This window comes from Girardinichthys multiradiatus, chromosome 18 (genome assembly GCF_021462225.1).
Source record: "Girardinichthys multiradiatus isolate DD_20200921_A chromosome 18, DD_fGirMul_XY1, whole genome shotgun sequence".
Taxonomy (NCBI): Eukaryota; Metazoa; Chordata; class Actinopteri; order Cyprinodontiformes; family Goodeidae; genus Girardinichthys; species Girardinichthys multiradiatus.
In genome coordinates, this window is record NC_061810.1 from 47,074,833 (window position 1) to 47,218,117 (window position 143,285).

General features: G+C 41.3%; 6 protein-coding genes and 1 long non-coding RNA gene across 11 annotated transcripts in view; 2 read left to right on the plus strand and 5 right to left on the minus strand.

Moving 5' to 3' along the window:
- Nucleotides 1–1,473: 1,473 nt before the first annotated feature.
- On the plus strand, nucleotides 1,474–41,682 carry klc3 (kinesin light chain 3). Of its 2 annotated transcripts, XR_007042348.1 has the most exons (16): nucleotides 1,474–1,698; nucleotides 12,501–12,749; nucleotides 18,858–18,923; nucleotides 19,162–19,326; nucleotides 22,949–23,024; nucleotides 23,885–24,030; nucleotides 24,136–24,218; nucleotides 24,378–24,465; nucleotides 24,604–24,705; nucleotides 29,488–29,661; nucleotides 29,808–29,907; nucleotides 30,809–30,980; nucleotides 31,130–31,196; nucleotides 35,793–36,508; nucleotides 40,644–40,897; nucleotides 41,209–41,682. XR_007042348.1 is itself a non-coding variant. In XM_047391325.1 (14 exons), exons 2-14 carry the CDS (start codon nucleotides 12,540–12,542, stop codon nucleotides 35,874–35,876), a joined length of 1,533 nt encoding a protein of 510 aa, XP_047247281.1. In that variant the 5' UTR covers nucleotides 1,474–1,698; nucleotides 12,501–12,539; the 3' UTR covers nucleotides 35,877–37,350. The 2 variants fall into 2 exon arrangements, 1 of the variants encoding a protein (XP_047247281.1); XM_047391325.1 differs by lacking the exons at nucleotides 40,644–40,897; nucleotides 41,209–41,682 and having other exon boundaries at nucleotides 35,793–37,350.
- A 937-nt stretch (nucleotides 41,683–42,619) lies between these two features.
- Nucleotides 42,620–61,873, minus strand: ercc2 (excision repair cross-complementation group 2). The gene is made up of 23 exons (XM_047391324.1): nucleotides 61,718–61,873; nucleotides 61,369–61,468; nucleotides 58,157–58,234; nucleotides 58,005–58,067; nucleotides 57,767–57,880; nucleotides 57,530–57,646; nucleotides 54,546–54,662; nucleotides 53,757–53,880; nucleotides 53,573–53,669; nucleotides 51,841–51,974; nucleotides 48,018–48,186; nucleotides 46,797–46,915; nucleotides 46,597–46,666; nucleotides 46,032–46,101; nucleotides 45,682–45,783; nucleotides 45,548–45,611; nucleotides 45,344–45,465; nucleotides 45,185–45,277; nucleotides 44,978–45,050; nucleotides 44,821–44,891; nucleotides 43,655–43,798; nucleotides 43,430–43,573; nucleotides 42,620–43,155 (listed from the first exon to the last, which is right to left on the minus strand). The coding sequence occupies exons 1-23, from the start codon at nucleotides 61,720–61,722 to the stop codon at nucleotides 43,063–43,065; spliced, it is 2,283 nt and encodes a 760-aa protein (XP_047247280.1). The 5' UTR covers nucleotides 61,723–61,873; the 3' UTR covers nucleotides 42,620–43,062.
- A 2,508-nt stretch (nucleotides 61,874–64,381) lies between these two features.
- On the minus strand, nucleotides 64,382–81,156 carry zgc:154093 (uncharacterized protein LOC777623 homolog). 2 transcript variants are annotated; one of them, XM_047392831.1, is made up of 3 exons: nucleotides 80,999–81,156; nucleotides 76,612–76,829; nucleotides 64,382–66,297 (listed from the first exon to the last, which is right to left on the minus strand). In XM_047392831.1, exon 3 carries the CDS (start codon nucleotides 65,977–65,979, stop codon nucleotides 65,107–65,109), a length of 873 nt encoding a protein of 290 aa, XP_047248787.1. In that variant the 5' UTR covers nucleotides 65,980–66,297; nucleotides 76,612–76,829; nucleotides 80,999–81,156; the 3' UTR covers nucleotides 64,382–65,106. The 2 variants fall into 2 exon arrangements, with proteins under 2 accessions (XP_047248787.1, XP_047248786.1); XM_047392830.1 differs by lacking the exon at nucleotides 76,612–76,829.
- Nucleotides 81,157–82,770: 1,614 nt separating this feature from the next.
- LOC124884418 lies at nucleotides 82,771–86,214 on the minus strand. The gene is made up of 3 exons (XR_007042428.1): nucleotides 85,035–86,214; nucleotides 83,162–84,894; nucleotides 82,771–82,924 (listed from the first exon to the last, which is right to left on the minus strand). It is a non-coding gene; the product is annotated as an uncharacterized LOC124884418 (long non-coding RNA).
- Nucleotides 86,215–99,212: 12,998 nt separating this feature from the next.
- Nucleotides 99,213–113,480, minus strand: zc3h4 (zinc finger CCCH-type containing 4). 2 transcript variants are annotated; one of them, XM_047392375.1, is made up of 14 exons: nucleotides 112,828–113,480; nucleotides 107,875–108,181; nucleotides 107,682–107,789; nucleotides 107,386–107,584; nucleotides 107,017–107,162; nucleotides 106,087–106,180; nucleotides 105,846–105,982; nucleotides 105,632–105,745; nucleotides 105,324–105,435; nucleotides 105,079–105,188; nucleotides 104,449–104,915; nucleotides 103,043–103,314; nucleotides 102,738–102,965; nucleotides 99,213–102,562 (listed from the first exon to the last, which is right to left on the minus strand). In XM_047392375.1, the coding sequence occupies exons 1-14, from the start codon at nucleotides 112,905–112,907 to the stop codon at nucleotides 100,893–100,895; spliced, it is 4,044 nt and encodes a 1,347-aa protein (XP_047248331.1). In that variant the 5' UTR covers nucleotides 112,908–113,480; the 3' UTR covers nucleotides 99,213–100,892. The 2 variants fall into 2 exon arrangements, with proteins under 2 accessions (XP_047248331.1, XP_047248329.1); XM_047392373.1 differs by having other exon boundaries at nucleotides 103,043–103,317.
- A 1,446-nt stretch (nucleotides 113,481–114,926) lies between these two features.
- Nucleotides 114,927–136,330, plus strand: sae1 (SUMO1 activating enzyme subunit 1). The gene is made up of 9 exons (XM_047392572.1): nucleotides 114,927–115,638; nucleotides 116,389–116,500; nucleotides 118,630–118,803; nucleotides 122,909–123,054; nucleotides 126,252–126,351; nucleotides 126,984–127,089; nucleotides 133,447–133,591; nucleotides 135,082–135,151; nucleotides 136,038–136,330. Exons 1-9 carry the CDS (start codon nucleotides 115,547–115,549, stop codon nucleotides 136,128–136,130), a joined length of 1,038 nt encoding a protein of 345 aa, XP_047248528.1. The 5' UTR covers nucleotides 114,927–115,546; the 3' UTR covers nucleotides 136,131–136,330.
- Nucleotides 136,331–142,352: 6,022 nt separating this feature from the next.
- LOC124884276 overlaps nucleotides 142,353–143,285 on the minus strand; it is an 11,921-nt gene continuing 10,988 nt past the window's right edge. For both annotated transcript variants that reach the window (XM_047392104.1, XM_047392105.1), the window contains exon 4: nucleotides 142,353–143,285. This exon is cut by the window's right edge and continues 902 nt beyond it. The gene's annotated coding sequence lies outside the window, so the exon portion shown is untranslated.

Genomic DNA, 143,285 nt, shown 5'->3' on the forward strand with positions numbered 1-143,285 from the left:
ATCATTAACAAGTCTGCATTTTTTTTTACAAACAGCAACATATTTATGTGTTAAAGCATAAACCCTTGTAGGTAACACATACTAGAATACAATCATGTTTAAAATCATCTGTATAAATGATCAGCAAGAGTGATAGTTTAATAACTGTAGCTGTTTCTTCCAGATAAACCTAAGAATATGACCTTTAAAGGGCAAAAAAATATCTGAAACAGAAAAATTGGTAACTGATAAGCTGTCACGGCATGCAGTTCCGCTCTCCACTGAAAGGGGGCGTTTTCCCAGCCAGGACATGAGCCCGGCGCCGCAGTGTATGATGGGATGCCTCGGATCAGGTAAGCTCCTCCGCCTCATCGGGTTGAAATCTACTGAGCGAACACAGGAAGTCAATGCACAGCACCTTCACAATAAAGGCATGCTTTTGAGTTATAACGGTATCGCCCTGTTTTACTTGTATAAATACTTTGACTATATCACTGATTAATTTCACACGATTTTTTTGTAATTAGTGCACATCATTTTACTTTAGTGACCCTTAAAAAAAGAATTAGTTGCGCAGGGTCAAAATTATAACTGCGGGTATGCAGAGATAATAATATACAGACTGTAGTAATAGGAGGAATATACGGAGGGTCTTTTTTATTTATATTTGGTTAAATGTTGCTTTGCAATTTGCAGATTGATTTCATGTTTTCTGAAGCCATTAAAAAGGTTTTGACATCTTATCAGCTTTGTATTTGAACACTCTACTTGGCAGAATTGAATACATTTAAACTGATGTGTTTCCTGACGATTTTAAGGTTGGTCCACAATTTTTGGGTGTGTGTGTTTAGGATCCTTGTCAGCTTGAAACACACAGTTGTTTCCACCAACTAGATGTCGATTATAGCAGTTGACAAGTGTAGACGTTTTCCTTGTATTATTCCTTCCAGTTTGTACAATACATCAGTATTTGTGGCAACAAAACAACAGCAAATTATAAGACCACCACCACCGTGCTTGATGATACAGTTTTTCAGAGGTTTGAAAGCCTCACTTTCATTCCTTCTAATGTACTTCTTCTATTTGCAGCCAAATAGTTTAATCTTTGTCTTGTTTGACTATAAAACATTTCTCCAGAAGGCATTTAGCTTGTCCATGTGGGTCACTGCATGTTTCAGTTGAGCTTGAAGCTGATTTTAAAGCATAGGGTTTTAAGCCTTGTTTGTTCCATGGTAGTTCCTGAACATCCTAAGCAATTTTCTTTTATCTGAGGCTGACAGTTTAGTTTTTCTTCATGCAATTGATAAATTAATCAGAATAACTTTTACTTTCCTATAGTTGTTTAAGCTGACGCTCTTAGACTCCAAATGACTTTCCTGTTTTGTGTAAATCTTGTTCTTCTCAACAAATGCTTCGAAAATCAAATACTTTCCAATCCTTAGACTTTTACTTTGGAGTTCTGAAGCGGAAGTGTTGCTGCTGCTAGCGCTAGCTTGAAGCTGTTTGCTAACGGGAGGGGCTGTCAGTCGAAGAAGCGACAGGTGAATGATTTACAACCTCCAGTTTTCACCTGTCCAACAGTCAATTAACTTAATGAAACCGAAGGTGAACCTGTTCAGCTGTTTCTGACAGCTTTGGGCTTTCAACGAAAATTGACCTTTTGTTACTTAAATTGTGGCCAAGGGGACGAAACCACAACGGAGGAGCTTTGCTCAGCAGGTATTTAATCGCTGAGCGTTTGATTATTGGTGTATATGTGATTATCTTTGTGTTTGTGTTAAATACAGGGCAATACTATCTGGTGGCAGCCGTTTTGTGGCTTCAAAACTGAGGTTCTGTTTTCGCTGAAATTCGATATTTTTAATTAATTAAAAGAACAAACATGTCTGGTGTTGTGACGCAGTTGTTACTATGTCAGTTTGTTAGCATTAATGCTCATAAATTCACGTTCTTCCTGCGCCGCCCACTGTAAACAAACAGAGTCGTTGGATCCTCCCATCCCGGCGGGGTTCAGCCTGCAGAACACAGACCAGTTCTTAGCAACCCGAATTTATCCAGACTCATTGTCGCTCATTACAACCACCAGGTGTTTTCTGTGAGTAATTTACAGTCACCGTCTTCTGTTCCCGACTAGACGCCTGTTTCAGGGATAATGAGGATTTCTGTAGGTGTGGAACCAGTCCTCAAGTCAATGTTTCAGATGGTCCAACCCAGCTGATTCAAATGCTTGAATTACCTCTTCAGCGTGGTATCAGAACCGGTCCCAGAAATAGATATAAAACATGCAGATTGCAGGACACTGCTGCAGATGTTTGCAGTTGGCTAATAACTTTTCGGTTTGCTCTTTAAAATAAAATATTTTTAGATATTTTCTTTAAAAAATAAAGTTTTCCAGTTTTCACTTTCATTCAGTTTATTATTAAATACTGCTGCTTGAAATGGTGATTGTGACAAACTGTCCTGCTCTCTATTATTAATTACTGTTCCCAGCAGGATTACAGCTGACAGGACACAACATATTTAAGAAGAATCTATAAATTAGTACAGTGAGTGGACTTTTAATTAATGATATCTCCCAGTTTTTGTTGTCTCTATCATATTTTATTTTTATATTTTATTCAAAAGGTATATGACATTTATTTATCCATGTTTGATAAGGAGTAGGAAGAAGTATGAACTTATACATTCCTACCCCATTATGAACTCAGTCAACTACTACAGAAATATTTACACAATTTCAAAACATCTAGTTTTCTTATGGCAATACAATTAAAGAAGAATAGTTTATTAATAATATAAGAGCTGAGCACACTGTAGCCACGTTAAAAGTAATTAATGAAACAAAGCTGCAGTTGATCTGCTCTCTTGACACTTTTAACATCAACAGTTGTTGAACTCTGTTAAAGTCTTATTTTCTCAACCCTGCCAAGCAAAAGCAGAGCCCTGGTGGTACCGCTGGCAGTCCATGAAGTCAGAAAAGTTACAAACAAGTAAATATTCTGAATGGGTAAAACAATCCATTTGGAATATTTGCAAACATCCAGGTAAAAGTTACCTTACTTTCAGACAGAACTTGTGTTCTTCTTTGCTAGGCAGCTAGAGGTTTTTTTTTAATAATAATTTTATTTTAAAACGGTAATACTAACCATAGGACATTTTATTGCTGTTATTAATAAAACCAGTAATTGTTTCTTAACTAATTTATATTATTAAATTTACCTTACCTCAAGTCATATTGACTTTAAACCCCATACTGAATGAAAACCTCCTGTTTACAGTACAGACCAAATGTTTGGACACACCTTCTCATTCAAAGAGTTTTCTTTATTTTCATGACTATGAATATTGTAGCTTCACACTGAAGGCATCAAAACTATGAATTAACATGTGGAATTATATACTGAACAGAAAAGTGTGAAACAACTGAAAATATGTCTTATATTCTAGGTTCTTCAAAGTAGCCACCTTTTGCTTTGATTACTGCTCCACACACTCTTGACATTCTGTTGATGAGCTTCAAGACGTAGTCACCTGAAATGGTTTTCACTTCACAGGTGTGCCCTGTCAGGTTTAATAAGTGGGATTTCAAGCCTTATAAATGGGTTTGGGACCATCAGTTGTGTTGTGCAGGAGGTGGATACAGTACACAGCTGATAGTCCTAGTCCTACTGAATAGACTGTTAGAATTTGTATTATGGCAAGAAAAAAGCAGCTAAGTAAAGAAAAACGAGTGGCCATCATTACTTTAAGAAATGAAGGTCAGTCAGTCCGAACATTTGGGAAAACTTTGAAAGTGTCCCCAAGTGCAGTCGCAAAAACCATCAAGCGCTACAAAGAAACTGGCTCACATGAGGACCGCCCCAGGAAAGGAAGACCAAGAGTCACCTCTGCTGCGGACGATAAGTTCATCCGAGTCACCAGCCTCAGAAATTGCAGGTTAACAGCAGCTCAGATTAGAGAACAGGTCAATGCCACACAGAGTTCTAGCAGCAGACACATCTCTAGAACAACTGTTAAGAGGAGACTGTGTGAATCAGGCCTTCATGGTAAAATAGCTGCTAGCAAACCACTGCTGAGGACAGGCAACAAGCAGAAGAGACTTGTTTGGGCTAAAGAACACCAGGAATGGACATTAGACCAGTGGAAACCTGTGCTTTGGTCTGATGAGTCCAAGTTTGAGATCTTTGGTTCCAACCACCGTGTCTTTGTGCTGCACAGAAGAGGTGAACGGATGGACTCTACATGCCTGGTTCCCACCGTGAAGCATGGAGGAGGAGGTGTGATGGTGTGGGGGTGCTTTGCTGGTGACACTGTTAGGGATTTATTCAAAATTGAAGGCATACTGAACCAGCATGGCTACCACAGCATCTTGCAGCAGCATGCTATTCCATCTGGTTTGCGTTTAGTTGGACCATCATTTATTTTTCAACAGGACAATGACCCCAAACACACCTCCAGGCTGTGTAAGGGCTATTTGACCAAGAAGGAGAGTGATGGGGTGCTGCGCCAGATGACCTGGCGTCCACAGTCACCGGACCTGAACCCAATCAAGATGGTTTGGGGTGAGCTGGACCGCAGAGTGAAGGCAAAAGGGCCAACAAGTGCTAAGCATCTCTGGGAACTCCTTCAAGACTGTTGGAAAACCATTTCAGGTGACTACCTCTTGAAGCTCTTCAACAGAATACCAAGAGTGTGCGGAGCAGTAATCAAAGCAAAAGGTGGCTTCTTTGAAGAACCTAGAATATAAGACAGGTCTAGGGTCAGGAAAAGAGCTGCTAAAATCTCTGCAGACCCCACACACCCTGCACATAAACTGTTCAGAGTTTTACCTTCAGGCCGCCGCTACAGAGCACTGTTCACTAAAACCAGCCGCCACAGAGACAGTTTCTTCCCCCAGGCTGTTTCTCTGATGAACATTCAATAAAGTACAAAACAACAGCATACAGATGTTACAAATACACCTTTTTATTATATATGTGTATATTGTACATTGTAAATATGTATATTCTGTAATACAAAAACAGAACAAAAGAGCAGTGTACCAGAGTCAAATTCCTTGTTTGTATGTATAAACTTGGCAATAAAGCTGATTCTGATTCTGATATTTTCAGTTGTTTCACACTTTTTTGTTCAGTATATAATTCCACATGTGTTAATTCATAGTTTTGATGCCTTCAGTGTGAAGCTACAATATTCATAGTCATGAAAATAAAGAAAACTCTTTGAATGAGAAGATGTGTCCAAACGTTTGGTCTGCACTGTATATCAGCAGTTTGTTAAATCTAGAACCAATTACCAGTTAGATGCTATTTAACAGCTTTATGATAAATCAGCTTCCTGTGTTCTACATCCTGCCATGCTGTGGTGTTCACAGTAGGGATACTTTTTCCTATAAACCCACAGTAGCAGGCAGTTTGTCCTCTCTAACCTTAGCGATGGTAACACAGGCTTCTTGTTGAAGCTCCTATCTGGTTTTCAGCTGAAAAAATGCTTTTTTTAAAGACTTTCCAATGCAGCTTTTGGTGCTGGTTGTTTGGGTTCTTTGCCCCTTCTTACATTTGCCCTGTTGTTCCCTTTGCCATGGTTTTTTTAGCAAGGAGAGGTCTAACTTTACACGTGCAACATCATTTTGTTCCTGTTTCAACATCTGGTGATTTACAGTAATCTACTAGCGTCTATTCAGACCCTACTGTATGAAAATGTCTGACTTCAATAAATACACTGCTAAAAAAATAAAAAAAATAAAAGGAAGACTTAAACAACACAATATAACTCCAAGTAAATCAAACTTCTGTGAAATCAAACTGTCCACTTAGGAAGCAACTCTGATTGACAATCAATTTCACAGCTGTTGTTCGAATGGAAAATACAACAGGGGGAAATCTTTGGTGATTAGCAAGACACTCAATAAAGGAGTGGTTCTGCAGGTGGGGACCACAGACAACTTCTCAGTACCGATGCTTTCTGGCTGATGTTTTGGTCACTTTTGAATGTTGGTGGTGCTTTCACACTCGTGGTAGCATGAGACGGACTCTACAACCCACACAAGTGGCTCAGGTAGTGCAGCAAATCCAGGATGGCACATCAATGCGAGCTGTGGCAAGAAGGTTTGCTGTGTCTGTCAGCGTAGTGTCCAGAGCCTGGAGGCGCTACCAGGAGACAGGCCAGTACACCAGGAGACGTGGAGGAGGCCGTAGGAGGGCAACAACCCAGCAGCAGGACCGCTACCTCCACCTTTGTACAAGGAGGAACAGGAGGACCACTGCCAGAACCCTGCAAAATTACCTCCAGCAGGCCACAAATGTGCATGTGTCTGCACAAACGGTTAGTAACCGACTCCATGAGGATGGTATGAGGGCCTGACGTCCACAAATGGGGGTTGTGCTCACAGCCCAACACCCTGCAGGACGCTTGGCATTTATCAGAGAACACCAGGATTGGTAAATTCACCACTGGCGCCCTGAGCTCTTCACAGATGAAAGCAGGTTCACACTGAGCACATGTGACAGACGTGACAGAGTCTGGAGACACCATGGAGAGTGATCTGCTGCCTGCAACATCCTTCAGCATGACCGGTTTGGCAGTGGGTCAGTAATGGTGTGGGGTGGCATTTCTTTCTCCATGAGCTCGCCAGAGGTAGCCTGACTGCCATTAGGTACCGAGATGAGATCCTCAGACCCCTTGTGAGACCATATGCTGGTGCGGTTGACCCTGGGTTCCTCCTAATGCAGGACAATGCTAGATCTCATGTGACTGGAGTGTGTCAGCAGTTCCTGCAAGATGAAGACATTGAAGCTATGGACTGGCCCGCCCGTTCCCCAGACATGAAACCCATTGAGCAAATCTGGGAAATCATGTCTCGCTCCATCCACCAACGTCACGTTGCACCACAGACTGTCCAGGAGTTGGTGGATGCTTTAGTCCAGGTCTGGGAGGAGATCCCTCAGGAGACCATCCACCATCTCATCAGGAGCATCTCCAGGCGTTGTAGGGAGGTCATACAGGAACGTGGAGGTCACACACAATACTGAGCCTCATTTTGACTTGTTTTAAGGACATTACATCAAAGTTGGATCAGCCTCTAGTGTGTTTTTCCACTTTCAATTTGTGTGTGACTCCAAATCCAGGCCTCCATTGGTTAATAAATTTGATTTCCATTGATGATTTTTGTGTGATTTTGTTGTCAGCACATTCAACTTTGTAAAGAACAAAGTATTCAATGAGAATATTTCATTCATTCAGATCTAGGATGTGTTATTTGAGTGTTCCCTTTATTTTTTTGAGCAGTGTATTTACTTGACTGGCCTGCAGAGAGTCCTGACCTCAACCTTCTTAAACACCTTTGGGATGAATTGGATCGGAGGCAGCACTTCTGGTGTTCTCCTTTTAACTATGAAAACATTCCTAAACCTTGTGGAAATGTTTACAGAATAGTTAAAGTTGCTGTTGCTGTAAATGAGGTTCCTCAACAAACTGCACCTTTTAGATTAAGAATAGGATGTCATCAAAGGTCATGTACATGTAAAAGTAGACAGAAGAATAGTTTTAGCAGTCTAGTGAAGGTCGGCTTTAAATTGTAACTGCTGGTTAGGACATGGTTTTAAAATGGGGCGGAGAAACCTATAGCTTGCAGTACCAGTCATTGTTCTAACAAAAACTAGGTAGTTTGGACTAAACCCTTTTTAAGGCCACGCATTTAACATGTTTAAGACATGTTTAATATATATATCATGAGGAACCCCGGGCAGTCTAAACCAACCTCTGGTTTATAGAAATATTCTGTCTCTGAAGGTCAAATTAGTCAAATTCTAATAATTCCATGCAGAGACCTTTAGAAAAGCCTAAAGGTGCGTTCACACCAAATGCGATTTCTGCGAAAGGAACGGCCAATTTACATGTTATCCCTATGTAGAGGCGCGTTCAGGAGCGGAGCGGCGCAGTGCGGTGCGAAGGATGCAGAGGGCGCAGCGCGGCATGCGAAGCGGGAGCAGAGCGGCGCGATGGATGAGTTGAAAAATCTGAACTTTTTTCTAAATTCGCGTCGCGTCAACCTATCAGGGACTGGATGTGGCTGTGACGTAGGGTGAAGGACTAAAGCGGAGAAGAAGCAGTTGTCAATGATGGAGGACCAGATCATAGTGGTGGTGTGCATCAAGCCAGAGTTGTAGGACTCAACTAATTACTTTTACCGAGACAAGTACAGAAAGGACCTGGCCTGGTTATGTTTAGGCACAAATATCTTAAATTTAGGAGATGTGGACATTAAAAATCGGCTGTTTTTTTTTACTGAGCTGCGATTTATTTACTCATCGAAGACAGATGGACAGGCTTTCAGCAGCGGGGATACAGCGCCGGTAAACCGCGGTGAAGTTAGTTTGAAGTTGGATGTTCAAGCTCCGCGGAGTTAGCAGCATCTGGCTCACGGTTGATCTGATTCTGGCACTCAGATTTTCCACGATTGTTTGGTACGGAAACTTATTGACAGTCCCTAGTGAACCACCGCGCGTCAGAAGAGGGAGCAACAGAGAGCAGCTATCCGAAATCTGGGTGCCTGACTCGGATCGGCCGTGGGCTGGATGCCGCTGGCTCCGCGGAGCTTGAGTGTCCAGTGTCCGGCTTCGGGCTGGCTTCACTGCGGTCGCCGGTAGTTGGCGTCCCGGAGGCCGATTCATCTCCCAATGCTGGGCAGCAGATCGTCGAATTGGGTCCTGGATAGACGGAAGTACCGCTGAAATCGACCGTCATCCAGATGCAGCTCCTGGAGTAGGTGGTGGTAATCTCCGAACTGTTTCCGTCTCTGAAGAATCTGGTGAACCCAGGGACGTTGACGTCGGCGGCGTTTTTCGGCTCTCCACAAGTAAAACACCGTGATTATCCGTGAAATCCATGTCCGCCATGTTCAGTTGAAACCAGCAAGCAGCAAATAGAAGCTCCTCCTATTTGATGACGCGGCGAAGCGTTGCCGCTTGTTGCCAAATGTCAACCCGGAGTTCACGCAGAATGTGAAGCGGGCAAAAGCACACAAATGAGGCGAAAAATTCTCAGAAATCGCGTTTGGTGTGAACGCACCATTATAGAGCAAAAAGACTAATATTTTTATTGGGAACAGCTGAATTATATTAGACTCCCCATCCTGACCAGTCTAAACCCAGTAAAGGTTGAGAGTTCTTGTGTTCTGTCTCCTGTATAAACTCTGTGTAATGTTCTCACCAGTGACCGGTCTTGAATGCTTTCAGTTGATTGTTTTTCAGTGTTTCTCTCTTTGTTCCCTCTGGGTTCATATCAGCTTTGTTTTTATTTTCTCGTTTAATCTACAACTTCCTTTATTCTTCTCCACAAGGCAACGTTTCCTGCTGTGAAACCTAAAAATATTCTAGTAATTTATTAACAACTCATGTGTGGATGCCTTAAATCAGGGGGTCCAGTTTGTGGCTATTTGCGGCACTCGGCTGCAATTCAAGAACAGTACAGATTTGGCCCGCCAGCACAGGTGGTTGGTCCTGATGGAGACTATATTTATTTTTAAACAAATTAAAATCTTCTTAAAATGGACAATTTGATACAACAAATATTGGTCTTTTTAATAACCATGTTTTTGCATTCTTTTTCATTTCATAGTAAACAGGACTACGTCTACCCAATTCCCCCAAATCTGCTTTTAATGAACTTATCTTCTCAACCCCAATCCTGTTATTGCCTTGAATAAACGAGATGTTTTCTAGTTTTTCCAATTGAGGCCAAAAACAATTTGCAAACTGGATGCTTTCTTTAAATAAAGAAAACATGCAAAACCTTTTTAAAGTTTTGGATCTACAATGATTTACGGATGACTTTCTTTAAAATTAAATGAATTAAAATATTCTTAGTTTATTGTGGAGCAGGTAAAAATATCAATGTAATGTTTTTAGGATTGTAGTCTAAAAAATCTATATTTTTGGCCCTTGAGCGGTTTGCATTTAACAATTTTGTCCCAGGTCTAAACATAAAAATCACATTAAAAACAGATTTTGTAGAGCTCACCTTACTGGCCAGTAATATTTCTCCCTTTGCTGCCATGTTGATAACCTTAGGCAGCAAAAGATATTTTACCAGAGCCAAAATTACAGTTGGCTATTGTAAATAAAATACAAATACATTACTCAGAGGTCCTGCGTTCACAAAGTCAACTAACAAGTTTGGACTGAAGTCCTATTAATGACAGCTGAACCTCCAGTATTTGACTTCTTTTATTAAATTTGCCACATTCTCTAGCGGCAGAGAGCTTATAGTCTAAAAGCTGCTTTAAGACTGTTTTTGTTCTTCACAGCAGAAGCAAATGAGAATATCTGATTAAATATTAAAAAACTTCCATCATGCACAAAACACCAAAAACACAAATTACTTCTAAACTATTAGAAAATGTGCTGCATGTGTTTTATCTCTGTGGTCATTTAATGTCTCACTCATTTCGATTATTTCTGGGGTTTAATGTGTAATATTAGTTGTTTTATGTTCATTTGCACGTTTTTGTCTCTTTCTAACTCACTCGTTGCTTTGTGGTGATCATGTTTCCCAGTTCGGTAACTCTTTAGGACGTGTTGCACCTTTCTCATACTCGTAATCGTCATCTTCTGCTTCATCTGAACCGGGTCGCGGGGGCAGCAGACCCAGTAGAGACGCCCAGACGTCCCTCTCACCAGACACCTCCTTCAGCTCCTCTGAGGGGAGCCCAAGGCGTTCCCAGGCCAACCAAGAGACATAGTCCCTCCAGCGTGTCCTGGGCCGTCGCCTGGGCCTCCTCCCGGTGGGACGTGCCTGGAACACCTCCCGAGGAAGGCGTCCAGGAGGCATCCGGTATAGATGCCTGAGCCACTTCAACTGGCTCCTCTCAATGTGGAGGAGCAGCGGTTCTACTCCGAGCTCCTCCCGGATGGCTGAGCTCCTCACCCTATCTCTAAGGGAGTGCCCGGCCACCCTACGGAGGAAGCTCATTTCAGCCGCTTGTATCCGTGATCTCGTTCTTTCGGTCATGACCCAAAGTTCATGGCCATAGGTGAGGGTAGGAACGTAGACCGACCGGTAAATCGAGAGCTTCGCTTTTCGGCTCAGCTCTCTCTTCACCACAACGGACCTGCACAGTGACCCCATTACTGCGGCAGCCGCACCGATCCGTCTGTCGATCTCCCGCTCCATTCTTCCCTCACTCGTAAACAAGACCCCGAGATACTTGAACTCCTCCACTTGAGGCAGGAACTCCCCTCCAACCTGAAGAGGACAAGCCACCCTTTTCCGGTCGAGAACCATGGCCTTGGACTTGGAGGAGCTGATCTTCATCCCAGCCGCTTCACACTGTGCTGCGAACCGCCCCAGTGCATGCTGTAGGTCTTGGCTAGAAGGGGTCAGCAGGACCACGTCATCTGCAAAAGAAGAGACGAAATCCTCTGGTCCCCAAACCAGACCCCCTCCGGCCCTTGGCTGCGCCGGTGACAAAGGGCAGCCCAAGACCAAACCTGACACAAAAAACAGGCACACAGTCACAATCACACATTCCCACCCTCATGCGTACACATAAAAACACTCACACCCACGCACCCAATGTAAAGACAAACAACAATGGACGTCGTACCCTCACTCACACTCCCCATACATACTCTATACTCCCAGGTCCAGGTGCCGATACCCCATAGGGACAACCAGCCCCCGGACCCAGAAGGTGGTCCCCTTCCCTCCGGGGGTGGAGACAGGCAGACCACCCCAGCACCTGAACCTGGTCTGGGCTAGCCCAGGCTCGTGCCTGAACCTTACCCCAGTCCCCAACGACCCCCATCCTCATCCGGAGAAGGGGCCATGTACAAAAGAGGGGTCTACATGGTCCAAACAAGCCCCCCAACCAGAGACGCCATAGACTAAAATAGTCCCAACCCCCCAATGAATTCCGATCCCAACCCCATGACCCTCCCCCAATGAACTCCGACTTGAATTTTGTGCCCCCCTCCCACCACACAGAGTGCCACAACAGCAAGGCAAGGGCCCCTGCAGCGCCACCCCAGCCTCCGCCCACAGATGCAACAGGGCAGACCCTGTTGATGCGTGTTTTTATTGTGCATTTAAAAAGAAAAACTGGTAGGGAAGAGGGACCTTTCAGATCATTCAGGACATATAACTGAGGCCACAAGAATACCATCTGCTGTATTTATTTATATTATCAGTTTCTTTCCTTTATTGACAACTGGTAAACAAGCAGAATTGGCCAAAACTCACTCAATTCCTAACATATAAAGGAAACATATTTTTTTAAATTATTTCAGGTAGAGGAGGAAGCTGTTTGAACCATAAAGCAAAAGTTGTTTTGTTTCAGCTGTGAATCATTTCATTATTTGTATTGTCTGCATCTCAGTGTAACTTAATATTTCTGCCCTTTGTTAAATTTCAGTACATGAACCCCTTGAGGACACCTTCCTCCTTTGTGTTACCAGCCCCTCCACTTGGTTCCCCTCTGTGCCGTTATAATCTGTCACCTGCTCCTCGTTTGCTGTTCTCAGGTCAGTTGCAGGTAGAGCAGCAACACCAAAGCAGGGACCATGTTGTCGGCGGAGGAGATCCTGTGCAGCACACAGCAAGTGATCGCTGGGCTGGAAGCTCTGAGAGGGGAGAACTGCAGCCTGCTGGGGAACCTACAGGAGGCGATGGAGAGCCGGCCGGCATCTGAAAGTGGCGGCTTGGAGCAGGAGAAGAGCAGCATCATCCAAAAGTCACTGGAGAAGATCGAGTTGGGGCTGAGCGAGGCGCAGGTATGTCAAACCTAAACCACAAGCTGCTGGTTTTAAAATGGTTCTCATACATACCTCTTTGTTTTTAGTGTTTTTATAAATCAGTTTCCTTGAGTCAACACAGAGTACCTTTGGGGTACCTCAGGATTCTTTACTTGGCCCAGTGTTTCATATTTGCTTCAATTTAGATAGATGATTATTGGGTTCAGTTATCTCCCCCTTTCTGTTTAGAAAATCCTGCTTCTTTTAGGACCAGAAACTATCTTCCATTTCAGACTAAGGAACAACTCTGCTGCAAGGATTTCAGCTGGAACATGTCAGTGGGTTCATATCATTCCTGCCTTAGTCTCCCTTCACTGGTTTCCAGTAACTTTTAGAATGAATTTTTGAATTCCTGACTCAAACTTTTACAGCCTTGCATGTCTGGAACCCCCCATTCATCTCTGACCCGCCACAGTTTTACTTCCTGACCTTTTGTTTGAGTTCAGCGGGTCTGTTACTCGTCACAGAAACCCATTTCAAGACCCGAGGTCATCTGTCCTTTGATGCAGTAGCACCAGGCTGTGGAACACCTTATCTCTCTTTAGACGCTCTCTAGATGCTCTTTAGATGCTCTCTAGATGCTCTTTAGACGCTCTCTAGATGCTCTCTAGACGCTCTCTAGACGCTCTCTAGATGTTCTTTAGATGCTCTCTAGATGCTCTCCAGATGCTCTCTAGATGTTCTTTATACTCTCTAGATGCTCCATAGATGATTTCTAGATTCTCTTTAAACGCTCTCTAGATTCTCTTTAAACGCTCTCTAGATTCTCTTTAAACGCTCTCTAGACGCTCTCTAGACGCTCTCTAGATGCTCTCTAGACGCTCTCTAGATGCTCTCCAGATGCTCCATAGATGATTTATAGATTCTCTTTAAACGCTCTCTAGATTCTCTTTAAACGCTCTCTAGATGCTCTCTAGACGCTCTCTAGATGCTCTTTAGACACTCTCTAGATGCTCTCTAGACGCTCTCTAGACACTCTCTATATTCTCTTTAAACACTCTCTAGATGCTCTTTAGATGCTCTCTAGATGTTTTTTAGACGCTCTCTAGATTCTCCATAGATGATATCTAGATTCTCTTTAAATGCTCTCTAGATGTTCTTTAGACTCTCTCTAGATTCTCTTTAAACGCTCTCTAGATTCTCTTGAAATGCTCTCTAGATGTTCTTTAGACTCTCTTTAGATGCTCTCTAGATATTCTTTGACGCTCTCTAGATGCTCTCTAGAAGCTCTCTAGATGTTTTTTAGACACTCTCTAGATGCTCCATAGACGTTCTCTGGATGCTCTTTAGAAGCTGTCTAGATGCTCTCTAGATGGCATTAACGTATTTAAAAAACAATTTAGAGTTTGGTTTTAGACATATTATTGTTTTGATGTTTCCCGTCTGTATTTCATGTATTTGTTTTACTTTTATTGCCCTGTGAATAAATCACTCTGCGATTCCTTATCTGTGAGAGGTGCTTTAAAATTAACATTTACTTACCTACTTATTGGGACCTGCCATAGCAATGCATGGCAGGCACCTATTATTATTCACCTGGTCAAAACCTATCCAATTTAATGCGGCCCGAACCGCAGCGCGCACCCCCACAATATATACATCAAAACGTCCGGCTCGGTCCCGGGAGGTATGCTATTACTTTTATTGGCGTTTCGAGTTACCATGGCGACGTAATTTACGAAAAACCACCCCCCAAAATCCCATAGGAATGAATGGAGTCAGGGGCGAAGGAATCCTCAAAATTCACTGTTTTTGAGGCTTTGCTGTATCGCCATACTTTCACCTAAAAACACAGTTTGACTTTCAGTTTATAGAAAAATCCGCCGGTTCTTCAGACGTGAAAACGGTTTGTTGATAACTGCTACGGTTTCTCTAAAATTAGACTCCAAGCGACACAAAGTTTGTGAGAAAATCACACTTGTAACAGTGGAGATGGCAGTTACTAGAGTGTAAAAAGAAGGGATTTTTCCAGGAAAAATTAGTTTCAACTGGCCCTCACGGCCACAAATTTTGCTCTACAGTCACAATGTTCGGTCAGATTGTAGGGCCGGGCCTCTGCTTTCACACAATAATTTCAAAATTGTTCTAAGTCTCATAGATTTCTGTCAAAACCCCCTCGATCGCCAAGACGCACAGGAATTCTGTAGGCCTTCTCCCATGTATTTTCAATGAGAGCTTGACCTGTAATCCATGAGTGACACCATTTATTTCCATCATCCTATTTTATACTGTGAATGACATAGAGCTATGAAAATCTCCATGATTGGGAACGAGGGATAGCTGTCGCCCACTTTGTTCGGGAGCATGTTCAGGCATTTTTGTCTTTTTCTCCATTTTCCCCCTCTTTTCACCCAGTGTTGTGTCTTTATTATTATATTTTCACTAATAAAGGATATATATTAATGTTCCCCTGTCCGTTCTGATAAAAACGGTCCAAGAATGACATCGATCGCCCCTACGGTTTCCGAGTTATGGCCAGTTGTTCGGGAGCATGCGCCTCCATGTTATAATGCCTAGACCAGGGGAGACACAGAGAGTGAGGTGCTGCGTGAGTGAGAAACAGCAGGTGTCAAGTTACACTGACGCTCTTTGCTGATTGGCTGATTCATTCCTCACTGTTCTATTTATAGCTCTGTGTATCTCCTGCTGTATACAGGTCCTTCTCAAAATATTAGCATATTGTGATAAAGTTCATTATTTTCCGTAATGTCATGATGAAAATTTAACATTCATATATTTTAGATTCATTGCACACTAACTGAAATATTTCAGGTCTTTTATCGTCTTAATACGGATGATTTTGGCATACAGCTCATGAAAACCCAAAATTCCTATCTCACAAAATTAGCATATCATTAAAAGGGTCTCTAAACGAGCTATGAACCTAATCATCTGAATCAACAAGTTAACTCTAAACACCTGCAAAAGATTCCTGAGACCTTTAAAACTCCCAGCCTGGTTCATCACTCAAAACCCCAATCATGGGTAAGACTGCCGACCTGACTGCTGTCCAGAAGGCCACTATTGACACCCTCAAGCAAGAGGGTAAGACAGAAAGAAATTTCTGAACAAATAGGCTGTTCCCATAGTGCTGTATCAAGGTACCTCAGTGGGAAGTCTGTGGGAAGGAAAAAGTGTGGCAGAAAACGCTGCACAACGAGAAGAGGTGACCGGACCCTGAGGAAGATTGTGGAGAAGGGCCGATTCCAGACCTTGGGGGACCTGCGGAAGCAGTGGACTGAGTCTGGAGTAGAAACATCCAGAGCCACCGTGCACAGGATGTGTGCAGGAAATGGGCTACAGGTGCCGCATTCCCCAGGTCAAGCCACTTTTGAACCAGAAACAGCGGCAGAAGCGCCTGACCTGGGCTACAGAGAAGCAGCACTGGACTGTTGCTCAGTGGTCCAAAGTACTTTTTTCGGATGAAAGCAAATTCTGCATGTCATTCGGAAATCAAGGTGCCAGAGTCTGGAGGAAGACTGGGGAGAAGGAAATGCCAAAATGCCAGAAGTCCAGTGTCAAGTACCCACAGTCAGTGATGGTCTGGGGTGCCGTGTCAGCTGCTGGTGTTGGTCCACTGTGTTTTATCAAGGGCAGGGTCAATGCAGCTAGCTATCAGGAGATTTTGGAGCACTTCATGCTTCCATCTGCTGAAAAGCTTTATAGCAGATGAAGATTTCATTTTTCAGCACGACCTGGCACCTGCTCACAGTGCCAAAACCACTGGTAAATGGTTGTTACTGACCATGGTATCACTGTGCTCAATTGGCCTGCCAACTCTCCTGACCTGAACCCCATAGAGAATCTGTGGGATATTGTGAAGAGAACGTTGAGAGACTCAAGACCCAACACTCTGGATGAGCTAAAGGCTGCTATCGAAGCATCCTGGGCCTCCATATGACCTCAGCAGTGCCACAGGCTGATTGCCTCCATGCCACGCCGCATTGAAGCAGTCATTTCTGCAAAAGGATTCCCGACCAAGTATTGAGTGCATAACTGTACATGATTATTTGAAGGTTGACGTTTTTTGTATTAAAAACACTTTTCTTTTATTGGTCGGATGAAATATGCTAATTTTGTGAGATAGAAATTTTGGGTTTTCATGAGCTGTATGCCAAAATCATCCGTATTAAGACAATAAAAGACCTGAAATATTTCAGTTAGTGTGCAATGAATCTAAAATATATGAATGTTAAATTTTCATCATTACATTATGGAAAATAATGAACTTTATCACAATATGCTAATTTTTTTAGAAGGACCTGTATGTCTGGATGTGATTCTGTCTTTCTTTCTGCCTCTGTGTCTCACACACACATCCATGGATTACTATCTTTGTGAGGAATTCACTTTATTGTCTTCATGTCTATGGCTTAAACATGACCCTACCACTAACTCTTTTCCAGCGGGACACACACACCCACACACAGACACATCCATCTATCTTTTTAAGGACTTTCATTGACTTCCATTGATTTTCATTCATTTCTATGCCTTCAACCTGACCCTTTGACCATCTTCATAGGAGGCAACTACATGGCGGCCATGTTCTGTGGGGAACTTAAACAGCATGTACTGCTGTTCCAACACCCACACAACAGTGATTGACCCTAAAGGGCAATTTCTTTCATAACCCTTCCATGGTTACTAATGATTTTTGAAAGCTGATAATAGCATACACAATGATTTCAGAAGAGCACTAAAACTTTCAAAATAAAAGCCTCAACCTTCCATAATTATTATTGATTTTTTTAAGCTGATAATAGCATACACAATGATTTTGGAATAGCAAGCAGGTTCTATATAACTAGTGGAAGTAACCCAGACCTGAAAGGACAACTATACTGGACTTTCAAAATAAGACAGAAAATGCTCTACAAAATAAAAGCCTTTACATTTTAAACAAAAGATGATTGCAGCACTGGGCTTCACGCTAATGTTGGAGCTCACCCAGTGTTGGACTATGCTGGTCCTTTGAAATAAGGGTTACTGAAACTTTCAAAATAAAAGCCTCAACCTTCCATAGTTTCTATGGATTAAGCTGACAAGAGCATAGAAAATGATTTTTAAATAGCAAGCGGGTTCTATATAACTAATGGAACTAAGCCAGACCTGAAAGGACAACCAAGCTGGATTTTTCAAAATAAGACTACACATGCTCTACAAAATAAAAGCCTTTACACTTTAAACAATGGATAATTGCAGGACTGGGCTTCACACTACTCTTGGAGTTCACCCAGTATTGGAACATGGACTATGGGGGACCTTTGAAATAAGGCCTTCTGAAACTATCAAAATAAAATCTTCAACCTTCCATACTTACTAATGATTTTTTAAGCTTATAATAGCATTCATAACGATTTTTAAATAGCAAGCAGGATCTATATAACTAATGGAACTAACCCATACCTGGAGGGACAACCATGCTGGACTTTCAAAATAAGACAAAACATGCTCTACAAAATAAAAGCCTTTGCATTTTAAACAATAGATCATTTCAGGACCGGGCTTCACACTAATGTTGGAGCTCACCCAGTGTTGCCCATTTAAAATAAGGCTTACTGAAAATTTCAAAATAAAAGCCTCAGTCTTCCAGAGTCACTAGTAATATTTTAAGCTGATAATAGCATACATAATGAATTTAAAATAGCAACCAGGTTCTATATAACTAGTGGAACTACGCCAGACCTGAAAGTACAACCATGCTGGACTTTCAAAATAAGACAGAACATGCTCTACAAAATAAAAGCCTTTGCATTTTAAACAATAGATCATTTCAGGACCGGGCTTCACACTAATGTTGGAGCTCACCCAGTGTTGCCCATTTAAAATAAGGCTTACTGAAAATGTCAAAATAAAAACCTCAGTCTTCCAGAGTCACTAGTAATATTTTAAGCTGATAATAGCATAGACAATGAATTTTAATAAAAATAGCAAGCTCCGGTCCAAGAAGCACGCACCAAGAGGCAGGCCCCGTCTAAATTTCTTCCGAAATTTTCTAGTTATTTTCTACTGTTTCAGATTGGTAATCTTTATTTGTCTTGAATTACTAATTTATAACTGGTATTTTCTTCTTATTTTATGCAGGTGATGATGGCTTTGTCGGCTCATCTCGGTTCCCTGGAGGCAGAGAAGCAAAAGCTGCGAGCTCAAGTAGGATTCAGTAGGAACACAAGATACCTGACTATAATCTCCATGTGTAACTGTCTGTGGGGGCAAACAGCTGTACCTTTTGCTTGGATCATTGCTAAAACCAAAGCTTTGTTCTTTCCATCTCCGTTGACACTCTTTCGCTTTAGTTTCTTTTCTAATTTATCATCTGTCTGTTCTGCGCTCTTATCTCCCATTTCTAATTTTCTGTTTTTGGTTCTTGGTGTTTGGTCCCCTTCAGGTGCGTCGTCTTGTTCAGGAGAACCAGTGGCTGAGGGACGAGCTGGCCAGCGCTCAGCAGCGGCTGCAGGACAAGGAGCAGGAGGTGGTCACCCTGGAGGAGCAAAACAAACACCTGCAGTTCATGTCCTCCATACGCAAATACGACCAGGATGAGCCTCCTTTGGTGAGGACCAACAAACTGCTCACAGATCTCTGTGTGAACGTTCAGGAAATGATAAATTTAAACAGTTAAGGCACCTGTACCACTAAAATAAGAGTGAGCGAAAAAATTTGCTAACTGAGGAAGACGTGAACCAACATTTACAGGCATTTGGAAAAGCTTATGTAATCACATTTTTGGCAAGAGGATGTCAGACGTTCTGCACCAATATATTATTAGCTGAGAAAGCTGTTATTTCTGTTTTGTCACAAACGTCTTATTAATAGTGAGGCAGACAGAGCAACATAAATTCTGGTTTTCTTCAGAGGAACACTTCACTGTGCTGTTACAGCTGCTCTGGTCTCCTTGAGAGGGAAACAGCTGATCTGATTCCTTCGTTATGGCTCTAAACCATCGTAACATGAGTGGGGCAAATATAATATGCTGTATCTTTGTAGCTCTAAAAACAAGGAGTGAAGACTTAGCAGTGATACTTGTGTGTTAAAATGTCACAGAAGTCTTCAGACATCAGAAACGCCAAAGAAAGATTGCGTGGAACTAAAGCACAGTGCAAAAACCGTAAAATGCCACTCATCTTTATAGTTGACTCCTAAGCTGCCAAGTGCTCTTGAGCAGCACTTCTCCAGGTTTTTAAAGGTCTTTCCAGGTTTCTTTGGGATCATTCATATTTAGCCAACCAGAAGTCATTAAAAGTCAGGATTTGTAAATGTGGCCAACACCTTTTTGTGAAAGAAAATGGTTTGATTAATTAGGTTTACTCAGTTGCATAGTTACATTTCTTTTGCTTTGTCACACCAAACTAGTCTTTGTTTACCTTGAAGTAATGAAATCACTGAATCAAACTGAACTGTGATGGAGAGCTGAGTTGTAATGTTTGTTTTATTTCTATGCATCTGCACATTGCATCATTAATGTCAGAACATGCAATTCTCAAAGAAATCTCGGGAGCTCCATCTCAGGCTCTACAGGCCTCAGTTAGCATGCTAATTGTTAAAGAGACTGGACCATAAGTTAAAAACTGAATAAGTGTGGTCTGTTTGGAAGGATTGAAGGAAAATGTCTCTTTTCTCTACAGATAAACAAAATAAGCATGACAGCATGACTTAAGTTTTGAAAGTTGCATCTGAATAAACCACAAGACTTCTGGAACGATGTCCTTCGGACAGATGAGACCAGGGCAGAGATGTATGAGCAATATGCGAAGCACCATGTTTGGAGGAAAACAAACGCAGCAAATCCACACAAACACTTAATATGAACCGACAGGCATGGAGGTGGAGGTCTGATAATTTGGGCTTGTTTTACAACATTAAGACCTGGGTGCTTTGAGTCATCCAGTCAACAAAAAACTCCTCTGTATGCCAAAATATTCAAATATGAGACTGTCTGTCAGCTGAAGGTTTGTCCAAACTAGATCTTCAACTGAAAAAGAAAATAATGAAGGTGCTGCTCTGATTCAGAGTCCAGACCTAAACCTGAATGAAACCCTGTGGTGGGACCTTAGTACAGTGGTCCTCAACCCTGGTCGTCTGGACCCACTGTCCTGCATGTTTTAGGACTTCCCTTCTGCCATGGACCTCACGTACCTGAAAGGTTGATTAGCAGGCTTCTGCAGCACTTGGTGGCAGCTGAGCAGGTAATTCAAGATTCTTTATTGTCATTATGTCACCATTATGAAATTAATCAGAGACCCAACTCAAAAGATACACATGTAGGTTATAGACTCAAAATTTAAAAACACTATAGAAAAAGAGAACATCTGTACATGGAATGTGGGAAGGAGTATTTAGTATTTACATATAGTGCAGCTTGTGCTGAAACAGTCCGAGATGTGCTGGTGATTTATTTGTCAGCAGGGATGTGTAGGAGTCATCCATTTTGGTTGGACAGCGTGACATGCGCAGCTCAACAGACGTCGCAGCTCTGACGTTACCCAGGATTATAAAACCCGCGGAAATAAACTTTCGTTGCCATTTCCAGCGTGTCTCACTGGACGACGCATCGGAGGCGCATATCTGGAGAGACAAAAGCTCGCAGGTGAACTTTTTTATTTTTTATTTTTTTCTCCACACAAGCTAGAAGAGCTAGAAAGCTGGAAATCTGTCTGATACAAGAAGGTCAGAAGATTCATAACCAATTGAAGACCCCACTGACACCCGGCGCAGGTGAAAACCCACAGAAGTTTTATTTCCAAGGAGATGAGTTTTCTCTTTGTTGATTCAGTCGACTAAACGGTTCTATTTTCCCCTCCTGGACAGATGAGAAGTTTGCCTTTTTTTTTTTTTTTCTTTGCTGTGCAAGTGTCGCTGAATCATGCAGCGCGGATGCGATCAGCAAGGTGTTCATGTTTTTGTCCAGCTGATCAGAATCAGCCAGGAGTTAGAAGTTGGACTTTTAAAGTTTTCCATTCAAAGGAACTACGGTCTGGGCCTTGTGGCCTGACCACTCCGTTGTTCCAGTTTTATTACTGGAGATTTTCCACTGAGTTCCCCTCATAGTTTTATGACCCTTTGTTCGAGATTTGGGGCAATCAGCTGCTAGAAGCTAAAGGGGCGCAGCCCACCGTCTAACAGCTGATCGCTGCAATCGAGACATCAGCTCACCAGGAGGGCTTCACTTTCCAAGTTAACCCAAATTACACATTTTGTCCATAAAATTGCTGGTTTGATCTTCATAGAAACTCAATGTGCATATAGTCTCTATTATTATTGTTAGGTAGTCATTTTTTCTCCTTTGTGTAGAATAGTGCTTGTTAGTTAGGTGAAGGTTTTAATTATAATTTTTGATAAATATTAATTAATCAATAATCATAATCCCTACAGATGTTTAATGTCTGCCTGCAGGGGGACAATTGCCTTCACTGCTTTGGGAAAGAAACTGTTTCTGAGTCAATTTGTTTTTGATGTGATGTTCCTAGATCATTTTCCTGATGGAAGTAGGACATTGCTTGTGTGTGTGTGCTCTCTATGTGTCTGTCCCTTTTCTGGACTCATGCTGCATAAACCGAGTCCAGATCCGGTAGACGACATCCCACAATCCCCTGTGCTGTCCTCACCACCCGTCCTCGGTCCTTTCTCTCCTGTGCAGTGCAGCTCCCATACCTCGCTGTCGCACTGAGGCACAGGATGCTTTCAGTTGTGGCCCTGTAAAAGTTTGTAAGGCAGTCATTTGAATCAGGGACTGGATTCATATGATCTAAAACATGAAGAACAGTGGGCCCTGTGGACCAGGATTGAGAACCACTGCATTAACAAACCTGCACCAAAACTAATGTTTGGAAACATTAACAAACTGAAGCGACGACGTTTATCAGAGTGAGTCAGAATTCCTCACAATGATGTGAGAAACTGATGAAGTCGGCTAACAAAACGACTACAGAGTCATGGGGTGTACTTAGTGTTTCACACACGACTTTCTCCATTTCAACTTCATCTTTGTTTAATAGATGATGAAAGTGCGAAGGCCTTTCTGTACACTTGAGACTAAATTTAAATAATTTTAGAACCTGGTAAAAACCGGATCAAGTTTTTTGATGTCTTGATACATAAAACTCAAATAGAAAGAGGGTGTACTTTCTTTTTACCATGACTGTTGGGACTATTTTAAATGCACGTTCTTCTTGCAGGACGAGAAAGAAACCTCCTCCAACAAGGAGTCTCTGGATGATTTGTTTCCTGCAGAGGATGAGGAACAGTCTCAGAGTAAGTCTGGGGTTTCAGATTATATTTCATGTTACTTTTATTAAATCAATCATCTGAGAAATGGTTAAAATAGTTACAGACTATAGAAAGCCTCTTTTCTAAAATTTACAAAGCAGCTGAGATACATTTGTGTCAGTCGATAAAAGGAGAACAATTTTATTTTAGTCTAGGTGGTACAAAATGTTAGAAATCTTAAGAAATAAAGTTAACAGCAGAAAACATTTTGGTGAATCAAACCATTAATATATGCTTTATTCAGCATCAGATCAACATGTAAGTTTGTTAAAATTGTCTATTTGCAGCTGATAAAGTGAGTTTGACCTTTTCTGATCTCCAAATACAAACCTGTTAATTCAATGAAGGTTTTAGCAACTTTCATTTTCTGCACAAGAGGATCAAAACACATAGTGTGGGATTTCTTCCTTTAGGATTTCTTTTGTATAAAACAGATTAATCTTTAGTTCAATTAGCTTATTAATCTTGTATTCTGTCTTTTAGTGTAAACAATAGAAAAGTCAAACCATGAAGTAGCTTGGCATAGGAAGTCAGGCCTCCTCTTTCAGCAGAACCTCTGGATAGACAGAAAAGCACGTGTCCTTCAAACCAAAAGAATCAAACTGGCCTGTAGGATCCAGTTTTCCATAGCAGGAAGCTTTTGGAAAATATTTGCATATTTACAGCAGTTGCTAACATTCAGGAAAACTGATCAAATTATCTTTGCAGTTTGAAATTGAAACCATGAAAACTTATCAGACTAGATTTGACTTGACAAGTAAAATTGTTTGATATCTAACCTGTTTAGCTGCATCACCTCTCCACTCTGATCGTTTGAACTGAAGATATAAATGTTTTTCTTCCAGTGTCCCAGCCTCACCACAGCAGTGCAGCCGCCGCCGCACAGCAGGGTGGCTACGAGATCCCGGCCCGCCTTCGAACGCTCCACAACCTGGTCATCCAGTACGCATCTCAGGGACGGTATGAGGTCGCCGTGCCGCTCTGCAAACAGGTGACAGAGGGGCTTCTGCTCCCCCATCTCTCTCCCCCTCCAGACGACAGTTAAAACATGTTTCTGACCAAAACAGCAGCAAGTCTGATGATTATGTCCCAACAGGCTTTGGAAGACCTGGAGAAGTCCTCAGGCCACACCCACCCGGATGTAGCAACCATGCTCAACATACTGGCTCTGGTGTACAGGTGAGGCAGCAGAGGATGAGGTCACTTCTCAGAGATCTGTTTTTCTTTTCAATTGAATCAGTGAGTCGGGTCCAGTTTAGAGTAAAAATAAATAAATGGCGATTTGTTCTATTTAACTAACAATTTCAAAGCTTTGACTAATTTTTGTTTTAAATGCAGAGATCAGAACAAATACAAAGAGGCAGCGAACCTTCTGAACGATGCTTTGGAGATCAGGGAGAAAACTCTTGGGATGGATCATCCAGCTGTAAGAAACCCTCCTTTATTAAATCAGTAAAACAGATTTCACTGTTGTGCAGCGTAACAGATAATTTTTTGTTTCCCTCAAGAGTTTTATTGGGCTCAAAAACGACGCTATAAAGTTTTTTTTATTTTGTTTTCACAGGTGGCAGCGACACTGAACAACCTGGCTGTGCTTTATGGTAAAAGAGGAAAATATAAAGAAGCAGAGCCACTTTGTAAAAGAGCTCTTGAGATCAGAGAGAAGGTAAGACGATCAGACTTCCTAATTATTACTATTTATCACAATCCTAACCCAGACTGTCATCAACCTTTACAGTCTAAAGAGTCATATTTCTCCTCGCTCCTACTAAATAAAATGTCTATAGCCGTTAGACCTACATGACCCTTAAAAAAGGTAATCAGGTTTACTAAATGACTACTAAATTAAAAATGTTTGTCTTAAATAAACCACAATTTAATTTTACTTTTAGGTTATAGAAACAAAGGAAAACATCAAGGCTTTAAACCAAGAGAAAGTTTGCCTTTTCTTCAAAGAAAATGAAAACACATAGTTGCAACATAATGACAAAAAATGACTGAAAACAAAATTATTCCTTGTACCAATAGTGTCGTTCTGCAGATATTGTATGAAAAAACTGCAAAGATTCTCCTCTATATCATTTTGACCAAAGTTAAGAGCCACTGTGAAGAGCCTAAAGACCCACATGTTGCTCCAGATCTGCAGTCCTAAACCGATACTTTACCTTGTTCGGGCTTTTCATGATTTCATTGCATTGTTGTTTTTACGCACTGCATCCTGCAACAATTGGTAACTGTTGCCTTGCATGAAGGAGGTTCTGGGTTCATATCCCAAACTGGAGTCTTTCTGCATGTTCTCCTCATGCAAAATGGGTTCTCTCTGGGTACCCTGGATTCCTCCCACAGTCCAAAAACATGACTGTTAGGTTAACTGGACTCACTAAATATCCCTCAGATATGAGTGGATGTCTGTTTGTCCTGTGTGTCTCTGTGTTGTGTTGTGATGCACTGGCGATCGGTCCCCAGCCTCTTGTCCAATCACCGCTGTAGAAAGGCACCAGAACCCCTGACCCCCTCACCGCCTAATAATCCATGAAGTACAGGCAGTTAAAGGCGATGAATGGATAGATGTGGTTTTCATTATACCGTCCCCCTCCTTGAACCGCCACCTTAACGTGGTGGAGGGGTTTGAGTGCTCGAATGATCCTAGAGGCTATGTTGTCTGGGGCTTAAATGCCCCTGGTAGGGTCTCCCATGGCAAACAGGCTCTAGGTGACGGGTCAGACAAAGAGCGGTTCAAGAACCCCTCATGATGACTACAGAATCGAGGCACGTGACGTCGCCCGGTACGGCGGAGCCGGGGTCCCACCCTGGAGCCAGGCCTGGGGTCGGGAGTCGTCGGAGAGCGCCTGGTGGTTGGGTTGTTCCTCGCGGGACCCGGCCGGGCCAAGCCCGAACAAGACACGCAAGACCATCCCGAACGAGAGACGCGAGGCCATCCCCCAGTGGGCCCACCACCTGCAGGGGGAACCGTGAGGAACCGGTGCAAAGAGGATTGAGCGGCGGATGAAGGTGGAGACCTCGGTGGCCCGATCCCCGGATGCTTAGGCAGGCTCTAGGGACGTGGAATGTCACCTCGGGGGAAGGAGCCTGAGCTTGTGCGGGAGGTCGAGAGATATCAACTAGAAATAGTCAGGCTCACCTCCATGCACAGTGTGGGGTCTGGAACCCATCTCCATGAGAGGGGCTGGACTCTCTTCTACTCTGGAGTGGCCCACGGGGAGAGGCGGCGGGCTGGTGTGGGTTTGCTTGTTGCCCCCCAGCTCAGCCGTCTCGTGTTGGGGTTTACCCCAGTGGATGAGAGGGTCGTATCCCTGCGCCTTTGGGTTGGGGAGAGGTCTCTGACTATCATTTCAGCCTACGGGCCGAGTGGTAGTGCGGAGTACCCGGCCTTCTTGGTGTCCCTGTCGGGGGTGCTGGATAGTGCCCCTCCCGGGGGCTCCATTATTCTGCTGGGGGACTTCAACGCCCACGTGGGAAACGACAGTGATACCTGGAGAGGCGTGATTGGAAGGAATGGCCTCCACGATCTGAATCCAAGTGGTGTTTTGTTATTGGACTTCTGTGCTAGTCACGGATTGTCCATAATGAACACCATGTTCAAACATAAGGGTGTCCATCAGTGCACTTGGCACGAGGACACCCTAGGCAGGAGGTCAATGATCGACTTTATTGTCGTATCAGCAGACCTTTGGCCACATGTTTTGGACACTCGGGTGAAGAGAGTGGCTGAGCTGTCCACTGATCACCACCTGGTGGTGAGTTGGATCCGCTGGAGGAGGAGAAAACTGGATAGATTTGGCAGGCCCAAGCGCATAGTGAGGGTCTGCTGGGAACGTCTGGCCAGGGATGGAATCAACTCTCACCTCCGGGAGAGCTTTGACCAGATTCCGAGAGATGTTGGAGACATAGAGTCTGAGTGGACCATGTACTCCGCATCTATTGTAGCTGCGGCCGTAAGGTCTGCGGTGCCTGTCGCGGCGGCAATCCCCGAACCAGGTGGTGGACACCGGCAGTAAGTGACGCTGTCAAGCTGAAGAAGGGGTCCTTCTCTGCTGTGGTTGGCTTGTGGGACTCCTGAGGCGGCTGACGGGTATCGTGGGTGCCGCGGCCCGGGCGGTGGCAGAGGCAAAAACCCGGACCTGGGAGGAGTTTGGTGAGGCCATGGAGAGAAGGACTATCGGTTGGCCCCGAAGCGATTCTGGCAAACCGTCCGGCGCCTCAGGAGGGGGAAGCAGTGCTTTGCCAACACTGTTTACAGTGGCGGTGGGGAGCTGCTGACCTCGACTGGGGACATTATCGGGCGGTGGAAGGAGTACTTCGAGGATCTCCTCAATCCTGCCATCACGCATTCCGTGGTGGAAACAGAGGCTGGGGACTCGGGGTTGGACTCTTTCATCAACCAGGCTGAAGTCACCGAGGTGGTTAAAAAGCTCTGCGGTGGCAGGGCTTCGGGGGTGGATGAGATCCGCCCTGAGTACCTCAAGTCTTTGGATGTTGTGGGGCTGTCATGGTTGACACGCCTCTTCAACATTGCCTGGCGGACGGGGACAGTGCCTCTGGATTGGCAGACTGGGGTGGTGGTCCCCCTACATAAAAAGGGTGACCGGAGGGTGTGTTCCAACTACAGGGGGATCACACTCCTCAGCCTCCCTGGTAAGGCCTACGCCAGGGTATTGGAGAGGAGAGTCCGACCGATAGTCAAACCCCGGCTTCAGGAGGAACAGTGTGGTTTTCGTCCCGGCCGTGGAACACTGGACCAGCTCTATACCCTCTACAGGGTACTCGAGCGTTCATGGGAGTTTGCCCAACCGGTCCACATGTGTTTAGTGGACCTGGAGAAAGCATTCGACTGTGTCCCTCGTGATGCCCTGTGGGGGGTGCTCCAGGAGTATGGAATCGGTGGCTCTTTATTAGGGGCCATCCGGTCTCTGTACAAGCGGAGCAGGAGTTTTGTTCGCATTGCCGGCACTAAGTCGGACCTGTTCCCAGTGCATGTTGGACTCCGGCAGGGCTGCCCTTTGTCACCGGTCCTGTTCATAACTTTTATGGACAGGATTTCTAGACGCAGCCAAGGGCCGGAGGGGGTCTGGTTTGGGGACCAGAGGATTTCGTCTCTTCTTTTTGCAGATGACGTGGTCCTGCTGGCCCCCTCTAGCCAAGACCTACAGCATGCGCTGTGGCGGTTCGCAGCCGAGTGTGAAGTGGCTGGGATGAAGATCAGCTCCTCCAATTCCGAGGCCATGGTACTCGACCGGAAAAGGGTGGCTTGTCCTCTTCAGGTTGGAGGGGAGTTCCTGCCTCAAGTGGAGGAGTTTAAGTATCTCGGGGTCTTGTTCACAAGTGAGGGAAAAATGGAGCGGGAGATCGACAGACGGATCGGTGCAGCTGCCACAGTAATGGGGGCGCTGTGCCGGTCCATTGTGGTGAAGAGAAAGCTGAGCCGAAAAGTGAAGCTCTCAATTTACTGGTCGGTCTACGTTCCTACCCTCACCTATGGCCATGAACTTTGGGTCATGACCGACAGAACGAGATCCCGGATACAAGCGGCTGAAATGAGCTTCCTCCGTAGGGTGGCGGGCACTCCCTTAGAGATAGGGTGAGGAGCTCGGCCATCCGGGAGGGGCTCGGAGTAGAGCCGCTACTCCTCCACATCAAGAGGAGCCAGTTGAGGTGGCTCGGGCATCTATACCGGATGCCTCCTGGACGCCTTCCTCGGACGCCTTCCTCGGGAGGTGTTCCTTGCACGTCCCACCGGGAGGAGGCCCAGGGGACGCTGGAGGGACTATGTCTCTCGGCTGGCCTGGGAACGCCTTGGGCTCCACCCGGAGGAGCTGGAGGAGGTGTCTGGGGAGAGGGACGTCTGGGCGTCTCTGCTGAGTCTGCTGCCCCCGCGACCCGGTCCCGGATAAGTGGAAGACGACGAGTACGAGTGGATAGATGTGGTTTTTATTATACAAACTAATATTTGGTTAAATGTCTTTTAGCAAATTGGACCGAGCTATCTATAAAGCCCTGACATTTCTGCATGCTAATCAGTGATCCAGTGAGAAATGGCAAAATTCAATAATAAATTCAAACTTGCGTAGCATGACCTTGTTCATATGAATAAATGTGATTGCATGTTTCATAGTCCTCCACCGCAGGGAAAATAATTCAAATAAATGAGTAAAAGCCCCAAATTATTACATAAATCATATCTATGATGATTGGGTGCAAACTTCAGTAGGCCTGTATATTTTATGTGATAAACTGGTAAATCCTTAAATAATTTTAGAAAATAATATTTTTATTTTTATGTATGAACTTTCAGTTAAGCTTATGAATTGAGACCTTTTACTTGCCTCCTGTCTTCTAGAAACCTTCAATGACTCTCAGGTTTTTTTGTCCTTCCTGGAGATAAAATCGTTGTTTTGGAAATAATCACGGATTTGTTCTCTTCGCTCAGGTTCTGGGTACAGACCACCCCGACGTGGCCAAGCAGCTGAACAACTTGGCTCTGCTGTGTCAGAACCAGGGGAAGTACCAGGAAGTGGAGCAGTACTACGAACGTGCTCTGCACATTTATCAGAGCAAACTGGGACCAGACGATGCCAACGTGGCAAAGACCAAGAACAACCTGGTGAGACGATACAGAAACCCGGTTCATGTTTGTGTTGCGACTCTTTCCAGAAATTCTGTTGCTGATTGTTCTGTTATATTTTTTAACTCGGCTGATCCAGTCAGATTTTAGAACCAGAAATGTTTTTGTTTTCTTCTCATTTTCAGGCATCATGTTATCTGAAACAGGGGAAATACAGACAAGCTGAAGCTCTTTACAAAGAGATTCTGACCAGAGCTCATGAAAACGAGTTTGGATCTGTGGAAGGTAAAAACTAAATCTGATTATTCTGCACAAGTTGTTTTAATACAAAATATATTTAATTTGATAAGAATGTTTGACTCTGATCACACAGCTGCAGAGAAATCAACCTTTTTGTTTTCTTTTAAGGTATTTACATCTAGACCTCTTGAAAATGTTGAATTTAGTGACACTTTTGTCTAAATTCGCCCAGTTTTCAATTAATCTTACAGATCAGTTCACGTGATGGACCTGTGGTTCTGTTGTTAAACCAATACTTAACATTAGAGAGCAGACCGGAAGAGGAAATCTCTCTGAAACAAACAATGACCTTATATGCATTGGAAAAAAAACTCCTAATGTGTAATCTGTTACGTTTTACTCATATGTTTTTATCTTTAGTGTTCTTCAAAGAACACAAACATTGAAATTTACACTCTATATGCATTCATATTTAATAAGTTAGAACATTTATTTCAGTAATTAATTCACTAAAACAGATTAATTCCACTCAGATGGATGTTTCCAAGCCTTTATGATGATTTTCTGTTTTAATGTTAGAATATTACATCAGACCAATAAGACATTTTTAATACAGAAACATGGGCTTCATAAAAAGTATGTTTTATACCTGCTTAAAAGTTATTTTCAAAATGTACTTTTAATCTAACCATGTTTTTCATATCATAGCGAGTGAGCACAAAAACATCCAGTGACCCTTCTTATAGTTTTTTCTTCTCTACTTTGTTTCAAATAAATATTGCATTTTTAATTTACTTCTGAGCAGAATAGAATTGACAATACAATTATTTTTAGTTTAATGAGAGAGTTTGAGAGTTTTATAATGTGCAGAACTGGACCAACCCCTGATTTGGTCCAGTTCTGCACCACGGAGATCAGTAGGTGGGTTCTCCTGCCTGTCCTCCAGGTGACGGACGTCCTCGCTGGTCCAGTGTGGAGGACGGCAGCTCCACGCAGGACGGACTCAAGCGCAGCAGCTCCTTCACCAAGCTCAGGGAGTCGATACGTCGAAGCAGCGAGAAACTGGTGCGCAAACTAAAAGGAGTTGGAATAGAGGAGATGACCCCGAGGAATGCTGGGTAATATTCCAGAACATGGAAATCCCACTTTGATCTGAAACCAGAACAGTTTAAAAAGCGACCGAGTTTTGTTTTTTGACTTGAAGGTGGCTAACGCTTTGGTTGAATTCCTCTGCCACGTTTCAGCAACAGTCTTCCTTCCTTTGCAGGATGAAGAGGGCAAACTCCCTGAATGTGTTGAATGTTGGAACCAGAGACAATCTGGATGGCACCCAGGTGATTGTCTCACTCTTGTGCTGTATGCAGCAATTACAATCAAGGAAAAAAACTAAGTACACCCCAGATTTCAATAGCTTGTAACCTTCTGCTGCAGGAACTCTGGGCCACTCCTCTTTACAACATTTTTTCAGTTTATTATGATTTACACACATTTATTACTCTAGAAAAAGGATAAAAGAAGCCCACAGTATCACCCCTTCTCCACCATGCTTGACATTTGGTATGGGTGTTTTTACTGATATGCTGTGGGTAGTTTTCTCCATACATGGTGCTGTGTTGTATGTCCAAATAGCTCTTCTTCTTTTTGTGCAGTCTGTCCAACCGACATTGTTTCAGACGTCCTGTGGTTCCCATGTTCTTTATGAACCTTAACCTTAACGTGGTGGAGGGGTTTGAGTGCTCAAATGATCCTAGAGGCTATGTTGTCTGGGGCCTAAAAGCCCCTGGTAGGGTCTCCCATGGCAAACAGGCTCTAGGTGATGGGTCAGACAAAGAATGGTTCAAGAACCCCTCATGAAGAACACAATATCGAGGCACGTGACGTCGCCTGGTACAGCGGAGCCGGGGTCCCACCCTGGAGCCAGGCCTGGGGTCGGGACTCGTCGGAGAGCGCCTGGTGGCCAGGTTGCTCCTCGTGGGACCCGGCCGGACTGAGCCCGAACGAGAGACGCGAGGCCATCCCCCAGTGGGCCCACCACCTGCAGGGGGAACCGTGAGGGACCGGTGCAAAGAGGATTGGGTGGCGGACGAAGGTGGAGACCTCAGCGGCCCGATCCCCGGATGCTTAGGCTGGCTCTAGGGACGTGGAATGTCACCTCGCTGGGGGGGAAGGAGTCTGAGCTTGTGCGGGAGGTCGAGAGATATCGACTAGAAATAGTTGGGCTCGCCTCCACGCACAGCGTGGGCTCTGGAACCCATCTCCTTGAGAGGGGCTGGACTCTCTTCTACTCTGGAGTGGCCCACGGGGAGAGGCGGCGGGCTGGTGTGGGTTTGCTTGTTGCCCCCCAGCTCAGCCGTCTCGTGTTGGGGTTTACCCCAGTGGATGAGAGGGTCGTATCCCTGCGTCTTCGGGTTGGGGAGAGGTCTCTGACTATCATTTCAGCCCACGGGCCGAGTGGTAGTGCGGAGTACCCTGCCTTCTTGGCGTCCCTGTCGGGGGTGCTGGATAGTGCCCCTCCCGGGGACTCCATTATTCTGCTGGGGGATTTCAACGCCCACGTGGGGAACGACAGTGACACCTGGAGAGGCGTGATCGGGAGGAATGGCCTCCCCGATCTGAATCTGAGTGGTGTTTTGTTATTGGACTTCTGTTCTAGTCACGGATTGTCCATAACGAACACCATGTTCAAACATAAGGGTGTCCATCAGTGCACTTGGCACCAGGACACCCTAGGCAGGAAGTCAATGATCGACTTTGTTGTCGTATCATCAGACCTTCGGCCGCATGTTTTGGACACTCGGGTGAAGAGAGGGGCTGAGCTGTCCACTGATCATCACCTGGTGGTGAGTTGGATCCGCTGGAGGAGAAGGAAGCCAGACAGACTTGGCAGGCCCAAGCGCATAGTGAGGGTCTGCTGGGAACGCCTGGCGGAGCCCTCAGCCAGGGATGTATTCAACTCTCACCTCCGGGAGAGCTTCGACCAGATCCCGGGGGATGTTGGAGACATAGAGTCCGAGTGGACCATGTTCTCCGCATCTATTGTCGATGCTGCTGCCCGTAGCTGCGGCCGTAAGGTCTGCGGTGCCTGTCGTGGCGGCAATCCCAGAACCCGGTGGTGGACACTGGCAGTAAGGGATGCTGTTAAGCTGAAGAAGGAGTCCTATCGGCTGTGGTTGGCTTGTGGGACGCCTGAGGCGGCTGACGGGTACCGTGAGGCCAAGCGTGCTGCGGCCCGGGATGTGGCAGAGGCAAAAACCCGGGCCTGGGAAGAGTTCGGTGAGGCCATGGAGAAGGACTACCGGTTGGCCTCGAAGCGATTCTGGCAAACCGTCCGGCGCCTCGGGAGGGGGAAGCAGTGCTTTGCCATTTGCCAACACTGTTTATAGTGGGGGCGGGAGACTGCTGACCTCGACTGAGGACATTATCGGGCGGTGGAAGGAGTACTTCGAGGATCTCCTCAATCCTGCCATCACGCATTCCCTGGTGGAAACAGAGGCTGGGGACTCGGGGTTGGACTCTTTCATCAACCAGGCTGAAGTCACCGAGGTGGTTAAAAAGCTCCGCGGTGGCAAGGCTTCGGGGGTGGATGAGATCCGCCCTGAGTACCTCAAGTCTCTGGATGTTGTAGGGCTGTCATGGTTGACACGCCTCTTCAACATTGCGTGGCGGTCGGGGACAGTGCCTCTGGACTGGCAGACTGGGGTGGTGGTCCCCCTTTATATGAGGGGGGACCGGAGGGTGTGTTCCAACTACAGGGGGATCACACTCCTCAGCCTCCCAGGTAAGGCCTACGCCAGGGTATTGGAGAGGAGAGTCCAACCGATAGTCGAACCTCGGCTTCAGGAGGAGCAGTGTGGTTTTCGTCCCGGCCGTGGAACACTGAACCAACTCTATACCCTCTACAGGGTGCTCGAGGGTTCATGGGAGTTTGCCCAACCGGTTCACATGTGTTTTGTGAACCTGGAGAAGGCATTCGACTGTGTCCCTTGTGATACCCTGTGGGGGGTGCTCCAGGAGTATGGAATCGGTGGCTCTTTATTAGGGGCCATCCGGTCCCTGTACGAGCGGAGCAGGAGTTTGGTCCGCATTGCCGGCAATAAGTCGGACCTGTTCCCGGTGCACGTTGGACTCCGGCAGGGCTGCCCTTTTCACCGGTCCTGTTCATAACTTTTATGGACAGGATTTCTAGACGCAGCCAAGGGCCGGAGGGGGTCTGGTTTGGGGACCAGAGGATTACGTCTCTTCTTTTTGCAGATGACGTGGTCCTGCTGGCCCCCTCTAGCCAAGACCTACAGCATGCGCTGTGGCGGTTCGCAGCCGAGTGTGAAGCGGCTGGGATGAGGATCAGCTCCTCCAAGTCCGAGGCCATGGTACTCGACCGGAAAAGGGTGGCTTGTCCTCTTCAGGTTGGAGGGGAGTTCCTGCCTCAAGTGGAGGAGTTTAAGTATCTCGGGGTCTTGTTCACGAGTGAGGGAAGAATGGAGCGGGAGATCGACAGACGGATCGGTGCGGCTGCCACAGTAATGGGGGCGCTGTGCCGGTCCGTTGTGGTGAAGAGAGAGCTGAGCCGAAAAGCAAAGCTCTCAATTTACTGGTCGGTCTACGTTCCTACCCTCACCTATGGCCATGAACTTTGGGTCATGACCGAAAGAACGAGATCCCGGATACAAGCGGCTGAAATGAGCTTCCTCCGTAGGGTGGCCGGACACTCCCTTAGAGATAGGGTGAGGAGCTCGGCCATCCGGGAGGGGCTCGGAGTAGAGCCGCTGCTCCTCCACATCGAGAGGAGCCAGTTGATGTGGCTCGGGCATCTATACCGGATGCCTCCTGGACGCCTTCCTCGGGAGGTGTTCCAGGCACGTCCCACCGGGAGGAGGCCCAGGGGACGGCCCAGGACACGCTGGAGGGACTATGTCTCTCGGCTGGCCTGGGAACGCCTTGGGCTCCCCCTGGAGGAACTGCAGGAGGTGTCTGGAGAGAGGGACGTCTGGGCGTCTCTACTGAGTCTGCTGCCCCCGCGACCCGGTCCTGGATAAGCGGAAGACGACGAATGAACGAAGTTCATAAATGGCAGAAGTTTCTCCTTATGCGCTTCCAAACAAGCCCACATTCATTTATTCTGTTTCTAGTTGTCCTTTCATTAACTATAAAATGCTAAGGTTGGCCTGTAGTGTCTAAAAATAAGCTCTTTGTTTTTTTTCCTCAGTTCTCTGAGCGTTGTACGGTCAGTTGTTTGGAAATTACATTTTAACCTTTGATTGACAGCCATACTTGCTATTCTAAAGTAATTGCTGATGTCTTCCCGCCCTAGCATCGGGTTACCACGCACCTGAATGCTCCAGAGGAGCCAACTGTTCAATCTCCCACTTTTCTATCTGTGTTGATGCCTAATGCCAATTAGTTAATAATAAAGTATAGTTGATTAGCAGCACCAGGTGTGTGCCTACTCAGTTATATTAATTAAAGGCTCCCAGGGTATACTTAGATTATTATTTTTTTTTTTCAGAGGTCAATATTTTGCTTGCAGTAGACTTCACTTACTTTGGAGAATCAGGGAGTAATTCTCATGGAGCAGTCAAGCTACTAAGAGCGGGACCCAATAAAGAAAACTCACGCTGATGATTTTCCAGCTGTTAAAGCAAACTTTGCGTTACATTATCACATGCTCCATGCATCATTTGGCTGATTGTGATCCAATTATCTGTTCATCTAATCCTTAAACAAAGCAACTAAAGACATTAGCTTGACTCCCACATGAACATTTCTCCTTGATTATTCAAACTGAGATCAATACAACTGCTGTCTTCGACAAGTAAGATACTGACCGCTCATTGATACTTAACAGAAACTGAAAAATGTAGGGTACATCAGCAGTTTTTCTTCACATCAAGTTCATTTAAATCATGTTAACATCTGTGTTTTCTGCTCCTCAGTCAAGTCACCTGACCGACAGTCGAGGCTTGAGCTGCAGCACGCAGAGTCTGAACAGACGAGGCTCACTCGGTGGGACCAGTTAACACACAAATAACGTACAAATGTTTTAAATACAAGAAGAACCGAAGGAATGTTTAAAAACTGGAAAACATGCGGCTCTGAATCAACATCAAGAGGATTCCCCTGAGAGACTCTAAAAGAAAAAATGAGATGGTCATTGCAAAATCAAGAATCCAGGCTGACAGTTTATTTATGACTCATTTTAAAATAACAAATCTTTCTGATTTGTTTATATGAGAAAATTTTAATTGGTTTTATGAGTAGACTTGTCCTTAGGGTGCCGTAACACTGGACCAAGGCTGTACCACTAGGCTGTACCAGAATGGGAGAGGTCTTTGGAGGATCTTCTTGAGCGTATCAAGAACCCAGTGGCTCCTCTTGTGTTTAAAGGATCCACAAATCTTCCATAGTGACGTTGTGGTGGTTTAATGCAAAAGTGGAAAGGTTATTGGGAGTTCTGGGTGGAGCGAAGGGAGGCTTACTGGCAGCATATCAATGGTGGATGAGGACAAATCTACGGCTGTTGAGAGTTTGAAGATGGAGTGCAGACGTGCTAGCTGTAGCTGTAGTGTACTGCTGGTGACCTCTTAGCATGCAGCTGTGTCCAGATGTGCTCCTCCAGGGCTGCGTCGGTGTGGAGCCTTAAAGGCTAGTGGTGAGGTATTATTACTGCATCTGATTTAAAGCATTTTTAGAATTTCTAGTTTTTAAACTTACTGTTTTTATAAAGATGGAAGACAAAACATGTTTTTTTTTTTTTTGCTACTCTTTCATCAAGAAAGTGTGATGAAAGCAAAAGTTTAAGTAGACTAGGGCTGAAACAAAGACGTGCCTGCAGCCCAGGGCAGTTGATGTTCCAGCTCCATCTTTTACATGACTCAAATATAGTAGTTCTTTCACTTCAGACACTTTTATGCTTTTTCATCTGCTAAAAGAATGTCGAAACAGTCCTGGTTTCTAACCCAATCAGCAAATTATCAGATTAACATGGAGATATGCTATGACTGTTTGTAGCAGTTACACTCATTGCAGTACCTCTTCTAAACAATAGGTGTCGCTGTCAAGAATAATAACACTACAGCTGAAATTTACAGTTTGTAGACACAAACACTAATATTTTTACAGTCTGGAAAAGTTTCCATACTTTTCTATCCATCTGTCTAAAAGTTGTGCTTCCTCCTATAATTTCTGGTGTCCTTTGTTCCTCCTTTATTCCTCCCTCCCTTGTGTCCTTTTTCCTTATTTCCTTCCTTCTCCTTCTATTGCCATTCTTGCCTTCCTTCTTTCCTTGCATACTTGTTTCCCCATCATCCCTCCTTGATTCCTCCTTCCAGTTCACATATTTAAAACCTGCCAGCTGTAGAAATATTTGCCATAAATTTATGGTGAACTTTAGTATACAGGTCCTTCTCAAAAAATTAGCATATTGTGATAAAGTTCATTATTTTCCATAATGTCATGATGAAAATTTAACATTCATATATTTTAGATTCATTGCACACTAACTGAAATATTTCAGGTCTTTTATTGTCTTAATACGGATGATTGTGGCATACAGCTCATGAAAACCCAAAATTCCTATCTCACAAAATTAGCATATCATTAAAAGGGTCTCTAAACGAGCTATGAACCTAATCATCTGAATCAACGAGTTAACTCTAAACACCTGCAAAAGATTCCTGAGGCCTTTAAAACTCCCAGCCTGGTTCATCACTCAAAACCCCAATCATGGGTAAGACTGCCGACCTGACTGCTGTCCAGAAGGCCACTATTGACACCCTCAAGCAAGAGGGTAAGACACAGAAAGACATGTCTGAACGAATAGGCTGTTCCCAGAGTGCTGTATCAAGGCACCTCAGTGGGAAGTCTGTGGGAAGGAAAAAGTGTGGCAGAAAACGCTGCACAACGAGAAGAGGTGACCGGACCCTGAGGAAGATTGTGGAGAAGGGCTGATTCCAGACCTTGGGGGACCTGCGGAAGCAGTGGACTGAGTCTGGAGTAGAAACATCCAGAGCCACCGTGCACAGGCGTGTGCAGGAAATGGGCTACAGGTGCCGCATTCCCCAGACCTGGGCTACAGAGAAGCAGCACTGGACGGTTGCTCAGTGGTTCAAAGTACTTTTTTTTGGATGAAAGCAAATTCTGCATGTCATTCAGAAATCAAGGTGCCAGAGTCTGGAGGAAGACTGGGGAGAAGGAAATGCCAAAATGCCAGAAGTCCAGTGTCAAGTACCCACAGTCAGTGATGGTTTGGGGTGCCGTGTCAGCTGCTGGTGTTGGTCCACTGTGTTTTATCAAGGGCAGGGTCAATGCAGCTAGCTATCAGGAGATTTTGGAGCACTTCATGCTTCCATCTGCTGAAAAGCTTTATGGAGATGAAGACTTCATTTTTCAGCACGACCTGGCACCTGCTCACAGTGCCAAAACCACTGGTAAATGGTTTACTGACCATGGTATCACTGTGCTCAATTGACCTGCCAACTCTCCTGACCTGAACCCCATAGAGAATCTGTGGGATATTGTGAAGAGAACGTTGAGAGACTCAAGACCCAACACTCTGGATGAGCTAAAGGCCGCTATCGAAGCATCCTGGGCCTCCATAAGACCTCAGCAGTGCCACAGGCTGATTGCCTCCATGCCACGCCGCATTGAAGCAGTCATTTCTGCAAAAGGATTCCCGACCAAGTATTGAGTGCATAACTGTACATGATTATTTGAAGGTTGACGTTTTTTGTATTAAAAACACTTTTCTTTTCTTTGTCGGATGAAATATGCTAATTTTGTGAGATAGGAATTTTGGGTTTTCATGAGCTGAATGCCACAATCATCCGTATTAAGACAATAAAAGACCTGAAATATTTCAGTTAGTGTGCAATGAATCTAAAATATATGAATGTTAAATTTTCATCATTACATTATGGAAAATAATGAACTTTATCACAATATGCTAATATTTTGAGAAGGACCTGTATTATATTTTAAGGATTTGAACACAAAATTCTGGGAAGTCTGGAATATTTACATAGAAATTGTGAAGGACAGAAGAATCCAGCTGGTTATCCTGATTAAACAGTTTTATCTTATTACCAGCCGAGTCTAACGGGATTATCGTTGACGCAGAAACCAGCAGGAAGCGTCATGTTTTAGAGCGTTGCTGCATCCATGTTTTCCCACATTTTTAGCAAGGCAGCTGAGTTTTCTTACGTTTTTTTCTCATGTGGAGCGTAGCGCAGACTTCGTCCAGTGTGAAAGGCACCCTCAGCAGCGACAAAATCTTTTAAAACCGATTTAAGTTTGTCAGAAAAAAACATAGATTTTAAATGCTTCTTAACCTTTAAAGCCAAACAAAAAAAATCAGTTTATTCTTTACATAAACCAGAGGTAAATACAGAAATCTCAAATGTGTTTCATGGGGGTTTTCCTCACACTATGATGGTTTTAATAGAAGTGTTCATCAAAAATATAAAAAATAAATATGACATATTTATAAAGTAGAGTTTTATTAACTTTAACATGTAAACTGTTAATAAATTATATATAAGAAATGTTAAATTCTCTCTTAGCAAGCAACATTACAATCAAACTTGCTGTTTTCTAATTGCTAACAAGGTTGAAGTGAGCTTGCACTATTGGTGGTTTCCATGTGATGAAGGGTCCAGCCTTTAAAACATGGAGGTATTTTTTTTATACACATCTTTTTATTACTGCCAACACTCCAGATTTTCAGAGTATGGACCAACACACACACACACACATCTGGCACACAAATGAAGCTACGCTTCCTGTGGAGAAGTTTACACATGTTCTAAATCTATTCCTAAAGAAGTGCTGGAGATGGTGAATCCACACTAGCTTGTGTCTTAGGGATAAAATCTGATAATGAGTTAACTGGATGAGAAATAATTGTTCTTGCACATATCAGGTTCACTGCAAGGCGAAAGGTAGCACCATTTCAGGGAAAGAATGAAGGTGTGAAACATGAAGACTTAGTTAACAGGAAGAAACTCGCTTAGAATAGAAAACTGATTTAGGCGATGAAGGTGGCGTTTCTGTAGGAACATCCTTCTGGCATCACTGCACTTTTACCTACATCATCTGCAGCAGAGTTGCTTTTTTATAACTAATCCACTCTGAAATTAGTTGAAGTGAACTCACTCCACCCATGCTCTGCATTTCCTTTAACTACCTGAGTTCAGGTTGACATGTGGCTCTGTCTCCCCCCTCAGCTGAGCCGCATCTTTACATTTACCTCCACAGTTCAGTTGTTTCTTGCTCTATCCAGTGAGGACAACCTATAGTTTCACATTTCTGTCATGCAAACTGAAGAGTTTTCAACATTTAAAATCCTGGATGGAAACTCCACAGAAAATATAAAAATATAAATTCACAACTCAAGCCTGAGAAGCTGGTAGACGGCATATGTGTAGCTTTATTCTCTGTTTTAGTATTAATGAAGGTGACGTTTGATGCTTGTAGGTCAAACCAGCATCAAAAACATGTTTTTGTGAAAGATCTGCACACAGCCAGGTCTCCGTGTACCACTCATTGTCACCTGGTTAGATTTGTTTTGTATATTTTCTGAGGAAAAAACTATCGGTGCTCTTTGTTTGGAGGGTTGAAGTCATGCTGTTAGCTACCATAGAAAGCTTAAAAAAACCACATGTAAGGTTAAAACTGGAGGAGTGTTTGTATTTTATATCTGCAGCTTTGTAATAAGTTGAATAGGATTAAAGAGGATTCAACTGAGATGGTGTATTTTCTGATTTTTTTAAATTATTTTCTTTTTAAAGGCAGTTGTCTTTTATGATGTTGAGTAGCAACCTGAGTTACGGCAAGAAGGAGCGGGAGATTAAGAGTTGGAATAATGAGCTGCAAGCTGAAACCTGGGAATTTCCATCTCTGTTCCAACCCTCACCTACACCATGAGATTTGGATCATAACCAGGGAATAACTCAGGGTTAGAGCCACTGCTTCGCCTCATCGGAAGGAGCCTGTCGATGTGTTCAGTATGGATAACGAATACCTCCAATTGGAGGATTTGCAGGTAAAAACCATTCAACTCTGGTGCAGATTATTCCTGGAAGAACCAGAAATTATAGATCTGGTTTGAAAATACCTTTGAATACCAGAGGAGGATCTGGAGACTGTTTCTGGGAAAGAGGAATGTCTGGTTTCACCTTCTGGACCTGTTATCTGTGACTCAACCTTGGGTGATGGATGGATGGATGGTTGGGATTTGTTCCGTGCATCAACCTAAAACTAAAATCCTAAAAATTCAATTTCAAAGCCGCAGAGCATTTTCCTTGTACTGTTGCTACTTTACAAATGATTTTTACTGAGACTTTTCTTCTGCAGAGTATGCCTGCCACTCCCCCTCCCCCACCTGCTGCTGTAAGTCAGCTGACTGAAGGGAGGAGGTTTGCTGCTTGGAAATATTTCTGCTCATAAGCAACGCTGGCAGCCTTGGGTCTGATGCTAGAGAAGCATCACCGCTGTCTTGTTAAGGTAACACTGAAAACAAGCTGGTTAGCATATCTGAAATAAATGACTTCCGCAGGCAGAGAACCGACACATAACTCAACTATCTAAGCTAACTTTGACAGAAAAAAAAATGAAAATTTAGCCCAAATTCATCTGGTGCATTCTGTGCTTTAAGCTGGGGACAAACTACACAACTTTTATAGTCATCCCAGATTTTGGGACTAGACATTCCCAGTAACAGACTGGTTTTTGTGTCACAACCGAAAGACAGTTAACTGGAACCCAAGACTACAGGATTTATCAGACCAGCTACAGTCATCTGAGCGCGTCAAAATATCGTGGAAACTCGCAAGAGGGCAACAGTAATGCAGACACAAATATACCAGTAGGTGGCGCTAAGATAAAAGCCTCAGAATTAGGTGTAACCCACAAGGAATGATTTGGATAATAACTCATGTTGAGGCTGGAACATTTAAGATTGTTTGTTGAATTTTATTTATTATCTTGCAAGTAGGTTTATAATGTGGAAAATATTTCATTCAGAAATGTCTATAAAGTCCCGTTATGTTCATTATGTAAATTGCTTGATTTATTTAAATAAGACCCTTCATAGGTAAACCGTTTTTTAGTCTTAAATATCCCAATATCTTTGTTCATTATGATTATAAGTTAGTAATTTGTTCTGTTGTACATTTGTTCATAATGTTGTAAATTTAAAATATGTTGGGTCACAGCTGTTCGTCAGCTGTCAGCAACAGGCGTTTCCATTTGGGTCGGTGATCGGTTCCTATTATCCGACTGCATCCAGATCCGCCTCCAATGATTCGGATGTTTGACTGAGGTTGGGTCGGGGCAGTTCCACTCTCCCACTAACAGGTGACCAGAACCGGGGCAGGCTGACGCAGACCTTCGCCGGCTGGGAAGCAGGGGGTAAAATCGTGAAGCGTGCCCCAGCTTTAGTTAGAAGTGTGGGGAAAGAAAGCAGCCTGCAGCCTTCCTGGTGTTTCCACCAACTCGGATAGAGCTGAATTAGGAACCTTGACACTAAACATCTTTAGCCACAGATTTAAAGTGACACATTCAATGGTCTTTCTCTAAATGTGTCTGAATCGATCATAGTAACTCTAACAAGAAGTTCAAAACTATAATGAGCAAAAAGTTACTTCACTTTAGCAGCAGCAGCGTTTGTTTAACCTGTGATATTTCAGTTTAAGGTTATTACATCGTTAGTTTGGGTTTTCTTTATACTTTGACCAGAATATTAAGATCTAAATAAAAACAACAGTTTCTAGAAACATTTATAAACAAAGATATAAAAAGTGCCTATTTACATTCAGAACAGAAGAGTTGCAGTAAAGCACTTTCATCAATTTAAAAAACCAACTGCTTTCTTTGCTGTTTTAATACCTTAAAACACCAGCTGCCAAACCGCAAACGTTGTTTTATGAACAATCCTTACAAGACTACTGACAAGAAGAAGCTTATAACACAATAGTGGGTTCCCTCTGTAGAAAAATTAAATCTTTTTGGCTTTAGGAAGATGTTTAGATTCAGCAGTACATAGAGAGGAAAAATCTCCTAAAGACTGATGAACATCGAGGTGTTGGAAGGCTGGTGCGGGAAAAATGAACTAAATAAGCTGTCCTCCTTTAGTTTGACCGAAACCCGGCAGTGGCAGGACATGAAGGTGTTGCTATGGTGAGGACCAGATCCACTGGATTGTTGGTTTTATGTCTGATGAGCCATCTGAGAGATTTTCTGCAACATTTCCTCCGACTCTAGTTGCTCCAGAGTCAGCAGAGACAAACCCAGCTGGTCCTCCTGGAGAGACGGGGAAGCAGAGGTTTTAAACCCATGATTTTATACCTGAAACGTCACTCTAGTTATATTTGTGGTCAGAAATGTCCAAGTTTTATATAAAAACTATTAAAAAAAATTCCAAGATATTTTATTGTAATGCATTTAACTTTGTCTGCTTATTTTTCACCTCAAGGAAAATGACGGCTTTAAAAGACGACCAGAAACTAACATCTACACAACTGTTTAGGTTTTTTGTGCTGCTGGGTAATAACATACAGGAGCTGATCCTGGTTACCTGTCTGAAAGGCTGAGCCATCTGACGCAGGAAGTGCTTGGAGAGTTGGACGGCTTCGTCCACAGTAAGGTTCAGACTGCCATCGTTGATGTGCTCCTGAATCCATCGAGGAAGCTTCCCACGCTTGTCTGCTCGAGCATATCGCTGCGGAGAGAAAGTTAAAATTACACTGAAACGTTCCTAAAAGGCTTTTTTCTTTGTACATTTACGGGTTCCAACGCTCACCTTGTCAGCAAAAATCATGAGGCCGTAGTCCGTCTTGCCTCTGATGGCTCTGCCCACGCACTGAGCTGCATGTCGCATGGCGTCAAAAGTCAGGAAGTCGTTCTCTCGGATCTGAAACTGATTCCGCAGATACTCCAGCCGAGCCTGAATTTAAAAACAAAATGGCGGACAGGAAAGATCAGGAACGACCCTAAAAAAGCTGCCGATCTGGGAGGAGTTGAATGGTCTCTTGCAGATGATATGAAGTTTATCGTTTTACACAGAGATCGTTTTCACTTTCACATTTAAGAGGGTCCCCAGTTTTCCAGCAAATATAGCCTAAGGTCAGACCATGCAGTGCTCAGACAAATATTAAGAACCCATTTAATGCTCTACAGCACTAAGTTCGCTTGTTGAAGCTTAAAGTTCATGTCAGGACGGTTAGAAAAAGACTGAACAAGAAAAGTTTGTTAGGAAGGTTGAAGGAGAAAATTTCTTTTTTTCTAAAATATCATGATTTCCATCCATCTATTGTTTATTCCCGCTTACAGGGTTGCAGGGTCCAGCTGTTATAGGACCCCCTTTAAAGTGGGATTCACCATGAACAGGTCACCAGTCCATCACAAGAGCACCAGTTAACCCAACCTGTATGTCTTTGGTCTGTGCGAGGAAGCCAGAGTACCTGGAGAGAATGAGTTAAGTTTGCAAAGTTGCAGATAAGGTTGTCAAAATAGTTCATATAAACAGACCTATTCTGACACTCAGTCCCTTCCTTTTCCGCTGCGGCTCAACTGACCAAAACAGGAAGTTTAAACTCTGCTAAGATGGTGAGTACATCCAGAAAAAAAAAAAAAAAACATGCTAACCTCTTTAGCAGACAAGAGAAACAAACACAAAAGCATTTCTCATAGGAACTTTCTTTATTAAGGCAGAACTACTATCTAAACAAAGTGCTGCATGATTCTATATGCTAGCTGCGCTATCGCTACAACACTGATGTTTGAGAGCAACTTAAAAAGGTCAGAAAAAGCTCCCATATATTCAACAATGAAGTAGTAAACCTCCTTGAAAACAGAAGCTAACACCATCTATTAGCGGCATTTACTGCGGCACGTACGCAGAAAAACATCAGCTGGCTGCTCAGTCAGCTACTAAATAGTGAAACAACAAAACAAGATGATTCTCACCTTCAGGATGCGGCTCTGAGTGTAAACATACGGGACTCCAAACATGATGACCGCCCGGCCAAAATGGTGCACTGAATAAACGAAAAACAAGATTATTTCTCTACTGATTCCACCTTTTCATTAAAGCCATTTGATCAGACAGATCAGTTATATTTACCAAAATCTATGCCTTCGGACACCTTCCCTCTGGCCACAGAGAGGAGGATGGCTCCTCTGCCGTTCTCACACGCCTAAGGACAAAAAGGTCACACCAACAAAGTAAATCTGAAGGAAACCAAATTTTATGTATATTTTTTATTTAAAGTAAAATCGAATTTTGATCTATTTTTAAGCAGCAATAAAATGATCAAACCAAGTCTCTGACCTCCTGGTACTTTTCCAGAGCCATACTGGTCTCCGCTGCATCTTGTGTTTCAATGAAGATCAGCTTGTTCCTCTGGATGTTCTCCAGGATTCCCTGCAAACACAACAATGAACTTGTCTGCATACTCTAAACGTAGCAGCATGTGTTCCCCACACTGACCTGTTCATACCAAGACGCCACTATGTTTTCCATGTACATGTAGCTGGTAAAAAATGCAACGATCCCATCGGGAACGATCGCAGACATCTCCAGGAGGAGGTTACCGTAGTTACGAATCACAGCTGGAAAACAACGACAGATATGCAGATTGTTGCTGGGTGCTAATGATGACATAAAATACTTTTGTAGAACGTTTCAGCTCACCGAAGTCTTCCCTCGTCTCAAACTTTGAGCTCAGAGCCACCTGGTCGTTCCCTCTGCCAACAATCTGTGCCAAAACATCATCGGGATAAATGCGTGCTTTTAATTATGAGATGAAAGACAAAACTGTTACACACCAGAGGACAGAGGCAGGTTCGTGCAAGTGTCATGGTGAAGGACGCCATGGTAACAGGTCGAAAGTCCAAGATGCGGGGATAGATGTCCAAGGGAGAGAGGGTCTGAGAACAGAGCAAAAAAGTTATGTAATTATTAGCATATGAAACAGAAACTCTTGTAACTTGTAAATGTTTCTTTCCAGGATAAAAAAAATCTCTAACTGAAAATGCTGCGCAGTCTGCTTTAACTGTTAAAACTAAGAGCAGCTGTCAAACACAACACAAATCTGCACGGTTATATTTTAAATGGTGAAAAACTACCAGCTTCTATGAAGCGAACACACTGATTAAGAGCAAAGAGAGGTCCGTACCCCCGATGTGATGACGACCGACTGAAACCTCTGAAACACAGGCTTGATGGCTATAGACGGGTCCATGCAGCTGAAGAGAAGAACAAACAGAAAACAGTTCAGCATCTTCATCTGAAGTTCACTCGCAGGCATGAAGGGAGAAAATAGTTTGAGTTCATGTTCGACTCTGACTGCAAGGTCAAAACAAGCCCAAATCATTAGCCCTCCACCTCCATGTTTGACGGCTGTTTTTCCTCCTCAAACATGTTGCTGCTGTTATGGTCAAACATAAAAATGTCATCATAAAGGACTTCGTGCTTTAAGTCGTGCTGCTGAATGCTTTTAAAAGGCTTTTTGAAGTCATTGCTGATGTCTTCCCACCCTGTCGTTGTGCCAAACACACACCTGTATTCCCCAGAGCAGCAAAAACCGCTGCTTTTATAGGAAGTCACACTGATGATCAGTTAACAAAGTGCATATAATTAGCAGCACCTTTCATGCAACATTAAGCTAATTTGTATTGAGTGTTTTAGAGGCTTGTGTTCACCTGTAGATGTCTACAAAATCTATTTTCATTCTCACCCACCTAAAGTGCAGGACAGGGTTGGCGATGGTTGGAGTTCTGTCTTCAAAAGGTTCAATGATGATAGTAAAACCTTGACAAGGAGAAAAAAACATGATCAATGCGGGGTTCCTAAATCCAAACCTCACATCTGCAGCACATTTCATTTAAACAAGATTTGGTTTCACACAGAAACAAGAGTTGGTTGGAGATGTTTTTGGTACCTTGACTGTAGGTGCTGACAAGGGTCGCAAAGTTGGAGATGAGGGTGACAGCCGAGAAGTCAGCGATGTCTGCGATCTCCAGAGTTCGCAATAATGACTGCAGTCTCTCTGCACAGAACCTGGAATCACACAGCGGGCATCAGAAACCCGATTAGTGAAGAGCGACTGAAGCAATGAGAGTATGGTGCAGCCGAAGTCGACGGCGAACACAGAAAGAATAGAGGGTGAGAACATCATTCAACAGTACATCAGTTATCCTAAATTATTCAGTCCGTCATCCACAGGTTCCTCTAAGCAGCTATTTTGGGTTCCAGCTGCAGAGGAGTCCAACTGGTCCAGTGAACATCAGAGAACTGGACCAGAGGTGGGCAAAGAAGCTTCATTCAAACTTTAGCTGTAAGAGTAGTACTGCTTCAATATAATATTACTCAAGTCATGAGTAGTTGAGTAGTACCACTTAATCTCATGTAACCAGACAAAATATACATTATGTGTAGGTTGTGGTGCTCAAAATAATTAAAAATAAATCCCAAAATAACAAAAAACCCTCATTTCCCAATCTCTGGAACCAGCCTCATAGAACCGGTTTAATATCCAGTATCCAATATCCAGACAGTCAGACATGTCAGGATTAACATCAGCAGGTTGTCCTGTTTTCTCCACCGTCTCCTATGTTTAGATGTTTGAAGATTTTAACTACACGGTGGTCATTTTAGCATTTTGTCTGATTCTAGTGTTATGTTCATGTCTGAAAGAACGAGTCCTCTTCTGTTTCTCACATGTCTGCACACACAAGTCCTTGCTCTATTATTCTGCATCACCTTTCAAGTCACACAGGACTATCACTACCATCTAGTGGTCAAAGCATGTAACATATCATCACAAGTCTTTTTTTATATCTGATCATTTATTGCCGTTTCTTTTTTCCTGCCCAGGGACTGCAGATGGAAAATAGCCATTTGGTGGCGAATGTACAGCAATGCTATTAACGTACAAAGTTCATTTCAATCAGGGATGAATGAGGTATCGGCCCCATTTTGATATCAGTGCATCCCTGCTCTCAATTCAACCAAATTTATTCTATTCTAGGGAGATGATGAAGAGGAGGGACAAGATGATGCAACAAGCATAAAGCAGTATTTCAGTTTATTCTTAGATGTTTAGGATTCATGCAGGTCACTCCGGGTGTTAACGAGTGTTAGTATGAGACATAAGACTGACCTGAGAGGCTTGCGGTCAATGCAGACCTTGTCGAAGATGTCTTTTAAAAACTGAGGCGCACTCTCCTGAACCACGTGCTGGACCCGCAGGCGGGCCTTCAGATACTCCAGGAAACGTCTTAGGAAACCAACAAAGTGCTCGGCCGTGCGGATCGAACCAGGAACTGCCTCTGAAAGAGCCAGGACGAGGTCAAAAGTCAGCTTTGTGTTTTTTAGATCGCCTCAACCCCAGAACCAAATTTAAAACTGGATTCATCAACACAGTTTCAAGCTATAATAATATAATAGGCATCCAGTACCTTCACTAGAAACCAACAGGAGGAGCTCTTATGAGCTTGGGTGTAAAGATAAAAATCTGAATTTAAAAATGAACCAAATTGTTATTAAAATCAAGTCTTAAATTGAACCTTTTAATGTATTGCTATGTTGTTTCTATAAACAGATTTCTATGCTGTTAGTTTTATTATTTAACTACTTAGTTTGTCAGCAGGTTTTTCATGGTATTCAAAAGTTAGATATGTCCACTGTAAATTTATAATGAACTTTATAAAAACACACAAAAAACAGCTGGAGACCAAGAACCAGAGGTTGGAGTATGGTTTATGAATCAATCATGAAAGCAGCAGAACTCTAATATAGATTTAGTTGTGTGATCGTGTTCAGGTCTACACTGGAAGAACCAGTTTGCACCAGTAGGTGACAGACTTGGACCATTTAGAGGGTTTTATTCTGAACCTTAAATCTGAGATTTATGATTCCACTACAATAAAATTTGTTATAATTCAATTCAGTTTATTTATATAGCGCCAATTCACAACACATGTTGTCTCAAGGCTCTTCACAAAAGTCAGCCATAAATATGTACAGTCAGTCATTTTCTACCGCTTATTCCATAGTGGGTCGCGGGGGAGCTGGTGCCTATCTCCAGCAGTCTATGGGCGAGAGGCGGGGTACACCCTGGACAGGTCGCCAGTCCATCACAGGGCAACACACAAACAACCACACATTCATTCACACACCTAAGGGAAATTTAGAGTTACCAATTAACCTAACAGGCATGTCTTTGGACTGTGGGAGGAAGCTGGAGTACCTGGTGAGAACCCACGCATGCACAGGGAGAACATGCAAACTCCATGCAGAAAGACCCCATGCTGGGAATTGAACCCAGGACCTTCTTGCTGCAAGGCAACAGTGCTACCAACTGCACCACCGTGCAGCCCCTAAATATGTATATCTATGCAAAATTACACATGAAGAGCCACGACTTCGGGTGGGTGTGATAAAGAAGATCAGTGAGGTGAGGAGGAGAATCCTGTGATGGACGTGGCATTTGATGGGTAAACGAGAAGTTTTGGGATAGGAGTGATGTGTTCGACGGAGGGGGTCCTAGTGACGATCCGAGCGGCTGTGTTCTGGACAAGCTGAGGTTTATGGGTAATCCTGAAAGCAAGACTTGAAAGAAGGGAGTTACAGTAACCTAATCGAGAAGTGACAAGTGGTGGTGGGTGTAGGGCATGGACAGAGACGGTTTGAGGTTGAAGGTGAAAATACGCAGACCGAGTGTTTTTCTGACATGTGATTCAAAAGATGTAAAGCTATCAAGGATGAAGCCAGACTTAGCCTGAGCGGAGGAAGAAACTATGGAATAATCGACTGTTAGTGTGAAACTGTTACATATGATTAAAGCGGACCTGGAGTTCAGTCTGAGGAAGCTTTGACTAAGGTTGTATTCACACCAGGAAAGTCCTTTAGTCCGCTTGTTTGGTCTGGAACAAAAGCAGACTTCTTTTTTTTCACATTGTACTTTTTGCAAGTGAACTATAACTTGTAAACAAAGCCACGCAGGTGACAATCATTGCTCCCATTGGACAGAAATGACGGGGGTGGGACAGAGTACAGACCCGGAAATGTAGGACATCTGTAGACGTGCTGCGTTCAGAAACTCTGTTCTGCCGTTATTACAGCTGCGATATTATCGTGAGAGTCAAGAGCAGCTCATTCAACACAGATTTTACGATTTTTATTTTTTGGAACGGCATCAGAGAAAGCATGTGCCCTGTCCCACAACAAGCCAGCAGCATTGCTAAGCAACATATAGCTTATTAGGTATGATTACCTCACAACACACACCTTTGCTACCGGCTACGGTGGCTTGTTAAGTCCAAAGGAACATACGCTTTCTGTAGTTGGTTCAGATTGGGGCCGGTTTGTATTCAGATCATAAGCTAACTGCACCAGAGTCCGAGACCATCTCAAAAGGAAGGGAGGTGGGGTGGTGCCGCTGGGAGAAGCCCCATAAGAAGAGCAGCGAGGTGAAGCTCTGTAGAGATCTACAGGGGTTGGACAATGAAACTGAAACACCTGTCGTTTTAGTGTGGGAGGTTTCATGGCTAAACTGGACCAGTCTGGTAACCAGTCTTCAATGATTGCACATTGCACCAGTAAGAGCAGAGTGTGAAGGTTCAATTAGCAGGGTAAGAGCACAGTTTTACTCAAAATATTGAAATGCACACAACATTATGGGTTACATACCAGAGTTCAAAAGAGGACAAATTGTTGGTGCACGTCTTGCTGGCGCATCTGTAACCAAGACAGCAAGTCTTTGTGATGTATCAAGAGCCACGGTATCCAGGGTAATGTCAGCATACCACCAAGAAGGACGAACCACATCCAACAGGATTAACTGTGGACGCAAGAGGAAGCTGTCTGAAAGGGATGTTCGGGTGCTAACCCGGATTGTATCCAAAAAACATAAAACCACGGCTGCCCAAATCACGGCAGAATTAAATGTGCACCTCAACTCTCCTGTTTCCACCAGAACTGTCCGTCGGGAGCTCCACAGGGTCACTATACATGGCTGGGCTGCTATAACCAAACCTTTGGTCACTCATGCCAATGCCAAATGTTGGTTTCAATGGTGCAAGGAGCGCAAATCTTGGGCTGTGGACAATGTGAAACATGTATTGTTCTCTGATGAGTCCACCTTTACTGTTTTCCCCACATCTGGGAGAGTTACGGTGTGGAGAAGCCCCAAAGAAGCGTACCACCCAGACTGTTGCATGCCCAGAGTGAAGCATGGGGGTGGATCAGTGATGGTTTGGGCTGCCATATCATGGCATTCCCTTGGCCCAATACTTGTGCTAGATGGGCGCGTCACTGCCAAGGACTACCGAACCATTCTTGAGGACCATGTGCATCCAATGGTTCAAACATTGTATCCTGAAGGCGGTGCCGTGTATCATGATGACAATGCACCAATACACACAGCAAGACTGGTGAAAGATTGGTTTGATGAAGATGAAAGTGAAGTTGAACATCTCCCATGGCCTGCACAGTCACCAGATCTAAATATTATTGAGCCACTTTGGGGTGTTTTGGAGGAGCGAGTCAGGAAACGTTTTCCTCCACCAGTATCATGTAGTGACCTGGCCACTATCCTGCAAGAAGAATGGCTTAAAATCCCTCTGACCACTGTGCAGGACTTGTATATGTCATTCCCAAGATGAATTGATGCTGTATTGGCCGCAAAAGGAGGCCCTACACCATACTAATAAATTATTGTGGTCTAGAACCAGATGTTTCAGTTTCATTGTCCAACCCCTGTAGAAGCTCTGTAGATTGAAGTTCAAGCTTGAAACCATGTACTTTAACATTTGTCTGTGACTTTTCCAGATTCTTCTAATTTATTATTTTATTGTATATTGGTTAGAGGAGAGTTACCATATTTGGTGTTTTAGTAAAATCCATCTGCATTAAAACAAACAGTGCTGCCTGAAAGAAACGTCGAACCAGAAGGTAAATAACGGTTGTGTGGACTGGCAAACCTTGCAGGATCTCGTCAGGTAACACTGGGTTTGCCAGGTAGATGTCCGTCTCCCTGGCAACATTAGCTTCTTTCAGACCCTCCACCAATCGTCTGTACTCCTCCCTCAGCTTAGCAGCATCCGTCTCCTTTATCCTGCAGAGACAAAGAAAATTTTCCCATCAGGGTTTGAGATTTAACGCTTTTGTTTTATACAAATATGGTTATTGAGGAACTAAACAGTGGCGGAGTTGTTAGCACTGCAGCAACAAGGTCCTGGGTTCACTTCCCTGCGTGGGGTTTTTATATGTTCTCCCCATGCATGGGAGGACTCTGTCTGGGTACTCCAGCTTCCTTCCAAAGTCCTGGCGTCCCCTCCTCTCACCCATTGACCACTAGAGATAGCATCCGACCCCCAACACCCTCACCGAATGGCTCAGCACCAAAATACAATAAAGATTTATTGCTGTTGCATCATCCTTCCAGACCACTCAGGTCTTCTGGTTCCAGTCTACTCTGCATCCCCAGAACCAGAACCAGGAGAAGCAGCGTTCAGTTCTTCTGCTCCACTACTCTGGAACAAACGTCCAGAAAACTGCAGAGATGCTGAAACCCTGAATTCTTTCAAATCAGAGTTGCCTTTGACTCTTCTATTTAAACTATTAACTGAAACATTATTTATTTCAGCCTATGGTCCAGCTTTCCTTCATCGCGTCACCGGTATGTACTTTCTTTTAAGGTTTATCATGTAAAACACCTGGACTTGTCTTGTTGCTGGAATGTCACGTCTTCCCTTCTACCCAAATAAAATGATCCAGAAGGAAACCAAAGCAAAACTTCTGTACTTTACAAAAGTAACAAGTTATGTTTGTTTTTAACCATTAGTTCGAAACACAAGAAATACACATACAAGGCATCGTTAACCAGTATGATTTTATGAAACACTTTCTAAAATAATGGTTATTATAACCCTGAAGTTTAAAAATAGCTCATTTTTAGTAATAAATCATGCAGTGAACAAAACAGATTAGATGTTTGAATGATAAACTCCTGATCTGAGCTGGTTGCAGTTGTTCTCACTGGTTTCCACATCAACCATAGTTTACCTCTCCATATTTTCCCAGACATGTTCCAAGTCATTTTTACAAGCTACCCAGCCTTTATGTCGCCACAGTGAGAGCTGGGACCACATTCTCAGCTCAAAGCTGAGGGATGCATCTGTTCACCGATCTCAGAAGATGAATCAACGTTTAGATTTCCTGACACGCTGCCTTTTACGCCTATTTATCGTGTATGTTTTATTTAGAGATGCACCAATCCACCGCACAGGGACTGGAATCAGCCAATTTTCCCGTTTGATCAGCAGGTCAAATTTTTCTCTATTCACTAAAAGCCTTAAAAGTAAGAACTCATTGAGTTTATTAAAGATCAGAGATTAAGGTTAGGGTCAAACACTATGATGCATAAACGGTGATAATCCTGCAAGTCCTTCGTTTTCGGTTGGATTCAGAACTACTGGAAAAACTGGAATTGGGTCAGACCTCAAAGAAATCCTGAAATATTATCGGCCTGGAATACCCTGATCGGTGCAGCACTAACATGTTAATGTGACTTTCCCTTTTATATCTGAAAGCATTTTTGGGTCATCTTATGTTTAAGGAATAAATCTGAGCTCCAATTATTCCGTGAGGAAGCGAGTTACATCTCTAACATTCCTCCGACCTCGGATCAGTACCACCCACTCACTCACTCACTTGTGTATCGTGTTTTGGAGAGTATCCACGTTGTTCTGGCAGCGGTCCAGCGTTCGGCGCGTTATGTTCACACTCATGGAGTCGATGCACACATTGTCTGAGGAACAGGAAGAAATGCAGACGAATGCACAGTAAACGTTTTAAGCTTGTTTTTATTCCCAGAACGTTATATCCAGCTCCTTACCGATGTTATGAGCCTCATCAAACACCACCACTGATTTCTTGGCCAGCTCCTTGGACACAAGGTCCGCTATCTTGGGGTCCAGCAGGTAGTGGTAGCTGTACACAACGATGTTGGCGTGCAGAATCTGAAAATGGGACAAAGCATCAACTAAAATTCAGAGAAAAAGAAAAAAATTATAAAGCAGTTAGAAATTAGTGAGAGGATTTAGGGGCCACTCATCGTGACATAAATATAATTTAGACCCTTCTCTGTCTAGGACAGAATAATTAGTTGTCATACATCTGGGACTACAAGTTGAGTTTTTGTGCAACTTCTCAAAAGTTAAGAGGCTCAAAACTAACATACAGGCTCAATATGCCCACATAAATGCACTAAAACCTTTTAAAAAGAGGCTTTTAAGTGTTTTCCACTGATGTATCCATTACAAATCCACAAAGAAAGAGGACGACCCCTTTCCTTGTTTCACTGCCAGGTCCCCTGGCAGCCCTACAGCATGATACGGCCACCACCATGCTTGGCAGTTATTACTGGCTTCAACGTGGACAGAACCACTGGCGCACCGGCAGTTTTCAGGCAAGGCTTGATGGTTGCTGGGTTGTTCCTGAACATCTTTATCAGTTTCCTTTCATCTGAGTTGTATGCTTTGAACTATTAAAATAAATTATCAGAATTCTTGAAATATGTTGCAAGACATTAATCAGTAAGCAAATGGGAAAAACAAAGACAATTAAAGGATATTGTTGTTAATGTTCTCATGTTAGAGCTAAGCAAGAGTATTCTATAACATACTGCGTAGCGAGCCAGATAGTACGGACACCAGCCTTTCCTCCTGCCAAAGTCCTTTAAATCATCAAGGTTGTAGATGCCGGCAGGAAGAGGTACCTGTCGTCCGACTGCATCAAATTCCTGCAACACAATAAACAAGGAGCAAGGAGCCAGGGGAAGGTCAGAGGTTAGCATGCATGTGTTTTGACCCGACAGGTCAAAACACATGCATGTTGGGTCAACTGGGGACTTGTGAGTGTGTGTGGTTGTGTGTGCTGTGTCTTATGTTCACTGCAGCTGAGGATGAAGCCAGTCAGCCATTTATTGGAAGAAATGTTTAACAAAACATTTTGCATCGTTTTTAATCCAGTTAGAGATCCTGGGAAGTTTGGAAATCCTGCATCAGGAGCAAAGGTGGGTTACTAGATTAACTTACTGAAAAGTATTTACTTCCGGGAGTAGTTTCATTGCACCACATGTTTTACTTCTACCTGAATAAAAACATTTCAAAGTAGTGCTACTCTACCTTCTCTGGTCTAAAAAAGTGGTCCAATCAGATTTTGTTACAAAAATCAGATGCCTCCTTAAATATTCAGAATGTAAAACAATATATAAACAATATACAGGTCCTTCTCAAAATATTAGCATATTGTGATAAAGTTCATTATTTTCCATAATGTCATGATGAAAATTTAACATTCATATATTTTAGATTCATTGCACACTAACTGAAATATTTCAGGTCTTTTATTGTCTTAATACGGATTATTTTGGCATACAGCTCATGAAAACCCAAAATTCCTATCTCACAAAATTAGCATATCATTAAAAGGGTCTCTAAACGAGCTATGAACCTAATCATCTGAATCAACGAGTTAACTCTAAACACCTGCAAAAGATTCCTGAGGCCTTTAAAACTCTCAGCCTGGTTCATCACTCAAAACCCCAATCATGGGTAAGACTGCAGACCTGACTGCTGTCCAGAAGGCCACTATTGACACCCTCAAGCAAGAGGGTAAGACACAGAAAGAAATTTCTGAACAAATAGGCTGTTCCCAGAGTGCTGTATCAAGGCACCTCAGTGGGAAGTCTGTGGGAAGGAAAAAGTGTGGCAGAAAACGCTGCACAACGAGAAGAGGTGACCGGACCCTGAGGAAGATTGTGGAGAAGGGCCGATTCCAGACCTTGGGGGACCTGCGGAAGCAGTGGACTGAGTCTGGAGTAGAAACATCCAGAGCCACCGTGCACAGGCGTGTGCAGGAAATGGGCTACAGGTGCCACATTCCCCAGGTCAAGCCACTTTTGACCAGAAACAGCGGCAGAAGCGCCTGACCTGGGCTACAGAGAAGCAGCACTGGACTGTTGCTCAGTGGTCCAAAGTACTTTTTTCGGATGAAAGCAAATTCTGCATGTCATTCGGAAATCAAGGTGCCAGAGTCTGGAGGAAGACTGGGGAGAAGGAAATGCCAAAATGCCAGAAGTCCAGTGTCAAGTACCCACAGTCAGTGATGGTCTGGGGTGCCGTGTCAGCTGCTTGTGTTGGTCCACTGTGTTTTATCAAGGGCAGGGTCAATGCAGCTAGCTATCAGGAGATTTTGGAGCACTTCATGCTTCCATCTGCTGAAAAGCTTTATGGAGATGAAGATTTCATTTTTCAGCACGACCTGGCACCAGCTCACAGTGCCAAAACCACTGGTAAATGGTTTACTGACCATGGTATCACTGTGCTCAATTGGCCTGCCAACTCTCCTGACCTGAACCCCATAGAGAATCTGTGGGATATTGTGAAGAGAACGTTGAGAGACTCAAGACCCAACACTCTGGATGAGCTAAAGGCCGCTATCGAAGCATCCTGGGCCTCCATAAGACCTCAGCAGTGCCACAGACTGATTGCCTCCATGCCACGCCGCATTGAAGCAGTCATTTCTGCCAAAGGATTCCCGACCAAGTATTGAGTGCATAACTGTACATGATTATTTGAAGGTTGACGTTTTTTGTATTAAAAACACTTTTCTTTTATTGGTCGGATGAAATATGCTAATTTTGTGAGATAGGAATTTTGGGTTTTCATGAGCTGTATGCCAAAATCATCTGTATTAAGACAATAAAAGACCTGAGATATTTCAGTTAGTGTGCAATGAATCTAAAATATATGAATGTTAAATTTTCATCATGACATTATGGAAAATAATGAACTTTATCACAATATGCTAATATTTTGAGAAGGACCTGTATATAAACATTAAATGTAGTTATTGAACTCTGATCAGTTGGAGAGAAAGAAATTACAGATTTAATTTAATAAATTGTCCTAAACTGAATGTGATCCTTTAAATCTCTGCAGATAACAGTTTATAATAATTCTCCAGGTACAAATAAAAGCACTGAAACCTAATAGACCTATATTTTAATAACGTCACATATTTAAATTTAGCATTTGGGAATAAGGAAGTATTTCTGAATGGAAGGTTTATTCAACTGAAGATGCATCGGTTGCAAGATCGGAATTAGCTCATTTTTCTTTATCGGCTCTGATCTGTGATCCTCCGGTCAAATACAAACATCTCTGAAATGGTTTCTTCCTGTTCATTAAATGCTAAAAACTCCCAACCTTTTAAATCTAATACATCGACTACAAGCATGTACTCTGACGGTTTTACGTAGCTCAGTTGGCATCTGATAAAACGTCAGGGACGTGTTTGATGCATAAATGGGGATAATCCTGCAATTCCTTCATTTTGATTAAAAACTAAAGGTCTATTAATGAACCTGCAGAACATTTTTCTAGTTTTGTGTTGATGTCTTTAAGAATAAAAGTAGAAATTGGTCAGTCAGACCGGGTCAGACCTCAAAGAAAGCTGGACGTTGGTATCAACGCTGATAACCAAATGTGCAAATTAAAATTAGTCACTTTGTTTGTCAGTAATTTCTGAGTTGCTGTTTTTGTGCTCTGAATAAACATATAAGTCGAGAAACATCTGCTGATCTGAGTTCGGGTGTCATCTTGCCTCGTAGAAACGGCAGACGGGCAGGTTTGGATTGCTGTGGCGTTGGGCACGGATGTACGACGCTGTCAGACTGTGGCATTTCCCGTCCACCTCCTTGCCGAAACGTAGAGAGCTGACCTATGTGAAGTCGAAGAAAGGTGTTTTATCTCTTAGAAGTGTTGGGAGAATCCCTGAGGTGAACCCATAGGCCCGTCTTCATTCAGGCTGCTCAGCGCTGAACGTGAGGTGTTCTCGTACCTCAGGGTGGATGCAGAGGTTTTTCCTGGAGGATAGCGACAGAGCCAGGAAGTTGTTCACTTCTCCAGTTTCTTTGGTATAAAACTCCATCAGCTTCCTGAGCTCCTCCACAACCTCATCACACAGAAGCAGAGTTTTAAAACCATCTTCCTTTAAAGGTAAAAGTTGCTGTTTCTTAGCAGAAGCATTTAATAGAGGGGAAAATCTGTTTAATGCAATTTAATTTGACCCGACTTACTTTCTCGATCTCAGGAACTGTTCTGGAGCAGTAAATTAACTTGGTCACGTCTAAAGGAAAGGCCTGAGAGACACAACAGAGTAAGACGAAGGGATCAGAACCGATTCGTAAGAGGATCAGAACCTCAGAAGTATGTTTAAGATCAAACTCACTCTTTGATAGGCAACAATGAGAGACAGCAGAGAGATGGTCTTCCCTGTTCCAGACGGCATCTCCAGGACTCCATGACCCTGAACACAAACAGGATCAATTCACACAACCCAGATTTATGCTCCATCACCCAACATGCATGAAACATTGTCGTTTGGATGGATGAGACCAAAGTAGAGAAAACTGACAATATTTGCACAGATCCATGTCTGGAAACAACCAAACACCTCATTCAAACTGTGAAGCACGGTGGTGGAGGCCTGATGATCTGGGCTTAATATGCAGCCACAGGACCTGCGCAACTGCAGGCACTGAGTCAACAATATTCCAAACCATTCTAGAGTATAACGTGAGGACGTCTAACAGCTAAACCTTGACCCAAACTGGGTCATCAACAGGACAATGATCCCAAACCCAGCTGAAAAAGAAAAGATTCCAGGTTTTGAAATGGCCTACTCAAAGTCCACACATTAACCTGATGGAAATGCTATGGTGGGACCTTGAGAGCTGTGCAGAAACAATTGTCTGCAAAACTCAATGAAATGAAGCAGCAAGAGTGGACCATGGTTCCTCCACAACGACACGACAGACTGATTAAGTCAGTACTCAGTTACCACTGATAAAGGTGGTTCTACAGTTAACCATGGGGTGTACTTAGTTTTTACATGATTAAATGAGGTGGATGTTGACTGAAACTTGAAAGCACAAAAAAACTGAACAATTCAAGAATGTATGACTGAGTATAAATACGAGAATAAAGCTTTTTGTTGCTGTTTACATGTTTTAAGTTGAAAAGACAAGAAAAAAAAAAGAAAAACTGTCAATAATAAAGTTGAAAGAATAAGAATAGAGTCAAAACGACAAGAAAGGGTTGAAACGACACTGGCAGAAAGACCTGCAACAATCATGTGTTGTGTAAAAAATGAACTAGTACTTTGGAAAAGGATTTATTAACGAACAAATTTCTCTCTTTCAGTGGATAAACATCCTGTGGACTCATCCTCGTATTCAGCATGGAGGCTATCCCTGCTCGGAAACAACAGCAGTTTCAGCAATCTTGTCTTTCCTTTAGAAGATTTTATTTTCACTTTATTCTCAAGATTTTGATTTAATCATAAAGCAGAATTTTCCTCTCACTTTTGACCTTACAGGTCCTTCTCAAAATATTAGCATATTGTGATAAAGTTCATTATTTTCCATAATGTCATGATGAAAATTGAACATTCATATATTTTAGATTCATTGCACACTAACTGAAATATTTCCGGTCTTTTATTGTCTTAATACGGATGATTTTGGCAAACAGCTCATGAAAACCCAAAATTCCTATCTCACAAAATTAGCATATTTCATCCGACCAATAAAAGAAAAGTGTTTTTAATACAAAAAACGTCAACCTTCAAATAATCATGTACAGTTATGCACTCAATACTTGGTGGGGAATCCATTTGCAGAAATGACTGCTTCAATGCGGCGTGACATGGAGGCAATCAGCCTGTGGCACTGCTGAGGTCTTATGGAGGCCCAGGATGCTTCGATAGCGGCCTTTAGCTCATCCAGAGTGTTGGGTCTTGAGTCTCTCAACGTTCTCTTCACCATATCCCACAGATTCTCTATGGGGTTCAGGTCAGGAGAGTTGGCAGGCCAATTGAGCACAGTGATACCATGGTCAGTAAACCATTTACCAGTGGTTTTGACACTGTGAGCAGGTGCCAGGTCGTGCTGAAAAATGAAATCTTCATCTCCATAAAGCTTTTCAGCAGATGGAAGCATGAAGTGCTCCAAAATCTCCTGATAGCTAGCTGCATTGACCCTGCCCTTGATAAAACACAGTGGACCAACACCAGCAGCTGACACGGCACCCCAGACCATCACTGACTGTGGGTACTTGACACTGGACTTCTGGCATTTTGGCATTTCCTTCTCCACAGTCTTCCTCTAGACTCTGGCACCTTGATTTCTGAATGACATGCAGAATTTGCTTTCATCCGAAAAAAGTACTTTGGACCACTGAGCAACAGTCCAGTGCTGCTTCTCTGTAGCCCAGGTCAGGCGCTTCTGCCGCTGTTTCTGGTTCAAAAGTGGCTTGACCTGGGGAATGCGGCACCTGTAGCCCATTTCCTGCACACGCCTGTGCACGGTGGCTCTGGATGTTTCTACTCCAGACTCAGTCCACTGCTTCCGCAGGTCCCCCAAGGTCGGGAATCGGCCCTTCTCCACAATCTTCCTCAGGGTCCGGTCACCTCTTCTCGTTGTGCAGCGTTTTCTGCCACACTTTTTCCTTCCCACAGACTTCCCACTGAGGTGCCTTGATACAGCACTCTGGGAACAGCCTATTCGTTCAGAAATGTCTTTCTGTGTCTTACCCTGTTGCTTGAGGGTGTCAATAGTGGCCTTCTGGACAGCAGTCAGGTCAGCAGTCTTACCCATGATTGGGGTTTTGAGTGATGAACCAGGCTGGGAGTTTTAAAGGTCTCAGGAATCTTTTGCAGGTGTTTAGAGTTAACTCGTTGATTCAGATGATTAGGTTCATAGCTCGTTTAGAAACCCTTTTAATGATATGCTAATTTTGTGAGATAGGAATTTTGGGTTTTCATGAGCTGTATGCCAAAATCCTCCGTATTAAGACAATAAAAGACCTGAAATATTTCAATTAGTGTGCAATGAATCTAAAATATATGAATGTTAAATTTTCATCATGACATTATGGAAAATAATGAACTTTATCACAATATGCTAATATTTTGAGAAGGACCTGTATTCTGCAATAAAAAAGAAAAGAAATCCAAGACTGCAAACGGTGTGGTTATTTAATAACTGAGACTTTGAACAACAATCTCTGGGAAGATGACGATCCACTCCTCACCTTTTCAGATTACTTTGATGAATATGGAAAGTTTTCCCTATTTAGACCAAAATCTAAGTTAAATAAGTGAGGAATTTATTGTTATCACTATCAGTCTGTTGGTTAGTCCCGGTAAATTAAACATGTTACCGAAATTTCATCAGTGAGTTCAAGTTTGGGGTGCCCAAAAGATGGATCTGTCTTTCCCTTTTTAATTAATGCTTCATGTCAACATTTAATGTCTAATAAATGATCCCCTCAAAATTATTTAAATAGGAATTGTTTTTATTTCTGTATGAGTTGGAGACATTTACATAAGAAACCCGAGATTTATTTTTCTAGGGGAGAGTTCTGACTGAAAGGACTCACCTTTGCATCCAAAGTCCTCTTCAGCTCCAGCATGTAGGAGTACTGCTCCGGATAGATGTAATCATAGGGAAAATAGACCAGCAGACCCTCGATGTTCAGCCTGAAATGTTATCAAACAGTGACAAAGCTAACAGAAGGGACAAGAACCTCAGAAATATCTGAAAGTTATTATAAACAGATATTAACTCTTATATGAGTCTCTGTTTTAAAAACATTGGTCAGCATACAGTTATAGTGAAACAAAGTCAGAGCTTAGGTTAATTTAATTAGTTAAAACTTCATACGTCCATGCTAACACCAGCACTACGGCAGCTCCTATTTTAAACACTTTCAAAATAAAAACACTCACTTCATTTTAGCGAATCGTTTAACAGCGACTCGTCCTCGTTTTTTTTTTTTCACTTTCAAACATTCATTTTAAACTGAAATGACAAGAAAAGCAATACACAACTCATGGGTTAGCAACTACTGCTGCTGCTATTTCTTTTATGGTTATTGACGTTATTGACGCGCCCTACCGCCCCCTAAAGGACGAACTGGAAATGGCACGAAGTATGTTTTTAGAGAAGGTCCAAAAACTTCATAGCTGCCTTATATTGAATTATTTTGACGTCATATTATGTCAGTTTATGCTATAAATATTTACGAATAAAATCGAAGTAGTACAGCCCTGTATTGCCTATTTACAGGCGTCTTATTACAAAATCTATCAGCTAAAATGTTGATATTTTCACCCTGACTCTTACTTAACATGTCATTGTATAGATTATACCATGTGGGAAATTCAGTATGACTAGTCTATTTATTTATTTATTTTTGTTTCTTCAATTTAATTTGTATTAGTCCAAATGTTTATATAGGAGTTGACGTAGTATTCCATGCAAAACACATCTATTTTATTAACTTATGTATTCATTTATGCATTCATTTAGTATTATTATTGTTATTATTATTATTATTAGTAGTAGTAGTAGCAGTGTTTTTTAAAGCCTAGAGCCTACGTGAGTGTTGTTGCTGACAATGTGCATCTCTTCTTCTGAAGTTTACGATTCACACAGACCCACCAAAACTAGACAATAACAGAGTAGAAAACCGTTGCCTGGTCTGATGAGTCACTGTTTCAGCTACAACATTGAAATAGTTGAGTCAGAATTTGTTGTAACCAACTTGAAAGCATGGATCCATAATGACTTATATCAAAAGTTCAGGATAGTGGTGGGGGATATTTTCACAGCATACCTTGGGCTCCTTAGATAAGCATCATTTAAACACCATAACCAACCTGAGTACTGTCACTGACCATATCCATCCCTTTTTGTCCACAGTTTACCCATCTTCTGAAGGCTACTTCCAGCAGGATGACAATGTGAAATTGAGATGTCTTGAGCAAAGCCAGTGGAATCTAAGATAGCAGTAAAGGCTGTATTTAGGCAATCACTTTCAGTGTCAACATGAATGTTAAAATCCCTGACTTTAATGACCTCATCTGTATTTAACTCTAAATCAAATAAGAAGTCTGAAGACTGATCTAAAATTGAGAACAAGAGCCTGGGTAGACGATACAAAACAACAATCAGAAGTGGTTTTAGTGCTTTGTGATTTGAATGAGGAAAACTAAGGGTTGGATATTAAAAAGTATCGTAGATATTAATTGTCCTGGGTTTAATCAATAAATCTGACTATGGTTGCTACCTCTTTGGGAAGAATGGCTGCTCCGTCCAAAGTGGGATGTACACAATAACGCAGGCAAAAATGTTACAATTAAATTCGAGTCAGCAGCGTCTGCTGTGTTTAGTTGACAGCAGTTGTAGTTGCTCTATGTTACCACTGGAGGGCGGTGAAAAGTACATTTTGAAAAGGCGCATCTTGTTGCATGGCGTTCTTCAGTCTTGTGTACAGTGTCACGTGTACAGGTAGATCTCATAAATACTTGAATATCGTGACAATTTTCAGTATTTTTCATCACTCATTTTATATAACTAATATACATTTCATATATATTCATTAAGCATAGAGTGAAATATTTTAAACCTTTATTTCTTGACATTTTGATAATTATGGCTTACAGATAATGAAAACCTAAAATTCAGTGCCTGAGAAAATTAAAATACTGCGAAAAACTCATTGTGTCACATCTAATTTTCTCAAATTACCTGCAAAGATTTCCTGAGCCTCTAAATGGTCTCTCGGTCTGGGTCAGTAGGAGACACAGTCCTGGGAAAGACTGCTGACTTCATAGATGTCCAGTTTACAGTCACTGACACCTTCCATGACGAGGGTACGTTACCCAGATGAAAGTAAAATCTGCATTTCATTTGAAAAACAAGGTCCTAGAGTCTGGACAAAGAGTGGAGAAAAACAGAATCCATGTTGATTGAAGTCCAGTGTGAAGTTTCCACAGTCAGTGATGGTTTGGGGTTCCATGTCATCTGCTGGTGTTGGTCCACTGGGTTTCTGCAGTCCACAGTCAATGTAGCCATCAACCAGGACGTTCTAGAGCACCTTATGCTTCCTACTCCTGACAAGATTTATGGATATGCTGATTTCATTTTCCAGCAGGACTTGGTGCCGGCCCACACTGTCAAAAGTACCAAAAGCTGGTTCAGTGACCATGGTGTTACTGTGCTTGATTGGCCATCAAAATGGCCTGACCAGAACCCCATAGAAAATCTATGGAGTATAGTCAAGAGGAAAATGAGAGACAGCACAACCAACAATGAAGTTGACCTGAAGGCCTCAATCAAAGCAACCTGGGCTTCCATTACACCTCAGCAGAACCACAGGTTGGTGTCCTCTATGCCACGGCGCATTGATGCAGAAATTCATGCAAAAGGAGGAGAAATAAATCTACTTTTCAGAAACCTTATATTTCTGTTCAAAAAGTAATTTGTTTTTGACCTTAGGTAATATTTAATATTTTATTTAAACCTTGACTACTGTTTTTAGAGGATTCAATAATAACTACATTTATTATTATTTAAATGTGTGTGAACAACTGGACATGAAACAAGAATTTCTTTATAAGAAATATCTTTATTTTAGATTTACAGGGATATTTACAGAATAAATGACATTTCAATGGTAGGCTACTGTGATAAGGAAGAACGTTCATGTTTGGGAGGCTGACAGAGAACCTCCACACAGGAGGGAATTTTAAACAGAAGTGATCTGCAAAAAGCAGCATTTTTCTTACACTTAAAGCTTCTAAACCATCAAAAATGAAAACAAAAACATCCTGAGTTTCTTTCTGATAAAAAAACATGTCAGAAAGATGTAGGTGCTGTTTAGCAACAGTAGGCAGTGACAGAAGTCTAAGAAAATAACTTCAAAAGTTTGTCACATTTCGTCTGCAGCTCTGAGAACCATTATTAGAGAGAAGATGGCATGAAGCTCTGTCTGATTAGCCAGTCTAATACAAGCTCTGCTGTGGAAATGTATGTCCAGCGTAGTTTCTAATAATACATGTGCAGCTGTTTAATATTCCCAGGTCAGTCTGGGAATATTTACCACATATTTAACCATTAAAAGAGCAGGAAAGGGACAAGAAGTGCTCTGCTCTTAGATGGAGGCAGTTATGTGTCAGGGTTCATAATGGGTTCAGGTTCTGAAGAAGTGTCTTAAGCAGCAACAGTTCTGCACTTCATAAAATTTCATAATACATCCATGAATCCCTCCATCTGTTATTCTCACAACATTTATCTGAAGATGTATAAAAATGTCTGCATCACAGTTCTGTTTTCACAGCTCACAGCGGTCGTCTTCAGTCTTATAGCGGTCCATGATACTCAGAACATCCTCCAGGATGGACGGGCCCAGATCCAGGTCCAACCTGGCCATGGAGTCGGACCGTGGCACCCCAGATGAGGCTGTGATGGCCGCTGGATGGAAGGCGGTGCAGGGTGAGTCACTGCTCTCGCTCCTCAGATCCTCATTGCTCAGGCCAGCATCAAAATCCAGGCTGAGGCCCCGGTGAACATCAGGAGGTCCGCAGGTCTCCGACATCGAGTCTTCGGAGGAGACTTCGGAGAAGGAGCCGGAGGATGGGACGAGCCTGCGCATGGTGGGGGGGACGGAGATGTCTCTGCAGGGCTCTGAAGCCAAACCAGGCGATGGGGGCTGATGCTGGCTATCGTTTGCCCGTCTGTGGCTCGGCTCAGGATGCTGCTGAGGATGCACAGAAGGAGGGGTAGGGTCGTCCAGGTGGAGGCGTGGTGGTTTGGGCGGGGCCTGCTCGTGGGCGATGCAAACCGGCATGGAAACAGTGTTTTTCAGCAGCCCGTTGAAGGAGTGCTGGTAGTGGAAGCCATTGTAGGCGTAGTTTTGTGGCTCCTGTTTGGCTGTGAAGTCCACATCAACATGTCTCTCCACGCTGTGCGAACGGGTGTGGCCGTTCTGCGGTTTACTCAGAGATGGCAGCATGTCCATCTTACCCTGGAGGAAACCAACATCTCCAAACATGTCCCCCTCGCCTTCAGGTCCTACATGCGCGCTGTGACGAACGTCGCCCAGTGGGGGACTGATCATGTCCCCCGAGAGGACATCCCGCAGCTTCAGCTTCTTGCCTTTCTTAGGGGTTGTAGTTTTTAGGTAGATGGGTGTCTTTGCTGGCATTTTGGTTCAAAAGTATTCAGATAAATCCAACTAAACTCACAATTTCACACCTCTGTCAACACTCAGGGTTGATTCTCCAAGGCAAATATTTTGGTCTCTCACTGTAGAGGTAGCAGCTTCTCAGGCTGACATGTGACTCAGGGGTGAGAGAAAAAAGGCACTGGCCTCAAATCAGCTCACAGTTTTTCTCTCCTAGACAGAAAAGCCATGTCCAGACAAACACTGCATCAAAGGATGAAAAAATCTGATCACTGTTCGCTGTCTGGTCCTCTGAGGTCTGTACAAACTTCAGGAATGTGGCATCAAAATGATGGAGATCTGCAAAGAGAAACAAAAGGAAAATGAATCAAAAAGAAGCTCAAATAAATGAAGAATAAAGAGCATAGTGAGATAGATGAGGTGGGGGAGAAGGGAGGAGGCGGCAGGAATGAAGGCTGGGGGAGACTTACAACCTCCTCTTCAGAGCCATAGGACATGTGATCGACCCCAGTGTTTGTAGAGCGGGGTCTGCATTCCCCAAAATGTGTGCAAACATCTGAGTCAACGCAAGAAAAATGGTCCCAAAGACTAAGCACCCTCAGAAAGGCTTGCTTTTAAAAGTGTCTGCCTTGTTTCTGTTGTGCAGCCTGTTATCACCTCCTGAGACAACCCGCCTGAAGCTGCACAGAGCATGTGATGGGTTCATGGTCAGGTTGTAACAAAGAAATGTTTTCACCATTCAATAAACAACGAAACTGAACTTTTTCCTCACCCTTAAAATCTGAATTTTCTTTCATGATTTAAATACATTTAAATGCCTCTATGTAAAACTGAAAACTGTTCTGTTTTTTGCAGAAATCTTGTTTGATAAACACTTGAAGAAGAAACAACTAATGTCCTGCACAAATCTTCTGTTTTCACAGTTAAAAGCATTTAAAATCCTAAGCATTTAAGATCACATTTTGGACGATTCTGCGCAGGATTGAAGCTCCGACAGCCCCGGGGGTGGAGGTTTTATCCACAGCTACATGATATTCTGGTATCCATCACATGACAGCGTCATCTGAAAAGTTGCTGTGAATGTTCACACACGATCAGGTTGGGTTTTACAGTGGAGCTTCAACCTCACGGAAAATACTATATATAGAGTTTTTTTAACCTTAAGGAATTGATTTGACATCATCTGTGACTTTCCATTCTATAGTAAGGGTGGTTTTATTATCTTAATGAGCTCTGCTACTTTAATCTTTTAATAGGTGGTTTCTTCAGGCTCCAGAACCTGTTTTAACTTGTCAAGTCAAACGTCTATTAACCTCTGCTAAGTGATCAAGTGGAGCAGGTAGTTTCTATTTTTAAGCATGAAAAGAAATTTACAGCACATATTGAATTGTTCAATACCTGGAAAAAACTGAAACATAGCAGGAATCCAGTGAAGATCTGAGAATTGTAGATTAACACAAGTTGAGAAAGTCTTGTGAGCCATCTCTAAACAAGTACAGACTGCAAGATCATGGATTCAAACAACTGTATGAAGGTTGATGTCATTTAGATGTGACACCAATTTGCCCGGGTCTGGAAGAAGGCCCGAACTGCCCCTCCCTGACAAAGGGAAGCTGGCTAGGATGTGCAGGGACAACCCAAGAACCACCAAGCTGGAACAGCAGTGCTGACTAAGAGAGGTTGCAGACCAAGAAAAAAAAAACTGCTTCAAAAAACCAACACCTTCAGGCTCAACAAGTTCGCAGCTGCTCACATAAGAGAGTCGAACAGCCTCTGCAGATAACTGTCATCCTCAAACAAGACAAAGCCTGCGCTATTTGGAAACAATATAAAACGTTATGAAACCAATAAAGTTTTTCACTTTGAAAATTTCAACGTTGCCCCGAGTTTGCTGAAGGTAAGAAGAGGGAGTGTTTTTTTTTATCTGTACAACACCTGCAGCTAATGCTAAGTCAGTTAACATTTAGCTGGATTTATCCGCAGTAAAACGGTTGCTGGTGTGTCGGTTTAACTTGTTACCAGCTTGTCAGATGCATTGGAAAAAAGATCACGAAGTTAAAGTTTGGATTCACCTAAATGTGGCAGATCAAGAACAGAGCTGCCACACCAGCATGGAGCTTGATAATGAGCTACCACTGGCAGGATTTCTTTAAACATCTGCAGCAATAACTATGTTACAGCAATGGTCTTGAAAATGGCCAGAAAATGATCATTGGTGTGCTCTTAGTCTTGTACTTGGTCTTAACAGGTCTTGACCAAGTCTTGATCTTCACTTGGTCTCAAGTTAGGTGGACCTGACCACTTCTTCAACTCCACCAACCAGCTGGAGGGTAGAAACAATCCTAAACACACATTTAGTCTGGCTTTTAATTGGAAGAAGCAAGAAAACATTTAACCCCAACATTGACGTTATAAAACATTTGTGGACTATCCTTAGGAGCTTGGTCTGTGCCAGGAAACCATCCGGTCTAAATTAACTGTACCAGTGGTCAAACACGGTGGTGGCAATCACTGATACATGTTTCAAGGTGGATGAAAAATGTGGAGTTACACTTCTATTAAATTCTTTAACTTCAATTCAATTCAATTCAGTTTTATTTATATAGCGCCACTTCACAACACATGTTGTCTCAAGGCACTTCACAACAGTCAGGTTCATACATTCCTATTAATACTAACAATTGAACAGTGCAGTCGGAGTTAGCTTTTTATTCAAATTGGATAAAAAGTTTTTCTGTCTAAGGAAACCCAGCAGATTGCATCCAGTCAGTGACTTGCAGCATTCCCTCCTCCTGGATGAGCATGTAGAGACAGTGGACAGTCACTGGCATTGACTTTGCAGCAATCCCTCATACTGAGCATGCATGTAGCGACAGTGGAGAGGAAAAACTCCCTTTTAACAGGGAGAAACCTCCAGCAGAACCAGAACCAGGCTCAGTGTGAGCGGCCATCTGCCACGACCGACTGGGGGTTTGAGAGAACAGAGCAGAGACACAAAACGAACACAGAAGCACTGATCCAGGAGTACTTTCTATGGGAAGGAAAAGTAAATGTTAATGGATGTAGCTCCTTTAGTCGTTTCACCTAGAAAGAAAGAACAGATGAACTCTGAGCCAGTTTTCAAGGTTAGAGTCTGAAAGAGAGCACATATAATTAGTTACAGTAAAAGCTCAGTCAATCGCCATGTCTAGGAGAGAGAAAGGGTTAAACACTAAAAGACAGGGCTATGTGGATCATCGGTAGAGGGTGAGCATTAAGTTGTTGCCAGCAGAAGCTCGGACAATTTCCCTCTCCAGAAAGGTGTCACAGGCAGACACAGAACCAGGCCAGGTGTAGCTTCTAGGAAGAGAAAAGAGAGAACAAGGTTAAAAGCTGAAATAACAGCAAACAATGCAAAATTGGAGAGTAGTGTGAGAATGTAGCGAAGAGGGTGAAAGTGGTCGTTATGTCCTCCAGCAGCCTAAGCCTATAGCAGCATAACTACAGAGATAGTTTCAGTTCAGATTATTTAGTTAAACGGCGCTTATTTACAACATTGTCGTCTCAAGGCACCTCACAAAGGGTCCCACTGATGGTCATTGTTATACTAAAAACCACAAGGATTGGGATACCTCTCTTTGTCAGACTGATTATAACCATTGGAAAAGAGAAGGGGTCATACAGGTAGCAGAAATGGAGGGTGTGTTTGCACCTCAACCATAACTGAGCCGGTTTAGGCTGAACCTGAATCCCTCTTACTCCATCCAACAGGGAGGGAAGAAGACGGAGGTAAAAAATAAGGAAGATAGCTCAGGATAAACTAAGCCACTCTATCTATAAGCTTTATCAAAAAGGAAAGTTTTAAGCCTAGCCTTAAAAGTAGACAGGGTGTCTGCCTCACGGACTAAAACTGGGAGCTGGTTCCACAGGAGAGGAGCTGATAACTAAAGGATCTGCCTCCCATTCTACTTCTAGAGACTCTAGGAACCACCAGTAAACCTGCAGTCTGAGAACAAAGTGCTCTGTTAGGAACATATGGACCAATCAGATCTCTGATGTATGATGGAGCTAGATCATTAAGGGCTTTATATGTGAGGAGGATAATTTTAAATTATATTCTGGATTTAACAGGGAGCCAATGAAGGGAAGCTAAAATAGGAGAAATATGATCTCTCTTTTTAATTTTCATCAGAACTCTTGCTGCAGCATTTTGAATCAGCTGAAGGTTTTTAACTGCATTTTGTGGACATCCTGATAGATAGAAATTACAATAGTCCAGCCTTGAAGTAACAAATGCATGGACTAGTTTTTCAGCGTCACTCCTGGATAGGATACTTCTAATTTTGGCAATGTTCCGGAGATGAAAGAAGGAAATCCTAGAAACCTGTTTAATATGGGATTTAAATGACATGTCCTGGTCAAAAATAACACCAAGGTTTTTTACTTTATTACCGGAGGTCAATTTAATGCCATCCAGGTTAAGTGATTGACTAAGTAGTTTCTTTTTTAAAGACTCCGGTCCAAAGACGACAACTTCTGTTTTGTCTGAATTTAGAAGCAAAAAATTTAACGTCATCCAAGTTTTTATATCTTCAAGACATGCTTGTAGTCTATCTAACTGGTTGGGCTCACCAGGATTTATGGATAAGAAAAGATGAGTATCATCAGCGTAACAGTGAAAAGTTATCCTATGCTGCCTAATAATTTGACCTATTGGAAGCATATATATAGTAAAGAGAATTGGCCCAAATACTGAACCCTGTGGTACTCCATAATTAACCCTGGAGTTTAAAGATGATTTATCATTTACATGAACAAACTGGAATCTGTCAGACAGATAAGATTTAAACCAGCCTAGCGCTGTTTCCCTGATCCCTACAGCATATTCCAGCCTTTCGAAGAGAATATTATGATCGACTGTATCAAATGCAGCACTGAGATCTAACAGAACCAGAACAGACACAAGTCCATTATCTGAGGCCATAAGAATATCATTAGTGACTTTCAGCAGAGCTGTTTCAGTGCTATGATGAGCTCTGAAACCTGACTGAAACTCTTCAAACAGGTCATTGCTGTATAAATGCTCACACATTTGATTAGCAACTATTTTCTCAAGAATTTTAGATAAGAATGGAAGATTGGATATAGGTCTGTAATTTTTCAAGTCATCTCGATCAAGCGAAGGTTTCTTAAGTAAAGGTTTAATTACAGCTAACGTGTGGTACATATCCATTTACTAAAGATAGATTAATCATATCTAAAATGGAGCTGGTAATCAGAGGGAACACTTCCTTAAATAATTTGGTTGGGATTGGGTCTAACATACAAGTTGAAGGTTTAGATGAAGCTAATATTTCTGATAACTCAGGAAGCTTCACAGGATCAAAACAGTCCAAACACAAATCAGGTTCTGCAGTTATTTCCAATGTTGTCTCACTTGCTGAGGATGAAGTAATCATCTTCGGGAGTATGTCAAAGATTTTCTTTTTAATAGAATCAATTTTATTTAAGAAGAATCCCATAAAGTCATGGCTGCTTAGAGCTAAGGGAATGGATGGCTCAACAGAGCTATGACTCTGTGTATGTTTAGCAACTGTACTAAAGAGAAACCTAGGATTATTCTTGTTCTTTTCTATTAATGATGAGAAATAAGCTGTTCTGGTTTGGCGAAGTGTCTTTTTATACAACAGTAGGCTATTTTTCCAGATTAAGTAGGAATCCTCTAGGTGTGTAGAGCGCCATTTTCTCTCCAATTTTCTAACATTGTGCTTTAAAGTACGCAGCTCTGAATTAAACCAAGGAGCTAGCCTCCTATGAATGATTACCTTCTTTTTCAAGGGGGCTGCATTGTCTAATGCATCACGCAATAATGAAGTGAACACTATGAACAAAAGAATCAATTTGTGAAGGGGCAGAAACAGAATTATTGCCCTCCACTGTGCTTTTCAGTGATAATGAGGAAATTAAAAGTGGAACAGATTCTTTAAAGGTTGTTACAGCATCGCCTGATAATGATCTACTATAATGAAATTTTCTTTCAGGTGTGGAGTACTCGGTTAAATTAAACTCAAAGGTTATTAAGAAATGGTCAGACAGGACAGGGTTAAGAGAGAATATTGTTATGTCTTTACACTCAATGCCATATGTCAGCACAAGATCCAGAGAATGAAGACAAAGGTGGGTAGGTTTGTTAATGTTTTGATCAAAGCCAATTGAGTCTAAGATAGCATTACACGCTATATTTAGGCTATCACTTTCAGCGTCTACATGAATATTAAAATCCCCCACTGTAATAACTTTATCTGTATTTAACACTAAATCAGATAAAAGGTCTGAAAACTGATCTAAAAATTAAGAGTAAGGGCCTGGTGGACGGTACAAAACAACAAACAGAAGAGGTTTTAGTGCTTTGCAATTTGGATGAGGAAAACTAAGGATTAAATATTCAAAAGAGTTGTAGCTATTGATTGGTCTGGGGCTAATCAATAAATCCGACTGAAAGATGGTTGCTACTCCTCCTCCTCGCCCAGTATTTTGAGGAATGTGAAAATTTTAATAATTAGTAGGAGTTGACTCATTTATAGTAACAATCCTCTTGCTGCAGCCAGGTTTCTGTGAGGCAAAGTAAATCAATCTGATTGTCACAAATCAGGTCACTAACTAGCAATGTCTTTGAAGAGAGAGATCTTATGTTCAGTAAGCCACATTTAAGTGTTTTATTTTTCTTTTCGGTCTGAGTTGTGTTTATTTTTATTAGATTTTCCTGATTTCCTTCTTTTAGATTATTTTTTAATGTATTCAATTTTGGCCGTGGGCGAGACACTGTCTTAATAGGGTGATGGTTGGGTAGCAGTACAGAAGCTGCAGAGAGGAGTGTTAAACTATGACCCTGCTTCCTGGTCTGAACCCTGGGTTGTCAGAGTTTTGGAGAACTAATAAATTTGGCCAGATTCCTAGAAAGAAGAGCTGCTCCATCCAAAGTGGGATGGATGCCGTCTCTCCGGATCAGACCAGGTTTTCCCCAAAATGTTCGCCAGTTATCAATGTAACCCACATTGTTTTCACATAAAATCAACAGCTAGATGATTGAACCGTTGATAAATTTGGTTGTTGTAAACTGATAATGATCCAAAAGACGCATCACGGCTGGTGTTGGAACGGATAACTAAAGCTAATGCTAAGCCCTGCAAGGGATCCGAGTTAGAAGATTTAATTTGTGGAAAGTGAAACAAGAAAACCAAAAAACAAAGTCAACAAAGTAGTTTGTGTGTGCAATAAAATAACTTTTTTCTCCTTAATCGAATGTTTCATAAACAAGTTCCTGGTCTTCAGGGTCAGTTTCACAACCTTTTTTTAAAGACAAACCTTACAATATGTTCATGCTGTAAATATAACGATTATGCATATGTATGGGGTGCCGTTTGCAAAGTTACACAGTCAAAAACTGTCAGCAATATTTTACATTTATAAATGTCACAGTTCCAAGCTAAATATTTAATTAGCAAGTTAAATATTTTGCTTACAAATTAAATTTTTAGCTTGCAAACTTAATGTTTAGTTAGCAAGTTTAATATTTAGCTAGCAAATTATATTATTTGGCTCCAAATAAAAAATGTTGTTTGCAAACAAAATATTTTGGAACTGTGACATTTATAAATGTATGAATTACAATGTGAAAATCAGACTTTGAAAAATGAACCCCATTTTTTTCCTCTTATGACAGGCTAAATAACGCAAATATTGCTGTCAATTTTACAAATGGCACCCCATATATAAGTTTGGAATAAGTTAGGACTGACAGCCTACTAGCTAATAGGAGTGCTGCTGGACGTCTTCAGTTTCTAATTTTAAAGTCAGGAAAATCCACAGGAAGGAGGTTGGTAGTTTTTCCACCAGCATCAACCTCAACATCCAATATGGCTGCCACATGAGTAAAGCAAAGGAATAACTGCTTAAAAAAGTTTATTCCTGCTGGTTTGTATCCTAATAAACCAGTCTTGCAAACACAGTACTGAACACCTTCTAGATGTCTTCTTAAAATGCTGCCAAAATTATGTTTTTGGCTCGTATTGCTCATAGTTTTAACCCAATCACAGATTCGTGATGGTTTTCCAAATTGCAGCTAAAAAATACTTAAGTTGACATCTTTCCTAGCTTAAAATTTTGAAATTTAGGGTAAATGGCTCAGAGCTGGAGGTGGTACTCTGATCTGGAAAAGGCTTCCCTCTCATCTGTTCCAAATGCAAGACTAGATTGTGGACCAGAAGCAGTCAGCTGCCTGCCTCCTCAGCAGTTTGGCCATCCAGCTTCTTCATAACCAGCCATCTATTATAATCTATGCATTATCAAAGGTTATCCTTATCTCCATCAAAAGGTAAAAAAACTGCATCACAGAGCATGGAGCTAAAAACAAACAGTTTTACGGGACTGTGAAAGGCTGCTGCAAACATCCTCATCCTTCCGATCTGCTAATGTAGTGTTTCCCAAGGTTTTCAGCTTCTGAACCACAACAACTATTTAAAGAAACTTGTGACTAACTGATTGTGTATGCAAATCTTACTCTTAATCAGTCTCAGTCATATAGCCAAATAAACAAGGTAAACAAAATCTGATATACTAATGATACTTATAAAAAAAAGGAGTGATTTGTATTTTTGTAAGAAACCAGCATGTGTACAGCTGGCACAAAAAGGTAGAAAATGTTTGCATCATGAGTTGAGCCATGGGCAACTACTCAACTTTGAACAAAACAAGAGAGTTTAAGCAACAGATCAGTGTGGATAAAACACTATTGCAAACATGACTGATGATCTTCCAAGACTGCTGCTGCAGAACGTCTGTTACAAAACAACCCCTCAAAGAAAACCGCAGGCTGGACCGGTTCATGCCTGTAAAACTGGACTAATTCCTCCATGAAAAAACATATCAAACAAAAGAAAAAAAACTTGGTTGATCTTCAAGACTGACTTCCACAAACATCTCCCAAATTAGCAACAATGCAGTGCAGCAATATGTAAAACAGCAATTGACTCCAGTTCAAGTGTCGGAAAGTCATAAAGAACAAACACAATCAGGGGTCAGGCCTCCTTTCAACACAAAGAGCAAAAAAGCTCTGCAAGTCCGAACGAAATAATGGAACAGATGAATCATGTGGATTTCTAACTAACTAAAGGGAGCTCATAAACACACCCATACTTAAATCTGGAACACGTTTGACCACAACAAGAGAGATATTAACACCAGAACCAGTCAGAACTGGTTCAGATGAACTGGTGGTGAAGCAACAGTTTCCCTGTAAACTTGGACATTCTGCTGTAAAGCCACAAACATTTCAGTTTTACATCCAAACAATGATACTAAAAAGTAATTGCATCATATTTCTGTACATGAAAAGAGAAGTCAGAATAAAACAGCAAGTTAACTCAGCAGAAGAAGCTTGAATATAAAATGTCTTTTTACCAAAGTTGGTTCTTTGTTATTATTAAAGAGGAAATTCAATCAACCAAATGCACGCAGGGAAGGGAAAACTGTGTTCAAATATAAATAGCATTTAAACCGTACATCACAAATAATTCATGACACACTTCCAAGTATGATCATTCATCTGATCCAACATCTGTTTGCTTTCATCTGTGCTAAAAAACTAAAATCCAAAAAGAGCTGATTTTCATCAAGCAGATGAAATTTGAATTTTATTTATGACCAAATTCGATCTTTGCTTATTTTCTGTTTTTATGCCCTATATAAAGTCCTATGAAATCCATTTTATTGGTTTTGTATTCTGTTTTCTCTTCCTACGCTACTATTATTATTAATTTATTTCTCTAAAACAGAGAAATAAAAAAATACTCGTTCTTTGTTGGTTTCTATTTCTCCCTCTGTGCCAGAAAAGACATCTTCATCAGCTGCTCGAATCAAGTCAGCTGACCGCCTTTATTTTAAGGTCTGAATTTAAAGGCGCTGTGAACTGATCACACACACAGAGTTGTTTCACTCTGATTCAAAATAAAAGATGTTATCTGCTATTTTATCTGCCACATCAAACCCAGGTTTAACGTTTTATCCAAAAACGTCTTTACAGGCACCAATCAAACAGAGGAGTAAATGGTAAAGTCCTACAAAATGCAATTTTTGTCATAATCTACCCATAAATTATAATCTAAGCATAAATTTTGGTTAAAAAAAATAATATTCTTGATATTTTCTGCTCTTTGATGACAACAAACTCCAATAATCTATCCTCCAGCCTGATGCTGCTGCAAATAAAAATATCTTCTTTGGCTCTAAAAGCCAAATGTATCATTTTATACACACAATTTTCAAAACCCACATCTTTAACAAAGTTAGTATTCTCCTAAAACCCTTGATGTACCAAACGTAGATGCTTTTTAAGTGTGCCATGTGCTTTTTAAGGCACACAGAATATATGATTTTGGTTGTGAAAATCCAGTAAAAACATGATCATAAAATGCCTAATGTACCAAAGCTGATACAAGAAAGAAAACTGAGAAATCCAGATGTTTACTACATTTTGTTTAGTTTAGGGTATCCAACAAACAGAAACTAAAAACAACTAAATATTCCTTGTGTCAGACTTGAAAGGGTTACATTACAACATCATCTTAATTACTCATGAAGGAAGGTTAGTTGGCGTCTCTTTTGTACGTGCATCACCTTTCCTGGAAGCAGCATTCTGGGAATCTGGGACACTCTGATGATGCAATCAACCATGGAGGAAGAAGAGGAGGAGGCTGATCCTCCAACATCTGTTTCTGCTCTCAGGCTCCATTTGTTTCCTGACTCTTCTGAAACGGGCCCGTTGAGCCAGCCGTGAGCTCATCATCACCACCATCATCTGGGACAAACACTATTGTTGTTGTTCCCCTGCAGACCTGTGCGTAGCCGAGCACAGCAGGTGACAGTTGGGAAAAAAAAGCACTCAGCCTGTCTGTTAATCCATTCTTTTTTTTACAGTAAAGTTGATTTAGTTTGTTGTTTGGTTAATATGGTTGTTTTGCCCCCCACACCCAAACGGTTTAATATTTAAAAACCTCCAGGGCCCGCCCAAGGTATAAGCGACCCTAGCGGCTGCTCAGGGCCCCTCAAACAGAAAGATCAGCATCTTCTAATGCGGTTGCTCAAGCCTCCTTCCCTGACTCCATTGGTCCTATGGAGGCCTGTACACCAGACTTGCCAAAGAGCATCTCTGTTTATTAAGCTCGGTCTCATTCTTGAACATGAAGAGATGCTCCACAGCATCTAGTCCTTTCTTTGTAGATAGTTTTACAGAGACGTTTTGGGACTCAATGTTTTACCCTTCAACTGTCATTTTATCAAATTGTGGACCCAGAAAACCTAAAAATCTTCAACATTTGAAATATGAATATATAAATTATAAATTGACTTTCCACAGTTTTTTAAATGCAAAAATGCCCTCAAATGACCTCAAACCCAGACATGCATTTCCATATATGGTTGATGATGTCACTGCTTTTAGCTGTAAACAGAAAACAAATTGTTCTTTTGATTAAAAAAAAGACATAAAAAACTGTAGGAACTCATGAATGGGTTTTGTCTCTTATGAATTGAACTACAGAAATCAGGCATAACATTATGATCAGCAGGGGCACCTTGACTGCTCTGCAGACAGGCAGCTCCAAAGGCAACAAACTGCGATGCATTGTGAACTCTGACACCTTTCCATCATGACCAACGTTAACCTCTTCATTAGTTTAAACAAAAAAGCAGACAAAATATAAAATCGAGGTTAGAGGTGCTGAGGGAGCTTGCCTGGTTAAAGATCATCTTTCATTTCGCACTAATCTCAGAGCCTTTATGTATCTTCTCATTTAAAGTTTTTTGAGAACTGGATCCAAAATAATATTAATTATGCATCCCAACTAGTAAATGAAAAACGCCATCTTCTTACATATGAATTTTTGAGGACCTTTGATTTTCCAGTATCTGTAAAGAATATAGCACAGTTTTTGATGCAATTCCTACAGGTTTTGTCAGGCTGCTACAAAACAGAAATGGACCAAATATGCTCCACTGAAGAAAGATATTCTTATAAATGGTATTAATATTTTGGATAAAAAGAGTAACAACTAATTTCTTAGGAACATAATTCATTGTCCTGCAACTCCTGTGGTCAATTGTTTTGGAATAGTAACTTTATGAATATTAATTGGTCATTGAACTGGACTTATACTAACAAGTATCTTGTTTCCAATAAGGTTAAGGAAGTTAATTTTAAAATAACCTATTGATTATATCCAACAAATCAATTTATTAATAGATATAAAAGTTCATTGGATGAATCTTGCACCTTCTGTAAAACATTATTGAAAGAATCTTCCATCTTTTCTATAAATGTGTTTTTGCTAAATTCTTTTGGACTGAAATTGAATATTTATTACAATCGGTTGTGGCTACATTATACGGACATCTTCTTTGGTGAAAGAAAATACTTGACCAAGTCTCTTTCCTTAATTTGTTTTATTTTATTTGGAAAATCTTATATTCATAAATGTTAATGGTCGAACACAAAACCAAATATATTTTAATTCAAGGCTATATTGAGAACCTACCTTGGAACTCTGGAAGGTTCAACAAATCTGAAAGCCTCGGTGACCTTAGTATCTTCACGGCTTACGGTAAATTTTCTTCAAAATTGTTTCATATGTACCCTTCAAGCTCTCTTTGTTACCTTTGCTCCTATTCTTTAATATGTTTCTTTTTCCTGTTCATTTGTTTACTGTGTAATTTTTCCCTTTTCAGATTTTTCTCAATTCATCGTTATATTGTACTTACTTAATAATAATAAATAAAATAAAAAGTAGCTTCCCATCCATAAAAAAATTGATTTCTAGTACAAACAAGGGGCATAATCCCATAGACATGAACACATAGACGCCGGTGGCGGATGCTGGTCTTTCAAGGAGGGGAAGCTCTATTTCAAGATCGCTGATTCGCTCATTTCGCTGTCAATCAAAAAGGAATTCAGCCTCAGACACATCATCCAATCATCATGCAGAAGCTGAGCATCCGGGCCAGCCCACTGCCCCATAGACCCCCAGAGACGCTGAGCGTCCGATGGGCGGGAAAAACCCCCAGCATTTCTGCTTCGTTATTGAACTCAGTTTAAAGCTGTGAAGCTGCGGGAATGAGTGAGAAGAAAGCCACGTCGTTACCAGAGATAAGCTGATTCTGAACAAAGGTTGAGCGCGTTGTAGCGCATATTTAGTCAGTGACATGTACACACAACAGTATGTATTTTCACTTATTTTTTGACATTTTTTTGCAGTCTTAGAGCAATCGCCACTGGTATACGCCCTTATCGGACGCTGAACGGCGTTCCGACGTCCCCGACATTTTTTGTGGAGTCAACTATGAGCGCCAAAATGCCTCTTAAGTGTGCAGCATGGTTCGGACCGTTTAGGTGTCCAAACCAAATCATGGAAAGTTACGTTTTGTTGTAAAAGTTCTCATAAAAATTCAGACTTTATTCTTGTAATAAAAAAATATCTTAGCCTGGCCCTGATTCTCCGTCATACCTATGAACATAAGTGTGTGTGTGAATAAATAAGGTGAGGCATTAACGTAAATCTCTGTTAAAATGTGCTTCATGAAATAAAGTCCCTTCATTTGTATTAGTTCACATCGCAGCTTTGCCTCCAGCAATATGGCGGACACATGATTACGTTTCAGCAGCGGGCCAACCCAGTCAAAGAAGGGTCTACGTAATAATGTCTATGCATATTCCCACCAGCCTGCAGAAAAGCAGCGGCCCTAGTGGACTGGAGGTGACATAGACGACATCCCCACATATGAATCAAAATTAAAATAGAGAAAATTAAAAAGTTAGTAGTAACAAATTATCAACCTAAACTAAGTGCTGCTGCATAACCAACTCACCAACTCATCTAATGTAATATAAGGACTCGTCTGACTGATAATATTATGTCCAATCAGGGGTCATAATCTCGATGGTGTTAGACCCAGAGCCAACAAATGTTATCGTTAGCTCTCCAATGACAATTAGTTTTAGTTCACTTGAGCATGAAGGTTACTGTCTAGCTCACTGCTGTATATCATTGGATCTTTAATCCTTTTATGATTTAAGATTTTAAATATACATGTATCAAAGCAACTATTAAAACGTAATGACTTAAACCTTAAAGAATGACCAGTGTTATATCATCAGAGGATATGTTTTTTTTTTTTCATAAAACCGATGACTAAATACGCCTGCACATTGAATCAGCTCTGATTGTGATCATGTCTGCCTTCATGTTGCAAAACCTGTCGGAGAGCAGGTTTTGAGTTTTCCATGGTCTCGCTTTGTTGCCTTTGCTAATTGGGACAGTTTTACTGATCCCAGCTGTTTCTGGAGTGCATTCAGATAAAAGGCTGTGATCAGAGGAACAAAGTCAAAGTCTAATTAACTTCCACAGCTCTCAAACAGTGTGTGTTATGTAAGTGCAGCCTCTGAGATCATCTGCAGGTCCTCTTGAAGTCTCCACAACTGACTGCTTTCAGTGGAACAAACATTCCCCTTTTAGGAAAGATCCACTCAGTCATACATACAGAACATTTTGTTTGACATTATTACTCCTAAAAATGGCCTTTAATAAGTTTGAGCCAAGGTTTGGATTACTTTTACCCCATCTGACCAACTTTTACGTGCCTCTGAAAATCTGCTTATAAATTAGATAATAACAACAGACCTTGAGCAGATATGACTGTAAGCAGGTTAAATACTACAGACATATTTGTAAAAATGACATTTTATTTATAAACACACATGGAATGGTGTAAAGCTGAGACTTTTCCTATCCATGTGGATGCGCACAAAGGGAGTCACACGCAGCCTACCAGAAGCTTTTATGCCAACAAATAAAATGTAACACGGGTCACTTTTTACTCTTTTTGTTCTTTACATAATAGAGACACAAAAGATCCATTCAGAAGCTGAGCAGCGGCCACCGACCTTACATTTTAATGTGTTAAACAAAATCCTCCAAAACAAAGAAAAAAATAATGTCAAGGTGATATTTACCCCCAGAATAAAAAGCGGCTCTGTCTCTTCTCCTTGAAAATCACGGCCGTTTTAAGTCCTACAGTCCACGGACACGGAGGTGAGCTTCAGGCAGGGAATAAACCTCTTACTGACGGGTTGTTATTACTGTCTCTGAGAAAGTTAAAGTGGATCAGCTTCGGGACTGAAGGAGAGGCGTTTAATCAGGTCAGCCAAATGGACAGACGTGAACATCCGGTATAAGATTTCAAAGTAAAACTCATACAATCATGTTTTGTCCTAAATAAAGTTTTCTCCTTTGAAGTTTTCTTCTGTTCTGCTTATTGTCACATTTTAATCAAATTTTTTTAATGTTAGACAATTATAACTAGAATAAATACAGAACACAGTTTTTTAATTATTTTGTGTCCTGAATAACTGACACTGTGTGAAAATATATTAAATCATGATTTAACTCTGATTAACCACATTTTTAATATAGCTTCAAATTCAAAAGTCACACCCAGCCAAACCAATAGTATCAAGAAATCCCTTATATACTAGTACCTCTCTGACAACATGAAGTAGGCTAAAAGATCTCAAACAGCGACAAATCATGCCCTGGTTAAAAGAAATACAACAGACAAGAAACAAAGCCAATGACATGTATCAGCGTGGAAAGTGTAACAAAGCCATTTCTAAGGCTTTGGGTCTCCAGAGAACCAGAGTGAGAACCACTTTTCACAAATGGAGAACAATGGAACATCAGAGAACCTATGGATGCAAATCGTTACCATATTTCAAATGAAAAAGCATTTTCAGAAATGCTTTTTCATTTTAAGAATGTGGCAGCATTGTTTGACTCAAATGAAATTAGTAATCAATAATCCTATTTGCATTTTAATTTTCTTCTTCAAGACTGCTCATTCTTTCACTTAATTAAAATGAAAAAGAAAAATACATTTGAGATGACCAGTTCTTCCTGCCACTGCCACAAATTGAGCTCGGCCCTGCTGCAATTCAATCAATTTCTCGGCACGTTTGCAATGTAATGCAATGCAGACGTGCACAGCGCCCCCTACCGAACAAGATGGGTAGCTTGGTCAGCATGGAGCTGAGGAAGAGCGGCTGCTGACGTCACTCTGCTGCGCCCGCAGCTTGGAATGCTTTTTCGTTTTCTAGTTCTGGGCAGTACTTTGCGGGCAGACCACGAAAACGAAAAAGCAATATCTGCTTTGTTTTCTTTTTGATTATGGCATAAAATGTGCAGTCATGAAGAAGAAAATGCAAATGCAAATAGGATGATTGATTACTAATTTTATTTATGAGTCAAACAGTGCAGCCACATTCTTAAAATGAAAAAGCATTTCTGGAAATGCTTTTTCATTTTCAAATTTTACATTTCAAATTGAATTTTGGTATCTATTTGCTGGAGTACATTTTGAAAAATAAATCTCAAATGTCTTTTTCTTTTTCATTTTAATTAAGTGAAAGAATGAGCAGTCTTGAAGAAGAAAATTAAAATGCAAATAGGATTATTGCTTACTAATTTCATTTATGAGTCAAACAGTGCAGCCACATTCTTAAAATGAAAAAGCATTTCTGAAAATGCTTTTTCATTTGAAATATGGTAACAATTTGCTTCCATAAGAATCTTCCCAGGAGTGTATATGGTCATAGACCATGTACAGGATTTGAATTTCTGGTCATTTCTTTGACCGTACATGTTCCATAGGACCTCAAGGCAGTTCACGAAATTGCCGGACAAGAGGATAGCAATTTCAGTCAGTGTTCTGTGTGTTTTTGACTTGTCCTGCTCCGACACACCTGATTTAAATAGGTTCCTCAACCTCTCAGCTAGTCAGCAGGTTGTACAGGAGTTTGATGATCACACATTCTATTAAATCAGGTGTGTTTAATCAGGGAAATATGTGTACACCTTGTAGCCAGACAACACCTCAGGAGCTCCTATGAAGCACAAAGAAACATAGCTTACTGTTAGTAGACAGGTATTTCTTCATCATAGATAAGGCTAAACATCAAAAAAAAAAAAAAAACAAGAATAAACACACTTTAAAATGCTTTAAACCTTGGGGCCTCCAAGAGCAAAATTACAAACAAAACTCACACACTCATACCTAATGGCAATTTAGAGAGACAAATTAACTTCTTATGTTTTTGTAATGTGGGAGGAAGCTGGAGTACCTGGAGAGAACCCATGCATGTGTGTGTAGAACGTGCAAACTCCATGCAGAGAAGCCAGACCTCTTCGCTGTAAGACAACAGGGCTACCAACTGGGTCACCTGGCAGCCCCTATATATTACATGTATAAAGAAATACAAACAACACATTTAATACGCAATCCAAAAGTGTTGTTTTATTTTGAAGAACCACATTCACTGCTTCCGGTTTAGATTTACCTAACATTCGCTAACTTGACTTGTCAGACCTTTGGAACAGGAGCAAGGCTAGAAATCCTGTGACAACCAATCAAACCCCAAAAGTTATTGATAAAAACAAATCAAAACTGATCAGAAACAATTACTGTCTCCTTATTAAACACATGTGAAGCAAATAATGGTCAAAGGGTGAAAAATCCTTTGACCAAAGAAAGGAAATTTAACTCCCAACTGTAATCAGAGGAAGGGGAATTACGCTGCTTTCTTTTAATTGTTTCCAACAGAAGTAAAACTGATGGTGTACATTGTTCTGGTCCACTTCCTTCAGGGTAATTAGGGAGCCGTTTTACTGCTGGTGTCCTGCTGAGACAGATTGAGTGAGGTGAGGAGAGCTGTGGGCTTTAATTTGATTAGCAGCAGGCAGAAATACACAGACCCACTGTTCATGATCCAAACCAGAACTGGCCGAGCCAGGACTTGAAGGGATTTCGTCTGTCTAGAAATAACTTCTGAGCGAGAAATGCTTTGAAAGCTGCACTCATTCACTTATTTTATAACAGAATTTCTGAGCTCCAAACTTTAAATCCTGAGATGAAAACTGCTGCTTTACATGTAAATATTTGATGGCAGTTATGGAGCAGCTAAATCTGGCTCAGTCCAATACAACATTTCCCTCCATTTTCCACAGAGTCATGCAGTCTGGCCATTACAAGTAGTTATTCTGCATTTAAATGTGCCCTAAAATCTTTATTTGCCTGCATGGTCAAATCTTGTTAGAGCAAACAAAAAAAAAAAACAATGCAAGCACACTCTGAAGGCCCCAACAGGACTGCTGCTGCTGCTGCTGAGAGCAATTACAGTGAGGTAATGATGATTTTACAAATGGAGAATGCAGATGCAAGCTGTTTGCAGGTCACACTGCAGACGTGTCTTGTTTAGAGCCCCTGAAGGATGCTTCAAGGCAAATTAAACCCATTCCCTTCTGTACTCAGGTTTCGGCATGCATGTTTCGCTGAAGCAGCATGGTGCAATAACTGTTCTCTCAGCTTTAACTTCTTCCAAGGTTACAGGACAAGCAAAAAGAGTCTTGGGAATTCTGCATTATTGCTTGTGACCTTGTCCAGGGTCATGGTGCATCCTGTTCCTGCTTGATTTGTGATGTGTCTTCAGCTAAGAAATGACTTCAAACATAGCTACATTATCTCTGCTTGTCTGTTCATCACTCTCGCTCTCTGCACACAGGGTGGAATGTGTGAACTAGATAAGAAGAAAGTTACACAACTCCTTTGACAGCTGTGGTTATATCACACAGCAGGAATTACAAACATAAATGACCTCAGCTAATCAAAGCAAGATGAGGTGGGTCCATATGATGACCACAAATACAGTCCTGCAGGCCCCACAGAAGGCCTCCCACCCCAGGAGGTACACCATGCAAAGGCCCCTGGAGGGGTTGATGTTTCTCCAGCTCTGTGTGGAGGGGGGCGGAGGTTTGGGTCTGTGTGCACCCCAAACAAGAATTGAGAACCGTCCAAGCTCTGTGGAAGTGATCAGTGTCATTAGAACGATTATTAAAAACAGAAACACAGATTATTAAAAACAGAAACACCAAAAACTTCTATTTTGTTCCAGTTTTTCCTCTAAAAGTTATTGATAAAAGAGGAGAAACAGGACTTACCTTGTCCTACTGCTTGAAAAAACATGTTGGAACACAAGTCAGCTCGTCCTCTGAGGTTTTCATGTTATTGTGAAACAGGCTCATTCAGCCCAGGTATAATTAATCTTTCACTATGAAACCATAGATTTCACAATAAAAGATTTTGTGATTAGTGGGAAAAAAGTCCCACAGTTGAATCAGCTTCATTCGGCTTCCCAGAAAGTTTGCGTATCTGCCGCTGGCACATGCAGACGGTTAAGGGTAACAATCAGAGCTAAAACCTTAAGACGAGTGGTGTCACTTTGTTTCAAGTGGTTGTGTAAAGTTTGGTACCAATTCAGGGCATGTATTCAAGTGGGAAAATGATCTAGTTGATGTACTTGTTAAGAGTTTGTTTCAGAGAATATTTGTGTTTTACATTTCAAGCAGCTAAAAACCATTCATCCATCTACTATCATCTAATTATGCTCAATCAGGTTGCTGAGGAAACAGTTGCTAGAGGGAATCCCAGGGATTCCTCTCCTGAGCACCAATTTCCAGGTCCTCCTGGGGTATCTGAAGGTTTTTTAGGCCATGGAAGACTGAGAACTCAGAAGAAGAATTTCTGGATTCCTGCTCCACCTTTGGGGGACTGCTCCCAGTGAAAGGTTACCAGAAACCCACTACAGGGAGGCATCCAGTAGGCATTCTGATCAAATGCCCGAGGAGGAAGGCATTTCTGTCATATTCTCAGATCTGTGTGCAGGTTTGTGTCTCTCCTACCTCTTTCTTGCAGGATGTGACTGGCAGGTGTGGCTCCACAGCTGCAGTGCATCAGGACCGATTAGCAGGAGCTTAAATAGGAGCTGGTAAACAGGCCTACCTTCTCTGCATTCCAAGTTCTCTCAGTTCTGACCTTAATCCGAGTTGTCTCTCCTTTTTCGGGAAAGCAGTCTATCTCATGCTTGAGTTCTTGTGTTTCACGCTATGTGCCTTCCTACTCCTTCGATTTCTGGAGAAAATCTCTCAGGTTTACTTCTGTAAATCTCCTCAGAGCTCCTCTGGCCGGCCTCCTGATATTAGTTGATTAGATTCCACTTACCTCCCACTCACCAAAATTCTGGTCTATCTAATTTAGTACTTCATGCAATAACATGTACCTCCTTCACAAATATTCTTTTCAATAAATCTTTTTATTTGAGTCTTTGGTGTCTGTAATTGTTGGCAGAGTTTTTCCTCAATCAAACAAGACCATTTCAGCAGCTGGTATATGGAATCATACCCTTCCGATCATGATCCTTATCACGTGACCCTTAAAAAGGAATGGGACCTAGATGAACCTGTAATTCCCAACCATCCCCTTTTGACTGAGCACACAGCAACATCCTCATTACTGTGGACTTTATCCCAATCCCTCTATCTGTTTCCCACTTTATCTTCCCATCACTAATAAACAAGACACCAAGGTACCTCACAATGAGCAAATTTTCAATGGACAGATATGGAAAAGTGAACATTGCTGAATGCGAAATTAGGTCCACAGGTATCACATTTTCTGAGGTAAAAACACACTGGAGCTGCCTCCCCTAAAATAACCAAGACTATTCCCTTACAGACATTCAAACGCATGAGGAAAGGACTATTCTGAAACCAGAAAGGGAGTGTCCCACCTTCCTCTAGTTGAGAATCATATCCTCTGATTAAGAGGAGTTGACTCTTATCCCGATTGCATCATACCTGACTGCAAACGTCCTCAGTAAAAGCTGTTGGTCTTTGCTTGAAGATGCCAATAGAACCACATCGTCTGTAAAAAGTAAAGATGAGATCCTGAGGTTCCCAAACCATAAACCCTCTTCTCCATGACCCATGTGTTGAGATCCTGGACACAACAAACAGGATTGGTTACATGGGGCAGAGTAAAACCCACTGTGGAAACACAACTCTTTATTTCTTTTTACAGTGACTGGATCACCCCCAAAAGCAACCCCAACATTTCCCACAAAGTAGGACAAGGTCATGAGCCTTCTCCAGCTCCACAAAACAAATGAGGACTTGAAAATCCAACTACCATGAACCACCCCAGACACTTCCCAAGGATACAGATCTGATCTAATGTTCCATGACCGAGAATAAAGTCATGCTGCTTCCCTTGACGCTGAGGTTCAACCATCAGTTGGATCCTACTATTGAACAATGAAGCATAAACCTTCCAAGGGAAAAGCTGTGTAATCCACTGATAGGTAGAAACACCATCACTAAGGTCTCTACAGGTGTTCTCCCAGTTGTTGATACCTCATTGAAGAAGCAAGCAAACCATGAAAGGTCCAGAATATCTGAAGTCTCCAGTATCTCAGAGCAGAAGTGGCCCACTTTGGGCACCTCTGCTACTGGGAAGTGTTTTAGCTGCCAAAGTGACCTCTACCATGGTGATGTAGTCACCCTTTAAGTCTCTCAGACTCTGCTTCCTAAATAATGGACATGGTAACTAGACTGAGGATACTCTTACAAACAAGATGCATAAGCAGAAAAAGATATAAATTGCTCTGACTAAGACAGTGTCTAAAACACATCCATGACTGTGGCTCAGTTGGAAGGGTAGTCATCTTGCAAATCAGTAGGTTGGAGGTCGATTCTAGCATCCTCCCCTACCACATGTTAATGTGTTCCCCTGGGCAAGACTCCTAACCCTGACCTTTAAACAGACCTCTATATTGGTGTATGAACATTTGCATGTTTGAGAGTGAAACTGGGTGAATGTGGGTCAAAGTGTCATGATTATGATTAGAAAGTGCTCTAGCACACATCCATCCATCCATCCATCCATCCATCCATCCATCCATCCATCCATCCATCCATCCATCCATCCATCCATCCATCCATCCATCCATCCATCCACTGCCTATACTCACTTGTTTTAGGGAGCCAGAGCCTTTCTCTGGTGTTCAGTGGGAGAGGGGCAGGGTACATCCTGGATAGGTCACCAGTTAGTCAAAGGGCCAACACTTACAGCAATCAAAGCAAAAACTATCCTTACATACTCTTACCAAAGTGCAATTCAGGAACTCCTATTCTCAAAACATGCAGTTTTTAGGACTGAGCAAAAAATGGAGTACCTGAAGAAAACCTATGCTGGATGGGGCCAATGTGCAAACACCACACAACTAAATCTAAAACACAAAAAGGAACCAGAGTTTGAAAACCCTGGAGTTACCGTTCCCATCATTGAAGTAATTCCCATGGAGGGTAATGATTACCGTGCCATGTCAAGCCTGTCAAGAAATCCGTAAGAAAGCAGTTTGACTTCCGTCCGATATTAGTCTTTTTGGCAGTCCCAACCCCATTTTTCTTTTTATCCTGTCATTTCCCAAAGTAGCTAGTTAAACCCTGCTGTCATTTATCTACAAGAAAAATCCCTGAAATTCTTTAGTCTTAACTATGTCCCAGTGAACGCTAATACACAGAAGCGACAGATTTTCTTTCCATTTCCGATTGGAGAAAGTCATGAATGATTCACAGAGGAGACACCGAGTGACCTCACAGGCAGGAATTCTGGGAATCTCTCAGTAAATGAGGCTCCATGTGTTTCCACTCAGTTTTCTGTGATTGAAGCAAACCACAAAGCCTCAGGGGTGATGGAGGAGGGTGACAAGGAAGAACATAAAACAACCAAAAACACTAGAAGGAAAAAGCTAAAACAAACAGAACCTATAATTCCTTTCAAACTTCACAAATCTTAAACGACATTCAATAAATGCCTCGGTCGAGACCTTCAGGCTGGCTTCCACGTTATTCTGTACTACATTAATGGTCATTTTGAAATATGAGGGTATAATGCTAAAAAATCGAATTTGCAATCAGTGAAGAAATGTGACTGAACGACAATCTGCAGGAGTCCGTAGCTACTGTACTGTAGCAGAAGGAAAAATGCTGTATTGTTCCGGAAATAATTTTGGAAAATTTTGGAAAGAAACATTCCGGAATGTTTGGAACGGAAACATCTTGTCAGAAGCTTACACTTTGTTCCCTCAGTTGAGTTAAATCAAGACATCAAGAAAACTGTGGAAAGGTGAAAATTCACTCTCAAAGTCATACTTATTTTGTTTCTGCTTAACCTGAGGCAGGAATATTGATGGACTTGGGATGTTCAACTGAGAGAGAGGAAGGATATTTAGCCAAGAACACGGTTAGAGCACAACTAGAACCATAAAAGATTTTCAGTTTTTCCAGCAGGACTTTCTAAAGAATGAGCAGGCAATAAAAGTAAAACAATGAATCATGTCAGAGAAGTGAGATGAAAATACCACGAGAAATAAGAAATTAATGTCAACATATCAAGCTCTATGCCTGTCCCTTTCTCCTCATTCTGGGCTGATCCTCACGTCTCTCCGGCCTCCTTCCTTTTCCCACTGTCCTCTCCTCCTCTTGCTCTCATTCCTCTCCTCCCCCTCTTCCTCTCTTTTAAGGCTGGGAGGTCATCAAAAGGGTCAGACTCATCGCCCGCCTGGAACCAACATACAGAAATAGACAGCAGGAGAGAAAGAGAGGAAGGGACGGGGCCGGATGGCGGCTTTTCTACGTATCGCTGACTGTGAATGAAGCAAGGACACAGAATGTGTGTCGTAATTTATTTTCTAGATCCCCTGGGAGTGAGGACATTGTGTACAGTCAACTCAAAACAATATATTCAAATAGCAGCTGGTCTTATGAGGATGAAATAGCTGTCACTGGATGGAAACATGTTGTTAATAGTTAAATAAAAAGCAGGAACATATTGATGTTTGTTTTGAAATCACAGAGTAGGATAAGAATGAAAATATTGGAAATTTTCATCCATGCCAAAAGCAATGCAACGATTTGTTTTTATATCAGTGTCAAAGTTTGCATTTGTTGACAAGCTGCTTTAAATTTACGCTCAGAAAAAAAATGTTTTCAGAGCTCCAAGTCAGAAAAATCAACAAATGAGGTCAGAAGGTCAGAAGTTACTCATCAAGCCTGGCCTCAAAATCCAATATGGCTGCTGCTTGTGAAAACACAGTAATGGCTGCAGTAATAAACTGTTGTTTTTGCACTTCTGTTGTGATCTACGCAGCCACATATAGTACTGTACCACCCTTATCTAGGAACATGTTTTTATTTCAATTGAATGCATAACCAGCAACAGGAAGTATGTGGGGAGTGATGCCATCCAAGATCTGCATTCCAACGTTTGGAGATTGAAAGCATTATAGAAGGAGGGCTGATCTTTTCAAAGTTGGCAGAAGAAATACATGATCTGATCTTTTTAGAGCCATCATCCTTTCACCACCTCAGACAAAACAGCATTTTTGTCTCATTTATTAAGCATAATTCTTTGCCATTGTTAGTAATCAGGAAAAAACAAACATTTGGTGTTGTTGCTCCACCTTGGTATGTAAAGATGTTATGTAAAGATGTCAGTCCGACTTCCTCGGCTGCTGGCTGAGAGCCACATCACTTCTCAACCTCCGATTCTGTCTCCATATGTCACAGTGTGGAAAAGAGCTAAATTTTTCCCTGCAGAACCAAGAATGGTATCAACGTTCTCATCTGACTAGCTGCAGGAAAGAAAATAGGTGTATTTTTAAAAATGTCAGCCGTTTCCGTTTACACACTGTTCAAGAGTTCAGGCCAATTACATTCATGTTAATTTAGGGTTAGGGGATATATGGAGTGTGGTCCAGTGTTTAGTGCAAACCCATTTGTTTATATGTATGTAATTGACAGACAGAAAAGACCTGGGAACCGTAGCAGATGAGATACAAGACAAACACACATTCATCTCATGCCCTGTTGGTTCTGGAAAGCTTCCAGATGGACTTAGGTATATATGCTTGTGTGTGTACATGTTATACCCAACATGTACACACTTGGCAGATGCTACATCCTCACCAGTGATTTTCACAAGAAAACATCAGGACTATGGAGGGGATGATTTTTCTGTGTTGTGTGTCTGTTTCCATTCTGAAGCAAGACCCAAGAGATTAAAGTCCAAAATCCGGTGGCATTGTTTACTGCAGCACTGAAGAGTGTGTTGGTGTGCATTTTTTTTCAAGTGAACATAAATTTGTGAGGAAGCCAACCCCGTCCAGTTTTAAATTTAACCGAGGACTGGCTTGGTCCTCTCAACAGCAGGAAGTTAGCTTGTTGATGTTGGAGTCTCTGGGAATGGGGAAGGAGGAGGCCGGACACACCACCACAAGCTGCTTCAATGTCATTTAAAACAAATGCTCTAGTGGGTGAACTGCAGCTCAGTTTGGAGGAAAACAGTTTAATTTTCCTTGGTCCTGTCAGGAGTGCTCTTTTGTTGGTTGGACCTGTGCTTATGACTGTGGATAAATTGAATTTTTGCAGGGAAAAGCGTAATTTTTTCACTTAAATTCTAACTATTTCCAACGGGAAACAATAATACTGAGCCCACTTTTCTTTGTTTTCCCAGCATGCACTAGAAATCACCTAATTTAGTGGAGCAGTCTTTATCATTCATTTTGCTACACTGCTATATATTTCCAACTTATTTTACTTATTCAACCTTTATCTCTTTTTTCCCAAAGGAAACCTGTCTATGAAGGTGCACCATTGCAAGTACCAAGGTATAAAGTAAAATCTAGAGGTTGGACATTAACATAAACAAACCAAAACTAAATGAAATGAACCAACATATTACAGGTATAAGTTCCAGCTTAGAAATTGCAGTTGCAGGTCAAAAGCATCTATGTTAGGAAACTCAGCATATTGCAATGAGTAATTTACTTTACAGACAACCCCTCCTCCTCAGCAAGCAAGTGGCAACAGTGGAAAGGACCTCCTTTTAATGTGAAGAAACCCCCCAAAAGAACCTGAATCAGTGGGATTGATTATCTCCCATAAGTGGATAGAGGTTTGAAAAGACAGAAAGTAAACACAATATACTGGATTGGAAGCACTATCTATGGCAAATAAATTCTGAGTACATAGAGTTAATGGCAGCAGAAGATCAGTTAGTGGTTCTGTCTAGGAAAGAAAACAGCTTAGGTATGACTGAGTGTGTGCGTGGTTGTTTGTCCTGTGTGTCTCTGTGTTACCCTGTGATGGACTGGCGACCTGTCCAGGGTGTAACCCGCCTCTCGCCCTTAGACCACTGGAGATAGGCACCAGCTTCCCCACGACCCTGTAGGGAAGAAGCTGCTATAGACAGTGGATGGATGGATGTAGCAATAGTCAATTGAAAACCTAATAGTATACACACTGATTAGCCACTTCACACCTAATTCAACTACTTGTAAACAAAAATAGGGAATCAACCAATCACACGGCAGCAACTCAATGTATTTCGGGTTGAATGAGTCTCATTTTGAACTGCAACAATTAGTTGGCAGGTTCAGAATTTGATGTAAACAACATCAAAGCATGGATCTATCCTGCCTTGTTTCAATGGCTCATGCTGGTGGTGGTGCTTTAATGGCGTGGGGGATATTTTCTTAGAACACTTCGGGCCACTTAGTTCCTGTTCAACATTGTTTAAATGCCACTGCCTACCAGGGTATTTTGTTGCTGACCACGCCCATCCCATTATGATCAGTGTACCACTCTTCTTTGGCTTCTTCCAGCAGGATAATGCACCATGTCACAAAAGTGAAATTATCTCATACATGTTTGAACATGATAATGAGTTCAATGTTCTCAACTGGCCTCCACAGTTTCCACATCTCAGTCTAATAGGGCACTGTTGGGATGTGATGGAAAAGGAGATTTGCCTAATTGATGTACAGCCAACAAATCTGCAGCAAAGCAATATTTTCGAAGAATCTTTCCAACACCTTGTTGAATCTTTGCAACAAAGAACTAAGGTAGTTCTGAAGGCGAATGGGGGGGGGGGGGGGGGGGGGGGGGGGGGGGGGGGGAACATAGCGAAACATAGCGAAGCAAATCGGCTCTGAGCCAGTGGTCAAGTCTAGAGGATGAAAGAGATCACCTACAGTTAGTCACAGAAAAAGCTTAAATAATAGCTACAGCACGCCGAGGAGAGACAGGTGTAAACAATGAAAGACAGGGACAATTGTATCATCTATAGAGGGGGAACATGAAGTTGTTGGCAGGAGTAGCTCAGCAGATACCCCCTCCAGGGAGGTGTCATATCTGAACACAGAGCTAGGCCAGGTGTAACTTCTATGAAGAGAAATACAGAGAGAGAACGTTAAATTAAAAGCTGAAATAATAGCAAATGATGAGTAGTAGGAGAATTTAGCAGAGTGAGGGAAAGTGGTCATTGTGTCCTCGAGCAGCCTAAACCTATAGTAGCATAACTACAGAGATAGTTTAGGATTACCTATGCCGCTCTAACTCTAAATTGCAGGTTATTCCATTAAAATGATTCTATTGTCAAGATACAACCGAAACAACTAACTAACCACTACTTCAGGCTTTGATCTGTTTGATAATGTTGTACAGGTAGAACAATGTCAGAAACTGACATTAAATTCCTCAGGACAGAATTTTAGATAGTATAAAAGAGTTTGATAAGGCTAGATTTTTAAATCTCTTGAATCCATTTGTAGCATTCAAGATTAAAAAAATAAATGTCATATTCTACAAAAAAAAACCTCCACTCATGTAGATTTTCAAAGCTCAATTTAAACAAGAGGAAAACTAAACAGCACAACCACAAGCATCACATTCTTGTAAAATGCTGAAATGTTTGGCTCCAGAACCAAATAACTACAATGTTTGCAAACAGTCAGTATTTCAGCAGGATCCTCACAAACATCACACACTGGAATCAAGACAGCTTGAGGATCATTACTTCACAGCAGAAAAGGAACAGTACCACCTTCGTTAGTTTACAAATGATCCATGAAGGACAAAAAATGGGAAGAATATGGAGAGGCGGGTGTGGGGGGGCTGGAGGAGATATGGAAACAATGTGTTTTCAGGACTGTAAGGCGTTGACCGTGGAGTCATCAACTACAGTAACCTAAGAGCAAGGGGAGGACACAGGAAAGAAATGAGGAAAAGAAAACAAGGCAGAATGAAAGTAAGGTTAAAAAGGGAAAGAAGAGGAAAGGAGGAGCCTTCCTAGGATAAGAGAGGCAACAGCCGGAATGACAGAAAGCTTGTTTATGCTTGTGTATCTCTGTAAAGACCGCCTGTCAGTCTACACTTTGTGATTCTGACTCTTTAGGCTTTTACGTGATTTGAGATAATAGATGGAAACTATCAGTCTTGATTAGTTTAAAGGAAAACAAGCAGGAAAGGAGATGTGTTAGTGCTATGCTCAAAAAGGCAGGGGAGTTTGTTGTGTTTAAAGAGACATGAGAAAGCACTTACCCCCTTACAGGTTTCTTCTGGTTTAGCTAAAATTGTCACATCTAAATATTTTAGATCATCAAACAGAAGTTCATCTACGAAAAAGATAACCAGAGTAAATATGAAATGCAGTTTTGAAATAATGGCTTTATGTTCTAGGAGAAGAAAGCTATCCAAACCCACCTGGCCCTATGTGAAAAAAGAATCAGGATTATATTGTGATCAAACACATTTTTTGGAAACTGGAGTTCAGTTTCACTGGCCAACCCTGTCTGACCTGTAGCATTAAGAAATCACTTAAATAGAAAATGTCTGACAACATGAAGCAGGCTAAAGGGTCTCAAAAACCAACACATCGCATCCAAAATCAGATGTCTGCCACCTGCTGCTCCAGAAGCACAGGTGGCTCTTTGGACTTTCCACAATGGCTCTATATAACTTTGGCTAAAAGCGATAAAGAACCAACTATTGTTTTTAAATATAGATATTATAACAAATGCAGCTTTCAGTATTTTTTTTTCATGGAATAGTGTCAAGTCATTTTTACATCTTTTTCCGCAAATATTAACATGTCATAAAAGAAAATGTATTCATCCTCTTTTGCAAATGGTTTTTTTTTTAATTATAAAACCTAAAAATCAAAATAAATAATGAGTTCTTTAAGATTGATAAATTTCCTATAGTAGATATTTATCAAACATTACAAATTTTCTTTTTTCAAAAGGTCATGTATCATTTGCGACTCTAAATTGGTTTTATTTAGCTTGACTCAGAGCAAAAATGTATCTGCATTGTAAAGGTTGCAATCCAAAGAAGGTTGACCCCTTTACCCAAACTGAAGAAATTCAAGACCATTTGTTTGAGGTGTGTTGGACAAGGGACACATCTAAAAGTTGCAGGACACTGGCCATCGAGGACTGGAGTTTGACACCCCTGGTTTAGAATGTCCTAATCAAAGTCTGGACTTAAATCCAACTGAGATGCTGTGGCATAACCTTTAATTAGAAGTTCATGCTGAAAAATCCTTCAAAGTGGCTGAGTTAAAACAATTGCAAAGACGAGCAAGCCCAAAATGTCCCCCTAGTGATGTAAAAGACTCTTTGCCAGTTATACAAATACAAATACAATACAAATGCAATGTATGCACTCTGGTTTTCTTTCTCTGATGTTGAATTCTGCTTGATATTTTGAAACATGGAGGTGTGACAAAGAAATGGAAAAAAAGGAGAAATCTGTAAAGAGGCAAAGGTTTTCACACCTCTGTAAGAGTGGAGGGTACTTTGTAGTCTCGTAAAAATAGAGGAACAATTAAATTCATTTAAGCACAAACAACAGATAAAGCCCATTTTTGAAATGGTGAAAAGTAACAGAAACTGTTGGTGTAACCAGGCAGCAGCGTTGATTTAACAGTTGCAAACCCCAAGCTTTGTTACACACTCGTGAAACAAACAATCTTAGCCATTTTTTTTTTTACTGTAAATGCAGCAGCCAAACACAGAGACACAGATACTAAACCCTCTGTTGCAGATCTACAGGAACACATTCACATACACCACAAGCATGTGGTTACCACAAAAGGGTCCTGTCACATGTTGAGCAGATACATACCAACACACTGATGTCAGTTTGTTCATCTATTCATCAGAAACGCTGCAGCTGAAGGACACAGCGAGCATAGTCGAGTCTTTTCTACATGAAAATCATTTGTTTTATGCATCTTCTGACGTCAGGGGGAGCTGTGTTGAACTGGCCACACACGAAGCACAAAACACGGCTTGGTCTCACGGCTTTTCTTATACTAATGAGGTCTGAGAAACTAGAGTGACAAAAGCTCTGTGTGTCCTGAAGATTTCTTCTCTATAGAGACATTAAACCATTTATGTGGGTAAAAATTTAAATATAAAATAACTAGAACATACTTCTAGCAGCCAGACTTTCTGGTAATCTTTCATAAATATCTTAATAAGTAGTTTGCCAGGCTTTCTTTCTTTTAAATATCTTCTTTGGACGTTGTCTGCTCCCTTCTAATTTTTAGTCCAGTTCATATACCTGATCATGTTTACAAATTGTGCTTAAAATGTGAGGAAAGTACTTAAAATCTTATTTAAAATTGCCTGGTAGCTGTCTGTTATTCATCTGCTGGGACTCTATAACAAAGAAACACCTTTTATAAATAGCCAGGAACTGGTCTGAACATGACAGACAAAGCAGCCCAAGTTAAAGAAAATTTTCAGAAAAGCCGTGGATTACTTTCCACTCTCGCCACATGCTTGCCTAATCAGAGAGATTGCTGCAAAGATAATAACTCAGTGCAATGAACTGTCCACTGCAATTGGCTGGGCTTCCTCAATAGAAAACGTTTTACCAATTGGCATAATAAACTGAACATTACAGTATAATATCATAACCGGGATCAAATTGGTGAAGAGGTACTCAAGGTAAGAAGGAATACATTCAAATGTATGCAATACACTTCATCTGACTATATGATTGGACTGAATTGACTATATAAATCCATATATATATTGAATCTGTTTGTTTTGTAAAGTGCTTTGAGACAACCTTTGTGTTTAGAAATAAACTGAACTGAATTTAACTGAAAGGTGTATGAACTTAAGTGGGGTGGAGAAGAGTGGATGGAGAACAACAACAAAGGGTGGCTTCAAGCGTAAAGGGCAAGGTTACCAGGATGGCATTGAGAGCTGCTAGGATATATGGTTTGGATTGATGGCACTAAGCAAAAAGACAGGGGGCAGAGCTAAAAATGTTCAGATTTCCAATAGGAATGACCTAAATTCATTAGGAAGGAGGATATCAGACGAACATCTCAGGCAGGAGACAAAGAGGCAACGCTGTGAGGGTTTGAACATGTGCAGAGGGAGAGGTGCATCTTAACACAATATCATTTAAGTAAAACTCATTTATAGATTCATTACATTCAAAGTTATATATTTCAAGTGTTTATTCTGCTTATTTTAAATATTATGGCTTACAGCTAGTGACAGTTGGAATAACATCAGACAAGTAAAAAAGGATATTTAACACAGACGTGGGTGTTGAAGACTATGTTTACATGCTGTAAAGCATATATGGCTTCAATTCTTGGTTGCGGCTCCTTTTGCATGAATTAGTGTGTCCATACAGGGCGACATGCAGGAGATCAGCCTGTGGTTCTGCACAGGTGCTCAGAAAGCCCAAGATGTTTAGATAGTGGCCATCATCTCATATGCATAGCTAGTTCTGGCGTCTCTTATCCTCCTTTTCACAATAACGCATGGATTCTCTGTGGGGTTAAGGTCTGGATTGTTTACTGGACAAACAAATACAGTTACCAAGCCAAGGAGGTACCAAACCCCGTTGAAAAAGGAAATCAGCATCTCCATAAAGCTTGTCAGCAGAAAGATGCATGATGTGCTTTAAAATTTAATGGTACCTGGCTGTGCTGACTTTGATAAAACACAGTGAATCCCTAAATCATCACTGACTGTGGAAACCTCTCAATGGACCTCAAACAACTTGGATTCTGTGTCTCTTCACTCTTTCTACAAACTCTAGGACCCAAATTTTGAAATTAAATACGTTTAGTTACATCTGTAAAGAAGACCTTGAACAACAGTCCAGTCCATTTTCTCCATAGTCAAGGTTAGAAACCTCTGATGGCTGCCTCTTGTTCAGAAGGTTGGGTTGTTCCTCTTGTGTCGGCACCTTTCCTGCCACATTTTCTTCTGCCACTCAACTTTCCATCAATATGCTTGAATACATATACTCTTAACAGCTTGCTCTTTTAGCAATGACCTTTTGTGGCTCACCATTCTTGTGGAGAGCCATTAACTGTCTGCTGAACAACAGTCAAGTCAGCGTTCAACAGGATTGTGTAGATTATAACATAGCTATAACATGGCATTTCTGTATCAAAAGTCTGTTTTTCTGGGCATATATTCTAATTTTCTGAAACATTGCATTACTGCAACTAAAAATATCGTCAGCCACTTGATTCTGAGCACACAAGGGCTTTAACATGACCCGCTTCTTTATTAATTTAAGTGTGGGAACGTTTTCTCACATTTATTGAGTTGAAATCCCCGTGATATGGCCAACAGAAACAAACAAGCAAGTAGAGACATAACACATCCTCAGAGTGGAGTCTGAAGGATTCAGCCGAGGCATCAACATTGCTGTTCACACACCCCGCCCTCCCCTGAAGAACAGACACTGCTCTGCAGAAAGCTGCAGCCCGTCACTCCTCCGATCCCAGCTGAAGTCATCCTTTAAGAAGATAAGATCTTCTATATATACACACAGCAAGCACAGGTAGCCTCCCTGAATGCACACTTCAAAGCAGATTACTGAGGAAAATGTTTCAGGGAAACCACCAGAGGGGCAATCAGAAACATCAGGGGAAAAATAACCAGATTTCATTGTTTTACTTGCTGCATCGTCAAAATTTCAAACCCTAAAAATAAAGGTCAGTAAGAAAACATGAAGCCACAGTTTTCTAAGACAAAGATCAACCCCTAATATCTCTAATATTATCTTCAACAAGTGATAAACACTGGATATGGCGACGGTCAGGAGCAGCAAGTTAAAATGAGGGGGCTGTGCCTAACCGACTGGCAGCCGGGCGTGTTTGTGTGCGTGATAGGAAGCCTTTGAGGTACAGGATGAATGCTGTCCCTTCCTGGAGCCAGCGTCGCAGGATGGGAGGGGGAGCAGGAAGCGAGCCGTCAGAGGGATCACGGTGAGCCTGGAAACGGGCCGTGTGCTGCTTAGGTCCAAACCCAGAGAAACCAGAGCTCAGCGCCAGAACAGCTCAGTCACGTCACATGCATTATTCAAAAGGAACAATGTCAGAAATGTGTTCAATAATTTATAAATCACTTTGCAACTGTTGGGAAGAAAAACAGAGAACAGGAGCTTTACTTCAAATTATATCAGAGAAAACTGTTTTATTGTGATTTTAGTCATTCAAACAAATGCGTCAGATGAATCAGCTGAGGTAATAAAAATACAGAAAATAGAGTTTTAACCTTCTGATCATGTATGGACTTTAAATACTCACAACCCCACCTAATGTGTACAGTTAGAAAACTCGCTCCAATGATGTTATAGATTCTGCTCAAATTTACAAAGACAGAAAAACAATAAAAATGTACAAAACAAAAGAAAAAATATAAACCATAAATTCACTTTCCTGGCGAGCTCCAAACAGGTTAACAAAATGTTGATGCACAGATCGCAACTCAGCAGCTCCTCTCGCTCCGTCAGACTGCCTGCATCCACTGAGCTGAGTTTTAACCACATTCTCCTGACTTACATGTTGATTCAGTTCATGAATAGGCAAGGATAATTATCAAAGTATAAAAAAAACATAGAAATAAATTAAAATGATTCACTTTGTACACAAAAACCCTTGTTAGTAATTCTAGGAGATGTTTAACAATCCTTTTCCTCTGTAGCTTCTGCACACTGAATGAAAACTGCTGTCTTCCCAGACAAAACTAGAACGTCTTCTGCTCGTCCAGATTCAGTTACAGCACAGAGATCCACAATGTGGATCAAAACCAAGCAAACACTTCCACTGAAAATAAGCACCATAACTGCAACGGTTCCACCTTAAGCTTGGAAACAGGAAACAACCGAGGGATGCAATTCCTCCCACCGCTCTTAGAAATCTGCACTGATGCTCCGGAGGAAGAGATTTTCCCTTCCCGCCGGGAACAGCGACTAAAACTGAATAAGTTAGAGGAAAAGAAGGAAAATGAACAGCATTGCAATGTATCTGTGTAGCACTGACTAGGGAGGTGGAAGGGATGCCTCAACAATGTGTGCAGCAACATTTTGACAAATTCTTAGGTTTTTACAACCAGTAAAAACAAAAACAAAAAAATAATTATGAGGCAGGTGGTTAAGTAAATGGTAAAAAAAAAACAAAAAAAAACAGACTAAGCGGGTGATAGCGGGTGCAGAGGCAAGACTGAAAGGTAAGCACTCAGATGTGACCTGGAACAGCTGGGGGAGAAACAAGCAGGAAAACATGAATCTAAACCTCAGACAACACAAGCTGACAGTGACAAGAAGTATAAAAATAAATACTAAAAAAAAAAAAAAAAACAGGCAGAATATAGATTTATATTTAGATGTGTTTCTCCAGAAAACAAAAAAAATAAAAAAAGTGTTTAAATATTTGTCTCAAAACTGAAAATAACTAAATGAGACACATTTTGGTGCTGAGATGAAAAACAGAAAATCTGATTTGTTCCCAGAACGCTGCTGACATTAAGCACAAACTCTGCAGCAGAACAAAACAATAAGAAAGTGGGCGTAAAGCTAAAATGTTCATTCTATATAAATGTCTTCTGTTGATATCTGAAACAAGAGAATACATCTTTTTATACACCAATACGTTTAAAATAGAAATCTAACTTTTTCCATCAACACAGAGTCTCTCAGAGAATTTCAGTCCTCAGTGCAGCAGCCTGATCACAGAGGTTTGTGTCTTACAGGCTGTTTTCACAGCCCACTCTGTTTTATCACTGACCTCTTCAGCGTCCAATAATGTTAAAACATGAGCCACCTGATTGGCTCTCTGTTTCAATGGTATCATTGACAGAAGGGTGAGGCTGTTGGGTCGAAGCCTTTAAACACGTCTTTCAGTGAGGCGTTGTCCTGCTCAGCGGCAGCCTGTTCAGACTGCGCTGGGCTGTTTCCTCCAAACGGGCTGCTCGTCCCGCCGGGTTTGGCTGCCTGTTTAAGGCCCCCAAACAGGGAGGACACCGGCAGGTTGTGGACCCCTGCGGGTCCCTGGTCAGCAGCCCCTGCAGGGGCGCCCTGAGCCCCGGCGGCAGCAGCAGGTCCTGTCTGGGCCGTGGAGTTAGGAGAGGGAGCGGGTTTGGGCCGGGGCCTGTTATAGCTGTTATACCTATCAGTTCCTTGCTCTCCAGTCTTCTCCGGCTCCGGTTGGTCCAGAGCAGATTTCCGAACAAACAGTGGCTCCTTGGACTTAGGTTTACTCGCTGGGGGCTCATTGGATTTAGACTCTGCACTGGCTGAGTTGGGGGAGTTGTTGGAGCCACTGATGGTACCAGGGCTACCTGGTTTGTTAGTCCGTGGGTCATACAGGCTGATGCTGCTTAGCACACTGGCTCCCCCTGGTGCCCCAGTAGTCACACTGCGGCCTGCCCCTCCTGAGGAGAGCAGCCTGGGGTCGTAGGGGGCGATGGTTGGAGGGGAGGAACAAGATGAAATTGCTGGAGACGTTGAAGGAACTGGACCAGAGGGAACTGGTTCTGATGGTTGCTTCAGTGCTGACTTCTGTGGCTGCAGACGGGGGTCAGACGGGGGTTTACGTACTCGAGGGTCGATGGGTTTTTCTGCAGGTGAGGTAGTCACGGGGGGAGGTTGACCAAGTAGCGACAAGGGAGGAGTGGGAGTGGGCACGTGAGGAGGGGAGGAAGTCTGGGGCGGTATGGAGTTAACTGTCTTCAAGATACGAGACAACAGCTCAAAGTCTGGAAGGGAGGAGGTTGAGGAGGATGCAGGGGGGTCTAAGGATGGAATGGGCTGTGTGAGTGGGGGTGGTGATGTGTGGAGCTGCTGCTGGGCTCTGGACATGCGTGGATCCAGGGAGGGCACAGGAGGGATGCCTGGTGGGAGTGGCAGGAGGTCCTGCTTGGGAATTGGAAGTGGAAGGAGATCTTCAGGTGACCAGGTGACAGTTTTTGAGAATGCGGGCATATGCAAAACAATGTCCTTCTTGATGTGGCTGAACTGCTGCAACTGTGAGCGTGGGTCTCTCAGAGCCATACCCATAAGCGGGTCCAACGGAATCGGCACAGGCTTGTCCCGTAAAACTCGCTCCGTCTCCTCCTCCTCTGCTGCTGGAGCAGTGAGCGGTGGGGGCTTGTAGACCAGGACAGGTTCTGGTTTTGAAGCAGGAGGCGAATGTGATGTGGACCCTGCAGAGGTGGCAGCAGCAAGTCTGGCTAACCTTGGGTCTGTAGGTGGTCCCAAGGACGACGGAGCCGTTGGCTGAGCACCATCAGACATGTGGGCCGACTCTACAGCGCGTGCCAGGCGGGGGTCTCGGGCCAGGCGGGGGTCTGCTGGGCGAGCTGGAGGGTGGGCAGCAGAAGCCTTTTGGAGACGAGAGTCGCTCGGATGGCTGTCAGGTTTCTGAGGAGCCTGGGTCTGCTGACGAAGTGTCTTCAATATGGAGGTCACGCTACTGCCACCATCCTCATCCTCACTGGAGTACCAGTTCCCCGAGTCACCTTGAAGGGGAATAGAAATTATTAAGCTCAGTTATAAAAAAAAAGAAGATCTGAGGACTGTGAAATCTTTTAAGCATTTGTGTCCAATAGATAAAACAGCCCTTAAACCCATACTGGAATATTGCTTTGATGTTTTACTTTAACCTCAGGGGAGTGAATGAATTCCCTCAAATACCTTCAACATTTTTGGTCTTTTCTGCCCCTCCATCAGCCATCCTGCGAGCTCTCTCCTCTTCCTCCTGCTGTTTCTGCTGTATCCTCATGAACAGGACACGCTGAGCAGGAGGCAGAAAGTCTGGCACAGAGATGCTTCCCTGACTGGCTGTGGCCCCATTAGCAGGACCTTCTCTGTTTCCAGTCCCTCCTCTGTTGTCCATGCCGGAAAAACTTTGAAACCTGTCGCCTGAGAGGAAAAATTAGGTTAATTTAAAAACAAAGCTTAATCACAATATCCTAGTTATATCAGAAATCCTCCCTCACCACCCTCTTGAACTCCCTCCATCTTCATCCCGTCCTGCTGATTGTAGAACTCGTTGAAGAAGCTTCCTCCACCCTGGGGAGGTCCTGTCCCTGCATGAGCAGGGACGTCACCACATCCAAAACCCCCCATAATGGGTTCTCCACCGGGTCCCATGTTCTGCAATTCAGGGGGCATCATGCCTGCAGGTCCAGGGAAGCGGGGCGGCGCAACCCCCGGGGGGCCCTGGGGTCCAGGAGGTGCAGTCTGAGCCTGACCGCTATTGGGAGTCTGGCTTCTGATACAAAGAGAGAATTTGTAATTTAACAAATACAGAGCATGTTTTCTAATTGAAAGTAGAAATCACTTTATTTGTAATTATTTAGCAGCTGTTGGGTCTGATTTGAGTTTTTCTGTAGAGAATGTTTGTCACGTTAAAAGAAGCCAGATGTACAACAGGAACTAGTGATGTCATACTCTGATCCCACATTGTGGGATATGCTTTTAAAGGTCGGTCTCATTTAGTCATCACCAGTCACCTCTAACCCTAAGGGGGGTGTGGGCACACTTTACACTATTTAAAAAAAATCACTCCCCATTTTCTTTGCCCAGCGTCCAAAACGGCATTATAGGTCTTGAACGTTATTTTGTCTATCCAACTAACCTGTGTTTTCCCTAACAAGCAGAGCAGTTTTCATTGTTTACACTTACGTTAACATACTGAATGTATCAGCTGCTGCAGCTTCCTGTCTGTGTCATGTGACCTGATCTGTGCTTCCTAGAGTCCATGTTTGAGATGCCCACAGAGTAGTTCATGGGCCATTACATTTTAGGATATTTAAAACAAAGAGCTAAATTTATGATGAAGAGTAATACCTCTTTCTGTAGTGAAATAAGTCATTTTAACCGCAAGTGCACTAAAATGTGTCATGAGCCAAATTATCAATAAGTCCTATTAAAACAGAGTAAACACACTAATGTTAGCATGATGAATATTTGTAAAGCTCTATTCTTAAAAGGATTCACATCTGAATCTGGAACAAAGGTCCTGATAGAAACTTTGTTAATTAAAACTAAAATTTGCTTTCATGAATGTCTTGTTAACTAACAACTTTTCAGGTGTATTTTAGCAGCTTCAAAGCCATGAATATGAACACAATTACAGAAAACCTATCGCTAGGCTCAGCATGATTGCCTCAGTCATATTCGCAAAAATATGACTGAGGCAATTATGCTATGAGGCTAATGATATAACAAATTGTTTCGTTGTGGGAAACAAAGCAACAAAATCTCATTGAAAAGAATTTAACTGTGAAATTTTGTTGCTTCCATGTTTTTGAATCCAAACACTACTGGCGTCATTGTTCCTTGTAAATAAACACAAATAAAGAAGCTAAAATGTATTTCTAAAGCTTTTCTCATCTCCTACCTGACAGCCAGTTTCTGAGCCAGTTGTCCCGTTGGCTGAACTTTAATCTCAAACAATGAAGGAATCTTCTTCCCCGCTGACGCTCCTGTTCCACCAACAGCAGGCGGGGGAACCATGTGTAGAGGAGGGCAGCTGGGGTTTGTGGGTGGTCCTCCTTGGAAGGGGCTTCCATCAGGACTGTGGACTGGACCAACAGGGGGGTTAAGCCCAGGGACAGGGGGTGGAATTGGTGGACCTTTCCCTGCAAGAGGAAGTTGACTGGGTCCAGGAGGACCCCCAAAGTCACCAGGTACAGCTCCACCAAAGTCCACAGCCCCCATGTTTGTGTCCATTGAAACAGGGCGAGGAGGAGTGGGGAGAAGACCGACTCCAGGAGGGGGTTTAGGAAGAGGGTTGATCCCCTGCTTCTTCAGCTCCTCCACCTCCTTTTCATCCTCAGCTCCAGCCTCAGCATCCTCTGCAAGCATCTGCAACACAGTATGATAGGAAACAATCCACAGCTGAGTACTTCCATTTTTCTGTACAAACAGCTGCATAAATGGCTAAAAACAAATCATTCACATCTTTACAGAATGACATTTCTCAAATGTCTGAGAAAACCCTGTCAGTAAATGCATTAGAGGTTCCCACCTTGTTGAGCAGCTCCTGAGTGTCATCATTGAGGGATTCATGTGAGAACATGCACTCATCTCCATTAACACAGTTTCCTGTGGTGTGGAACAGCTTACAAGGGAATTCACGTGAAGTGGGAGTCAAGGAGAAACAAATGCATGCAGTATAACCATATAGTGCAATACAATGCTGTGAATCAAGCTTTAGATCTCTAAACGAAGAGCAGATGTAACAGATTTTTAAACGTTCTCGGTGAAGGATATTATGCATGTAGGGACAGTGGTCGGCGCGGGCGCAGAATCCAGTGATGTAGAATTTACAAAGCTCCTTCTTCTTCGGCAGCTCGATATCATGGCTGAAATTACAGTGGTCCCCCTGGTGGTTGAAAAGAGTTAACATAGTTACATCACAAATACCCTAGTCTGTACTATGGAAACATTTCAAAACATTTATTTATAAATTACGCTGACTTTTAATAGAGAAGCTGTGCAGAAACCTAATGGCTCTGTTTAGTCGAACTGTAATAGTGTCTAAAAAAAACTTCATGCAGAGGACATTTGTGGGATCGTACCCAGGTGCATCTCCCCTCGATGTAGTACTTGCAGATGGCTTTTCCTTTCTTGTCCTGGTGCTTTTCATGATGATGTCTCCTCCCTGCTCCTGGACCACCTCCATCACCTCCATCCTGATTTGCACAACCATCAGAAACTCATTAGAAATTTGATTTGGATTTGATTTTAGAGTCACAACATGTTAGGGATCAGTAATGGTTCTTAAAAATGTACCCCGTTGTCCATGTCCCCGTTGTTGTCGTCATCGTTCCCCATGTCACCTCTTCCTCGCCCTCTGCTTCGGCCTTTTGCTCCTCGGATCATGCCTCGCCCTCCTTTACCTCGACCTCGACCACGGCCTCCTTTAATTCCTGGACAAGAAACACCCAAAAAGGAGGCAACCTCAGATCAAAGCACTGTTTACATCATCATTTACAAGGCAGGAAATTAATGAGCACAAAAAAACACCACAAACCTCTGCCTCTGTCTTTAGACCTTTTATACTGACTGAGTTCTTTGGAGTAGTCATCATAATCATCGTCCCCCATGTCATAGTCCTCCTCTCCATACTGTAAGGTTAAAGAATGAAGGTAATATGTTAAATTTAGTCTCATTACAACTCCGAACTTCAATGTATTTCATCTGGATTTTATGTGATAGACCAACACAAAGTCACACATAATTGAGAAGTGGGAGGAAAATGATGCAAAGTTCTTGAAATCTTTTACATGTTATAATCTGCAACGTCTGCTGCAAAGTTATGAATCATCTGAACATGAAACGAAGACTGACCAACCAGAGACGTACCAAAACATGGACTTCCATCTTACCTGACGGACTGGAAAGGGGGGTATAAATTACAGGAGTAGCCAAGAGGCCTGCAAAAACTCTTGGAGAAGGTGGATAAAACCACAGATCAGCTTGATGGGACAAAAATTAGTTTTCCACTCAAGAAATCTGGTTTTATACATAAGTGCAAGAAGAAAACCATTGTTGAAATAAAGTCTTCTGTGTGGTGAAACATGGTGGCGACAGCATTATGCTGTGGGGATGTTTGGAAACCTGGTCAGAGTTGATGGGAAGATGGACGAAGCAAAACTGATTGAGACTGGGGTGGAGGTTCACCTCCATTTCATTCTCTTTATGAGAAAAGCTGGGAAAGACAAACCTTTACAGACTTGCATCAATAACAGATCCATGAAAGCTGGTTCTACAGTACCGATTTAGAAGGATGAAGACAAGTGCATGCCAAGCTTTTCAGATTCTGTTTTTGTAAAGATTTTGAAATAATGCATCATTTTCCTTCTACTTCACATATTTACACTTCTTTGTGTTGGTCTATCACATAAAATCCCAATAAAATTCAGCAGATAGAAGCCTGTGGTTGTAACTGTATACAACAAACCTCCATATCCTCTCCATAGTTGTCCCCATCATCATCTCCGCCCATCCTTCCAACTCTCCCCGCTCGTCCTCTGCTTCCTCCTCTCCCCCTTCTTCCTCCCCTTATTCCTCCACGGCCTCTTAGACTCTTCATGCGACCTCTGCCCCCTGCAGGTGAAAATGAGAAGCAAGATGGGAGTGAGTAAAGATCAGAATGTTTATTTTTGGAATTTAAATTGAAAATGAAGATTTCTAATCTTTTGTTCATTTCACAGGAGATGATTTGCATCTTAATCTTTCATATTTTAGGAACCTTTTTTTTTTATTAAAGACAGAAAAGAATAAAATCAGAGCAGCTTTTTAATAAACAAGAGAACTTTTTAGTTCTCACCTCTTGCACCCCGGCCTCCCTCCTTGGCCTTGCGATACTGGTTGAGTTCCTTTGCAAAGTCATCATACTCTTCATCACCCATGTCTTCATCCTCCTCTCCCTCATAGATGTCATCTTCATAGTCATCATAGCCCCCATAAACCTGTTTGTCCATCTTCATGTAGCTCCCTTTCTTCGGTCCACCGTAGCCCACGTGAGACTATTGTCAGAAAAGATGCAACCAAATTCATGGAATAGGAAAATTGTTCTGCCCTTAGGAAAGCTTTAAGACAATATAAGAGCATATAAATACTTACAGAAGAGGTGTACTGTGGACTGAAATCTCTGTACTTCCTCTTCTCGCTTGGACTGTAGTCAGAGTCATCACTGAAGTCTGAGTGGTCATCATCAGAAGACGCATGCCGCTGTGAGCCAAAATAAGCAACAATTAGACAAAGAATATTTTCTACTGGAAATGGAGACAGGTGATTTAACTCAGTGTAATCTCACTTTATGCTTTGATTTGCGTTTCTTCTTGGCCCTCCTCTTTTCTCTTTCCCGCTCCTTCTCTTTCTTCCGCTTCCTCTTGTGCCGGTGCGATCTCTCATCATCTGAAGCGCTGCTTGGGTGGCGGTCCCGGCTTCGATGAGACCTCTTTGTTGCCCCTTCTCCTCCTTCGTCACCCCCTCCTCCTGCATCGTCACCCCTATCTCCTCCTTGTCCTGCTGCTGCAGACAAATCTTGGCCCGTTTCCTCCTCCTCAATATCCCCTGCATCATCTTTCAACTCGCCCTCCTCCAATTCTCCATCTTCAGGCCTGTGCATGAAAAGTAATCAGACATTTATTCCTGTGGTTCATTCTGATTTGATTTTTAATCTGTCTTAAGTTTATACGAGATAGATGAGAAAACATGTACAGAGGCTTACATAAAACTTTTCAGTATTATTAATATTTAAACCTAGAAGATATTAGGGTCAGCGTTTAAGCACCAATAAGAACCGGCGCTGCTGCACATATAAGTTATTTGTTGGTCATGGCAGATGGCCGCTCACACTGAGCCTGGTTCTGGTTCTGCTGGAGGTTTCTTCCTGTTAAAAGGGAGTTTTTCCTCTCCACTGTCGCTACATGCATGCTCAGTATGAGGGATTGCTGCAAAGTCAACACCAGTGACTGTCCACTGTCTCTACATGCTCATCCAGGAGGAGTGAATGCTGCAAGTCACTGACTGGATGCAATCTGCTGGGTTTCCTTAGACAGAAAAACTTTTTATCCAATTTAAATAATAAATTGAATCCGACTGCATGGTTTGATAGTTCGGATTAATTGGAATGTATGAACCTGACTTAAAATCTGTATGATTGAATTGAATTGACTTTCTGAAGTGCCTTGAGACGACATGTTGTGAATTGGCACTATATAAATAAAACTGAATTGAATTATTACTATGTTGTAAGACAGGAAATTCAGTAACATTTGCAGCCCTGCTGGTTGTAAGTTTTATACAGAATAAAGAAACACAGATAGCTGGACAGTTTGACGTAAATCAGGCGTGCTGCATATAAAAAAGGTTGTGTATCCATCCGATGTCTTGTTTAAACTATGGCTCAAAACTTCTGCACACACCTTCAAACAATAAACACGCAAACATCGATAACTGTGACCTTAGCCTTAATAATCTGTTGAAGCTAATTACACTGGATTTTATGTCTGAGGTGCTGGTCATTTCACTGTTTTGGTTGCATCATACCCAATTTGTCAGGTACAAAAATGAGTTGATACAGGATTTGTATCAACCGTGCATTTAATTCAATTCAAAAATAATTTAATAATCCCAAAAGGAAATTAAATGTTATTAAAGTATTTTGAATCAGTTCTTTGCTGTAAGAAAACGTGGGTATATGACCCCAACAAATATCTTTCAGCAGGAGATTGGTTAGCAATATTTTGGTTTGATCCGAGGTCATAATTTGTCTTAGCAACACATCGAGAAATCTTCTAAAAACAATCTACAATTAAGCAAAATATTTTTTTATTTATCAACTATTTGTGAAAAATACTTGTTTACCAAGAGAAATAAATGTATATGCATTACGTGCATAGGTGCAAAGAGGTGTTTTTAACAGTACAAATAGATAGAAACAAAATGGCCAAACAAGTTGGCAAACAAGGTCGGTGACCTGACCTGGACTCAAATCCATCGGCAACAGTATATTGGCCCGGAAACCCTTAGAACCCCCACAATGCCAAAAACTTACTCGTTTTATATTCGCATTTTGCAGGTTTCAAAATGTCAGAAACAGCCACATATTATTACATTCATGCCGAATTTTAATTTTATTGTTTCCAATTTTAAGACTATTTTATTGGAATTTTCTGTATTAACTTTTATTTTTCTAACTTTACACACGAAACGTCAAACTACTAAAATTAAAAGACAACACTAGAAGGGTGCTCTAAGAAATGCACAGCAATTAGGGTTTAGTTAAGGTTACCTGATGTGGAGTTAATGTTGCCGTTATAACCATTTAACTTAAGAGTGTCAGTTTAAACCATTTCCTGGACCAGGACCAGGTTAAAACTGGTGCGTGTGGTATTAATTAAAGCAAAGGATAAGAAACCATAACAAGCATACTACCCAGACCCAGACCCAAAGCAGGCTGAATATTACTGGGTTCTCTACGACAGGGTCTGTCCTAACGCACCTAGACATCACAGAGCTGAGACAGCAGGTGGTGGGTACGGTTGCTCTACTTTGGGGCAAAATGTCAGCTGCAAGTTATTTGTTCTCTGCAAAACACACCACATCCATAATATTCAGAACTTCAGAATGAACAGAACCCCTGAGCTGCAGACACATCACAGAACTTGTTAGCTTCTGTTAAACTCTGGGATGGGGGGAAAATGTAACCGGCTACGTTCTGACAGAAACAACCAACTTTTGTAAGGTTTGTAAATGTTACCATAGTTATATTCAGAGTTGTGGCTGAAAAGAAATGTTGTTGGAAAATGTGTTAAATGTCTTCTGGGTTTTAAACAGTGATGGAGTTTTCTGCATTCTGATCACAGTCCTGAACATAAACCTAAATCTGACATCATGGTCGATTCCATGATTCTATCAAACCCTTGGCCACAAAAAAGGATATTTTAAAAAAACGCAAAACACGTAACATGCAACATGTATTCTGTACATTCTGATCACGTAATTACAAAGATGCTAACAATTACATACGTTTTGTGACAATACAGCCTGAAATCAGAAAATGATGTGCATTTTCTAATTTAACAATATCTGTTAACTTTTTCTCCTCAGCTCTGGAGCAACATCGCAACAAGCAAAATGCTCCTGTTTCAATAACGGCACAAAGAAATCTCTCCTCTCAGAGCAGAGGGCTCTGCAACAACACAAGGATTTAGTTGTATTATACGAGCAGGTTTTTATGAATAGGAAGGGGATGGCTGGGATCAACTATGGACAGACACCAGTAGTCTGTTTGACCAGTTCTGATGTTCTGCACACATCAGCTGGTGCCAACCACTTTAAAGTAAAAAAACTGTGAATGCAAACAAACTCCATCCAGTCTTATCAATGCTCAGCTCAGAAATCTAACAAGTCAGACGGACAGACGCTGTGAGAGTAAAAATAGCTCATGTTAACCAAACTTTTACAAACCAGAAGTGTGGAGTGGAAAAAGCTGATATGTACCTAATGAGGGCTTTATTAGACCGTATACAGAAGCAGCAGATAAGCCAAGGCATGTTCACAAAGTTTCATCAAACACTGCACCAAGCTCTAAATCCTTCTCAAACACATTTTGCTTCGCAGACTGCTCCAGTTTTCTTCTATTTTAAAATCTGTAATTATTATTATAGTCTATTAAGTACAGTGAAACACCAAAAGCTGGTAAGAGTGCATTCCTGTATTAATCACGTAAGCAAACGGCCTCGATTAAAATGGGGAAATACTTACTGTGACAGGTTTTCTTCACAAAAACAACAGAGAAAAAGTTTTCCCTAACTTTCTAAGGACTCTACTCTAGTGGGGGTGGTGGGTAAGCTTTGCAAGAGGGGACTTGGGAAAAGGGAACGTTGGTGTTTGACTTCTAACACTCTGGGATGCTTTGCAGACATTTTGGGGGAGACTTATGGAGATGTTTGGGACGAGCCATTTGGGACACGACTGTGAATAAAAGGGACATGTTAGGGAAATACACAATGCTGAAGTTGGCTTCTGATTAGGACACTGATTAAAGGGCTAGTTCAATGCTGTTAGGGCATCTGAAAAACTTTTGATCTGCTCTAAAACAAAATCAAAATTAGGTAGACGCACATCCTACACCAACAAGTTTCTTTAATTCATAATTTACTAACAACAAAGTGGGGTTAAATTGCTTTGTTGTTAGTTAGACAACCTCAAGCAAGTTTTCCACACAAAAGTGTTTTTAATTAAAGTATAGAATAGTTCAGATCAGGTACGTCCAATCTTAGTATTTCACATTTTTAATAAGAGCGAATCAAACCCTATAATCAATGAAAGAGCCCTTTATTCAAGTCTGATTCGGAAGCTAACTTCAGAGTCGTGACCAATATCAATAATACGTCTAAAAAAATATGTATCAGCAAATTAAAAATCACCTTTAAGGTTTAAGAGTACTACATGTTTTCTTATTTGAAGGGCCTAAAAAGGCTTTCTTTCGTCCCAAACCGGGGATTTACACGCCCGACTAAAAGTGCGTAGTTTTTTAGCGGCAGTTGCTTTCGAACCGTCGAAAAGTGTGGAATTTAATTAGATTTTTTAAGTTATCTAAGGGCTAACGTTAGTCGAATAAAAATCGAAATTGTGTAAAACCTTTGTTACCGAAACAATAAATGAATAACGCCGCGAATGCAACGTGAACATATTGCGAATTCCCAAAACGATTAGCCGTTAGCTTAGCATTAGCACCAGTTGCTAAGCTAATGTTAGCTTGGAACACAGGCCGACAGTTGACTAGACTGGCGGTCGGGTGTTTTTTATTTAGATTTTTAACCTGCGACGGCAATTTTAACTCCACATACAATTAAAAACTGTTAAGATGAAATATTTCTAAATAATGGGCGAGCGATTATTATCCGAGCTTCTAAGGTAATTAAAACTGTACCGTGTGACAATGAAAACTGTAAATGATCGGCTGTTGCGACCTTGTCTCTTCCCTTTTGACAAGTTCGCTTGAATCGATTGATCGCTGATTGTAATACTGTAATAAAATAAAGGGAATAACGCTGTTCCAGTTGCTATTAGGCCTCCCAGTATGCGATGCCGTGTCAACATGGCCGTTCTCTTTACCTCTCTTACTCGTTTTCCAGAAAAGGCGAGTTTAATCCCTTTGACAGAAAAAAACAACAAAAAGAACCCCCGGGCTTTTGTGTAAAAGCACAGGACAAATAAATTAATTCATTTAAATATGACTGTAGAATTACTCGACCTTTCGTCAGTCAGAAGACTGTTGTGTTCGTGGTTGGTAGTTGGGGAGTTTGGATGGACAGTCATGCTTTCCACAGCCATTTCCTCTAGCTACATTGAGGAGCAAAAAAATTACAACTCGACACTGGACTCTACTGGCTTATGCGTCACTTCACTAGGATCTACTTGTTTTGGTTTTAGGAAGAGATTCAGTTCATAGTAGGCAATTCTCCACTACAGTTGTAAGAGAAATATGCTGAAATTGAATCCTGACGTTCTCCGTCCTACTGTAGCGATGTGAAATGACGACTGATACACTTAAAATGGCCGACCGTCTTCTCCACATAGAAAGGGGCGTGTTTTCCGAGACTGACGTACATACCTTTACGGACGTTACCGAAAGAAAAAATTAGCGTGAGAAAAAACCCTGAGTTTGACTCGCAGGCACTGACGTAGCTTTTACTCTACTCGTAATATATGAATTTTGGCAGATATAGAATTAAAGTTATTGTTTTTGCCATTTTTAGCTCTAAATACAGAAATGTATTACAACTAGAAAACTTTTTAACTGTACACAAACAGAAAAGCTCTAGAGTAGAAAACATTTTTCTGTTTCTTTGTGGATGCTACAAGTTGGGACGATTTTTAATCACACAACACAAGGTGCGTCGCTTCTGTATCAAAATAGGGAACGTTATTACAAACAAAACTGCCTAGTTTTGTTAGTTTAGTTTTTTTCATTTTGATTCATGATATTTTATACTCATTTTATCTATATTTTTTATTTTAAAAATATGTATATCTTTTTTGATAAACTGAAAAAAGTATGAAATACACTAATTAAAGGTGAGATAAACACAATCTAATCTACACAATTACAATATTTGATTTTCTTTTTCAAACATTTGTGTTAAAACCAGAAAGCACTTGTGCAAATCAAGATACCTTTGTTTCTTTTCTTATTTTCAGTCAGATACAATGCTACGCTTCTACATTAAAATAGAACAAACTGTTACAAATAAAATTTTATTTTGAATGTTTGATTATTTTGTTATTTTGGTTGCACTATTATAATATCAAATGTGTTTGTCATTTTTATTGTTAATTTTATGTGATGTATTTTTTTCAACTTGTTTTTCATGATTATTGCTCTTTCATGATTGATTGAGCTATAAAAAAGCCACTACCTGTCCAGAACAACTAGAAATTGGTTTGAGATACATGCTGCATTTGTATGCGCTAACGATTTTGCCCACAGTTTTAAGAAAATAGTACAAAATACACAAATAAAAAGGTGATCTTATTTAATTTACACAAATCACTTAAAACAAACACCAATTTCTGTTTCTTTTAATCATGTGCTTCGCTTCTGCACAAAGATATAGCAACTTATCGCAAATAGACAGATAAAGTCGTGTTAAACATATTTGTCTTCTTTATTAATCCCGAAGGGAAATTAAATGTTGTAGCTCAATATGAAGGTTTCCTCAAAGAGCCGTTGTAGATGCTGATGGCTGTGAGCAGGAAGGATCTCCTGTAGAGCTCCGTCTTACAGCAGATCTGAAGAAGCCTCTGACTGAAGACACTCTGTTGTTGTAGGACAATCTGATGAAGAGGATGCTCAGGGTTCTCCATAATGTTCTTCATTTTATGAAGAATCCATCTTTCCACAATGATCTCCAGAGGTTCCAGAGGAGTCCCCAGAACAGAGCCAGCCTTTTTTTATCAGCTTGTTGAGCTTTTTTAAGTCCCTGGTTCTGATGCTGTTTCCCCAGCAGATGATGGCAGAAGAGACCAGACTTTCCACAACAGACTTATAGAAGATCTGCAGCATCTTGCTGCAAACACCAAAGGACCTAAGCTTCCTCAAGAAGTACAGTCTGCTCTGTCCCTTCTTGTAGATGGCTTCACAGTTGCATCTCCACTCTAGTCTGTTGTCCAGGTGAACACCGAGGTATTTATACTCCTCCACCACCTCCACCTCTTCTCCCATGATAGAAATAGTTTTTGAATATACACGTGTGCTCCAAAAAAATAATGATAATTTCACATAACACTATAGTTTATGACTATGTTTATAGGTTATTAGGGAAGATACAAATGTGTAATTCGACTTATAGGTACCGTCTTTTGACATGTACCTAGTTTCGATACAGCCTTAACGAGTGTTACGTCAGTTTCCTGAAAGACAACACTGAGGAAACAATATCCAAAAATTGCGAAGAAGAAACACAAAGAGACAAAATCTTAAATAGCAATTTAAACTAGCGTGCATAGCGGGGTACGTTGTCATTAAGAATCCACGTCTGTTAATTAACAATAGCGAGAAAATACTGAAGCAGCTTGCCAATTTAGAACCAAATCAGATGAACTCACGACAATAAAACTTTAAGGTAATACAATTTCCAACAAATAATTTAAATCTACAGTTTATAAAATCTGTGTTAAAAATATTACCAAAAAGATATAAAACGGAAAGAAAAAAGGATAAAGATAGTTGCCACGCGACAAAATAATGCTATTGTTACCGTCTAGAGGATGGCGCTAACGCACCTTTGAAGGTGTTTGCCAAACATGAAAAAACAAGAAGAAGAAAGGTATTGTTTCTGTCTACTGACGTCACAATTAAGCGTCCATTCAGCGGGACGCTCACAGGCTTCGAACTGTTTGCCTGTGGTGCTGCAGAAAGCAAACAAATTCCAACTGAAATAAAGCTGTTTTAGTCAACCAAAACTATTGATATGATCGAAAAAGAGGACCCGGTCATCAGCGAGGAGGAAGCGGCACAGTACGACCGCCAGATACGTTTGTGGGGGTTGGATGCCCAGAAGAGGTAAGCTAGCTCTGTTAGCTAATCAAAGCAGCGTAAGACTTCATTTGTTCTTTGCTATTATAACTCCGGGCTTAAAACTAGAGGTATATTATTTATAAAGGTAAGATTAATCGATAGATTAGAATTCTATTCAAGTCCTGATTTTGTTTTTAAACGAAACAGCTGGAAAATTGTCTTTAGGGTGGATTTACCTTGACACAGCTCACCTTTAAACTCAGTTTGATTCATGTATCTTCTCTGTCCAATGTTTAATTGTATTTTAGTATTTTTATTTTATCAGTCATTGTATTAACAATTTCATTGGTTCTTTCTTTCCGTTTGAGTTTTATTTCTTTATCTTTATTGTATATTATCTGCTTTTCTCTTGGTTTTCTTTCTCCTTATTTTTATATGTAAAATATGTTTATCAGTTTTGTTAGTTTTTATTTCGTGTAATTTAAACACTTTATTTTTAAGAAATACATTTTAATTGTTTTTTTATAGTTAAAATTAATTTGTATTTTCTTTTTTATTGCTTTATTCTTTTTCTTATTTCATTGATTGAGGTCCAAGCAAGTGACCTAAAAAAAAAGACAATTTCTTTATAATTTTAGTAAGGAAAAATAAAATACTCAAACCAAAGATGACATGTTAGGTTAGTTTTAATGAAGTACGGTTATTGTACATTAAAACTGTCCTCTCTAAAACTTTAAGTGAGCTGTGACCAAACATATTTTTTAGCATCCTACGTGTATTTTGTCAATGTAACAGGCTGCGAGGGTCCCGGGTTCTCCTGGCAGGTGTTGGAGGTCTTGGAGCTGAACTGGCTAAAAATCTGATCCTGGCTGGCATTAAAGGACTCACTTTGCTGGATCATGAACAGGTATGAACATGCTACTAATGCAAACACAGAAGTCAGATACCAGTCTCCATTAGGGATTAGTAGGGCTCTCAGAGAAAAATTTGATGCAAATCTGGAAGCTTTTGTTTGTAATCAACAATGAGGTGTACAAAACATTTACTATGGTTTACTTAACCCTTTCATGCATAGAGGTCACTACAGTGTACAACTGTTTAAAAGTGTTTTTTTCTATTTATATGCCTGCAATTTTGGGCACTGCTGCATATAATCCACTCTAGTGGAAGCTAATGCATCATCCCATACAAAAAAATCCCATTGGCTGGTCATTACAATAGGAAAAAGTAGTCAGTGAAACCAAGATGGCCGACAGGGAGAACGACCAAACTCCTCGGCTATTTCGGTTTCAACCTTCTATAAAAAGATACCATTGCAGGTAAAAAAAATATAATTACATGAAGTAACATCTAAGGTGACATATTATGGAAAGATTTTCCATGGTTTGATTTTATATTTGGAGGAAATACAGATAAATCATCTGTTCACTCAATTGTACATCATGCATCACTAACTATGTTTCAACTTCAATACAATGTCAATTACTACCAATGTTGTTCTTGAAAATAATTCATATCCTATAATGTTTTGGCTGTAAATCAACTTCTTTATGTTTTATAATGTAATTTGAGTTTTTTCTATTTATCCTTATATTTTGGAGAGCTCAAAAAGACAGGCATACAGGGTAATAGAGGAATTTCCAGACTCAAGTGAGGAAGACTGTGCTTCTGGTAGCAGTGATGAGGAATGGCTGCCAGTACATACAGGTGCAAGCAGAGAAGTAGGATCCAGCAGTGATAGTGAAGGTGAGGAGTCTGGAAATGTTGCTGAGGGAGTTGAGGAAGGAGATGAAGCTGTTGAACCTGAGGGACCACCACCTCCCAGGGCTCAGGGGAAAAAAGCAAAAGAAAAAACTGTCAGAAATGTCTGGAAAGCTAAGGATAACCGGCTTGAGGGAGACCTGCCTTCTTTCTTAGGTGAGAGCAAGATGAATGTTGAGGGAGCAAATCCAATAGATTTCTTCATGCATCTGTTCACCCAGGATATGATCAATGACATTGTATAAAATACAAACCTGTACGCTGTCCAGAAAGGAAAAGACAAGCTGGCATTGACCCCAGAGGAGTTCAAAACATTTCTTGGGATTAATATGGTAATGTCATATGTCAGATATCCTAGATCCAGAATGTACTGGTCATCAGAGACAGGACTTCGTCTTGAACTGACCACTGGCCCCATCTCAAGGAAGCAAAAAACGCCAGCAGATGCCAAGATGCTGCATGCACACGAAGGACCAAGTACATCTGCATGCAGTGTCTTGTAGCTTTGTGCCCCAGATGCTTTGGCAACTATCATAGAAAATAGTGCAATATGAGACATGCTATAAGATACTATGAGGGAATATGCACAGTTCAGAGACGGTTACTTGTGCAACACTATCTTCCTCAGTTCAAAGACACTATATCTTTATTTTGTAACCTTGGTTTACATCCCTAAAGATAAATAAAAATGTCTAGTGAAAAAAAAGGTTTCATGTTCATGTTAACTTTTATGTTTATCAATAGAGCTCAAATAGAGAGGCCTACAGAGTAGTGGAGGAACCACCATTCCAACAGAATGCCATATTACAACTGTATAACTAAATTACAACTATACCTATATAAGTACCATGTTGTTAAAGTGATGTTTTTTTACAGTACAAAATTTATGAAGTACACCTGAGTAGACAGATAAATATTTCTTTATAAAGATAGAAAAAAATTATTTTTCAAACCTTGTTTTACATCCCTAAGGATGTATAAAAACACTTAGTAAAAAAATCCCGACAGAGTTTATCATAATTCATGCATGAGAGGGTTAATTTACTTGCAGTGTTGCTTTTCTCCGCTAGATGGCAACAATGTCAGAGCAATTATTAGCAAAAGTTAGTACTCATGAAAAAATATTTTTACATGCAATTTTGTAATACAAAAAATCAAAACAAGAATGGGACTGTCTCTTGGTTTTGATCTTTAGTTTGAACTGAACCATAAAGGTGGGTACACCTTTCATATGAACATGCCAATGTAATTTCTCCCTGTTTGTGTATCCTTCAGGCCTCAGAGGAGTCATGTCGGGCGCAGTTCCTGGTTCCGGTGTCAGCTCAGGGTCAGAATCGGGCTCAGGCCTCCTTGGAGCGGGCACAGAACCTCAACCCAATGGTGGAAGTGCACGCCGACCCGGACAGAGTTGAAGACAAACCAGACGACTTCTTTTTACAGTTTGATGTGGTGAGTGAGAACACGAGGTAGATGAAGTCAGTCAAACATGAACTGGGAACTTCAGAAATCTACCTGGACATTATGGAGTTGTGTGTTAAAATTCAAGGTGTTTGTTTAGAAGTCTAGACTTTTTATATTTTCTTTCCAGATATTGGTGTATCACATAAGTCTAGTTTGAAACATAGTTGAGACATAAATAACAGTCAAAACTGAATTAACCAGAGGATTGACCTTGGCTTGCAGTGCTCAAGTTGACCACTAGATGTTGCCGTAGCCCACTTTGTGCACAAAAAGCTGTACTTGTAATAATTTCCACCAAAGACTGGTGCAGCTTTGCCTTCAGCCTGATGTTATCTGCCTGGTTTCATTCTTCTGGAAGACAGTGGACGTCATTAGATCTTCATCAGCCATTCAGATGTTTTTCCATCCCCATTTTACTTACATACAGAAGACCGTTTAGTTTTATTGAAGAACGTGATGTGTAATATATCAGTTTCGGGTCACTGTAAGTTAAAATGCATGCTTGTTCCTGTCCAGTTTACACAGTTTAGAGGTTCTGTTTGAGATGCTTTAATTCATTGTAAACATTTCCGCAGTTGTAAAATACAGGAAAGATAGTCACATAGTAAACAGTAAAAATGGGTGAAGCAATCGCAGCAGAAAAATAATGCCAGGTAAATTCAATGCAGTGATGCAGCAAGCGGGTCACAATTCATTTTACATTTTTATTTCATTCTTATTTACTTGTTATAATATCCAACCTTCCATAACGACACCTCAGGGTGTCCGTGTCACATGAGACAGAGAACAATTGAACAAAATGTTTCTTTGTGTATCTATTTGTATTTTTCTCTTATTTGTTGCATCATTGGTGTTTATTTCTATTCTAAATGTTTTCAAAAAAAGAAATCTTTGCCTAACATGAGAACACTGCACAAATGCACAAATGTGAAGCACTTTGCAAAGTTGACCTGATCAGCTTGGAAAACCTGATCAGTAAAGCCACAGCAATTCATTTGAGCCCAGTTGTTTTAGGTCCCATGGTGCTGAATCCATCAGAAGTGCTGGATCACCCACCACTGATGTACAGTATTATTACCTCTGTACCAGAATGTCATGTAAATCATTGAGGCTAAAGCACAAGCAGACCTTGGCATTTCTGAGTGGCAATCACACACTGAAACCAATAAAATGGTAGAAATGCAGTCAGGAAAATACATTCCCACAGGTTTAGGCTTTGAAGTGAATTATTGTACACAGTTTGGTTTAGATTCACAGCAGCTTCCATCACTGCTTCGGGATCACAGAACTCTCACTCGGTCTCATCTTTATTGTGTTCTTCTTCGTCTGAGATGCCTTCCTCAAGGGAAAATTTTAACAAACCAGATGAAAATGCTTCCAAGTTGGTGCTGGAATCTGCCAGTTGGCAGCAGATACGTAGTGACAGAACCAACACAAATCGTCTTAATGTTCTTTATGCTGATCGCTCACAACACCAATATAGCCAAAATAGTTTTATTTAAATGTGAAACAAACACGCTTTTCTCAGTTACTAGTTAGTTTATGATGAATGCTCAACAATGATGCAAAATGTGTCCGTAGGACCAAAGTGGGAACGACCCTGTTCAGTAAACTGGGCAACAACACTGCAAAAAAACACCCTCAAAATAAAGTTTTTCTCACTAATGGTATCTCAGAATGGCAAAAACTAAATCCATCATTCTGTAAAACTGAATAAAGTTGTTAATAATCTGTTTCCTAACGTCTGGTGATTGTTACCATAAGATGACTTCCTGAATTTTTGTGCAGCATTTGTTGAACAGCCGAAGTCTTGAAGCAGTTTCCAGTCCCTGACAACTTCTGAGTCCAGAGATCTGTCCCGCAGCAGAACTAAAAATGCGCAAAAAACCCAGGGTTGAAATAGCTCCACATAATAAGACAACCTTTTATTTTAACAATGTTCAGGCTTTTATTGCATGGTTGGCTGTAAAATGGCACCAGTAACAGCTAATCACCAGATTTCTTAGAAAATCAGAAAAAGTCATATTAACAACATGATTCCATCCTAACTGATCATATTAAATAACCAAAAATGTAATTTCATTTTGCTGTTATTTATCTTGTGTTTTAATGGCTCATACAGGAAGCATGAGACAAGAGTTAATGAATGAAAAATGCATGAAAACCAACCTCTGGGGGGCTTTATTAGTCTTGTTTAAGAGCCATAAGTGAAAACCTGTTTCTAGCTGAATATAAGTTATGACTTTATAATATGTTTATCCAAAAAAACAAAACTGGAGATATTCTTAAACTAAATAGTTTAAATAAGAATCAGTGAGTAGTTGGCTCTATCCTGTCAGTTCACTGATGGACCTCTGTTTCGTTCTCCCACAGTAATGAAGCCTTTTAGAGAAAAACTCTGACCAAACTCCAACATTCCCACTTTAATCCCGCTCCATCATCCTGCTGAGCTGCACACGGACACTTACATTGAAGCAGATTAACGTGAGGAGCTCTCTGCACCACAAAGAGCCCCAACTGTTTTACAGTTCGAAACATCATTTCCCTCCCCCCCGTCCTTCCTCCTGACCTTCACTGAGCACACCAGAACACCTGAAGGACCTGAGAGCCCAGACACAACAGGAGGGGAAAACTTTATTTCTTTTTTAATGTTGGTTTTATGATCCAGCCTGTGTGAAATGAGCTCTGAAGGATAAAAATATTCATTTAATATTATCAGGAATAATAACTGGGATTAAATCCCAACTTTACAGAATACAAAGTTTCATTTTAGAGTACAAAACTGTCAAATATTCAAGTTTTGCTTCTTTCTAGTTTTAGGCAGAAGTCAGAACAGTGAAGATTTCTAAAGATGCTTTAATAGAAGATTTCAAACAAAACCAGTTTTTCCCAACACCTTTTTCGTTCTGTCTTCATCTTTCCTTCATAAATAATGATTATGCGGATTCTAATGTTTGTTTTTGTGCCAAATTAATATTAAATTGAAATAATTTTAGACCAGATCATTTCGATCCTGAGTGAAGCTTTTGACCTTCTGCCTCCTGGGACCTATCTGGGATCTCTGGTCCTTGACCGTCGCCTGTCTGCTGCCATGTGGTGCTCTGATACTTCGAACCAGCTTCACTCTTATCAGTTGTTTACAGTCACACACCAGCCCAGCCTTGTTGTATAATGGTACACTGTGTAACTGTGTTAGATTTATCAGTGTCCCGTCATAATCTGCTGCAGAAGATATTTCCAGCTCAGCCTCTTTGTCCATGAAAACACCAGTTGTTTTGTTGTTATTGCTTTTATTTTTCTCTGGTTTTAAATGCATTATTGCTCGTTTTCAAACACCCTTAATATTTCCTATCTAAATCAAGCCGATTGAATATTTTAAGACCCTTTTTTACACTTGAAGTCTTCCTGTTAGTTACCACCATGCCGGGTAGAGTAATTAACAGTTCATTCTCTTAATGAAACTCTTCTTGGACATTAGTGGTTCAACAAAACAACAAAATTCACTGTAGATAAAAAATAGAACATCTCTTCAGTAACTACAATCTGTGGAAGAGAGGAAAAGCAGGGAGCCAATTGTCCAATCAGAGTCTGAATTTGTACGCAAGGTGGGACCTACTCAGCAAGTCGGTTTGGACTTAATGTGAGTCTGTGAACCCACTGGAGCAGCGGTGCCTAACCCCAGTCCTGTAGAGTTTTTATCCTGCAGCTTTTCGATGCATCCCTGTTCCAACACACCTTGAAATAAGTGGCTGAACTCTGATCTGAAGAGGTCCAGTAACAAGCCATTTATTGGATTCAGGTGTGCTGGAGGATAGTAGCTCACCAGGACCAGACTTGGGCGCCTCTGCACTGGAGATTGCTCCAAAGGGATCAACCCAATAAAAAATGGATGAGGATAGAAAATTAATTCTGAATATCTACTGTTAGAATTAGGAGAAAGTGAATATTAAATAAAATCATTTTAAAGTTTTCAGTAAACCCTTAAAATGCTTTGTTTCCATTCTTTATGAGTTTTCAGCCCAAATGGGTCCACTGGTTCCGCTCTTTCAGGCAGCTTCTCTAATCAGCTTTTTTCTGTCCCCCCCACCTGAAGGTGTGTCTGACAGGTTGCTCCAGAGACCTGATGGTGCGCGTCGACCAGCTCTGCTCTCAGCACAACATCAAGGTCTTCTGCGGTGACGTCTACGGTTACTACGGTTACATGTTCTGTAACCTTGGACAGGAGCACCACTATGTGGAGTGAGTGTGGGGGCGGGTCTTTAACGAGCCTGATAATTGCACAGTGTTAATAATCACTATTGGAGGTTTAGTGGCTGCTTCTGTGACTGTAGAAATATACTGAATCACACTTCAGGTATTACAACATGATCATTTCCAGTGTGGCCATTAAAGCCCGTTAACAACATCCATACAAATAAACATTTTTTTCTAAGATGTAGCACCTCCTTACTTACTGGCACGACTGGTAAAGATGTGTAGAAAAACTAAAGTTATCTTCCATTGCAGGAGAATATCTCACATTGTAAAATTTAGAAAAATAAACCTTTTTATATATTGGGTATATTTACCCAGCGTTGAAAATATCCCATGTGGTTAAAAACACTAAAAACAAATTGTTTTAAAAAGATTCACTACTAATAAGGTTGTGGTTTGAGCTAAATGCTGAGCATGGTAAAGTCACATTATTTCCTCTCCTCTTGACTGTTAAACTGCACAGAGGAGCTTGTAAAGAGCTTGTAGTTGAAATATATCCACAAAAATGTGGACCAGGTGAGTCTCAGGTGTGCTGGTGTTTAAATAACCATAAAATTAAATCAACCAACAACCCAATCTGGGACCTGACTCTCTGGTTATCTTCATATAAAGTGGGTGAACAAGAGCCGATAACTCAGGATGGATTGTAATGCCTTATTTATACATTATCGTGATCAACCCAGACACATCTTAATTCCAGGTCCAAACTGGGCCCAGGTCTGTATGACTATGATAAGACACTATCTATATGCCAGCTGGTTCTGGTTCAAAAAAGTATTTTCTGTCCAACCAGCACAAACATAGGTGTGTGGATTTACCTAAACGTTGCTGGGACTTTAATTTGACCTGTGAACTTTGGTCCGACAAGCCTAAAGCTGGGCTTTTAGCAGCAAGTACTTCAGGTGGGTCTGTTGTGAAACATGGGCTGAACATGTGGGGAAGCACCTCATTCCCACTGTTAAGTATAGTGGAGGATCTGTGATGCTTTGGGCCTTTGTTTTCTCCAAAGATCTTTTTATTACACCCTACCTGACAATGAAAACTGAAACTGAGTCATCATTGGGTCTTTCTCCAGGAATGGATGATCTGAAAACACATGGTCCAGTCTAAACGGGAACGGTTCTTCAGCCTTCTTTCATTCAATTCAATTTTATTTATATGGCGTCAATTCACAACGCATGTCATCGACTTTACAAAGTCAATTCAGTCCTATTAAACAGATATCAAGTCGGGTTCATACATTCCAGTTGATTCTATTGAACTATCAAACGTTTCAGTCTGATTCAGTTTATTATTCAAATTTAAGTTTTTCTATCTAAGGAAACCCAGCAGATTGCATCCAGTCAGTGACTTGCAGCATTCACTCCTCCTGGATGAGCATGTAGAGACAGTGGACAGTCACTGGCGTTGACTTTGCAGCAATCCCTCATACTGAGCATGCATGTAGCGACAGTGGAGAGGAAAAACTCCCTTTTAAGAGGAAGAAACTTCCAGCAGAACCAGAACCAGGCTCAGTGTGAGCGGCCATCTGCCACGACCGACTGGAGGTTTGAGAGAACAGAAAAATGAGCTTTCCTTTTGTGGCTTCATCTAGGAGAGAAAGACAGCTAAGCAGATGAACTCTGAGTCAGTTTTCAAGGTTAGAGTCTGAAAGAGAGCACATAGAGTTAGTTACAGTAGAAGCTCAGTCAGTAGCCATGTCTAGGAGAGAGAAAGGGTTAAACACTGAAAGACAGGGCCATGTGGATCATCTGTAGAAGGTGAGCATTAAGTTGTTGGTCGCATCTTGGATGATGCCCCTCTCCAGGAGGGTGTCACAGGTCGATACAGAGCCAGGTCAGATGTAGCTTCTAGAAAGGGACAAAACAGAGAGAGAACATAAAGTTAAAATCTGAAATAACAGCAAAATAACACAAAATTGGAGAGTAGTATGAGAATGTAGCGAAGAGGGTGAAAGTGGTCATTATGTCCTCCTGCAGCCTAAGCCTATAGCAGCATAACTACAGAGATAGCTCAGGATAAACTAAGCCACTCTAACTATAAGTTTTATCAAAAAGGAAGGTTTTAAGCCTAGCCTTAAAAGTAGACAGGGTGTCTGCCTCACGGACTAAAACTGGGAGCTGGTTCCACAGGAGAGGAGCCTGATAACTAAAGGATCTGCCTCCCATTCTACTTCTAGAGACTCTAGGAACCGCCAGTAAACCTGCAGTCTGAGAACAAAGTGCTCTGTTAGGAACGTATGAACCAATCAGATCTCTGATGTATGATGGAGCTAGATCATTAAGGGCTTTATATGTGAGGAGGAGAATTTTAAATTCTATTCTGGATTTAACAGGGAGTCAATGAAGGGAAGCTAAAATAGGAGAAATATGATCTCTCTTTTTAATTTTCACCAGAACTCTTGCTGCAGCATTTTGAATCAGCTGAAGGCTTTTAACTGCATTTTGTGGACATCCTGATAGTAAAGAATTACAATAGTCCAGCCTTGAAGTAACAAATGCATGGACTAGTTTTTCAGCATCACTCCTGGATAGGATATTTCTAATTTTGGCAATGTTCCGGAGATGAAAGAAGGAAATCCTAGAAACCTGTTTAATATGGGATTTAAATGACATGTCCTGGTCAAAAATAACAAGGTTTTTTGCTTTATCACCGAAAGGTCAATTTAATGGCATCCACATGAACTGATTGAATAAGCAGTTTCTTAGTCAATCATGGTTATCTTGGTCTTCAGACTTGTTTGCAATGAACCCAGAACTAGAACCTTTTTGATTATTTGTTTTCTCCAAGAAATTCCTACATTTTTTCCTTTTTCTCCTCGGGTTTTATTCTCAGTCGTTTTTATTTTTCTCATCAAACTGTTGAATTTGTCCGACTTTCTGTCTTTCAGTTTTTTTCCATTGGCTAATTTGTGATTGTTGGTGAAACTGTGAAGCATTTTGGTGTTGTTTTTAAATGTGCTACGTAAATAAATTTGACCTTTTACATCCACACAGTTTTTAATACGCCAACGAAACAGGAAAACTATGCAAATGATGACAAATTTAACTGGTTTTTATTTGTTTTGGCGAAAACGATCAGCTTCTGCATCTTTCATCAAAGGGACAATGAAACAGCTCAGCATGTTTTGTTGTTTATTGATTTCCTTTCCCAGTAAAAGTAAAGAAACTCTTTGTTTTCAGAGAGAAACCCAAAGTAGTGAAGCCGTCCCCCAGTTCCAACGATGGTCCAGAAGCAAAGAAAGCTAAAGTCGACCCAAACGAGACCACCATGGTGAAAAAGGTTGGTGGGTTCTGAGAATCAGCCCCACTCTGCTTCTCTCTGTGTCTTTAATCAATAATCAGCTCTGTCTGCACTTCAGCTTTATGCATTTTTATTCCCAAATTAAACTTTATAATGTTTAATGTTTTATTATTTAAAAGGACTAAAGAAATGCTTTTCATGTCTCTGTTTATGACATTAAAACCTGAGTCGTTTGAAAATTAAACATCCAGAAACTTTTATCTGTGGTGAAGAAAATTCCTTCCTTTACTCAAGTTACAAAAAAAGCCAAATTATCCCAAATAAAATAAAATCTTTCTTCTGTGGTTTATTCACAGTTTAAGGACAGTTTCATGCCAACACAATAAAGTGTAAAGCCTTGAACCAATAGATTGACATGGCTCAGGTGTTTAACCTCAGCTGTTTTAGCTGCCAAATGATTCTTTCATGAAATGTTGATTTTATTTGAGTTATTTTGTTCTTATTTAAGAACATCAGGAGCCAGATAGATTATCCGGGGACTGTTTCTGGTAATCCGTGGGCGTCCTGGAGGAACTGCTCTGATTAGGATATTTTCAGGCATACTTGTACCTATTTTTTATCCTGATAATAAAGAATCAATTAACATGCCTTTTTAATCTCTCACCAATCAGACGGCCAGTTTCTGCAATCTGAAGGAGGCCCTGGAGGTTGACTGGACCAGTGAGAAGGCCAAAGCCAATTTGAAACGAACTCCAGTGGATTACTTCCTGCTTCATGGTACATATGTAAAGGCATTTCTTATATTTATGGGTTACTTGGCTTATTTCAAAGCAAACTTCTAGAATTAAAGTGTCTGTATTTGGTTAGCAGCTATGCCCATAATTTATTTCTTCATCCAAAACACAAGTAAAGCTCCTGAGGACTGTGTTGTCTCGGGCTTTGTCCTCGGGTAGAGGGTCTCCACTGGAAAATATGACGTACAGTGGAATGCATTTCCATGCTAACATATAAAAATAAATGTCAGAGGGTTTTTTTTTAGCCAATATTCTCCCATATGTAAAGGAGGGAGAGTTAAAATGTCACAGATGATCATGAGAGGGTCTGCAGAAAGTACTGAAAACTGAAACTGAAAATGTGGGTGATTCTCCAGCAACACTGAAACCTAAACCATGAAGATGCTAAAATCATTGTTCCACTCTAACCACGTGTGGAAAACCATATCCAGAACGTTTGCTGATTACCATCCAAGCATGATGAGAAAAAGATTAAGTTTCATCTCAATGTTGAAGCTTTTTAGGGGAAACAAGTTCACTTTTATAAACTTTGAATCAGCATTTCCCAGAAAAAACGCTGCTACTCTGATAAATAAGCAGATGTAAATCATTTCTATTTTTTCTAAGTGAGTCTTTCCTGTTTTTCTTGTTTTTGTCCCTCCTGTCACCTGGCATTTCCGACGTCCCCATAAACCCCTCAGTAGTTTCCATCACAGGCCGTCCATGGCCAGTCATGTGCACTGAGCGTAGAGCTGACAGCAGCCCGACAGCTACACTGCATGACAACAGCAGGAAATAACCAGAATAACTCGTCGGTCTGTCCACATCTGCAGGGAATAATGATCAAACGAGTTTGTTCTCAAACTAATTCAGTAATATTCCTATTTCAGATCATTTCATTAATTCATTGATCCATTTTTTCCCCATGGTGGAATAATTTTACAACAAAAAACTGCGGAGATTAAAGAAAATAAATCTTTTCAGGTCTTCTTTCCTAATTAAAATTATTTATACAGACTCACAAATATGCATTACCCCCCCCCCCAAACTACTGTTTGATTAAATCTCTCTTAGCATGTTTCATCTTGACCAAATGCATTTTGTGGCCATCTGGTATAATTCTTGCTGGATATTTTGCCGCTTCTCTCAGTGTCGTCGGTATAGAGTTGGTTGGTTTCCTGGCACCATCTTGGGATCTCTTTTTGAAAGGTGGCATGCGCATAAAACAGGGCCTGAAACTGGTGTACATCACTTTCCATGCGAAGATTGTCTATTAAAAAACAAACCGTGACAGGAGAATGTGCGGTCCGTCGCGCAAACTTCGACCCATGTTTACGCTCCTTTTGGAGACGAGAAACTGGCAACGCAGATGGAGAGGCGGGGAATTGACGCTGCAATGCAGCATGAAATTCAGTTTTACTCCATATCAAACTTTTAATCATAGATCGACGTCATCTTAAGCATTCAGAACCACAGTGTCATTTGCTTGTACTGGTGAGCCATAGCTACATAAGGATCTTTCACATAAATAAAAAGGTCTATAAGCAATCTTTAATCAAGGTTGGTGGTTTTCTCACATCACATTTGACTCTTGATGATCACCAGGGAGATGTGGACCACAGATCAACACGGAAAAGATGTGAGGCAATAACAGTGTACACTGCTGTAAACATTTAAATATCGTACTAACACTCACAACACTTCCTTTTATTTGTCACGCCACTACTGTGGCGACCAAACATGGTATGTTCTCAACTCTTCACCTCACTCACCGACACATCTATTTCTACCTAGATCAAATTGCGTATCTTTATTTTTTTCTCCGTGGTTGCCATTGGTAACCATGAAATAACACTGATTAGCTGGCTCATTTAAATACACGTCACCATTCATGAGGTGCTTTGCATGCCAGACTCCCAGACGTTCAGCCCTCGGCTCCTTCATTTGAGGTCCTTCATATTTCCTGATTTTTGGGATGTAGTGAAAACTGCGCTTTGCTGAACCGTCGATGGTCAGTCTTACTGAGCCGTGTCTGCAACTACTGTGTGCTTACTAAAATGGTGTTTGGCGACAAAGTGCCCGGATGTGGATTGTCACATGAGAACTATGTATTTGTTTGTTCATGTGATAGTGATGCACGGATTGTGCTAAAGCAGATAAGCAATGTAAGCAGTGTGGTTGCTTTGTCACCGTATTGAGATGGTAGGGAAAAAATAAAATATTGGTTATCAGCCATAACAGCGATTATTTTTTGTTTTGTTTTTTATATCGCATATCAACCCATATTTTCATATCGGTGCATCCCTAAAAGCAGCTATTTGACCACACTGAAAAGAATTTTATTTGGATGAAGCAAGGTTAGCCCTACAAACCTGTACCTGCTGTCAAGCACGGTGGTGGCAGCATCATGCTCTGGTAATGCTGTGCTACTGGCGGGGCTCATGTTTTGCAAAATATGATTCAGTGAAAGAACAAACTCCCAATGAACATCGTCCAAAATGATCCCAAACATGCACCAGAACCTGGATTTGGAATGGATATAAGAGGATTTAAGCTTCTCGGAGCCTCGATCTCAAACCTAATGAATGCTTGTCGACTGTGCTTAAAAGTTGGGTAAATGGCAACTAACTGAAATCATTTCTATTAATTCTGCAAAGTCGGCGGCTGCAAAAAGCAGAATAGGGCAGAATGGTTTTGTGGACGGAGTCAGAGGTCCGACTCCACCCTCAAGCTGTTTTGATTGGATAGTCCTTCTTCTTCCCTCAAAAATGTTCATAGGGAAGGAGACTTCAAGTACTCACTCCAGAACACATTGGTTCGGTCGACACGTAACACCCCACCTCCCAGGCAGTAATCAGCTCTGATCTCAGCTTCCACCTATAAAAGGGAGGGGGGGATACTTTTTCACCAGAGGCTGGGTGAGTTTGAATGGCTTCTTCTCTTTTAGACAGGTGAAATACACCTGAGTGGTTTCTAGTGGCTGTTCTACTCAGTGACATTAAGATGTCTTTGTGAAATTTGTCATAATTGTACACATCCACTTTCTATTGAAGGTGTACCTTGCAAGTGAAGTAATATAGTCTTTAAAAAAGTAAAGTAAAACTGCAGTTTCTCATTAGTCCATTACAGTAACACATTTCAGCATTGATTCACGTGACTTGGAAGCTATTGAAGAAAAATCCTTAATTTTCCATAAAAATATTAATATATAATAATAGATCAATGAAACTCTAGTGTGTCTCATTACTCTGTTGTAGGAACACATTTCCGTTGATGCCGAGTGCTTGGGTCACCTGGAAACATTTGATTTTTGGGGGCGGAGGATTGTTTACGTGCTTGGACTGACTGAAATTAGTCGATGGTCCGTAAGCGCACCAACGCATTCAGAAGGCGTGTTTATGGAGGTCCATCTCCGCCCATTATCTGACCTCCTTCTCTTTCAGCGATCTATCGCCAGGGGCTATTGCTGCCATCGCTTTTCTACACCTGAAGGCCTAAAGCACACATCGCCGGTTAAAGCAAACGCTTTAGACTGATAATCTTTGAAATGTTCCAACATTTAGTTTCCCCTCCTAATAATTATTCCATTATTTTCATTGCTGCTTCATAGATTGTTTAGACTTTCAAGGAAACAAAGAACTGGGTGTAAAACTGATTAAAACTAAAATGACTGCTTCTTATTTAATTTGTCCAAACAAGACAGATGCATTCGGGTCCTTTTCCGTCTGGAACCCTTCAGGTTAAATTTTAGGTTTGTAGATGAAGTCTGATGACACTCGCCTACATTTACAACCTCGCCCAGTTTTCGCATCACTGCACTTCAGGAGAGTTTTCAGCAGTGGAAACATTAGTTGTTGTTATTTAGTGAAGGTGAGACAGGAAGTGCTGTTATTATTCCTTCTCTGTTTCTATAATTGGAGAGAGCAGTTGTTGTTTTGGGCGACCAATGAGGAAGTGGCTCTTCCTCTGTTGTAACCGTTTCCTGTCTCACTAGGAACAGTCGGCTGATCTGAACCACAGGCTGGTGTGTGCGTGTGTGTGTGTGTGTGTGTGTGTGTGTGTGTGTGTGTGTGTGTGTCTATGATTTTTTTCTTGTCATTTTAATTGCCTTTATGCAGCTTAAAGAATCTGTCTGATCTGCTGAGCAGCAAAAAACTCAACTTCTTGAGACGTATAAATATTTTGAAGGTTAGTTTAATCCTAATATTAACCTACACTTTATAAAAAAAACACAACCTGTGTTTTCTTGCTGACTGACATTAAATCAGATTAAAGTTTTCCTGTTTTAGGTCAGTTTAGATCAATGAAAGTTATTATATTTGAAAACTGACAGAATAATGAGATTTTTTTAACATGTTTTCTTGGTATTTGGTAGAACTTTGTTTAAATATTTGAAGTTTCTTTCCACGACCTCCTCACAACAGTTTGCTGAAATGTTGGCTCCATTCCTGCTGACATAACTAGGAACAGGTTTGCAGTCCTAAATTTTCACATTACAAACATCTTTTCAGTTTTAATAATAAAGTTACTGTAAGACGGAGGCGAAGACTTAATGATGGTCTCCGAAACATCGACTTTGTTGATCAAGAGGCCATTTGAAAGCCCTTTATTGCACAAGCTTTTACTTTCTGGCTGATTTCTTGAGATGTTGCTTCAATAACTCCTCAGGTTGTTCTCTAAAAAGGATGTTATGTCTTTTATGAAGTGCACCAGTCCCTCCTGGAGCGAAACAGTCCCACAACATGAAGCTGCCACCACCATGCTTCACAGTTGAGATGGTGTATTTTTTTTTTCAGGCTGTCCTTATGGCCACTTTTAGTTTCATTAGACCACAGTCACCAAAATGTTTCCAAAAATGAAGCTCTTGTCCCTGAGTGCAATCTGTAATTTGTCTTATGTTGCTTTTAGAGTAATGGCTTCTTCCTCTCTGATGTCGGTACAGGATTAATTTCACTGTTGTTAATGACACTCTCACCACCTTTAGCTAACATTTTACTCGCCGTTTATTTGCTCCTTTAACACTAAAACATGTTCGTCTTCAGGAAACAGAACCCGTCTCGTTTCTGAACAGTAATAAAAGCTGGACGTTCCCGTGGTATTTATAGTTGTATGTAATTGTTTAAATAGATGCTAGAGAAAGGTTCAGACTTTTGGAGCTCCACAATCCTCTTCCTGACATCTTGGGCTCATTTCTAAAGATTTTCTTTTCATGATGTCACTCAAGGAAGCAGGGTGTTGGAGGCGTGGCCTGAAAATACATCCACAGGTGTGCATTCATTACCTTGATTTTGTTAAAAAAGATATCAGAGGCTTAGAAAGCCTTCTATAGGAATCTTAGTGTACCTCTGAATTTTAAGCTAATAATAAGAAAAATCTCTGGTCATTCTGTTATTCAGCGACTTTTAATCATTTTTATAATCCTGGTTGACTTTAGTGTAGTTCTGTGGGAGGATGGTTGGGTTTCTCTGGTCTAGCTGTAAATGAATCGTGTCCATTGTTTTCGATGTAGGTTTTGTCTTCAGATCCCATCTATCTGTGTCACCACTACATGTGTGGGCTGTCAGATATAATCATATTTCCATTTATGCTGATATTATAGTTTGTTATGAAATTGTATTTGATTTCCTGTCAAACCTGAATGTGATGCCATTTGTGCCAGACTTTTAACTTTCTTCTTAAAAAGTTTGTCATAAAAGGGCTGAAGTGTGAAAATGATTCATTGCCACCACTGGTGTGTGTGTGTGTGTGTGTGTGTGTGTGTGTGAGAGAGAGAGAGAGAGAGTGTGTTTGTGTGAGTGAGGCGCGCCGCGCTGGTGGAAATGGCCGTGGGAGGACTCCACATCCTCGTGTGGTTGAACTTAATGGACGAGCAGGAAACATGTGGGCGAGGTGTTGATGTCTGTGCATATGAAAAAGTCTGAAATATTGCTCATGACCAAATAAAGTGCTCAATGCAGATTTGTCTTTCATTTTTTTTAATCCGCCAGAGGATGAAATAACACTTCCTTCCTGAATTTGTGGAGAGGGGGTGTTCATCTTTGCGGGTCTGAGCCAGCAGGAGCACGCTCTTAAATTGATGTGGGGGGAAACGTGGGCCAAATCAGATGAAATGGTTGATGGTGCAACCACATTCAGATTTTTATCCCGTTTCAAAGGGAGCGGCAGTCGAGGCTTCGTCTTTCCATGCAACGATAATTCAGAGTGGAAGTCACCAAAAAGCATGATGAAATTACAAAAGGCAATAATGCAACAGATTATTTGGAAAATATTGCTTTAGTTAGATGGTTAAAACTAAAGTTTCCAGTCAATGAACTGTCATTTCTTTCCTTTTTCGTTTTCGGTCCTTTCTCCGTATCCACAGTTCTGTTGAAGTTTCGCACAGACAAAGGCCGTGACCCCGACCCAAAGTCGTGTGCCGACGACAGCCAGCTGCTGAAACAGATCAGAGACGACGTCCTGGAAGCCATGGGGCTGAGCGGTGACCTTCTTAGTGACGACTTCATCAGGTGAATTTCACAAACATGCTCGGATAACTAACCACAGACTGTCAGGGTCGATCTACAGCAGAGTAGTCAACATTTATTATGGTTTTCTGCGATTGCTCTATATTTTAGTGGATTTCTCTTATTTTTGTCAACACAATGTGAACCAGATTAATCTTCTTTTGCAGTTTAATTGTTTTTTGTTTTGTTTTTAATAAAGACGTCAAGTAGAAAGGGTGCTTTGCTGAAGCAGTACAAATAAAATTGACGGCTCCGTCAGTCATTACTTGGTCAGAAGTAGGAGTAAACACATCTTTTAAGAGCAATTAATTTAATTTGCACAAAGAACCCTGAGAAAAGTATAAAACTTATAATTATATTGACCAGAGATGGGCGACTTGGATTCTATTTCACCTGTTGGCCTCCGACTATGCAGTCCTTCAAAGACAGAAATTTTCCATTATTAAATAGACTACTTTATTACCCTGATTAAAATCATACTGTCAAAAATATTTATTTATCAAAATTGTCATGGAAACAACAGTGAGGGGGTAGAAAAAGCAACAACTGTAACTACACAACCATTCAGTAAATTAGAATATTATTGAAAAGTTTATTTATTTCAGTAACCCCTTATATAGATTACTTTCACACAGAATGATGTTTCAAGCCTTTATTTCTGTTCCTTCTGATCATTTTGTGCTTCCAGCCATTGAAAACACAACATTAGAATATTTCATGAGACCAATAAAAATACATTTTTAACACAGAAATGTGGGCTTAATGAAGAGTTTGTTTAATATCTGCTTTTAATCTGACAAACGAGCCTCATCAGAACGCAGATTGTCCTTCATTGATTACTGTGTCTGGAAATCATGCTGTTTGCTCTGTGACGCGATTCTTGTCTAGTTTTAGTTGTTAAATATTATAGCACTACTGACGATGCATCCCAGATGAGACGGCACACATGATACTGGGTTCACCAGAAGGAGGCAAGATATTAGCAATATTTTGGGGGAAACTAAGGATGCACATTTCATTTAATCTGAGAATGCTATTTTAACAGCTGTACAGTCTGACTTATATGTCCTATCCTACCCTTAGATAGAAAAACTTTTTATCCAATTTGAATAAAAAACTGAATCGGACTGAACTGTTCAATGGTTACGATTAATTGGAATGTATGAACCTGAGTATTGTGAAGAGCCTTGAGATAACATGTGTTGTGAATTGGCGCTATATAAATAAACTGAATTAATTAATTACTTATGTTTTAAATTTGCCCTTTCTCTACAGTCTCTTATTCTTTTTTTAATATTTTTACCCTTGTGTGAATCTGATTCAACTTGCATGTCGCCTTGCTGCTGCTACACCCGAGTTTCCTCACTGAGGCACAATAAAGAATATTTCTATTCTGTTTTATTTAGGCTACATCTCTGCAGGAAATCCAGTCTGCAGAGATGTTCAGTGTCTGAACTTCAGCCTTAGCATGTTCCTGCTCTGCTTCTCCTCAGCTACTGCTTCTCAGAGATGTCCCCGGTTTGTGCTGTTGTGGGTGGAGTTCTCGGGCAGGAGGTGGTTAAGGTGAGCTTGTTAACATTAGGAAAATTGTTTTAGGATATTGCAAATACAAACTCAATACCACAAAGGTGAAGCACTTCTCTCAGCGATGAAGATGGTAGGTCGGGTGGACGGGTGGCCTCTCGGTTTGTTACCGGGTCGGATCCAGGAAAACAGCAGGTACTGCGTTTTGTGTGGAAGCTACTTGGTGTGAGAGTCTGGCAACAGTTGGAGAAAAAATCCAAGCTGTCCTGATGCTTCAGCATGTAATAAATCCATTTACCCTGCAAGATAAAACAAGACGTTGAGACCAGTAGAGGAGTGTTAAACTGTTCAGTTTATTGACCTTATGTTAAAACCTTTTTCTGACCATTTTATTGTTTTTATTTGGGTGCTGGCCGCACAGCAATATAAATCTGACGTAATCAGAGAAGTTCATGTCAAGGTGAGAGGGTTCAGGATCAGAACGCCTGATGTCTCAGTGATGATGAAACTCTATGCAACCTGCAGCAAATCCAGCTTCTCACACGTGTTAATCCTCTGAGCCCTGAGGGGACAAATTAACGTTTTTAGCCACTCTGAATATTTTCCTTCAAAGAATCCAGATTTTCTTTAATATGTTTGAAATGTTAATAACAATAATAGTTCTTCAAGCTTTTAAAATCTCTCTCTGTTTTTCTTTGGATTTTAGCAGCTCTTTTACCCGTTCTTGAAAACAAGATACGGATAAAAGACATTTGTACCTAAATGTCTGATAGTTTGAAAGGAAAATATGAAGAAGTGATAAAACATTCAGGGCTTTGCCATCATTTGGAAAGTTGTTTGATTCATGGGCCACCAAGATTTTTATCTGTCTGATCCTACATGTTAGTTGAAATAATAAAAACAAATCTGTCATCTTTCTCTTCAGGCTCTCTCCCAAAGAGACGCTCCCCATCGTAACTTCTTTTTCTTTGACGGTCGTAAGGGCAACGGCGTGGTGGACTACTTTGGACCAAACTGAAGATGCGGTTCAAACTTTGCTCTCAGGGCGGTTTAAACACAAACACAAGTTCAACAAACCAGGTTCTGTTGTTCCACCAGGGTATTCATCCACAGCACCTACTTCAAAAGCATAAAATAAGTCTGTTGGTTTTCTTTTCTTGCCACAAGTGTTGTAGGATGGTGTTTTTTACATTTGCTAATAAAACAGTGGAAACAAAACATTTCGCCTCTTGTTTTTATGTTTTCTTTTCTGCCAAATTTAATTAATATCATCAGCCTGGACCTTTATCATTAGTGGGTGTGAGAACATTTTTTGTTTTTTTTTTTGTATTTTGCTGCTCTGAAGCATGTTATTGTTTGTTAACACAATGCCCGGGTGTGAAAGACATCAGCAATGACCTTTGAGATGCAGCTTTTGTTGTCCTTTAATCTGGAAAGGGTTATAGTGTACTATTTGACGTATATAATTCTGTAGTGAAAAGGTTTATAGGTGAGAAGCATTTAATACTGTTGCTCATCTTCCCAGCAGTGAACTTCTTGCAAGTAAACCCCAATGTCAGAGGTGACAGGAAACCCAGGAACTCCATCTCGAGCTCTACAGGCTTCAGTTTGAATGTTGAAGTTCAAAACACTGAATAAACATTGCTTAATAAGAGGGTTGAAGGAGAAAGCCTGTAATTTTTAGAAAAAGAATATGGCAGCGTGAAATCTTGTTATAAATCTAAATTTATAACAAGATTTCTGGAGCAATGTCCTTTGGACCGATCACAGCTAAGTAGAGATGTTTGACCATAATGCACTGCACCATGTTTGGAGAAAACCAAACAGAACATATCGGCACAAACATCTCAGGACAATGATCCCAAAACACAGCAACCAAATGGCTGAGAAAGAAAATATGTTGTTGCAATGGCCTAGTCAAAGTCCAGACCTGAGCTTGATTAAAATGCTATAGTGGAGCTATGCAGAAACTAATGAAATGAAGCAAGAAATTCCTCCACAATAGAGAGAATGATACAGGTGGATCTACAAGCTACTCACATGCGTTGCGTTTGTTTTTATCTTAACCTCTGGACTTTGTCTCACTTTTTGTTCAATAAAGAAGAACACGGTGTAACATATTTGGCCATAACCTGTAAACACCTGGTATATGACTCTTCAGGACAGACATTGCTGTGCAGGGTGGGGCAGACCTTCAGGGCTGAAGTGTTTGCTATCGTTTGAAATAAGGCAGCGAGAACAGATCCTCTGTGGGAAGGAGCAGCTTCATGGTCATGTGTTCAACCTCCTCGGCCCCTGGGAGAAGCGGGTAGTTCAACTTGTTTAGACCTTGAGACCTGAACATCAACCTGAATGGAAAAAATGACACATGTTGCTGCAGATAATCTGTAAGAAGCTGAGTGCTGATTCATTTTGCTGTTTACCAGATGACTAAATTACTCCACAACACGCTGAAAATTACCACTTCTCATATCATATGCTTCATATTTAAGCAAAAATACCTCTGAATATTTACCTTAGCACTGGTTTGAAGCAAACTGATAAAGTATGGTTTCTAAAAGTAGAATGGGAGGCAGATCCTTTAGTTATCAGGCTCCTCTCCTGTGGAACCAGCTCCCAGTTTTAGTCCGTGAGGCAGACACCCTGTCTACTTTTAAGGCCAGGCTTAAAACTTTCCTTTTTGAGAAAGCTTCTAGTTAGATCAGGAAAACCCAAACCACTCTATCTCTGTAGTTATTTTGCTACAGGCTTAGGCTGCTTGGCCCTGTCTTTCAGTGTTTAATCCTGTCTCTGTCCACGACGTAGCTATTGCTTAAGCTTTTACTGCAACTAATTGTATGTGCTCTCTTTTATTGATATAGACTTGAAAACTGAAAGTTTTTCTGCTTAGCTGTGTTTTCCTCCTAGATGAAGACTTTTTACCTTTCTTTCACATAGAAAGTACTCTTGGATCAGTGCTTCTGTGTTATTTTGTGTGTATGCTCTGTCTTGTTGAACCTCCCAGTCAGTTGTGAGGATGTCTGCTCACACTGAGCCTGGTTCTGGTTCTGCTTGAGGTTTCTTCCTGTTAAACGGGAGTTTTTCTTTCCACTGTCGCTGCATGGATGCTCAGTATGAGGGATTCACGTTGATTGCCCGCATTTCTGTTTCAAATTCACAAGCTACACCCAGGAAGATGTGTCGTATCACCATGACTTCAATAGAACCTGACTGACATCAACATGAAATAGACAAAAGATTTCAAAAAGCGAAGCATGTCCCGTCTAAAGAAATTCAAGAACAAATGAGAAACAAAGTGACTGACATCTAACATTGTAGAAAGGGTTACAAAGTCATTTCGAAGGATTTGGGACTCTAGGGGACCACAGTGAGAAACATTATCCACACATGGAAAAATCATGGAACAGGGGAGAACCTTCCCAGGAGTGGCCGGCCTACCAAAATTACTCCAAGAGCGCATCGATGACTCCAGGTGAGGAACCCAGAACAAAATGTAAAGCACTACAGGCCTCACTTGCCTAAGGTAAGGTAAGAGGCCAAGGTTCAACATTAAGAGGGAGAAAACATAGAGGCCCCGTCTCAATTTTCGGTTGACTGATTAGACTTACAGTACTGTGCAAAAGTTTAAGGCAGGTGTGGAAAAAATGCTGTAAACAAAGAATGCTTTCAAATATGGAAGTATCAGTCATTTATTTTCATCAATCAACAAAATGCAGTGAATGAACAGAAGAGAAATCTAAATCAAATCAGTATTTGGTGTGACCATCTTTTGCCTTCAGAACAGCATCAGTTCTTCTAGGTAGACTTGCACACAGTTTTTGAAGGAGCTCGGCTGGTAGGTTGTTCCAAACATCTTGGAGAACTAACCCCAGATCTTCTGTAGATGGAGTCTTCCTCACATCCTTCTGTCTCTTCATGTCATCCCAGAAACACTCCATGATGTTGAGATCAGGGCTCTGTGGGGTCATACCATCACTTCCAGTAAGTCTTGTTCTTCTTTACGCTAAAGATAGTTCTTAATGACTTTGGCTGTATGTTTGGGTTCACTCATAAGCATTATGTAAGTTGATAAAAATAAACAATCATCATTTATATTTCTCAAAACAGTTTTATTTACAGCATTTTTTCACACCTTCCTAAAACCTTTGCACAGTACTGTACGTCTAGCTTTTTGGAAGGTGTGGGTCCTGTTACATCTGCCAAAAATGATCACAACCGTTCAGAAAAGAAACTCATATCTGCAGTCAAACATAGTGGTGGTGTGATGGTCTGGGGCTGCTTTAAGACCTGGACAACTTGCTGTAATTGATAGAGCCATTAATGTCTAGCTATCAGTTTGTGGCTCAAGTGGGCTCGCAGTGCAGTGATCCAAAGCAGACCAGCAACCTCTCAAAGGACCAACAGTGGCCTAGTCAAAGTCCAAACCTAAATCCGATTGTTAGGTCATGAACTTAAACGGGCCGATTACTCTCAAAAACCTCCAGTCTGGAAGAACTTAAACACTTCCAAAAAAGAATGGGCCAAAATATATTTAAAACACTTCTGGATCCTCCAGAACAAGCTGAACAGTTTGCCTTTCCCTTCTGGACCTGATACCTTCATGATCCGTTCTTGGATAAGTTGAAGACAATGGGTCAGTTTTACCTTTTAGGTTTAGATTGATGCATGAGGTAGATTGGCAGTTAAAGACAAACTTTAACACATCTGTTTAAATCCTGATAACAGTTCATGTGTTTAACCCTCAAAATATTTAAATTGCTGGTTTCCTGATTAGATTAGAATCAAACGGTTATAGTGGATAGCAACTAGTTTTTGACTTGCTCCTTTTGATCTTTATTGGAAAACATGCAAAGAATAAAACGGCAGAGAGCATCGTATAATTTAAAACTGAGGAAGAGGAGAAAATATTTACTTAAGATTGTGATTAAAAGCCAAGATAGCTTCTTTTCCTCGAGTAAGCATTATCTGATTGGCTCAGATCTTTGCTGTGACGAAGGTTTTGTTATTTACTTTCCATCTTAGAGGTCTGTGGGCGATGAAACACAAAGTGTAGTTTTAATGTTTTCTGTGTTAACATAGGGACAGAGTTTACCTTCTCAGTTCAGTCACTGTCTAATAAACTCATGAGAAGTTTTAAGTTTTTCTAAACACAAACAGAACTCAGTGATTATGACTCTGTTTATCTAAATTGGCTTTGTTGGTCTTTTTTAAATAGCCTGCAATAATAATTCTGGTTGAAAGTGAAAATGTATTCTGCTTATTGCAGGCTGTAAACAGTATGCATCAGGATATTCCATTTTTTATTTATTGAATAATCTTTTGTGTGATCTCCAAAGTAATTCACCCACTGACGCTCTGTTACTGAGTCAACGGGCAGCTCTGGGATCCTCACTTAGACTTCAGAATGAGCCAATCATATGGCCCCGCCGAGCAGCAGCAGCGACCTGATTGGTTGTAGGAGGCATTTGTTTTCTGTTTTTTCTGCTACTAAGAGGAGGCAGAGAGAGTGACCACACAGCAGGTGCATCTGATTGGATTAAACTCAGAACAGGAGAAACAAATTGCAAAACAGGAGAGAATGAGAGATGTACAGAAAGAGACTTCGGTCGGCAAAAATAAAACCGAGATGAAGAAGAGAAAAAAATGAAGTTTCTATGAGTCAGCGTGTTGTCTCAAGTGCATGAAGAAAGGGATGAGTTTGTCTCTTGGCAGATTAGAGTTTAGGTTTAATTAAGGAGACAGAATGAGTTTAAAGAGGCATTTTGTAATTAATCTCCTTTCCTAATCCCAGAAAAGAGCAGTGGCACCCCGCTCTGACCAATCGGCCCACTAGTTTTACTTTAAGTCTTGTTTTGGTTCTCTGCAGTGCTCTGGCAGCAGTGAACATGGAACCAACAAAAACACCAGTTAATCTACATAAATGATTTTTAATTGGATGCAGACTGTAACCTTCCATCCATTCATTGTCTCTTCTTCATTTGAGTACAGTTCCCAGAGGAAAATGCTGACACCACTCTGCCCAGCAACACTCAGCTCATCAAAGGGGATGCCAAGGAATACACCAGAAACGACGTAAAGTCACCTCCAATATAATCTGGGTCTGCCCTGGGGTCTCCTCCCAGTGGGACATGCCCAGAAAAGTGCCTGTAGAGCCTCCTAGTCAGATGACAGAACCACCTCCACTGACTCCTTTCAATGCTGAGCAGCAGCGGCTCTACTCCAAGCTCCCACCAGGTGACAGATCTCCTCACCTCTCTGAGACTAAGTCCAGCCACCCAATGGAGGAAGGTCATTTCAAGTCATTTTATCTGCAATCTCGTTTTTTCAGTCATGATAAATATCTCATGACCATAGATGAGGGTCAGAACGTAGATGGACCAGTAAATTAAGAGCTTTGTTTTTTGGCTCAGCTTATTCTTCACCATGACAGAGCAAAGCAGCGCCCAGGTTATTGCAGAGAAGGCCACAATTCGTCTCATGCTCTGTCCTAACATAATTAGTGAACCAAACACCAGAATGCTAAAATTCTTCTGCTCAAGCAGAGATTGACCCCCAAATCTAGAGGGCGCAGTCCATGTTTCTGGTTGAGAACCATGGCCTCAGACTTAGAGGAGCTGACGCCCATCCTGGCCGTTTCACACTCAGCTGTAAACCGCTCCAATGCACTCTGGAGGTCATGGCCAGAAGAAACCAACAGAACCACATCATCTGGAAAAAGCAAAGATGAGATTCTGAGGTTCCCAAACCAGATACCTTTCTTGAGATCTTGTCCATGAACACCAAAAACTGGCGTTTAGTGCTACAAAAGATGATTCTACCAGCTGATGAATGACAGGGTGTACTTTTTGGTTTCCTCTTTGTTTAGTACATTGTGACAGAGTGGACTCTGCTCGGTTTTTTCCTACACTTTAGCTTAGATTTGAATAATTTTAAAATCTGGAAAAAACGAGACAGTCCTGATACATAAAACCCAGGGATTAAACCAGGGCGTACTTTCTTTTTCTGTACCTACAGAACAGCACTAAATGTAATTAGATGAAATGCTGCATGACTTTTGTGTCCAGTATAAAACGTTTGTGGCGCTCTTTATGTTCTTATAGAAACTTTTTCCCTTTTCCTTTATTCTTTTAGTGTCTGATATCTAATAATTATTGGGTTTATTACAGGAAACATTTTTATTTTTCCCAAGTCTTGAAACCTCCTCCTAACACTGGCTAAAAGTGAAACTCCAAACAAGACATTTTTTTCGATTCTTATATTTACTGTATAAAAAGAAAAAGTACAAAATGCATGTACAAATTTTACAATAGAAAAAAATCTGAAGAACGGCAAAATACACACTTGTGCACATGAGTGACTTGTAGCTCCGCTGTTTTGAAACAGCATCAAACCAAGAAGTGCTCTCTCATGAGGAAATTCAGGAAAAGAGCCACTGCGAACTGGTCCGACCCGGCTTGGTCCATCATAACTTTTTACAGGAAAAGTTTAAAAGATCCAGCAAATGACTGAGAGTGAAAGACGGGTGTCATGAATCTGTCTGGCATGTGAACCCAAAGTACAGGGAAAAGTACATACATTAAACCTTTTAACCTGTTCAGTACCGGCAAGTCCAATTTACAGGAAACCTGATTTTTCAGTCACTTTTAAGCTATGAGTCTATGACGTCTGATTTCTACTTCATTTCTATTTGGCTTTGAGAATTTCAGTACATTTCTGTTGTATCTGCTGCACACATCAAAGCTGGAACATCCCGTCCCTTTTGTTCTGAGCTGCAAGGTGATCAATACCCTTTTTAATTAAGATTTTTTTCATGCAACTAATTTTAAAACTGGAGTGATTTTTCTTCCTGCTTTGGTGTGTGTGACAGCATCTCTTTCATCAGTTATGACTCAAGTACAGCTTAAGCCAGCTTAGAAAAATAAATACATCATCATTGAAAACAAGAAACAAAAAAAACTGTATAAGATTTTTCTAAAATAAATTACGCTCTTCTTATGAGTAGTTAACAGTTTCTCTTCAACTTAAATCAAAACCATCGCACAGTAGAAAAAAGGGCATCATTTTTCAAGAAATCTAATTTTTATTCCTGCCTTCTTATTGAATACTTTCTCAAATCCACTGGATTTAAATTCCAACTGTTACCAAGGATCGCTCGGGAATAAAAAGGAAGCAA

Excerpts from the sequence above, each read along its gene's own strand:
- klc3 (XM_047391325.1), top strand. The coding sequence starts at position 12,540 with ATGTTGTCGGCGGAGGAGATCCTGTGCAGCACACAGCAAGTGATCGCT. Across the intron at positions 24,031-24,135 it reads CCGTGCCGCTCTGCAAACAG|GCTTTGGAAGACCTGGAGAA; the intron begins GTGACAGAGGGG and ends ATGTCCCAACAG. Across the intron at positions 24,466-24,603 it reads TTGGGATGGATCATCCAGCT|GTGGCAGCGACACTGAACAA; the intron begins GTAAGAAACCCT and ends TTGTTTTCACAG.
- ercc2 (XM_047391324.1), bottom strand. Across the intron at positions 45,466-45,547 it reads TGAGACGAGGGAAGACTTCG|CTGTGATTCGTAACTACGGT; the intron begins GTGAGCTGAAAC and ends GTTGTTTTCCAG. Across the intron at positions 45,278-45,343 it reads TGGCGTCTTGGTATGAACAG|GGAATCCTGGAGAACATCCA; the intron begins GTCAGTGTGGGG and ends TTGTGTTTGCAG.
- zgc:154093 (XM_047392830.1), bottom strand. The coding sequence starts at position 65,979 with ATGCCAGCAAAGACACCCATCTACCTAAAAACTACAACCCCTAAGAAA.
- zc3h4 (XM_047392373.1), bottom strand. The coding sequence starts at position 112,907 with ATGGCTGTGGAAAGCATGACTGTCCATCCAAACTCCCCAACTACCAAC. Across the intron at positions 108,182-112,827 it reads AGTCTTCTGACTGACGAAAG|GCCTGAAGATGGAGAATTGG; the intron begins GTCGAGTAATTC and ends TTTCATGCACAG. Across the intron at positions 104,916-105,078 it reads CTCAGGAGCTGCTCAACAAG|ATGCTTGCAGAGGATGCTGA; the intron begins GTGGGAACCTCT and ends ACTGTGTTGCAG.
- sae1 (XM_047392572.1), top strand. The coding sequence starts at position 115,547 with ATGATCGAAAAAGAGGACCCGGTCATCAGCGAGGAGGAAGCGGCACAG. Across the intron at positions 115,639-116,388 it reads GGGTTGGATGCCCAGAAGAG|GCTGCGAGGGTCCCGGGTTC; the intron begins GTAAGCTAGCTC and ends TCAATGTAACAG. Across the intron at positions 127,090-133,446 it reads GGATTACTTCCTGCTTCATG|TTCTGTTGAAGTTTCGCACA; the intron begins GTACATATGTAA and ends CCGTATCCACAG.